The 144,179-nt window shown below is 36.0% G+C and overlaps 5 protein-coding genes, 2 long non-coding RNA genes, 2 other non-coding genes and 1 pseudogene across 15 annotated transcripts in view; 4 read left to right on the plus strand and 6 right to left on the minus strand.

Annotated features, from left to right (window-relative positions):
- The first annotated feature begins 24,845 nt into the window (after positions 1–24,845).
- Positions 24,846–35,431, plus strand: LOC125497438 (putative disease resistance protein RGA4). The gene is made up of 2 exons (XM_048644325.2): positions 24,846–26,055; positions 32,813–35,431. Exon 2 carries the CDS (start codon positions 33,126–33,128, stop codon positions 34,785–34,787), a length of 1,662 nt encoding a protein of 553 aa, XP_048500282.1. The 5' UTR covers positions 24,846–26,055; positions 32,813–33,125; the 3' UTR covers positions 34,788–35,431.
- Positions 35,432–40,603: 5,172 nt separating this feature from the next.
- LOC130591462 (uncharacterized) lies at positions 40,604–58,008 on the minus strand (annotated as a pseudogene).
- On the plus strand, positions 46,064–46,170 carry LOC125498024 (small nucleolar RNA R71). Its single transcript, XR_007274795.1, has one exon. It is a non-coding gene; the product is annotated as a small nucleolar RNA R71 (small nucleolar RNA).
- Positions 58,009–58,357: 349 nt separating the features above from the next.
- On the minus strand, positions 58,358–61,369 carry LOC104894178 (uncharacterized). The gene is made up of 3 exons (XR_007274775.2): positions 60,549–61,369; positions 59,261–59,559; positions 58,358–59,171 (listed from the first exon to the last, which is right to left on the minus strand). It is a non-coding gene; the product is annotated as an uncharacterized LOC104894178 (transcript).
- A 555-nt stretch (positions 61,370–61,924) lies between these two features.
- Positions 61,925–85,706, plus strand: LOC104893977 (hypothetical protein). Of its 3 annotated transcripts, XM_010680122.4 has the most exons (6): positions 61,925–62,414; positions 66,392–66,467; positions 79,975–80,098; positions 80,658–80,780; positions 80,879–80,987; positions 84,702–85,706. In XM_010680122.4, exons 3-6 carry the CDS (start codon positions 79,983–79,985, stop codon positions 85,434–85,436), a joined length of 1,083 nt encoding a protein of 360 aa, XP_010678424.3. In that variant the 5' UTR covers positions 61,925–62,414; positions 66,392–66,467; positions 79,975–79,982; the 3' UTR covers positions 85,437–85,706. The 3 variants fall into 3 exon arrangements, with proteins under 3 accessions (XP_010678424.3, XP_057251171.1, XP_048500281.1); XM_057395188.1 differs by lacking the exon at positions 61,925–62,414 and having other exon boundaries at positions 63,831–66,467; XM_048644324.2 differs by lacking the exons at positions 61,925–62,414; positions 66,392–66,467 and having other exon boundaries at positions 79,555–80,098.
- A 150-nt stretch (positions 85,707–85,856) lies between these two features.
- On the minus strand, positions 85,857–90,341 carry LOC104893978 (heparanase-like protein 2). 2 transcript variants are annotated; one of them, XM_010680124.4, is made up of 10 exons: positions 90,049–90,341; positions 88,860–89,128; positions 88,697–88,733; positions 88,390–88,573; positions 88,146–88,294; positions 87,830–88,063; positions 86,974–87,163; positions 86,760–86,885; positions 86,570–86,669; positions 85,857–86,417 (listed from the first exon to the last, which is right to left on the minus strand). In XM_010680124.4, the coding sequence occupies exons 2-10, from the start codon at positions 89,076–89,078 to the stop codon at positions 86,022–86,024; spliced, it is 1,635 nt and encodes a 544-aa protein (XP_010678426.2). In that variant the 5' UTR covers positions 89,079–89,128; positions 90,049–90,341; the 3' UTR covers positions 85,857–86,021. The 2 variants fall into 2 exon arrangements, with proteins under 2 accessions (XP_010678426.2, XP_010678425.2); XM_010680123.4 differs by having other exon boundaries at positions 90,010–90,341.
- Positions 90,342–95,922: 5,581 nt separating this feature from the next.
- Positions 95,923–115,286, minus strand: LOC104893980 (uncharacterized). 3 transcript variants are annotated; one of them, XM_048644322.2, is made up of 23 exons: positions 114,761–115,286; positions 113,629–113,988; positions 112,499–112,631; positions 111,201–111,376; positions 108,520–108,593; positions 108,355–108,390; positions 108,178–108,268; positions 106,998–107,057; positions 106,360–106,522; positions 104,890–105,080; positions 104,212–104,313; positions 103,414–103,524; positions 102,505–102,570; positions 102,319–102,417; positions 101,605–101,742; positions 100,172–100,300; positions 98,626–98,919; positions 98,351–98,535; positions 98,165–98,267; positions 97,929–98,074; positions 97,558–97,637; positions 96,784–96,938; positions 95,923–96,461 (listed from the first exon to the last, which is right to left on the minus strand). In XM_048644322.2, exons 1-23 carry the CDS (start codon positions 115,127–115,129, stop codon positions 96,294–96,296), a joined length of 3,429 nt encoding a protein of 1,142 aa, XP_048500279.1. In that variant the 5' UTR covers positions 115,130–115,286; the 3' UTR covers positions 95,923–96,293. The 3 variants fall into 3 exon arrangements, with proteins under 3 accessions (XP_048500279.1, XP_010678427.2, XP_048500280.1); XM_010680125.4 differs by having other exon boundaries at positions 106,378–106,522; positions 114,761–115,285; XM_048644323.2 differs by having other exon boundaries at positions 100,172–100,279; positions 114,761–115,285.
- Positions 115,287–126,709: 11,423 nt separating this feature from the next.
- LOC104893981 (hypothetical protein) lies at positions 126,710–129,682 on the plus strand. Its single transcript, XM_010680128.4, has 6 exons — positions 126,710–127,304; positions 127,865–127,950; positions 128,060–128,311; positions 128,595–128,733; positions 129,156–129,237; positions 129,337–129,682. The coding sequence occupies exons 1-6, from the start codon at positions 127,276–127,278 to the stop codon at positions 129,532–129,534; spliced, it is 786 nt and encodes a 261-aa protein (XP_010678430.2). The 5' UTR covers positions 126,710–127,275; the 3' UTR covers positions 129,535–129,682.
- A 3,286-nt stretch (positions 129,683–132,968) lies between these two features.
- LOC125498002 (uncharacterized) lies at positions 132,969–134,986 on the minus strand. Of its 2 annotated transcripts, XR_007274773.2 has the most exons (6): positions 134,879–134,986; positions 134,676–134,800; positions 134,383–134,575; positions 134,043–134,292; positions 133,833–133,931; positions 132,969–133,170 (listed from the first exon to the last, which is right to left on the minus strand). It is a non-coding gene; the product is annotated as an uncharacterized LOC125498002 (long non-coding RNA). The 2 variants fall into 2 exon arrangements; XR_007274772.2 differs by having other exon boundaries at positions 134,676–134,980.
- An 8,718-nt stretch (positions 134,987–143,704) lies between these two features.
- The window catches only part of LOC130591634 (uncharacterized), a 5,518-nt gene continuing 5,043 nt past the window's right edge, over positions 143,705–144,179 (minus strand). Inside the window, exon 2 of the long non-coding RNA XR_008969575.1 lies at positions 143,705–143,904. This is a non-coding gene — a long non-coding RNA (uncharacterized LOC130591634). The remainder of the gene's footprint in view (positions 143,905–144,179) is intronic.

Consider the following 144,179-nt stretch of genomic DNA (forward strand, 5'->3'; position numbering starts at 1 on the left):
TAATAATAATATAAGTATCAAACTATTAATGATTCAATGTATTATTAAAAAATTAACAATTACCCAACCACAATTCACAATATCAGTATAATTACAGATTACTATAATATACCACTATAAGTATAAAGTATAATGACTATAATAGTATAATCTATACCACAATATCATAATACGCCACGGAGCCGCCGGTTCGATATTTAGTCGTTCCAAGAACCAAGTCGGCAAGTCCACCGAGATCCGATTTTTGTCGACCCAACTTGAAATCCGATTTATTCTGACCCAAGTCCCAAGTCATTCCGATAGTCGATTTGTTGAACACTCAATTAATTCTGAAGGTCGATTTATTCTGACGCAATTCATTCCCATATCGATTTCTTCCAACCCAAGTTATTCCGATATCGATTTCTTTCGACCCAAGTAACCCGAAAGCCAATTTCTTCCAACCCAAGTAATTCCGAAAGCCGCATTATTCCTACCCAACTTATTCCGATATCGATTTTTTCCGACCCAAGTAACCCGAAAGCCGATTTCTTCCAACCTTAGTAATTCCGAAAGTCGAATTATTCCGACCAAAGTTATTCCGATATCGATTCCGACCCAAGTAACCCGAAAACCAATTTCTTCCGACCCAAGTCATTCCGAAACCCGATTTCTTCCGACCAAAGTTATTCCGATATCGATTTCTTCCGACCCAAGTAACCCGAAAGCCGATTTCTTCCGACCCAAGTCATTCCGAAACCCGATTTCTTCCGACCCAAGTTATTCCGATATCGATTTCTTCCGACCCAAGTAACCCGAAAGCCGTTTTCTTCCGACCCAAGTCATTCCGAAACCCGATTTCTTCCGACCCAAGTTATTCCGATATCGATTTCTTCCGACCCAAGAACCCGAAAGCCGATTTCTTCCGACCCAAGTCATTCCGAAACCCGATTTCTTCCGACCCAAGTCATTCCGAAAGCCGATTTCTTCCGACCCAAGTTATTCCGAAAGCCGATTTCTTCCGACCCAAGTCATTCCAAAAACCGATTTTGACCGACTTCACCTTATTCCATTCCGACCCAAATTCACCCAACCCAGATACCGGCCGACCCAGTCTCACCCGACCCATTTCCGACCCAGTTCCGAGATCCTCTCACCCAGTTTCACCCGACCCAAGTTCACCCGACCCACCCAGTTCCGACCCATGACACGGTGTCACCCAGATTATTCCGACCCAAATCATTCCGACCCAGCCTGGGTCAACCCAAACCCAGCAAGTGACCCTGATTGACACCTCTAGTCCTCTCTAGCTTGGTACAGCTCGTCAAAGTGTGACCGAGCCGCATCCTTCAGCTCCTGGACTTCTTGGACCAAAGCGAGCCGGTCCTCGGCCACTTTAGTCATCCGGATAGAGAACTGCCAAAGCAAAGCTAGTTGAGAAGAGGAAGTTGAGAAATAAAAAGCAAAATGAAATGCGAAATAAACGAAGTTCACTTACGTCCATCCAAGAGCGGAAAAGCTCGCTCGACTCGTTCCTCCCGTTGACCTCATTAATATGGTCTCGGTCGGTCTGAGTGCATAGGATCTCCAGTGCGTCGGAGATCCTCTTCTTTTTGTCCGTTTTGGACATTTGGGTGAAGGGGACGGGCGCCTCGGACAAAGAGCGCTCGGCCAAAGAGGGGTTGGAGGCCCCCTGAACATGCCCCGGACTCCGGACAGGCTCAAAGTCTGAGGGATGAACCGAGATGTGAGTGCCCTCCCCTCCAGAGTCAGGTCGGGGACTATTCACCTCAACTGAAGGCTTCCTTTTCAGCTCGAGCCTTGGCCAGGGCCTTTTCTGTCAGCTCGACTCTCTCCTCGGCCCTCTCCTTGCGCTTTCTCGGTTTGGGGTTGGAGGGATCCTATAAAAGCCAAGGAGTTAGCAAGATATGCGAATGGAATTTAAACCGGGTCGGATGGAAAAATTGTTTACCTTCGGCTTGGAAGGCTTGTTGATCTTATTTGCCTTCATCTCGGCTCTGATCCGAGCGGCCTTGAGAGCAGCAGAAGTCAGTCGCTCGGCCATTTCTTGGTCAGTTTCCTCCAAAAAAGGACAAAGAAGCTTCTGCAAAAGGGAAAAGCACAGTTAGCAAAATGTAACAAGTAAAGCACAAACAAGTCAACCGGACCCCCTCCTGCCGAATTACCCTTGGGGAAGGCCGGACTCAGGCCGAACGCGGCGAGGAAGTGCTCATTCTTGAATAGCTTACAGCTCCGGAGCCAATTCCCCGCTACAAAAACCTCGCCGCCGTCCACTATCTTCGCCTCTAATTGCATGTAGATGGCGGCCACTGCTTCGTCTTCCGATAGCTCGGGTACCTTAAAGTTGAGGCAGTGGTTGGGGTCGGCAGATGGAGGTACTATGGGGATGCCCCATTCTCCCCCATAGTAAACAAAGGCAAATCCTCGACGAAAACCCTTTTGCGAGGTGGGTAGGTCGAGGACGGTTCGGTAGCCCCGCCGAGCCTGGAAGCACCACCAACCAGGTCCATGATCCCCGGCGGGCATCTCGAACAGCTTGTACAAGTGGCGCCATAGGGTGAGGGTCGGTTTAACGCCGATGATATCGCATATCACCTGAACCGCCAGTATGCCGCCCCAAGAGTTCGGAGATAGCTGACCCAGACACAAGTTGTAGGCATTCAGTATATCCTTCTCAAACTGGGTCAGCGGAAACCTCAAGCCCATCTCCATGGCCATGTAATAAAAGGCGGTGCATCCAGGGGGTGGGCTCAGAATGGTGTGACTTGCATCGGGTCGGACCAACAGATAGGGGTCCTTTATTTGGAACTTTGCCGCTTGGCCTCGGGCATCCTCCAGTAAGGCCTTTATTAGAGAAGGAAGTGGAAATTTTGCTCCCGGACCGCCTTTGGGGTCGATCTCAGGATACGCGAGCCGACCGGATGTAGAAGCTTCGCCTTCTTCTCCCGGCATAGCTATCCAAACTACACCATCAGACACATATTTGTCTAAGTAACTCCTCGAAGAAGGATAGGCCAGGGACACCTCCCAAGGTAGGGGGATGGTACCCTCGGCCTCCTCCTCCTCGGCTTGCGAAGGAGTACTCGGGAGGGAAAGCGCCTCAGGCACAGCCGAGGGATCCGGGTAACTTATTAAAGTTGACACCAATACCATTCCCATACCTCTCACTTCCTCGGCTAAATTATAAGGAGGTGAGGGAGGGGGTGTCACTGACTCGGACGAACTCCCCATTATTTATCAACAGAAGGGGGTCGGCCGATTTTATTAAAAGAAAGAGAAGAAAAACTTAGCGAAAAAATAAAACAAAGGCGTACCTGGTCGGACGAAGAAGATGGAGCCCGGACATAGAGAGAGAAAGTGCTCTAAAGTAGAGAGAGAGAGCAGAAAACTCAAATTTAGAGAGAGAGAGAGAATTGTAAAAGTGACAAAATCTCTCCCCTCTCTCCCTACTTATAGGCAAAATCCTCGGTCTCCGTGTCCCACGTCACATCTTGGACCGGGCCCTGTGTTTTCAACACCTTAATGGGCCTCCCAAATGCCCAAAACTGTTCAAAATGCACAGCTCCCAGGAAGGTCAATCGTCACAAAAGTCATAAATGACCAGAAGTTGAATCGCCACCATGTTTTCAAGCACCCCAATAATCCACCGTTGCCACGTGGCATTTGGGTTCTCAAGAAGCTATTAAGTTTACCAGCTCAAGATTGCTAGTTCATCAGCTCAAGGTTACCCGCTCGGTCACTTCAGCCAGTGGTCCAAAATCTTAGGCACCGGCTCGGACAAGCATGGGGCTCATTGGCCCCTCATCCGAGCCGCGTCCAACCAGCTCGGCCCTAGGAGGCACTCCTCCTTGGTTGAGTAAATCTCCTAAGTCCCAGATAGACTTAGCGAGAGCAGGCACCGGCTCGGACAAGCATGGGGCTCATTGGCCCCTCATCCGAGCCGCGTCCAACCAGCTCGGCCCTAGGAGGCGCTCCTCCTTGGTTGAGTAAATCTCCTAAGTCCCAGATAGACTTAGCGAGAGCAGGCACCGGCTCGGACAAGCATGGGGCTCATTGGCCCCTCATCCGAGCCGCGTCCAACCAGCTCGGCCCTAGGAGGCACTCCTCCTTGGTTGAGTAAATCTCCTAAGTCCCAGATAGACTTAGCGAGAGCAGGCACCGGCTCGGACAAGCATGGGGCTCATTGGCCCCTCATCCAAGCCGCGTCCAACCAGCTCGGCCCTAGGAGGCACTCCTCCTTGGTTGAGTAAGTCTCCTAAGTCCCAGATAGACCTAGCGAGAGCAGGCACCGGCTCGGACAAGCATGGGGCTCATTGGCCCCTCATCCGAGCCGCATCCAACCAGCTCGGCCCAAGGAGGCTCTCCTCCTTGGTTGAGTGAGTTTCCTAAGTCCCAAATTGACTTAGCGAATGTGGGTACCGGCTCGGACAAGCATGGGGCTCATTGGTCCCTAGTCCGAGCCATAGGCAAGCCATACCCTTCCACTTCATTACGAGACCGGGTCGGCGCTCAAGCTCCCCCTCTCTCCTATGAGGCCGGGTCGGCACTCAAGCTCCCCCTCTCTCCTACGAGACCGGGTCGGCGCTCAAGCTCCCCCTCTCTCCTATGAGACCGGGTCGGCACTCAAGCTCCCCCTCTCTCCTATGAGACCGGGTCGGCACTCAAGCCCCCCTCTCCTAGAGACCGGGTCGGCACTCAAGCCCCCCCTCTCCTATGAGACCGGGTCGGCACTCAAGCCCCCCTCTCCTATGGAGACCGGGTCGGCACTCAAGCCCCCTCTCTCCTAGGAGACCGGGTCGGCACTCAAGCCCCCCTCTCTCCTAGAGACCGGGTCGGCACTAGCCACCCCTCTCCTTGGGAGACCGGGTCGGCACTAGCCACCCTCTCCTTGAGGAGACCGGGTCGGCGCGCGCCACCCTTCTCTCAGGAGACCGGGTCGGCACTGCCCCTCCTCCTTGAGGAGACTGGGTCGGCACGTGCCCCCTTTTCTCCCTAAAAGACAGGTCAGCCTGGGTTCAAACTGTCTAGGTTCCGCCACGAACGGGAGACACTTCAGCAAGGCCTCGATTTCCCATTCCTGGCGTGGGGCTAATTGTTTGGGCTTATTTCCTGGTTAGCTTACCAGGATAATAAGCCCAATAAAGCCTTAAACCTCCAGAGGGCCCCACCTGTGATGGTGCATCCAGCTGTCAGTGCCCCCAGCTGGCCTACAGTTGGGATATCCCAGCACTATAAATACTCAACCCCCTCATCAATGAGAAGGTATTGAATTCTTACCTAACAAACCAGAGCATCTCTCTCTAGACTTTATCTCTCTAAGCTTGATACTGACTTGAGCGTCGGAGAGGCGATCCCGGAACAACCCCCGGGGCAGTCTAACCGTTACTTTTGCAGGATTCCGGCGTACGGACTTTGAACTCAGGACATTCGAATCTGACCCGGTACTCCCTAAGCAAAGGAATCAGAACCCTTAATTTTTAGACAGAAACAGCTAATATTGAGGATTATAAGTACTTGGAAGTAAGTTACAATGCATATTGATCATTATGGATATTTTATAGTACGAGTTTGTGCGAAAACGAAGCGGAAAATAATTACACTAGTAGAATAATTGCTTATTGCTGCGGTTTTACCCATACGCAGCAATATATAACGTAAAAAGAAAAAAAAATATAAAATAACCATATTGCTGCGGTTTTGACCGAAAACCGCATCAATATGGTTTGGACGAAATTTTTTGAAATTCGTTGACAATTTGACCAAACATATTGCTGCGGTTTCTTGCCAGAAACCGCAACAATATATTAAAATAATATAAAAAATTAATATTTGAATCTATTGCTGCGGTTCCTACAAATAACCGCAGCAATAGGTTTTTAAAAATAATAATAAAATAATTTACCTAGGGTTTTTAAGCACTCCTCTCACTCACGCCTCTTTCCCCTCTCACGCACCTCTCTTCCCCTCTCTCTCTCCTCCTCTCTTCCCCCTCTCTCTCCTCCTCTAACCCTCTCGCGTTCGTCCTTCTCTCTCATCCTCTCATGTTCGTCCCTTTCTCTCATCCTCTCGCGTTCGTCCTCTCGAGTTCGTTGGTCTTCAACCAGGGCCATCGACCGTTCGTATTCAACCACGGCCGTCGACTGTTCATCTTCAACCACGCACGACTGTCCGTCTTCAACCACGCAGGACCGTCGACCGTTCGTCTTCAACTACGCACTACCGTCGACTGTTTGTCCGCCAGATTCGCTCGTTCGTGGGTTTATTCATCCGCCAGATTCGTTCGTTCGTGGGTTTATTCATCCGCCAGATGTGTCGGTCGTTCGCACCAACAACAACCAACAACCAGATTCATTCGTTTGTAAATTTTCATTTTGTTTGTAAATTTTTCGTTTTTTTTATGTAATTTCAGCAGTTTTTTTTTTCATTTTTTTATCGTTTTTTTTTTCTGTTTGTTTGTAGATCGGTTTGTAAATGTTCATTGTTTTAGTTTAGCAAATTTTTTTTTCTGTTTTTTTCATTTCAGCATATCAAATTTACTTTTTTTTTTTGGTGAATGGAGATTTGATTTTTGTAGGTTTGTATTATAGATCTGTTAATATAACTTTTTTAAGTTAGTGTTCCATATTTTTGGGGGAAGTTAGTGTATTGATGCAGTAGATCTCGTTTGTGTGTTTAGTTAAGTGTTTTTTTTTACAATTTAATTTCGTATATAAATATTAATTTTTTTTTGAACTGTGGTACATATTGCTGCGGTTTTTGGTAAAAACCGCAGCAATAGGCTCAAAATTTTTTTAATTAAAAAAATACATATCGCTGCGGTTTTACCCAGAAACCGCAGCAATATGTTCAAATATGGATGCGGTTTAAAACCGCAACAATATATTAATTACCTATTACAATTAATTGCTGCGCGGCCAAAACCACCGCAATATGCCATTTAATAACCGCAACAATAAGCATTTATTCTACTAGTATTAGAAGAAATGCGAAAAAGAGTTATGTCTACTCTTCTGATCATAACTTTTCATGCAGTCCTTAGAATCGAGTAATTTCAGAAGATTTGGAAATTAGACTTGAATAGCTTTTCAGTGATAGGTGGCACGCCCCGGGGAGACTTCTAGTCAAGGAGTTATGCCTTTTGGAAGATTGCACTGTTTTCGTTGGAATCTGCCAAGCATACGCGGGGATCACTATTCCATCCATTTAATGATATATTCAAGACTTTCCTTGTCTTCTAAATTACTTTCCTAGTCATATGAGGTTATTGAATATTATTTAGATTAGGTTTTCATTCTTTCTCTCTCTTCCTCCTCACGTTAATTTTGTTATTCTTAGTTTTTAGTTTAGTTTTCTCTTCCTTTTCCTCTCTAGTTTTTTAGTAAACCCTAGTTGTTATTCTTCATCATTAATTCATGAGTTTGTTATTTTCATCTCTTTTCTTTCATTGATTTCTTTGATTATATATGCTTTTCTTTGTAGATTTAGATTTCATTATATATATGATGATAGAGTAATTTTTATTTCTAGGATTTGGGAATCCATGTTTATATGATATGATCATTGATTGATATTTATTCATGGTTTGATTAGTTATTAATTTATCTAATTGATTAGTGTTTTTATTGTTAATCTTGCAATCTGATCAATTATCTGATTAAATATTGCTAATATCGAGTCATAGATCGAGAGATAGTACTCTTTAGAGGCTTACTTACAATTAGCAAATCTGATTATGTTGAGCGACCGTACTAGCATATGTTGATTTGAGAGCGTGAAGACCCGACCGTAGGATTAACCTGTGCTATTTAAATCTCGTGTCGTTAGCCAAATATACTCCACCTTGCATGTCATCACTTGAGTTAAAATCTTTTGATGATGGTAGTTTGTTGAGTTTACATGCCCTTTTATTACTTAATATAAGGTTCAAATTCGATTCTCTGGTTTTCATTTAGAAATCTAAACTAGCTTTTTAAAATTTGTATCCTTGACAACATAAACAATGTATGCATTAGTTAAGTTAATTAAGCATCAAAGTTCATAACCAAATAGAGCATCTAAATGTTCAATGAGGACTCTAGATCCCAAAAGATACAGTTTACACAATTTTTACATGTCATGGCGTCGGACCATGGCTTAGCCAACTCCTTATAGTGATCTTCAGAGATTGGGATGAAGACTTCATCCTCCTCTTTCAATCCCCGATGAGCAAATGCAAACGACAACGACGTCATGGCAACGGGGATGATATCTGAAATTTCCTATACAGCTCCCATGGAGTCACCCTTTACTACCTCTTTAAAGGACCTTTGTACAACAACCCCCGAGAAGGATATCGTTGAAGTAGACAATGTGTTGTGACTCTAAGTCAATGTTATTTTGATGATGATAAACACTTTGTGCAAACATGTAAGTATGTAACAGTGATCTTAAAGAAAGCTATCAATATTGAATGTTCATGAAAGCTCGAGAACTTGAAGATATGGAAGCTTAGGCTAGTTATATTCTTAGTCATGTTTATGTAATGTAATTAACTCATTGGAATTTTGTGCTAAATTAGAAATATGAAATTAGGATGATTAACTATTTTCTTGAGTTAAGAAAATAGGTAATGATATTAATTTCATGTTTCTATATAAAAAGAGAGTTTCTAATTTCAAAAACTAGTTTTGAAAGCAAAATATTATTTTTATAAAGATTTCCGATCCGGATAAATTGTTTTGTAAAACTGATTCTAAAGAAAACATTTCTAGTTAAATGTTTTGAGAAAAAAAAAAGAGTTTTATAAAATCTGATTTTTAAGAAAAAAGATTTTGATAAAGATTTTCGAAAAAACAAAAAGAAGAATTTTAAGAAAAACTAATTTTAAAAAAGAAAGATTTGATAAAGAATTTTGGATAAAATTTGATTTAAAATCTGATTAATAGTTGACATAAGATATGGAGAAATCCTTACCTTACAAGGAAAAGAAAAAAATCAGTTTTTTTATAAAAGATAAAATTTGATTTTGGAAAGGAAAAGATTTTATCCCTTAATTTTAGGAATAAAAATTATTCAAGAAAATAATCATACCCTAAAGAATATATTTTTTATTCAGTTGATAGCTATATAAGGGATAGAGATCAGAAGAACAACTTACGTTTTCAGATTTAATTTTAGAGATTTGAGAGCTGAAAACTGATCCCAAAGCACAGTATGTGGCACAGAGTTCTAGTCAGTTTAGATTACTATACAACATTTGTAACATTCCTCTGTTTTGCTTAAATAAGAAGCACGCTTTTGAGAAATTATTCTTTCTGTAATTTCTATCATTATAGATAGTAGCAACACTTAGGGTTAAGTGTTGGGGAGATAGTGGGGGAATCGTATTGTATCCATAATTTGATATTTCAGGATTCAAGTAATATAATAAAAGAGTAGGTTGTGTGGACGTAGATCTCAGAGGTGAGATTGAACAACGTTAAATTCATGTGTCTTATTATTTGATTTCATTATTTTTCGTGTTTTGATACAATCTAGTTCAAGCAAAAACATCAATCGAAGAGTTTACGAGTGAATAACACAGTGTAAGGCACTATGTCTGTAACGCCTAGACAAATTACACAACCATAATCGTCAGCGGAAGCATAATTTAAGCCTGTGAGTTATGACCCACCAATAAAATAATAGCCTAAAATAGCCTCTTAATCATACAAATGATCATCTTTAAGCAATAGTTACTACCCATAAATACAGAGTATTCTAGATAACCCAAATATATACAGAGTCGCAACTCAATCTTTCCGGAGCATCCTTGACATAACTGATCCTGAGCTATCTTCATGATACCTGAATGATTTCATAAAATAAAGAAAAGAAAAAACACAGAAAATAACCTGAAATGAGTTGAAAACTCAGTAACTTCACTCCAGCTTGTAAAAACGGTTTTAGTTCGTAAACATTTTCATGCACAGACATATATCACATTATATTGGTAATTGATCGGAAATACTATCAGAAAATGTCATCGTTGAATAGTCTGGTGACAAGGAACATTTGCGTGACCATAGTTCATTGGCAAGTAGAGGTTTTTGACATAGCATTAACTTTATCATATGACCCTTTTGGTCCGTGTTCATTCGTATATCGTAACATAATTCCTCCACCTGTAACTTACCCATTTGCCACTTCAGTTCATAATGCCAAGTCAGCAGAACCATCAACTTTTACAAACTTTTACATATTTATATTTTCGAACAACACCCATAAATCATCATAGATCTATAATTCATATAACCATACTTCATAAATATGCATATTCATAACATTCATGAGCATTTATCGAGTCATAGCATCACATAGTCATATCATTAACAAGACATATCCACACATTCGAACTCATCATTACAGATAACATATACGAGCATGCATAATTGCTAGACATGAAGGTTATACATAGCATATACGGGCATGTATAGATGCTAGACATGAAGGTTACACATAACATAAACCATTCACTAGTAGAATAATTGATTATTGCTGTGGTGGTATTGCTGCGGTTTTACCCATACGCAGCAATGTATCACGTAAAAATAAAATGTAAAATATAAAACAAAGATATTCCGCAGCAATATGGTTTCAGCGAATTTTTTTTGAAAAAAAGTTAACTTTTTGACCAGACATATTGCTGCGGTTTATTGTAAAAACCGCAGCAAGGTATTAAAATAATATTAAAAAATAATATTTTAATATCCTAATGTATTTCGTAAGAATACTGTTGTGGTTCCTTTGAACCCCCGAAACAATATACTATTCCTGTATATAAAAGAGGAGCGCGGGACCCGGCCAATTTTAGGGGTTCTTTAAAATTCATTAATATAAAAGAGGAGCGCGCGACCTCAATCGTTTTCATCTTCTTTAGAACCGTTCCTCTTCCTCTCTCATCCTAACTTCTCATCCTTCCTCCATTTCCAAACACGAAAGCTCCTTTGATTTCCAAACACGAAAGCTCCTCTGATTTCCAAAGACGAAAGATGGTGAGTGATGAAGGACGAACAAAACCACCATTTTAGGGTTTCTTTTGGACCGTTTGTCGGCTGTGATTCGCTTGAGACCTTGTTCGACGGATGTGATTCGCTCGAGTTCTTGTTCGTCGGCTGTGACTCGCTCGAATCCTTATTCGTCCATCGTGCTTCACAGTGAGTGTGGTCGTTGAACGGTGCTTACGGGGATGCAGTTCGAAGTTTCACTACTGTGGCGAACGGTGCGACACTAACCACCGTGGTGCGACAACGACAACAAAACCACCATGGGGCGACAGCGAAAGATGGTGAATGATGAGTGACGAACGGAGATCTGTAAATTTCCGGCGAACGCGTGAATTTCCGGCGACAACCACTGTGTTTTTTTCTCCTTTTTTTCGTTTTTTTTTAATCTGTAAATTTTTTGTTTTAGGATTGTTTTGATTTTCAGTTTCTTATTTTTTAATATATTTTTTGTTTTATTATATTTTTTGTAATTAATCATTTAGTTATAACTATTGTTTTTTATTTGGGGGTTCGAAATTTGTGATCCACTAGTTGTAAGAATTTTTTTTTTTCATTTTTGATCCACTAGTTATAACTATTGTTTAATGGAAATTTGTGATAAACAGTATTATTTGCTTTCTCATTTGTTATCCATTTTAGAGGATTTTTTTTATTCACTCATATTGTTTTTTATTTTTATATATTGATGAGATTTACATGTCATTTCATTTTCAGTTTGTCTGCGAATTTGGTGGATAGTGAATGAGTTAGTTGCATGGTTTTAATCTTTCAAATTTAATTGCGAAATGCAAAAAAAAAAAACATTTTGCTTGTACCAGGACCTATTGTTGCGGTTTTGGCTCAAAACCGCAGCAATACATTGTACTTTTTTACTATAAAATACTTATATTGCTGCGGTTTTACCCAGAAACCGCAGCAATATGTTCCAATATTGCTGCAGTTAAAAATCGCAGCAATATATTAATTACCTATTGCTGCACCCTTAATTGTTGTGCGGCCAAAGCCGTCGCAATAGGCCACTTTATGACCGCATCAATAAGTCATGATGTCATTGATCGAAATCATTATATGCATAAGTCATCACATATCTTTCACTTCATACATCGATAACATAGTGCGTGAAATCATAACACATAATTGCAATTGTAGTCACATTTTCGTAACTTCAAGTCATCATACTTCATAGTATCGAAACATATAATATATAACCATGTTTCATATCATATCATAAGCTCCATCCTTATCTTTCCATCTCACTTAATTATGTTGGTAACTTGGCAAGAATCATAAATGGAATGTCTCACATTACATAACAGTCAGGCGGTCATTTATAGGTGACACTTGCGGTGCCCATATCATTTAAACAATCAGGTGGTCACAACATAGGTGACACTTGCGGTACCCATATTTTTTATTAACAGTCAGGCGGTCACATCATAGGTGACACTTGCGGTGCCTGTATTTTTATTAACAGTCGGACGGTCACATCATAGGTGACACTTGCGGTGCCCATATTTTTTTTGACAGAAAGGCGACCACATCAAAGGTGACACTTTCGGTGCCCACATACTTGTTAAGAACCATCTTTCACTTTACTTTATCATGTTTCGTTCCTTTTGCATATCATAATTAAATTATATCATCGTAATCACAATCATCAAATGCAATTTTAATCATAACGTAACCATAATTACATTATCATAATCATAATCATAATCATAATCATAATCATGAAAAGTAATCATAACCACATAGCATCAAATCGTTTGACAAACATGATTTACATAGCAACTATTTCATATCCCGGATAAATAATATGTCATGAATATCGTAATAAGCATCATAAAACATAGTTGGAAAGGGAGTGCAGGTGCTAGCGTTTTCAGAGCATAAAGATTTCATGGACATGTTTTCATAAATAACGTTTCGTTTTCTTTTAAGTGTCTTGTAGAGATCATGTCAGAGTCATAACATCATCGTTCATAGTATACATAAGCCATCACTGAATCATATCGCATTTCATCATGCCACATAAACATTGTAAAACATAATCAACATCATATACTCGTATTCATGCGTTTGAGCACATATAACACATCACATATAACATATAAGGGCTTGCACATACATATTTGCTGGACATGAAGGTTACACACTTACACATAACATATACGGGCATACACATATTTGCTGGACATGAAAGGTTAGACACTTACACATAACATATACGGGCATACACATATTTGCTGGACATGAAAGGTTACCTCGTACGCTATTCCTTTTCTTACTCCTTAAGTATCGTCATAACTTAACCTCCAAGAATCGTCATACATATATCCTCCTCAAAACATAATCAATAATTAGGAAATTACCTACTACAAACATTCCTTGCTTAATTACCCTTAAATTATTATCATTAATATAATGACCACTAATATATTATAATACTTATGAACTAAAATATAAAGTCATTTTTACAAACTAAAGTATTCCTAGTATTCAATTATAAAATTCATATTATAAGAACTAGAAGGTAATTAGTTAAATATAACATTTTTAACTAATTCTCGACATAATTATATATTAACCCAACTAATTAAAGGTTTAAGCTAAACCAAGTGATTTTAATTAAATCCAACAAAACAGTCCACTTAAGCCCAAAAGGTTGAAGCAACAAAATTAACTTAGATGACTTAACTAAGTAAACCAGATTCTAAGCCCAACATTATGTTTAACTTAATAAGTTAAACTAACATAACTTAGTAAAGTACTAAATCAGCTTTAGTTTAACTCAATTAGTCCATCTAATATTAAGTAGCTTAACTACACTATAAAAAGTCAAATTTGAGCCCAACTAATATACATGCAACAATTGAATTATGTTGGTGTGACTAATGTAAATTAGATTCTAGGCCCAACTTAGATTAATTAGAATTGGGTAACAAGTGGACTTGTATAATATAACTTGAAATCAGAATTTTTAGAGGGAAAACAAAAACAAAAGGTGTTATACCTCTGCTCTCTTGGAGCAGGGATGAACACATGGTAGAGGATGTCGGGAGGACTCCGGCGAGCAGCGCAGGAGACGACACGGGGGTCGGCGACGGAAATCGACCAGCGTCGGACGTCGGTCTTCGGAGTTCCGGCAGCAGCAGCGAACCGAGGCAGAGGAACGTGCGAAGAAAAGTGGAGAGAGAGAGCAGCGACGGCTGCAGGTGCCGCGTGGGTTGCCAGAGAGGGACTAACATGGTTCCATCTATGAGAGGGTGGTGGTGCGCAAAAGGTGGTGCGCGTAGTGGTGGTGGCTCGGTGGTGCCGAGAAGAGGAGGAGAAGGAATTTTTGTGATTTTTGTGGTTTGAATTTCTCATTTTAAAGCTTAATTCCTCAGTGTATTTATAGGCAGATTTCTGAAGACAAGAAATGAAGGTGGTAGATGATGAATGGTGGTTCACCATGGGGGAGGTTAGAGTAGGGAACAAGGAGGTAGTAGGGGGAGGTGGTGGTCGGTTGATCGTGGTTTTCTTAAAAGGGTTTCCTCCCATTATTTTTATTTTTGTTTTAATTCCTCTTGGTGACTAAATGTCAAACTTTGACCCTTTTTAAGAGTAGTGGATAGTTTGGACTTCTAAATATTAACTAACTCAAAATCATATAGTAAAAAGGTTTTCTTATTAAATCCATAAATAACTATATTATAAAGTTGTTTATCATGATATGAATAACTTTCGCAATAATTAAAATAAATATATTTATTTTGAAAAAAAATCTTAACCATAATCATTTGGAAAAAAATTAGGACGTAATTACGCTAATAAACATAATTAGTAATTAATAAAACGAGTTTAAGGTTTGGGGTATTACAATGTCAATAGGAGTGTTTTTGCGAAAATCGATTAGGATTTGTCACTCAATTCAAACCCCTCTTTCTTGAGTGTCACCTTGTACTTCAACACAATTGGGGGGGGGGGGGTCCGGTGCAATGATAGAACTCATACCGACTTCGAAATCTGCTTGAGCAATGGGGCTTGGTAGCACGGAGCTACAACATGGCTGCTCTCTTTCTGCCGTGAGGTCGGTGGGGCATATTTGGCTGGTTGGGGTGTGGGTTTTTGTGGGGGTTGAGAGAGACCTCTCTTTCTCTATCCCTCACTAGACATATTTTACCTATCATTACTTGTATTAACTTGAACATGTTTTGTACTTGTACTAGTATTTTGGCCTGGGCAATGCCTCGGGTAAATTACAATTATCAAATTTATTATTATTCAAAAAATTTATAATTGATTCTATTAGCTTTTCGTGTTATGTTGCCTAGTGCGAAATTGAAAAATGGACGTTATGACATGATAAATTGTTCAAAAAAAAAAAAAACTTCTAATGAATTAGGGATAAAAATAACCGTCTCAATAAAAATTGTGTAAGAAAATGTTATTACATAATAAGAAGGTTAAAAATCAAAAATTTTGTCTACATATTTATATAATTACATATAATTACAAGATTTTATTATGTTTTACTTTAAAATATTAAACATTAAAATTGTAATAAATTAGATAACTATTATACTCCTATACGAAAAGAAACAAAGAAAATCTATGAATAATACTTTTTTGGTTTAATGTGAGAGACAGACAATTTTACTCCAATTATCATTTTTGAAGTTTCCATTGCAAAGGGCCCCAACTCACCAAGTCTTCTACAACAAACAAGCTAGGCGGCGTCGACTTATGCATGACTGACTCACCTTCATTGATCTATAAAACATACAATAATCAATCACATTTCTTTCTATCTCCTTCTCATTTTGCTTGCCCTTTTCTCCTCCACTTGTTTTGTTACATTATCTTTCGCGACTTGTATAAGCTAATATTTGGTTGATGCTGAATGCATAAATTACATTCCAATTTTTCTTTCTATTCTGTTGTTTTTAATATTCATTCTTCTTTTTGCTATTCCTAGTATTTTCCCTTCTTGATCATAACATCATCTCCTCTGGTCACGATTCCAGTTGACGATTCATGTTAGCCGACCCCAAATCACCTTGGGAATAAGGCCTAGTTGTTGTTTGTTTGTTTGATCATAACATCATCTAATCGTTATTCAATCTTCCTCAAAATGACCGCCATTTGGCATAACGCAGTCGGAGGACTAATTGCATTGTTGAAGCTCATGTAATAGTTACAGTGGTGTTATCACGCATCACAGAGGAAATCAAATTTGCGAGGAAATACAAAGAAGAATTTGAGAAGCTTCATGAGCAGTTCGATGATTTAAACAAGCTGTTACATGGTCCAGCCGAAAACTCCTTGGTACCGAACAACAATGTGCTACTAAGTGATTGGCTGAGGATGGTAAAGAAAGCAGCATATGATGCAGATGATCTGCTTGATGAGTATTCATATGAAACTCTGAAGCGTGAAAACAGAAGCAGACACAGGGATAAGGTTAAAGATAAATTCACGTCTTATCCTGTTCACCGTTGTATCATTCATAGAGTAAAGGTATTGAGGAAGGAAATAGGTGAGATCTACAGCAAGGGTGAAAAGCTCGGCATCACACCGGTGAACTTCGTTGCTACTACAAGTAACCAAGGAAGTAGTAGTCTAGTAGATCAAGTCATGATGAACAACAAAGGAGGCTGCAGGAACAGCGACAATGGGTGGATTATGATTGCCTCGTAGGACGGAATAACGACTTGAATCGGCTAGTTAAGTTGCTGTGTGATCCTAGCAACAATACTAAACATCTTACTGTCGTCGGAATCGTCGGCTTGGCAGGTAAATTATACACTACATCCATCCAAGCTCTTTTTTTTTTATACTCATCGTCTTTTTAGAATTTGCTTTAGTACTTGTGATTTTGAGTTTCCTGTTAACGTAACATCTTGTTGATGGGACATGAGTCATTTCTATCTCTATCACTCTCATCATCTAGCTAAAAAGGCAAAGATGTGTTTCTATCTATCTCCTTTTATGTACTAAAGCTATGTTCAGTTCACCTTATTTTTGCTTATTTCAGATCAAATCAGATCAGAAAAAACAAGTTCAGATCAGATCAGACCAATTCAGATCATGCTTATATTTAAAAATCATTATTACTATCAAATATATTTCATTACATATCAGTAAAAATTATAATAATTGAATATTAATAAAGTACTCCCTCTGTTTTTTTTTATCTTTCTCACTTAGAATCTTGACACTATTCATGCATAGAGAGAATCTTCTCAAATGTTCTCAATTTATAAGAAAAAATATAGTCATGTGGGGTCTTGTTTGATTCGTCTCAATTAGTACTTTATTAATATTCAATCGTTATAATTTTTACTAATATATGATGAAAGATATTTATGTTTTAAAACGTGCATTGGCAAACGTGCAAAGTCAAAGTAGGAATGATAAAAAAAACAGAGGGAGTACTCATTAAAACGAATCAAACAAGACCCCACATGACTATATATTTTCTTATATATTGAGAAAAATCTAACAGATAAGATCTTGTAAATCAGATCAGATCAGATCAGATAAGTTCATCAGAAAATTTCAGGTGAACTAAACATAGCCTAAGAGTACCCATACCTAGGAATCAGCTAGGATAGTCCTAAGATATCTTAGGCCCTATATCTTGATTTGTTTTTAGCTCATTATTATTATTATTATTATTATTATTATTATTATTATTATTATTATTATTATTATTATTATTATTATTATTATTATTATTATTATTATTATTATTATTATTATTATTATTATTATTATTATTATTATTATTATTATTACTACTACTATTACTATTATTACTATTATTATTATTATAGTAATAATAATAAGAATAATAATTATTATTACAATAATTATAATAATAATTAATATTCATCATTATTATTAATAATTATTATAATTCATCACATTATTAATCATTATTATTCATCATAATAATAATAATAATAATAATTATATTATAAATTATTTTTATTTATATTATTATTACTATTATTAATTAATTAATATTATTAATTATTATTATAAATATTATAATTGTAATTATAATCATAATAATAATTATTATATTAATTATTATTATTATTATTAATTCAGTTCGTTTTGGTTTCACCTAGTCCAGAAGAACGAGACCTTAAGCTGATGGGTATATTGTCCCAACATTGACTGAACTCGTAATAGTCCACCCGTTTCAAAATGAATGGCATTTACTTATTTAGAGAATTTGTTTTGACCACAAATCTCTTATAATATGACTAATAAAAATTATGCCTTTAGATTCGTTTAATAACATTATCTTCTTATTATCAACATGAATGGAGAGTAATTAACGATTAAAGTTCGATATGAAATATCTTGCCTGCCTTATATTTTGAAACGGATGAGTAATATCGAGTTTTTGGGTTGCTTTAACGTTAATACATTTTCTTATGGGTAGGGATGACAACGGGTCAGGCTTGAATCAGATTATACATAATCCGACATCGATCCTACAAGAAGTGGGATTTTCATCCGAGTCTGACTCTGACTTGAAGTCCTAACATCTGACTCCGATACCGACTCGATTTGACTTTTTTTCCACCCCATTTTTCTAATAGAAAAATCTTCTATAATTCAAAAAATCTAATCATTTCTTTTTTTTTTAATAATCACATGTAGTACAAATAATTTAAATACGAATTTTTTGAACAATCATTTCTTCAATTGATAATACAATTGCCTCAAAGTCATAGTTAGATTATCCATACATAATACATTAATATAAAAAAGAAATAGATTAATTGCCTTGAAGTTGGAGTCGACTCGAATATCAAATTTTTTATGGGATCCGATTACGACTCCGACTTTGATCCTGATATGACTCGGAGTAGAAATTTTTAAACGGAGTCCGATTCAAAAAAAAATTTTGTCAGAGTCGGTTCATATTTTTTTCCTTTAGATCGAATGCGGACTAGATTTTCATCCGAACTTGTGGGAGATCTAAAAAATTTCTTAAAATGAAAATGATACATGTGCATATTCTATAAATAGATGTGTGTATTTTTGGAATTAGATATGCTTCATTTTCGAGTTGTATATATTTATTATTGATAGAAAAGATGTGTATCTTGTTAAAAAAAAAAGAATATCCATGATTAAAAAAATTGCACATAATATAAATTTATGTTTATTCCATTCAAAAATATGCAAAATTGTATGTCTCATCCTTTATAATATAAGAATCTTCTCATTTGACCCTAATTCCCTCTATTTTTAAAAGATTTTTTTGTATATTATTCCAAAGTTATGGAGAGAATATGAAAGTGAGTCATTTTTATATTTATATGGGAGAGAGAATGTGGTTGTGAGAAAGTTTTAAAATTACTCCCATATAAATAAAAAAATGACTCACTATATTATAAAGTGAAAGTAGAAAAATATGCATTACAAAATATCCATATTTTTTACCAAGGATGTATTGGCTTAGTGGTTAAAATTGAGGTGTTGTGAACGATATGTCACATGTTCAAATTCTCCTCCCCCTCTTTGTATTTTGTAGTGTCTTCGTGGCTTATATGGATAAAAAAAAATGTCCACATTTTTTAACTTTTTTGGGAAGGGATATATATATTTCATTAATCGAAAGTTATGCGACATCTACATCAATAGATATTTAAAAAAAGCGGAATATAATATAACTTGATCAAATAAAGTTTCTCTAGGATATGAATATGATAATAATGAATCAAATTCAGTAATATAGCATAACTCCGTATGTATGTTGAATCAGACAATCTTGTATGAGAACGTCTATCGTTCTAACATAATCTTGAGAAGATATATCTTAATTAGTCCGTGTAAATAGCATACGAAAACCCAATGTTCATTGCAAATTAATACAGCCAAATATCAATAAACTATATCTTTACAACAAATCATAATAACCAACCTTTAAACTCCCACAAAGTTAGACTAACTAATCGAATTCTAAATTCCCACTAGAGAGACAAATAACTTAATTATTGGGTACATAACTCTCTAAAACAAAGAACAAAGAGAATTATTATCAAAAAAAAAAAAAACAAGTGCATAAAAGTAGAAATTGGGACTTACGGTTTACCGTCATCAAAAAAAAAACAAAGATGATAACAGCTCTAAACTGGTCAAAGAGAGATTATAATTTGAGAGAGAGAGGGGGGCTTATTTTAACTGGATGTACATAATTTTTGGTAATGTGCATCTTTTGTTTATCAATAAGTACTATCAAGTTTAAAACTAAATAAGCATATTAAATTCAAAAAATATGCCCATATGATGTTTTCCTCTTTCTCGTCTTGAGAAACTTTTTCTTCGATTCCTCCCATATGCATATGTACTAAGCTAAATTTGGCCTAATAATAAAGGATTGTACCTTTGAGTTAAAGATTGGGGTTTAGTTCTCACTAGGGCCATTTTAGAAGGAGTTATTCTTATTTCCCTCCCTAATTCCAAAGTGTTTATTCTGCTAACTCGATCAGTTTGACCTGTGAGATATTTTAATTTTAAACCTGAAAGTGTCTTTTATCTTACTTAGTTATAAAATTTTACTCCCTCCGTCCCAAAATATAGTTCTCAGTTCCATTTTGGATGTCCCAAAATATAGTTCTCTTTTTATATTTAGTTCCACATTTTTCCGTAATTTGTCTAGAAAAATCGTGTCCCAATCATTTATTTGCTTCTTGAATTTTGGTTTTTCCTTTGTTTATTCAACCCAAATTGTTACAATTGATGCTCTTTCACCGATTACTCGATTCTCTGTCCTAAAATCATCTTTTCCCACACAACAATATTTATTTAAATAAACAAAAATCTTTATTACCACTCTTAGATTTTACCTACCTTAATTCTCGTAAAAAAATAGAATAAACTATATTTTAGATGGAAGGAGTATAGCTTTTTCATCAAATGTCTCGTGGTGATTTTTTTTCGCTACCAAATACCCTCAAACTTGTACTCCCTCCGTTTCATTTTCATTGTTACACTTTGACGTTTTACACTATTCACAAATTGCACTTTGACCCCCGTTTGTGATTTATACGTGAATAAAAGCATAGTCATGTGAGATTTTGTTATATTCGTCTTTAAGTATTTTATTGATATGTACTTTTTATAATTTTTACAAATACAAAACTAAAGATATATATCGTCAAAGTTTTGCATGGGCATACGTGAAAAGTGTAAGTGTTAACAATTAAAAAAAACGGAGGGAGTATATCTTTTGAATATTATAAAGTGTATCATAATCTTCTTGTGACTAACAAAATTCTAACTTCATTAATCTTTAACCCCCCATTTCGTTAATAAACCCTAATTATTCATTTTTCTCTCCTCTTCATAATTCTCTCCCCTCAACCCCCTCCCCCTCGACCACCAGCCTTCATTCTCTCCGGCGATCTCCTTTTTTTTCACTAAACACAACCACCAATTCACCAACCACAACACCTCCTAGGCACAAATATTCGAGCTTCTCCACATAAATCCAATCGTCATTGCTCACCTTAAACTAATGCCATCCCACCTATACCCGAAACAAATTATATTAAAAAAACCCAGTTAAACCCTAAACAAAAACCCAACACTACATCCCACTTTCTCTCTTCTCCCCACCACCACTACTTCCTCCATCACTAAATCCAAAGACCCCCCACACCAAGGTCAGTGCCTGAGGTCAACATCCCGGCCCTCTGCGCTGCGTGCATCTTCCAGCTCAATTTCGGGGGGAGAAGCTGGTCAGGAGGCAACAAGGGAGGTGGCAGAAACTTTGGTGGTTCAAGCCTCAAGGATGGTGGTGCTATAATGAAATGGTGGGGGAGAGGCTAAGTGGAGAGAGAAAGAAGAGGGACGAAAGTTACGGAGGAAAAGAAAGGACTAAAAAGTTTAATTAGGATGAATTAGGGCTAATTAAGGAAAATAGAGATTTATGATTAATAGACTTAGACTTTCGTTGGTCAAAGGTATTTTGATGTATTTTAATAAAACTCAGGAATGAATTATGGGAAAGTGTAACACTAATAGGAGCATGCACAATAGAAGATTTGCACTCTATGTTAAATGACGTACTTTTAATATTTTTAAGAGTCATGAAACATAGTTGGAAAGGGAGTGCGGGTGCTAGCGTTTTCAGAGCATAAAGATTTCATGGACATGTTTTCATAAATAACGTTTCGTTTTCTTTTAAGTGTCTTGTAGAGATCATTTCAGAGTCATAACATCATCGTTCATAGTATACATAAGCCATCACTGAATCATATCGCATTTCATCATGCCACATAAACATTGTAAAACATAATCAACATCATATACTCGTATTCATGCGTTTGAGCACATATAAAACATCACATATAACATATAAGGGCTTGCACATACATATTTGCTGGACATGAAGGTTACACACTTACACATAACATATACGGGCATACACATATTTGCTGGACATGAAAGGTTATACACTTACACATAACATATACGGGCATACACATATTTGCTGGACATGAAAGGTTACCTCGTACGCTATTCCTTTTACTCCTTAAGTATCGTCATAACTTAACCTCCAAGAATCGTCATACATATATCCTCCTCAAAACATAATCAATAATTAGGAAATTACCTACTACAAACATTCCTTGGTTAATTACCCTTAAATTATTATCATTAATATAATGACCACTAATATATTATAATACTTATGAACTAAAATATAAAGTCATTTTTACAAACTAAAGTGTTCCTAGTATTCAATTATTATAAAATTCATATTATAAGAACTAGAAGGTAATTAGTTAAACGTAACATTTTTAACTAATTCTCGACATAATTATTAACCCAACTAATTAAAGGTTTAAGCTAAACCAAGTGATTTTAATTAAATCCAACAAAATAGTCCACTTAAGCCCAAAAGGTTGAAGCAACAAAATTAACTTAGATGACTTAACTAAGTAAACCAGATTCTAAGCCCAACATTATGTTTAACTTAATAAGTTAAACTAACATAACTTAGTAAAGTACTAAATCAGCTTTAGTTTAACTCAATTAGTCCATCTAATATTAAGTAGCTTAACTACACTATAAAAAGTCAGATTTGAGCCCAACTAATATACATGCAACAATTGAATTATGTTGGTGTGACTAATGTAAATTAGATTCTAGGCCCAACTTAGATTAATTAGAATTGGGTAACAAGTGGACTTGTATAATAGAACTTGAAATCAGAATTTTTAGAGGGAAAACAAAAACAAAAGGTGTTATACCTTTGCTCTCTTGGAGCAGGGATGAACACATGGTAGAGGACGTCGGGCGGACTCCGGCGAGCAGCGCAGGAGACGACACGGGGGTCGGCGACGGAAATCGACCAGCGTCGGACGTCGGTCTTCGGAGTTCCGGCAGCAGCAGCGAACCGAGGCAGAGGAACGTGCGAAGAAAAGTGGAGAGAGAGAGCACGACGGCTGCAGGTGCCGCGTGGGTTGCCAGAGAGGGACTAACATGGTTCCATCTATGAGAGGGTGGTGGTGCGCAAAAGGTGGTGCGCGTAGTGGTGGTGGCTCGGTGGTGCCGAGAAGAGGAGGAGAAGGAATTTTTGTGATTTTTGTGGTTTGAATTTCTCATTTTAAAGCTTAATTCCTCTGTGTATTTATAGGCAGATTTCTGAAGACAAGAAATGAAGGTGGTAGATGATGAATGGTGGTTCACCATGGGGGAGGTTAGAGTAGGGAACAAGGAGGTAGTAGGGGGAGGTGGTGGTCGGTTGATCGTGGTTTTCTTAAAAGGGTTTCCTCCCATTTTTATTTTTGTTTTAATTCCTCTTGGTGACTAAATGTCAAACTTTGACCCTTTTTAAGAGTAGTGGATAGTTTGGACTTCTAAATATTAACTAACTCAAAATCATATAGTAAAAAGGTTTTCTTATTAAATCCATAAATAACTATATTATAAAGTTGTTTATCATGATATGAATAACTTTCGCAATAATTAAAATAAATATATTTATTTTAGAAAAAAAATCTTAACCATAATCATTTGGAAAAAAATTAGGACGTAATTACGCTAATAAACATAATTAGTAATTAATAAAACGAGTTTAAGGTTTGGGGTATTACAATGTCAATAGGAGTGTTTTTGCGAAAATCGATTAGATTTTGTCACTCAATTCAAACCCTTCTTTCTTGAGTGTCACCTTGTACCTCAACACAATTGGGGGGGGGGGGGTCCGGTGCAATGATAGAACTCATACCGACTTCGACATCTGCTTGAGCAATGGGGCTTGGTAGCACGGAGCTACAACATGGCTGCTCTCTTTCTGCCGTGAGGTCGGTGGGGCATATTTGGCTGGTTGGGGTGTAGGTTTTTGTGGGGGTTGAGAGAGACCTCTCTTTCTCTATCCCTCACTAGACATATTTTACCTATCATTACTTGTATTAACTTGAACATGTTTTGTACTTGTACTAGTATTTTGGCCTGGGCAATGCCTCGGGTAAATTACAATTATCAAATTTATTATTATTCAAAAAATTTATAATTGATTCTATTAGCTTTTCGTGTTATGTTGCCTAGTGCGAAATTGAAAAATGGACGTTATGACATGATAAATTGTTCAAAAAAAAAAAAAACTTCTAATGAATTAGGGATAAAAATAACCGTCTCAATAAAAATTGTGTAAGAAAATGTTATTACATAATAAGAAGGTTAAAAATCAAAAATTTTGTCTACATATTTATATAATTACATATAATTACAAGATTTTATTATGTTTTACTTTAAAATATTAAACATTAAAATTGTAATAAATTAGATAACTATTATACTCCTATACGAAAAGAAACAAAGAAACATCTATGAATAATACTTTTTTGGTTTAATGTGAGAGACAGACAATTTTACTCCAATTATCATTTTTGAAGTTTCCATTGCAAAGGGCCCCAACTCACCAAGTCTTCTACAACAAACAAGCTAGGCGGCGTCGACTTATGCATGACTGACTCACCTTCATTGATCTATAAAACATACAATAATCAATCACATTTCTTTCTATCTCCTTCTCATTTTGCTTGCCCTTTTCTCCTCCACTTGTTTTGTTACATTATCTTTCGCGACTTGTATAAGCTAATATTTGGTTGATGCTGAATGCATAAATTACATTCCAATTTTTCTTTCTATTCTGTTGTTTTTAATATTCATTCTTCTTTTTGTCTATTCCTAGTATTTTCCCTTCTTGATCATAACATCATCTCCTCTAGTCACGATTCCAGTTGACGATTCATGTTAGCCGACCCCAAATCACCTTGGGAATAAGGCCTAGTTGTTGTTTGTTTGTTTGATCATAACATCATCTAATCGTTATTCAATCTTCCTCAAAATGACCGCCATTTGGCATAACGCAGTCGGAGGACTAATTGCATGTGAAGCTCATGTAATAGTTACAGTGGTGTTATCACGCATCACAGAGGAAATCAAATTTGCGAGGAAATACAAAGAAGAATTTGAGAAGCTTCATGAGCAGTTCGATGATTTAAACAAGCTGTTACATGGTCCAGCCGAAAACTCCTTGGTACCGAACAACAATGTGCTACTAAGTGATTGGCTGAGGATGGTAAAGAAAGCAGCATATGATGCAGATGATCTGCTTGATGAGTATTCATATGAAACTCTGAAGCGTGAAAACAGAAGCAGACACAGGGATAAGGTTAAAGATAAATTCACGTCTTATCCTGTTCACCGTTGTATCATTCATAGAGTAAAGGTATTGAGGAAGGAAATAGGTGAGATCTACAGCAAGGGTGAAAAGCTCGGCATCACACCGGTGAACTTCGTTGCTACTACAAGTAACCAAGGAAGTAGTAGTCTAGTAGATCAAGTCATGATGAACAACAAAGGAGGCTGCAGGAACAGCGACAATGGGTGGATTATGATTGCCTCGTAGGACGGAATAACGACTTGAATCGGCTAGTTAAGTTGCTGTGTGATCCTAGCAACAATACTAAACATCTTACTGTCGTCGGAATCGTCGGCTTGGCAGGTAAATTATACACTACATCCATCCAAGCTCTTTTTTTTTTATACTCATCGTCTTTTTAGAATTTGCTTTAGTACTTGTGATTTTGAGTTTCCTGTTAACGTAACATCTTGTTGATGGGACATGAGTCATTTCTATCTCTATCACTCTCATCATCTAGCTAAAAAGGCAAAGATGTGTTTCTATCTATCTCCTTTTATGTACTAAAGCTATGTTCAGTTCACCTTATTTTTGCTTATTTCAGATCAAATCAGATCAGAAAAAACAAGTTCAGATCAGATCAGACCAATTCAGATCATGCTTATATTTAAAAATCATTATTACTATCAAATATATTTCATTACATATCAGTAAAAATTATAATAATTGAATATTAATAAAGTACTCCCTCTGTTTTTTTTTATCTTTCTCACTTAGAATCTTGACACTATTCATGCATAGAGAGAATCTTCTCAAATGTTCTCAATTTATAAGAAAAAATATAGTCATGTGGGGTCTTGTTTGATTCGTCTCAATTAGTACTTTATTAATATTCAATCGTTATAATTTTTACTAATATATGATGAAAGATATTTATGTTTTAAAACGTGCATTGGCAAACGTGCAAAGTCAAAGTAGGAATGATAAAAAAAACAGAGGGAGTACTCATTAAAACGAATCAAACAAGACCCCACATGACTATATATTTTCTTATATATTGAGAAAAATCTAACAGATAAGATCTTGTAAATCAGATCAGATCAGATCAGATAAGTTCATCAGAAAATTTCAGGTGAACTAAACATAGCCTAAGAGTACCCATACCTAGGAATCAGCTAGGATAGTCCTAAGATATCTTAGGCCCTATCATTTGATTTGTTTTTAGCTCATTATTATTATTATTATTATTATTATTATTATTATTATTATTATTATTATTATTATTATTATTATTATTATTATTATTATTATTATTATTATTATTATTATTATTATTATTATTATTATTTATTATTATTATTTATTACTACTATTACTATTATTACTATTATTATTATATATAGTAATAATAATAAGAATAATAATTATTATTACAATAATTATAATAATTAATATTCATCATTATTATTAATAATTATTATAATTCATCACATTATTAATCATTATTATTCATCATAATAATAATAATAATTAATTTATAAATTATTTTTATTTATATTATTATTACTATTATTAATTAATTAATATTATTAATTATTATTATAAATATTATAATTGTAATTATAATCATAATAATAATTATTATATTAATTATTATTATTATTATTAATTCAGTTCGTTTTGGTTTCACCTAGTCCAGAAGAACGAGACCTTAAGCTGATGGGTATATTGTCCCAACATTGACTGAACTCGTAATAGTCCACCCGTTTCAAAATGAATGGCATTTACTTATTTAGAGAATTTGTTTTGACCACAAATCTCTTATAATATGACTAATAAAAATTATGCCTTTAGATTCGTTTAATAACATTATCTTCTTATTATCAACATGAATGGAGAGTAATTAACGATTAAAGTTCGATATGAAATATCTTGCCTGCCTTATATTTTGAAACGGATGAGTAATATCGAGTTTTTGGGTTGCTTTAACGTTAATACATTTTCTTATGGGTAGGGATGACAACGGGTCAGGCTTGAATCAGATTATACATAATCCGACATCGATCCTACAAGAAGTGGGATTTTACATCCGAGTCTGACTCTGACTTGAAGTCCTAACATCTGACTCCGATACCGACTCGATTTGACTTTTTTTCCACCCCATTTTTCTAATAGAAAAATCTTCTATAATTCAAAAAATCTAATCATTTCTTTTTTTTTTTAATAATCACATGTAGTACAAATAATTTAAATACGAATTTTTTGAACAATCATTTCTTCAATTGATAATACAATTGCCTCAAAGTCATAGTTAGATTATCCATACATAATACATTAATATAAATAAAGAAATAGATTAATTGCCTTGAAGTTGGAGTCGACTCGAATATCAAATTTTTTATGGGATCCGATTACGACTCCGACTTTGATCCTGATATGACTCGGAGTAGAAATTTTTAAACGGAGTCCGATTCAAAAAAAAATTTTGTCAGAGTCGGTTCATATTTTTTCCTTTAGATCGAATGCGGACTAGATTTTCATCCGAACTTGTGGGAGATCTAAAAAATTTCTTAAAATGAAAATGATACATGTGCATATTCTATAAAATAGATGTGTGTATTTTTGGAATTGATATGCATATTTCATTTTCGAGTTGTATATATTTATTATTGATAGAAAAAGATGTGTATCTTGTTAAAAAAAAAAGAATATCCATGATTAAAAAAAATTGCACATAATATAAATTTATGTTTATTCCATTCAAAAATATGCAAAAATTGTATGTCTCATCCTTTATAATATAAGAATCTTCTCATTTGACCCTAATTCCCTCTATTTTTAAAAGATTTTTTGTATATTATTCCAAAGTTATGGAGAGAATATGAAAGTGAGTCATTTTTATATTTATATGGGAGAGAGAATGTGGTTGTGAGAAAGTTTTAAAATTACTCCCATATAAATAAAAAAAATGACTCACTATATTATAAAGTGAAAGTAGAAAAATATGCATTACAAAATATCCATATTTTTTACCAAGGATGTATTGGCTTAGTGGTTAAAATTGAGGTGTTGTGAACGATATGTCACATGTTCAAATTCTCCTCCCCCTCTTTGTATTTTGTAGTGTCTTCGTGGCTTATATGGATAAAAAAAATGTCCACATTTTTTAACTTTTTTGGGAAGGGATATATATATTTCATTAATCGAAAGTTATGCGACATCTACATCAATAGATATTTAAAAAAGCGGAATATAATATAACTTGATCAAATAAAGTTTCTCTAGGATATGAATATGATAATAATGAATCAAATTCAGTAATATAGCATAATCTCCGTATGTATGTTGAATCAGACAATCTTGTATGAGAACGTCTATCGTTCTAACATAATCTTGAGAAGATATATCTTAATTAGTCCGTGTAAATAGCATACGAAAACCCAATGTTCATTGCAAATTAATACAGCCAAATATCAATAAACTATATCTTTACAACAAATCATAATAACCAACCTTTAAACTCCACAAAGTTAGACTAACTAATCGAATTCTAAATTCCCACTAGAGAGACAAATAACTTAATTATTGGGTACATAACTCTCTAAAACAAAGAACAAAGAGAATTATTATCAAAAAAAAAAAAAACAAGTGCATAAAAGTAGAAATTGGGACTTACGGTTTACCGTCATCAAAAAAAAACAAAGATGATAACAGCTCTAAACTGGTCAAAGAGAGATTATAATTTGAGAGAGAGAGGGGGCTTATTTTAACTGGATGTACATAATTTTTGGTAATGTGCATCTTTTGTTTATCAATAAGTACTATCAAGTTTAAAACTAAATAAGCATATTAAATTCAAAAAATATGCCCATATGATGTTTTCCTCTTTCTCGTCTTGAGAAACTTTTTCTTCGATTCCTCCCATATGCATATGTACTAAGCTAAATTTGGCCTAATAATAAAGGATTGTACCTTTGAGTTAAAGATTGGGGTTTAGTTCTCACTAGGGCCATTTTAGAAGGAGTTATTCTTATTTCCCTCCCTAATTCCAAAGTGTTTATTCTGCTAACTCGATCAGTTATTTGACCTGTGAGATATTTTAATTTTAAACCTGAAAGTGTCTTTTATCTTATTTAGTTATAAAATTTTACTCCCTCCGTCCCAAAATATAGTTCTCAGTTCCATTTTGGATGTCCCAAAATATAGTTCTCGTTTTTATATTTAGTTCCACATTTTTCCGTAATTTGTCTAGAAAAATCGTGTCCCAATCATTTATTTGCTTCTTTAATTTTGGTTTTTCCTTTGTTTATTCAACCCAAATTGTTACAATTGATGCTCTTTCACCGATTACTCGATTCTCTGTCCTAAAATCATCTTTTCCCACACAACAATATTTATTTAAATAAACAAAAAATCTTTATTACCACTCTTAGATTTTACCTACCTTAATTCTCGTAAAAAAATAGAATAAACTATATTTTCAGATGGAAGGAGTATAGCTTTTTCATCAAATGTCTCGTGGTGATTTTTTTTCGCTACCAAATACCCTCAAACTTGTACTCCCTCCGTTTCATTTTCATTGTTACACTTTGACGTTTTACACTATTCACAAATCGCACTTTGACCCCCGTTTGTGATTTATACGTGAATAAAAGCATAGTCATGTGAGATTTTGTTATATTCGTCTTTAAGTATTTTATTGATATGTACTTTTTATAATTTTTACAAATACAAAACTAAAGATATATATCGTCAAAGTTTTGCATGGGCATACGTGAAAAGTGTAAGTGTTAACAATTAAAAAAAACGGAGGGAGTATATCTTTTGAATATTATAAAGTGTATCATAATCTTCTTGTGACTAACAAAATTCTAACTTCATTAATCTTTAACCCCCCATTTCGTTAATAAACCCTAATTATTCATTTTTCTCTCCTCTTCATAATTCTCTCCCCTCAACCCCCTCCCCCTCGACCACCAGCCTTCATTCTCTCCGGCGATCTCCTTTTTTTTCACTAAACACGACCACCAATTCACCAACCACAACACCTCCTAGGCACAAATATTCGAGCTTTTCCACATAAATCCAATCGTCATTGCTCACCTTAAACTAATGCCATCCCACCTATACCCGAAACAAATTATTAAAAAAACCCAGTTAAACCCTAAACAAAAACCCAACACTACATCCCACTTTCTCTCTTCTCCCCACCACCACTACTTCCTCCATCACTAAATCTAAAGACCCCCCACACCAAGGTCAGTGTCTGAGGTCCACATCCCGGCCCTCTGCGCTGCGTGCATCTTCCAGCTCAATTTCGGGGGGAGAAGTTGGTCAGGAGGCAACAGGGGAGGTGGCAGAAACTTTGGTGGTTCAAGCCTCAAGGATGGTGGTGCTATAATGAAATGGTGGGGGAGAGGCTAAGTGGAGAGAGAAAGAAGAGGGACGAAAGTTACGGAGGAAAAGAAAGGACTAAAAAGTTTAATTAGGATGAATTAGGGCTAATTAAGGAAAATAGAGATTTATGATTAATAGACTTAGACTTTCGTTGGTCAAAGGTATTTTGATGTATTTTAATAAAACTCAGGAATGAATTATGGGAAAGTGTAACACTAATAGGAGCATGCACAATAGAAGATTTGCACTCTATGTTAAATGACGTACTTTTAATATTTTTAAGAGTACATGTTTTAAGAAAAATATTGTTATTTATCGACGAGATTTTGTTTTCAAATTTGAATTTAAATGTATGTTTTTTAATTTTAAACTAGATGTTCATTTACATTATGTCATTCTTTTCATTATGACCTATGTTCTTTAATAATTGGAGAGTTACGTATTCTTTAATGTTAATTAAAGTGTTTGTTCTTTTTATCTTGAAAAGTTGTTGAAATAAGTTCATGTTCTTCTATATTAATGATAGGTTCAAGTGCACATATTATGCACTTTGTAGCCTAAGGATATTTGGTGAAATAAATTCACTTGGAGGCATTTGGCGAAGAAAAAAAAATGAAAATTATATATATGTATATAGAAGTGAGTTCATATGAGAATGCATGCTTACATGAGAAATGAGAATGAATTTTACGTGCTATTACTCTTATGAATAAGTGATGTCACTCTAATGAAAAAGTGAAGTAACTCCAAAAACAAAAGAATATTAGAAAAAAAAAATTAAAGAAAATATTTTTTTTTTTGGCTCAAAATTTGTTAGGGGGTATAACTCTAATGAACAAGTGTTGTAATTCTAATCCAATCTTGTGGTTGAGATTTATTCTCATTTTTCATGTAAGGAACATTCTCATATGATCTTACCCATATATATATATATATATATATATATATATATATATATATAACCTGGGGGATATGTAACTTATACCTAGATTTAATATTATGCAATGAAACATCTTTAGTTTAAGTAAAACCATTATTAACCAACTAGTGCTTGGTCTAGTGGTTTGGTTTATATCTCATAACCTTGAGGTTGTGGGATCAAACCTTACTAAAGACACTTTGCGGCTGGGGATTTACCCTTACCATTCCCCCTACTCCCAAGGGGCCTTGCCTGCAAACCCGGGCCGAGTTGACCTGTGCGAGGTTCTGGCCCGATTAGTGTAGTATACTATTGATCGCAATTGGTAGATGGTGGGCTAGTGCTAATGGTAGACACATGCCAAACCGCAGCCCAAAAAACATAAAACGCGTGAAACTAATGTACATCAACGGTTCTCCAATGAACATGTGAAACTAATGTACACCAACTATTCTCCAATGAACATCGATTTCGACGATTCTCCTTTGCTAACCTTTATCTTGATGTTTCTTAGTTTGTTTATTACAGATGTTTCTTTGTTCGTTGTGTTTCTTAGTCTATTAAGTAAGTTAAGTGGTTATTCATCGGATATTTCCTCTTATGTTCATCTTTTTTTCTTGTTGTTCATTGCTGATTTAGATGTTCATTGAGTCTCGTGTGTTGTTCTTTTGTTCTTTTCCTTAGTTTGTCCATTGAGGATGTTGTATTATTCATTGTGTTAAATGGTGCACATCATTTAGATAGTAGACTCGTGTATACCGTCTAATTTGCGATTGACTGATCAAATGCTTATATTCATGATAGGACTTGGAAAGACAACATTGAGCAAACAAGTTGCAAACGTACCAGAAGTGGAGGGATACTATTCTCGGATTTTTTGGCTTGTGGTCTCTCATACCTTTGATGTGGGAGTTATTCTGAAGAAAATGGCTGAGCAACTTTTTAAAAATGCTTCAAACATGTCGAACTCGGACGAAGCAATGGTTAAAGATCTCAAGAGAAGCTGAAAGGCAAGAGGTATTTACTTATATTAGATGATGTATAGGATACATTTGTTTGGGAAACCTTAAAATGTGCATTACAAGATATTGGTGGATCCAAGGGTACTACCGTTTTGATGACTTCGCAGGACAAGAAGGTATTGGCAAACATAAACACATATGGAGATGATATTCAGAAGGCCACTTATGAATTAGAAGGGCTTGATGAAGATGACAGTTGGTCTCTCTTCAAGCGAACAGTGGGTAATGGCAATCTTACTGTTAGGGAGTTCCAAGAGTTAGGAAGGAGGATGATAAAGAAATGTGGTGGCGTTCCTCTTGCCATAAGAGCTCTAGGTGACCTGTTACGTAACAAAAGTGTCGAAAAGTGGGACGAGGTTGAGAAACACCCTGTATGGCACAAAGAAGACGGCATCCTACCGTCTTTGGAATTAAGTTTCAATTACTTGCCAAATGTAGCTTTGAAAAAATGCTTTTCATATTGTGCCATTTTTTTCAAGGAAGATGAGGTGATCCAAAAGGACAAATTGATTCAAATGTGGATGGCGCAAGGCTTCTTGCAACCATACGACAACATGGAGGTCGTTGGGGAAGATTTTGTTGATATTCTGTTGAATAGCTCCTTGTTCCAAAAGGCAAATTTCGATCAGCTTGGGAATGTGATCACATTTAAGATACATGAACTTGTATCATCTCTTGCGCATATTGCTTCAGGAGAAGAGTGCTCGAATTTGGAAAATATTTTAAATTTCCAGGACTCTTTAACGACAGAGGTTCGTCACCTATCAACTACTCTCCTTCCGGGAAAAGATCATCCTTATCTTACTTCCAGTTTTTGCGGGAAGTTGCGTACTTACTACTACTGCTACCCTCAGGTTAAGCATCTACAGGATTGTGAAAGTTCAGAATTATTTCTGAAGTATGCTCGGTGTTTAAGGGTGTTATGTTTGCACCATCTTGACCTACAAAACTTACCCACATCCATTGGCGACTTAAAACATTTGAGATACCTTGATATCTCTCAGAATTGCTTCGAGACACTTCCAGATGTGATCATTAACCTCTATCATTTGCAGACTTTGAGGATTGACTATAATACTAAGCGTGAGCTCAGATGTTTTCTTCCACAGAGCAAAGTCTGTAACTTGGTCAGTCTGAGGCACATTAGTGCAGAATTTGTTGACATTGGTATATTACAAGGCATGGGGCATTTGACTTCTCTGAGAACTTTGTCTACTATCAATCTGAAAAGCAAGTGGGGTGGGAAAGCAAGCGATCTAGGTTCTTTAAACAACCTTAGGGGCATATTGGCAATAAGTGGACTGGATGCTATAACCGATAAAGAAGAAGCCAGAGGGATACATTTGGGGAGAAAATCAAATGTTGATAAGTTAATCCTAAAATGGTCTATGAATTTAGATGAACATTCCAGGGCGAATGGCATTCTACAAGGCCTAGAACCCCATGATAAATTGGCCACACTTGAGGTAGCTCATTATAATGGCTCGAGCTTCCCACAATGGTTGATGGTTGATACACAAGGTTCACAACGACATTGCAACCTCGTCTCCCTCACATTGCAACATTGTTTGTATGCTGAGGGAGATCTCAAACTGGAGAACCTCACAGGTCTTCGTTTCTTATTGTTGGAGTGTTGTGACAAATTAACTATCTCATTTCCCGAACATGGATTTCAGTGTTGCAAGTTGCTTGAATCTCTGAAGCTGATTTCTTGCAATAAAGTTGGGAATCTTCCAAATTTGTCGCCATTAACTTAATTGCAATACCTGGAAGTTACAGATTGTGACCGTATTACTACTTCATCTGAATTAGTGGGATTGGCCTGTCTCCCTTGTTTAAGGGAAGTAAATACTGATAGACTGTTACCAACTGAGTTGAGCAAAGATAGTCCATTGTGCAGATCCCTTCATTCATTGAACTTGTCGGCGCCACAATAGAACGCCGAAATAACCACTCTTCCTTACCAGCTTCGACATTTAATTTATCAGCACTGCAATCACTCCATATTAAAAAATTTCAAAGTCTGCAGATTTTACCAGACTGGCTATGGAATTTGACATCACTTTCGTCGTTGGCTCTCTGTTCCTTGACAAATTTGAAGCATATGCCTTCACAAGATGCAATGCAAAGGCTCTCCAACTTAACAAGTTTGTGCATTTGGGAATGCCCTTTCTTGGACAAACAAATTCGCGAAAACACTGAAGAGTGGTCGAAAATTGCCTGTATCCCTTCCCTTGTCATTGACTACTAAGATGAAAACAGTATTTTTTCATAGATCATACATCTTTCTGGATCATGTTATAGGTAGAATAATTAGCCAATATATAATGGTGTCTCATGTGTACCATTAGTTATCTATGAACAAATTGTTAGTGCAATACTGTATTGGAGATTTAAGTCACTTATCGCATTACTGGTAGAGTAATAATCATCTTTAGGTCCGTTCAGGGGCGAAGCTAGACTTGATTATGGAGGAAAGCCAGTTTATATAAAATTTGAAAATATGAATAAAAGTAATCGTAAAAATTTAAAGTTGCACTGTTTTTTCAAAACTTGTACTGTTTTCTCATTTGAACAATTCAACAATTCATTGACAACTACAAACATAGATTAATTCTTTCACAACAAAGCTAAATTAGAACTTTGCTATTTCACAAATAAACGTTTTAATCAATGCGAAATAATAACAATATATAATTCACATCTACTATCATTTTTTATTTTGCATAAAATTCAGTAATTTACAAATACTTGCAAAATATTAACACGAAGATATTTGAACTGTAATAAATCAAAAATAGAATTATGCATCCATAAATCAAAATAATATAAAACAATAGTTTATAAGTACGGACTACGGAGTATATAACATTCTTAAATGGTGAATTTTAATTAAAAATTATGCAAAATAACATTAATTTTGACTACTAGATACAAAAATATTTAACTAAACACATCAAAAATAAATTAAACTATAAAATAGTGAATATTTAAAAATGAAAAACATACCTAATTTTCTTCGAATCAGAACAATTGAGCAATCAAATTTTCCCTTTTAAGCATTGATGGGTTTTAAAATATACCGCAAGTGCACGGTGTCTGTTTAGCAGAAACTGGCAAATACGGGTCGATCCACAGGGAGAGGAGTTCTACAGATTTATATCAATTATCTAACTACTTCCAGAGAGGAAAATAATTGAGGAATTAATAACTAGGCTAGAATGAACTAGAACGCAGAAAAATGGGATTTTATCAAATAATTAAAAACCTAGGGCAATCGATCGGTCCACCATGCTTATACCAGTTTAATCAATATAATATAATTCAACAACACTTGGATTGAGATTCAAATAATGAAGTAATTCGTTAATCCTTGGTCAGGCATTAACAACTCCTAGATTAACATATGCCAGTACGGTCGCTCAACATAATCAAATCTACCTATTGTAATAAGCCTCTAATGAATATGATCTTTCGATTCTAATTCTTATTAGCTAAACATAACTCATGATATTGCGCAATTACATGAATTAAGCAAGTATAACAAATCAATAGGAATTATTCTAATTCAATCCAATTATTGAAGAACATCAAATCACAATCAAAAAGGTATAAACATGGCATCCCTCTCTAAACCCTAGAAATAGACTACTCACTCATGATGATATTAAAACGATAAACATAATCAAAGTAAAAGAATTCATGAAATTAAACTAAGTAGAGAAGAATACCAAATGATTGAAGAACGATGGAAAAGGAAATCGACGATCTATATAATCTTCCAATGTAAAAGTTCAACAAAAGTAGAGAGAATAAACTAAGTGTTTGGCCCTAAAAAACGTAGAAAATAAGATAGGTTTTACGAAAATACTAAAAACCTATTTATACTAATTACAAAACCGGCTAAAAAACCCGAAAAATCGCGTCCTGAGAGTCCGCCCGGTCGGGCGACGGTGATCGCAGACTTACGACGAATGAAAAATTCCGCCCGGTCAACCGGGCAAAATCCGCCCGGTCGGGCGCGTAAGCGTTTTTCTTCGTCTGATCACCCGGTTGACCGGGCGAAATAAAGGATGAAAAATCCCAAGTGTTGAAGTTCGCCCGGTCGACCGGGCGAATCCGCCCGGTCGGGCGCGTAAGCGGTTTCTTCTTCGAACTCTGCTGGTGGCTAAGTATGAAACTTCGCCCGGTCGGGCCACGCCGCCCGGTCGACCAGGCGAAGGTGTTTCCTCGTCTTTTTCTTCGTGGAATCCAACCAAAACGCTCATTCGGTCTTCTGGATACGCCTTGGACCTTGTGTGACTGCTAGACTTCCGTGTTGCGACTCCGATAAAGGTGCAAAGTACCAAATCCGCATCAAAACCTGCAAAACACGACAAGAACTCCAAACACATCAAATTCACAAGAAAAGAGCTCGAAAGAGCCCAAATCGACTATCAAAACTAAGGGGATTAGAGTAAATAATCGATGAATAATGAACACATCAAAATCCCCAAGCTAACCTTTTGCTTGTCCCTAAGCAAAACCATGACATGAACAAGAATATGATTGCCTCACCCCTTCAAATATGAAAACAGAGATCAAAAATTTTTTTTTTTTATAAGGCTCACAAATCATTCAAGCAGGCACAATTCAAGTTCAACTGTTCAGATCACTCTAGTTACCAATCACCCAAATAACCAATCCAATGCAGCTGCCTTATATGACGTTCAAAATCTTGAAAAGGTACTCACTGGGGTGTCACTCCTCTCGACATTTTGTGGCAGGCAAAAGATGTCCCGATCGCTCACCATCCCAACCATAATGACCCTTCCCACTCACACTCTCATGTGTTTAGAAAGGTGATAATGTCACTCAACCTAATCATGTCGACTCAAGTAGCGAACGTACTCTTTAACTTTGACAAACTGACCACATCAATCCGATAGACAATATAAGCGCAAGCTCAAGAGGACTTTTTCGGGGTTGTAATGGGGCTTAGGTATGGGTATGGATTATGTATGGGAAATGTGGTGGAGAAAACCAAGAATAGGGGAGCACAAGTTATTAGAAGTATCACCTGGATATAGCCAATAATAGTTTCCCAATTCTATAAATCACCAAATTTGCAATGAACTCATTCTAGAAACAGCGTGATTGAATTTTTTTTCTTTGCAAGCACTTGGAAAAGAAAGAATTTTTGATTTTTTTTTTTTTTTTTGTTCGTTTCTTCTTTTTCAATTTTTCTTTTTCTTTCTCTTTGCATTTTTTCAATCCCATAATCACATGTATTTCATTTTGCTCATTCTTTTCTTTTTCTCAATTTTTGTACCTTAAGACAATCGTTTCCATCCAAAGTAACTCATAAAAACTATCTCAGATGCTAACTCAACCATATGCTCCCCCAAGCTAGGCTTGGGATTAGTATCAAAACAGAGGTATGGGCATGTAATGAGGTTAAGTAACATGAAACAGTCATTAGGCTCAGCAGGGCTAAGGAGGATAAAAGTATATCATGAAAATCACTTTAAGGCTCAAAAAGCAGACAAAAGAACGCCTCTATCACAGCAATTGCCACAAGTCATCAGATCTCAATGCGTACGATGTCAAAGTCAAGATCAGTCAGCTAATGAGGAACTAACACACAAGAAAAACAGAATGGATATAGAAATGAATCCATTGGCAAAAATGAATCCTCAGAATCTAACCAGATCAAGTATGCAGTCAAGATAAGCGCTTTATTATCAAAACTCATTGAGGGTCATGGCCTTTAGAGTTCACATTCCAGCATCACAATCACAAGTACCCAACTATCCAGATAAAGAGCCCAAATACATTTTCAAAGAATATCATGGGGCACAGGGAAGCGATCATATCAATCCAGTCAATTCGTATTTTTGGTATTTTTTTCAGCAATATATGTTTTTTTTTTTTTTTTTTTTTTTAAGCAATGAAACTAAACTATAACAAACACACTAACTAAACTGACTACACTAAAAAGCAATAAAAAGAGAGGGTGTACTTACAGCAAATCTCCCCCAAGCTGAACTCGGCAATGACCTCATTGCAGCAAGAGGGAAGAAGAGAGGACTCATGTCTCATCGTCAGACATATCAGCAGTAAAACCGCCTCCAGAAGTACCTGCAGCACCAAAAACAGCATTGCCAAAGGCATCCTCCCCCATATGGTCAGTGGGTCAGGTACGTGTGGCGTATACCAAGACGGATGGGTATGGTCATGGGCGATAAGCCCCTGGTGGTAATAGTCATGGTAGATGGGGTAGAGGGCATGGTGCATGTCGGACTCCACGGTGGTCAACCGTGTGTCCAAGGAGGTCAGGTGGGTCTGAATGGTGGCCTGACCCAACTCAAGACGGCCCATCTGTGAGGTAAGGGACTGCTGTCCCTGCTCGATGCGAGTAAGGGCGGCCATCATAGGGTCTTCAGGAGCGGAGGAAGAGGCTTCCCCCGCCGACTGCCTATGGTAGGTCCTCAAGGGTCGTCGAGCAATGGGCTCCTGACCCCGCAAAGGAAGTAGGTAGGAACCTACTCAGGCTCAAGACGGGTCTGGGCGCGGTCAGGAAGAAGGATGGACTCCTTCTTGGCAATGTACCACCTAAACTTGTTGGCCGACTGGGCAGTGATCCACTTGGCATTGATCATGTAATCGATGCCAATTTCTGCAGGGCCAACTACTGCATTGTTAACGTCAGGCACAAAACCAAAGTGAACAGCAATAGCAGTTATAAGTCCACCTACAACAATAGGTTGTCCCCTGACACTACCATCCTCAAATTGGGCAGGCAAGCTAGTGGCGGTCCGTTTGAGCTGGGAGACAAACAAATATGGCAGGCACAAAGCATAGTCAAGCTCGGGAAACAAATAGCTCCCCATCAAAAAATCTCCTGTTTTTGACAGGAGTGGGGCTCAGCTCGCCCAAAAAGTGTACATCCCAGAAATCGCTGCAAGTAGCGAAGACTGGGAAAGTGCAAATGATCGGCAGACATATGTTGGGTGTTGACCTCATCTTCACCCGTAAAGGCCTCCAAAGTGTTTATGCGAAGTTCTGGGGGTGACGATGTTCCCAGTTAGGGGTAGGCCAAAGATAGCAGCTAGTTGGCTCAATGTTAATTCCCTATCCTCATTCATGAGGCGAAAATGAAGCACCTGATTTTTATTCCCTACTTCTAGGGAACTCAAAAATTCGAGGGTTAGGTGCCTATAGGTCCAGAAAAACATGCCAAACATAGTACCCAAACCCAATTTCTCAAATAAAGTTTTTGTATCATTAAATATTCCCAATGTATGTAGAGATTGCGAATCAACAAATCTAGTAGGAACAATATTTCTATGTTTCAATTTCTGAAATTTTTCTTTTTGTTCTAGAGATTTGAAGATTACCTCGGGGAAGTTGGAATCCGGTGGGATGCGAGTGCTTGATTCCCTCGTGAATTTTGCCGCCTCTTGCTTGGCCTTGACATGCTTGAATTTGATAGAAGTGAATGAAGTGAGAGAGAGAAAAGATGGAGATTTTCTGAATTTTTCTTTTGTTTTTGTGAGAAAGATGAAGAAAAAGTGAAGAAAATTTGAAGGAAGGGATGAGATTGGTGAGAGAAGAGAGGTAGGAGAAGGTATGGAGATGGAGGTAGTGAGGAGAGAGAAAACAAGGGTTTGGAGAAGATGAAGTTGTGAGAGAAGGAAAAAGAAAGAATGAAAAGGAAGGTGAATTCGAGGGTTAAGAAAAGCTGTCGGGGGATTTCGCCCGGTCGGGCCGACCCGCCCGGTCGACCGGGCGAAATCTTTTTTTTCGGATTTCTGCGTTCTTCTCGAAGCTGGGCAATCGCAAGTGAAGGAAATTCCGCCCGGTCGGGCGATTTCCAGTTTTTTCACATTTGTTTCGCCCGGTTGGCCGGGCAATATATCCTCCAAAAACGCTTGCGCGCCCGGTCGACCGGGCGATAAGTACGTTACTTGTTCTCGCGTTTTTTTCGTTCGCGATGTGGAAAAGTGCTTGCGCGCCCGGTCGGGCGAATTCGCCCGGTCGACCGGGCGATTTCAATTTTGCGCGTTTTTCCGTCAAAATTTTTCCAAGTCCGTAAATTTGCCTCCTGCACACACTAGACTCGTCCAAATATCAGTACACTCTCCCTCACCACACTAAGAAAGTAAACTAAAAAAATCAAAAGAAAACAAAAATCAAAACTAACAAAAGAAGAAAAGAAAAGACGGGTTGCCTCCCGCAAAGCGCTGGTTTAGATGGTCCCGCACGACCTTAGTACCTCTTCTCAAAATCAGGGAGTGTCGAGGTACATAACCTCTACTTGGCCGATGAAGGCGCCCTCATGGTACAGTTTCAGACTGCCCATTCACTTTAAACTTCGTTCCAGCTGCATTGGCCACTTCAATAGCTCCATGTGTTTTCACGTCAGTGACGACAAAAGGTCCAGACCATTTGACTTAAGCTTTCCAGGAAAAAGCCTCAGTCTAGAGTTGTATAATAGGACTTTGTCACCAACATGAAACTCCCGCTTTACAATCATCTTGTCATGAAATCGTTTGGTTTGCTCCTTGTAGAGTTTGTGGTTTTCATATGCTTCCAGTCGAAGCTCATCTAACTCATTCAGTTGAAGAAGTCTTGCTTCCCCTGCAGCCTCCAAATCCAAATTAATTTCTTTAACTGCCCAAGCTGAGAGATACTCCATTTCAACTGGTAAATGACAAGCTTTGCCATAGACTAATCGATATGGGGTGGTTCCTAGAGGTGTCTTAAAAGCAGTTCTCAGAGCCCACAGAGTATCATCCAATTTTTGTGACCAATCCTTCCTTGACCTGTTGACTACCTTCTCCAAAATGCGCTTGATCTGACGATTGGAGACTTCAACTTGACCACTAGTCTGAGGATGATAGGCTAAACCAACTTTGTGAGTGACTCCATATCTCTTCAGTAAAGCTTTGAAAGTGCGCTGGTGAAAGTGAGATCCCCCATCACTGATCAAGACTCTCGGGACTCCGAATCGAGGGAAAATGACCTTCTTGAAGAGCTTCATGACTACCTTAGAATCATTGGTAATGGAAGCCACAGCTTCAACCCACTTAGTCACATAGTCCACAGCAACCAAGATATACCTGTTCCCACAAGAAGAAGGGAAAGGTCCCATGAAATCAATACCCCATACATCAAAGGGTTCAATCTCCAAAATACCCATCTGGGGCATCTCCTGCCTCTTTGAAATATTACCCGTTCGTTGACATTCATCACAAGAGAGACAAAAAACACGAGCATCTTTAAAAATGGTAGGCCAATAAAAACCACTCTGGAGAACTCTATAAGCGGTGGCTTGTGAGCCCAGATGTCCACTGCAAGGCATACTATGACAATGTTGGAGAATGCCAACTATCTCCCAATCAGCTATACATCGTCGGAACAAGCCATCTGAACACTTCTTGTATAAGAGGGGGTCATCCCAAAAATAATGCTTGGCATCGTGATAGAACTTCTTGCGCTGTTGGATGTCAAATCAGGAGGATGAGAACCACTAACACAATAATTAGCAAAATCAGCATACCATGGAGATTGAGTAGACACAGCGAAAAGATGGTCATCTGGAAAAGCATCATCTATGGGACCGTCAGCACTTGACTCAAACCTCAACCGGGAGAGATGATCTGCAACTACATTCTCAGCACCCTTCTTGTCACGGATCTCCAGATCAAACTCTTGTAGTAACAATATCCATCGAATAAGTCGTGGTTTGGCCTCCTTCTTGGCCAAGAGATACTTTAGCGCAGCATGGTCAGTATGAACAATCACTTTCGAACCTATGAGGTAGGTCCGAAACTTGTCAAGAGCATACACAATGGCCAACAATTCTTTCTCTGTAGTAGCATAGTTGACCTGGGCCTCATCTAAGGTCTTGCTGGCATAGTAGATGGCATGGAGGACTTTGTTTTTCCGTTGACCAAGCACAGCACCAACCGCATAATCGCTAGCATCACACATGATCTCGAAAGGAAGACTCCAGTCTGGAGGTTGTATGATAGGGGCAGTGATCAATGCTTCCTTAATCCTGTCAAAAGACTCCACACACGCATCAGTAAAATCAAAGGTGGCATCCTTGAGCAACAATTGAGTAAGGGGTTTCGCAATTTTTGAAAAGTCTTTTATAAATCTGCGATAAAAACCCGCGTGACCCAGAAAACTTCTCACTCCCTTGACATTCACAGGAGGAGGAAGTTTCTCAATCACCTCAATTTTTGCTCTGTCCACCTGGATGCCACGCTCAGATATGAGATGTCCAAGTACCACTCCATCATTCACCATAAAGTGGCACTTTTCCCAATTAAGAACCAGATTAACCTCAGAACAACGTTTCAGAATTTGAGAGAGATTATGCAAACACACATCAAAGTCAGAACCATAAACACTAAAATCATCCATAAATACCTCCATGATATTTTCAATGAAATCAGAAAAAATGGCCATCATACATCTCTGAAATGTGGCAGGGGCGTTGCACAAACCAAATGGCATTCTGCGATATGCAAAAGTGCCATAGGGGCAAGTGAACGTCGTCTTCTCCTGATCAGCTGGGTGAATGGGAATCTGAAAGAAACCTGAATATCCATCCAAATAACAGAAAAAGTTATGTTTTGCTAATCTTTCTAACATCTGATCAATAAAAGGGAGAGGGAAATGATCTTTCAGAGTGGCAATGTTTAATCTGCGATAGTCAATACACATCCGCCAACCTGTAACAGTACGAGTAGGAATTAGTTCATCCTTATCATTCTTAACAACAGTAGTCCCCCCCTTTTTAGGAACAACTTGAACCGGGCTCACCCACTTAGAATCTGAGATGGGGTAGATGATGCCCGCTCAAGTAGTTTCATAATTTCCTTTTTCACCACCTCTTGCATATTAGGATTCAAACGTCTTTGAGGTTGTATGCAAGGGCGGTGATTTTCTTCCAAATTAATTCTATGCATGCAGAAATCAGGACTAATGCCCTTTAGATCATCAATACTATACCCAATAGCCTTCTTGTGCATGCGAAGCACTGTAAGAAGTTGTGAAAGCTGGCTATCTGTGAGTTTAGTACTGACAATCACAGGACATTCCTCAGCATCATCAAGAAATGCATATTTGAGATGAGAAGGTAAAGGTTTAAGTTCTAACTTCTTTACCTGAGGTTCGGAAGTAGAGCAAATAGTCTCCATTACCTTACAATCTGCTACCGTATCAATGTCAAGATCATCAGTGAGATCAAGACTTGTCTCCAATAATTCATCAGACAGAAATTGTGAAAAACTAACTCCAGAGATCTCATCGAGTATGTCAATCCTGCAACATGTGTGCTCAAGCATAGGGGACTTAATAGCATTGGTTAACTGAAAAAAGTAATAGTATCATCACCAACACTCAAAGTTAGAGAGCCAGATTTTACATCAATAACAGCACCAGCAGTACATAAAAAGGTCTACCCAAAATAATGGGAATTTGACTATCTTCTTCCATATCAAGTACTACAAAGTCCACAGGAATATAAAATTTTCCAACTCTAACAGGGACATCCTCTAAAATACCCAAAGGATACTTCACAGATCGATCAGCCATCTGTAAAGTAATCTGTGTGCACTTTAAAGCACCCAAGTTCAGTTTATTACAGACGGATAAAGGCATAACAGACACACTAGCACCTAGATCACACAAAGCCTTATCTATAAACAGAGCACCCACATGACAAGGGATGGAAAAACTACCAGGATCTTTTAATTTGGGTGGAATTTTATTTTGCAGAACAGCACTGCATTCTTCAGTTAAAGCAACCCTATCTATCCCACCAAAATCTTTCTTTTTAGTTATCATATCTTTCAGAAACTTGGCATACACAGGTACTTGAGAAATTAAATCAGTGAAAGGAACTGTTACCTCAAGATTTTTGACCATAGACATAAATTTACCAAGTTGTTGATCGACCTTTGATTTTTGCATCCTATGGGGGAAAGGTATGTGGAGGGTAGAGAATCAGTAACCTTCTCCTTGCGTTTCTCTGCGTCATCCACTTTCCCGCGCTCAACTTCAGTTCTGGAGCTATCCTCACCTTCATTGTCATCCACAGCATCATTCTGAACTGGAGGTATTGAATCATCAGTAGGCATAGGTGGGGCATCATATTGTGTACCGCTTCGAAGAGTGACAGCATTAGCGGTTTCTTTAGGAATTGGTTGCCCCGGCAGATGACCTGGTTGCCTTTGTGCATTGTTTCCAGCCACCTGAGCAAGTTGAGTCTCCAAATGCTTGGTGGTGTTCTTCAGCTCCTTGATGCTCTCCTCATGATTTTTCTGCATAGAAACCATCATTTTCATTAGATCAGACATAGTAGGCTCTTGAGAGCTGTTATTATGAGGAGCTTGCTGCTGATAGCCTTGGGGTGAAGGCCTATTGAAACCAGGAGGGGGTTCTGAGGAGCCCCTTGATAATATGGTGGTCTAGCAGCATGTTGTGGTGGGTTTTGATGTGGTGGTTGGTAGGAAGATTGTGGTGGAGGTTGAGGATTTTGGACATTGTTGCTCTTATAGGAGAAATTGGGGTGATCTCTCCAACCTGGGTTGTAAGTGTTGGAATAGGGGTTGTGTGGTCTCTGCTGAAAAGCATTGGCATGCTCCATCTGATTAGGATCAGGTTGACTGTAGGAACAATCATGACCAAAGTGCCTTGAATACCACACACTTCACAAAAGGAGGAAGTAATAGGAGCCATGGAGGACATCGCATTAATACTCATGGAGGAGTAGTGGACTGCGAAGATTTCAATGAGTCCATCTTCATGCTCAACTGTGCTACTTGTGAGGACAACAAAGCATATGCATCAGCATCCAACTTCTTCTTGTAGTAGTCCTGGAGGAGCTATGATCATTTGCTGCTAAGTTGGCCAGAAAATCGTATCCTTCATCTACCCCTTATCTAGGAAGACACCCCCTGCAGATGAATCAATCGTGCTCTTGATATGAGGTTGTAGACCATTGTAGAATGCTTGGGTGATGAACCACTTATCCAGATTGTGGTGTGGGCATTCTTTCTGCAGATCCTTAAATCTATTCCATGCTTCCTTCAATGTTTCATCAGGTTCTTGTTGGAAGGTGGCAAGCTTGTGTCTTATTTCTGCAGTTTTGGTGGGAGGGTAGTACTCTTTCAGGAATGCTTCAGATATAGCACTCCACTCAGTTTCATTAACATCATTCAGCCACTTCTGTGCCTTGTCCTTTAGTGAAAATTCAAAGACCATAACCTTCAACTGATCAGGAGTGACCCCTTGGTGCTTAACGGTACGACAAAGCTGTTGAAACCGTTGTAAATGATTTGCAGGGTCTTCAGATGGATGGCCACCAAATTGATTCTGCTGGATCATGTTGATGAGGCCAGGCTTGATTTCGAAGTTGACTGCTTGTATATCAGGCATAGTAGGGCCTGTGGGAACATTGCCAGGAGAAGGTACCCCATAAGATTTCAGCGACTTAGGAGGCATAATTGGTTCAGTTGGTTCTTCCGTGGCTTTTTTCTGATTAGCAGACTGCTTTTTCTTCTTTTGTGTCTTCTTGAGCTGCCGGATGGTTTTCTCAAGATCAGGATCAGTCTGAACTGGAGAACCTGTTCTTTTAGACCTGGGCATAAAAGAAACAAAGAAAAATGTGCAGTGAGATGGCCTCAATTGGAACTTGAAGTTCCAATGAGACAGCAGAAATAGTCAAATAATTAATCAGAAAGCTATAGAAACTAGCCGTCTCCCCGGCAACGGCGCCAAAAACTTGATGGGTTTTAAAATATACCGCAAGTGCACGGTGTCTGTTTAGCAGAAACTGGCAAATACGGGTCGATCCACAGGGAGAGGAGTTCTACAGATTTATATCAATTATCTAACTACTTCCAGAGAGGAAAATAATTGAGGAATTAATAACTAGCTAGAATGAACTAGAACGCAGAAAAATGGGATTTTATCAAAATAATAAAAACCTAGGGCAATCGATCGGTCCACCATGCTTATACCAGTTTAATCAATATAATATAATTCAACAACACTTGGATTGAGATTCAAATAATGAAGTAATTTCGTTAATCCTTGGTCAGGCATTAACAACTCCTAGATTAACATATGCCAGTACGGTCGCTCAACATAATCAAATCTACCTATTGTAATAAGCCTCTAATGAATATGATCTTTCGATTCTAATTCTTATTAGCTAAACATAACTCATGATATTGCGCAATTACATGAATTAAGCAAGTATAACAAATCAATAGGAATTATTCTAATTCAATCCAATTATTGAAGAACATCAAATCACAATCAAAAAGGTATAAACATGGCTTCCCTCTCTAAACCCTAGAAATAGACTACTCACTCATGATGATATTGAAAACGATAAACATAATCAAAGTAAAAGAATTCATGAAATTAAACTAAGTAGAGAAGAATACCAAATGATTGAAGAACGATGGAAAAGGAAATCGACGATCTATATAATCTTCCAATGTAAAAGTTCAACAAAAGTAGAGAAAATACTAAGTGTTTGGCCCTAAAAAACGTAGAAAATAAGATAGGTTTACGAAAATACTAAAAACCTATTTATACTAATTACAAAACCGGCTAAAAAACCCGAAAAATCGCGTCCTGAGAGTCCGCCCGGTCAGGCGACGGTGATCGCAGACTTACGACGAATGAAAAATTCCGCCCGGTCAACCGGGCGAAATCCGCCCGGTCGGGCGCGTAAGCGTTTTTCTTCGTCTGATCGCCCGGTTGACCGGGTGAAATAAAGGATGAAAAATCCCAAGTGTTGAAGTTCGCCCGGTCGGGCGCGTAAGCGGTTTCTTCTTCGAACGCTGCTGGTGGCTAAGTATGAAACTTCGCCCGGTCGGGCCACGCGCCCGGTCGACCAGGCGAAGGTGTTTCCTCGTCTTTTTCTTCGTGGAATCCAACCAAAACGCTCATTCGGTCTTCTGGATATGCCTTGGACCTTGTGTGACTGCTAGACTTCCGTGTTGCGACTCCGATAAAGGTGCAAAGTACCAAATCCGCATCAAAACCTGCAAAACACGACAAGAACTCCAAACACATCAAATTCACAAGAAAAGAGCTCGAAAGAACCCAAATCGACTATCAAAACTAAGGGGATTAGAGTAAATAATCGATGAATAATGAACACATCAAGCATAACAAAATTCCAATCAGAAAAATAAGAATTGTGAAAGATTTAATATAAGTGTAAGCATAGATTTGAAGTTGTGAAAGAGAAAATAATTAAAAAGAAAAATTTAAAATCCCGGGGGGAGGGGGAGACGAAGAGTTACGACTGTGTGAGGCATGGAGTGATAGGAATTAGGAAATGGAGTAAATGAGTTAAAAGCTTGTCATGATTGTTACTATGATTCATGAAAAGTACACCTAATGACCGAGAGACTAGAGTAATAAAGTATGGTATAAAGTGCGGCAATATTATAATATCATCACATGTAATTTGTATTGTGGAACATTTTTAGAGTTTTTTTTTTCCCCTAAAAAAGACTATAAAAAAGTTCCACAATACAAATTATAATGTAACTCTGTATTTTGTTGCTTTACATTGTGTACAGTAGGCAGTAGGGACCATTTCAATGCAGTCCATATCAGCCTTCTAGATAGAGAGAAAAAAGAAAAGAAAGAAACGAAGGAAAAAAAGGGAAAATCCTAGACCTTTCCCCGAGAAAATCCATCACCTCCCTCAATTGGTTTTCTCCACCAATCCTTCTTCCATGGCTACCCACAATTTGTAGCTCTCCACTAACATAGCCCACTTCGAGTCAAATGCAATTATGTCCCTAGCCCTCATAATTACCCCTTTCCTACGTCTATCCGAAACTTCTTGCACCATTTTCCACAAGATTAGCACCAACAAACAACGCATTAAAGACAAAATTTACCAAAGCCATAATTAACCATCCTCATCATCCATAGGTGAAAGCTCCCACTTTTGCGAAATCAGGAAAATATCCGACCTCTGGCGAATTTTACTGCACAAAATCAATTTTTCTTCCTTGCTCAAGCAATGTAAGAAGGCCAATCCCCTATCAAGATGCTCGTCCAACGATTCGACTACTCCTCACCATTTCCAGATAAGCAACCTTACCCCCCCCCCCTCCACTTTTAAGTTTTTTAATGCTATTATCAGCCAATTACATGATTAATTGCTTGTCTCCTTGCTTTTGTTGGGTGTTAATGAGTGTTTTCTTGGGGACTAATGTCACTACTCCCTCGTCTTCTCCTAGTCTGAATTTCTTCACACCCATTACACTTTACTTCATTGCTCTCCCCCTCTATTTTAAGCACTATATAAAGGTTCAAGCTTTCGTCAATTCCTCTACCCCATCTCACCAACTCTCTTCCTCTACTATGTCCATAATAATCTTAGGCTTCAACTTTTCTCCTTTCATGTCAGATACTCCACCTGCACCGAGCTATGCCTTAGTCCTCAAGTCCGTTGGCTCCAATGATACCATTCCTGTTAATCTTGATAGGTCCTTTTCCCATCCAATTACCACTGGTCACTCCCCCCCCCCAACCACCTCATGCTATGCTAGTGTGGCTGGTGACAACCACAACCATCCCCCCTCCCCCTCAACCAAGGGACTCAGGTGCTACTGGCCTAAATGTTTCAAATCCACCTACCCCCAATGTCATGTTGTAGCCCCATCTCTTGATGATTCTTAACTAGCCCACTATAACACTTCGTGCCTTCTTGGAAAACTTTGGGGGGATCCAATACCCATATCCGCTGTCACATACCGCCTTAAGCGTGATTGGAACTTCATTCATGGTGAGTTCTCGCTTCGTCGTCTCGTCAGTGGATGGTTCCTAATTCAGTTCTCCAACCCATGGACAAAAGCGAAGTATGGGAGAAGAGGCCTTGGTTTGTCCAATGTCTCAACTTCGTCCTCCTTCCTTGGAGACCATTCTTCAAACCATTCTTCCATAACATCACTCATGATGACCAATGGGTCATAATCCCATACCCAATGAATAGTGGTTTTGGAATCACCTTGCAACCTTAACTCACAAAATTGGTCATCTCATCAAACTTGACCGCGTCACCCTCCAAAATGACGATTGAGCCTTGTTTATCCATGTCTGTTTAAACATCAATATCACTAAGCCCATCCCACGCTCCATTACTATGACCTCCGACTATGAATCATCTGAATTCTTCCTATCTTACGAGGGAGTCCATGAGGTTTGTGCACGTTGTGGGAACAATGACCATACTCTAGCCCTTTGCCCTAACAAACCGACACCCTGCCTCGAACTAGTTGTGGCAAAACTTGAGGCAAGCAATATCAATCCACCACCCCCACCCCTAGTGAGAACAATGATTGATTTTTCGTTAAACCCCAACGCTATGGACGACCTAGGTTCTCCTACCGCACCCCTTTCAAAGGGAAAAAGTTCCAACCCAACAACCCTTCACCGAAACACCAAAGTGAACGTAATCTAACTTGTAAAAAAATCATCTTCAATCCCCCCTGCTTCATCCCACTTTGTTGATTCAGTCCCTACTACTAATGCTTTCGCTTCTGTTGCGAAATTCCAAATTAATACGGAGGATGGTATACACCTCAATCCTCCACTGCTTCCTCCGTAATTACCTCCAATTGATCCTCTCCTCATCGAGGACACTTCTGATGAATTAGATGTTGATTTCCTCAATGCTCTAGGTGTTATCCACCACTACTCCGAAGTCCTTTTTGATGCTCGGATGACTGTGGCTCCTTCTTCCTCCTCCTCTACTGCTGATGGTGATGCCAAACGCCGCAAACAGAATGAGTTTGAAGGCACCTCTTTCGCAACAAATCGGTCAAGTTTATGTCAGAATTATCCTCCTTTTTGGGTTACTATGGAGGAATTCAGCTCCTTTCTTTTTTAACTTTAGCATGCAGAATTACTAATTAATCTTATTTTCTTATCATAACAATGCCCTAATTAACACTTTTGTAATGACTTATGTATCATTATTGATTGATATCAAAGCAAGGAAGTCATTAATTTATTTTACTGAGTTTGTTTATTTTAATGCCATCACATCAAATTTTGTTTCTCTGCACTCATCCATCTTTTTTGCACGATAAAATTACAGGACCCTACCCAACTTTACTCCTCACTCATTCTTTTTTAGATGTACATGATCCTCTTAAAGCCCAAACATCTACACATGCCCAGATCCACATTGGCTCCCTTATGATACCCCACATCTGTTTTAATGGCTACAACTCCTAAAGCCATCTGCAATTCGATGAACTTCGATCTCAGGCCCATTAGGCAAACCTTCTTCAAAGGCCTGCCCACCCAACCCTACTATGCCTAAATTGCCCATGGACCAACAACACATTGGGCCTTGCTGCTTACACTCGACGGCTCTGCCTACCAACCTCAAATGCACCACCTCTCTTGGGGCCCCAGCCTACAAAATTTGGTAAGTCTCTCTTGGGTCAAGGCCCCCTTTCTTGCGATCAAGCTGGCAATAGCATAAAGAACCGAGTGATCGACACTCGCTTGACAAGGGTGTTTTTCCACCCCTTAACGAACTTCTCCTTCTGTGCAGGTAAACTCTCTTCGGAACCTTCTCGGGCCTTACACCTTCCGATTCCTCGCTCTTTGGTGAGCCAGTGCCCACCCTATCGTTATCTTAACAAAATTATATAAATGAAAATTCTAAGTTGGAACATACAAGAGGGGAAAAAGCCCCAAGCCACTGACTGAACTCATCTACCTGAAAATAAGTACAACCCGGATATTATCTTTGTCATTGAAACTTTAACAAACTTCGCTAATAGCAGAAAAATTCTCAAAGCGTTAACACTTTCACAACACTCTCATTGTCGATCCAGTTAACCACTTAGAAGGCATCTGGGTTTGTTGGAATAACAACAATATTACTATGCAAAATCATGTCACTAATGCTCGCCTACTGGAATTACAAATCCTTTATAAGCCCAACAACCCGATCTACAATATTTTTGACACATACTGTCCTGCGCAATCATCTGATAAAAACATCTTCTGGTCTTTTCTCAATAATTGTTTAGCTAATGTCGGTCATCCTTGGCTCCTAATAGGCGACTTCAATGAGATGATCCTCCACCAAGACAAACTTGGTGGGCCCCCTATTAGACCTAACCAATTACAAAGCTTGTCGGATTTACTTACCCCGCACTCCGCTATTGATATTCCTTGCGCGCAACAAGCATACTCTTGGAAGGGTCTCGCCAATAACTTACATATCTATGAACGACTGTATAGAGCTATTGCCAATAACAAATTCTTGGAAAATTTGTCAGAAACCACCTTTTATAATCACTTTTTTGTGAGAAACCACCTTTCAAAAAAATTTGGTTAATTAGCCACCTTTTTGGTTCTTCTTTTTGTTGGAAGCCACCACTTGCCGGAATCCGGCATTGACTTCGATTTTCCGGAGTTGACCATCAGATTTTCGCCATTTTTCCCCTTTTATCTTTCTCCCTCCTCCCCCCTCGCATTCCCGGCAACCCACTCTCACTCTCGCATCCCCCGGCAACCCCCCTCCTCCCTCGTAACCTGCCGGCAAACACCCCCCCACGACCATCCCCACCCTCCCAACCCTAAGCCCATCTCCTCCCTCGCATCCCCCGACATCTCAGGTGGAAGAAATGGCGAAGATCTGGAAAAAAATAGCGAAAATCTGATGGTCAACGCCGGATTCCGGCAAGTGGTGGCTTCCAACAAAAAAAAGAACCAAAGAGGTGGCTAATTAATTTTAAAAGGTGGTTTCTCACAAAAAAGTGATTATAAAAGGTGGTTTCTGACAAATTTTCCCAAATTCTTTAATGACTTCATTGAGTCTACACTAACTTACGAAAACTTTACGGTATCCGACCACACACCCATCATATTCTCTACTAATCAAAGCCCTCTAATTAAAGTACCACAGTTTCGATTTCAGAATTTTTGGATCCTTGACCAAGACTCACACACAATTGTAAAGAAACATTGCACTACCAACTTCACCGGCTCTCGATTTTTCAGAATCCAACAGAAACTAATACGCACCAAAACAGATCTTAAAGTTTGGACCAAATCTAAGTATAGACATACGGCTAACAAACTCCACGCAGACGACAACAAAATCCAAGAATTACAATCTAAACTCTGGTCCCAGCCTTACAACTCTATCTGGATCAAACACATCAATATACTACTTCTACAAAAGGAAAAATTACTACTCTTCAATCACAAAGCATGGGGTAAAACCGCTCAGAAAACATGGCTGACCCAAGGTGATTGGAGGTCAAGATACTTTCATAATAAAATGAAAAAGATACGCACATCTACAATGATATTCAGACTAAAGAATGATCTTGATAATTGGGTCAACTCACAACAAGAACTAACTCAACTACTCACCAATTCCTTCAAAAAAAAGATTCAATTCCAACGTCCTCACCACAAGAACAATTGATTTAAGTTTTCTCACCCCTTTTATTTCCCAAACTGACTCTGACTCACTTCTAGCCCCAATCACCCCCACCGAAATAAAGGACGCCATCTTTGATACTAACCTCCACAATTTGCTCCGGGATCGGACATCTACGGGGCTAAATTCTTTCAAGCTTATTGGCCCATCACTGAAAAAGATATTGTCCTCGGAATACAATGCTTTTTCCACCACGGAAAACTCCTGCCATCCCTGAATCATACTATTATTACCCTCATTCCAAAAAATGATACTCCCGAATCACCAGATCATTTTCGACCAATCAACTTAATTATCACTGTCTACAAAGGCATATCCAAATTAATTGTCAACCGCCTACGACCCATTTTACAATGATAAATTAGCCCATTACAAAATGCTTTTTCTAAAGACAGATCCATTCATGATAACCTGCTCCTAGCTCAAGAAGCTCTAAATACTTTTCAAAAGTCACACAATAAAACAGAATGGTGCGCTATCAAATTAATTAAACATGGAAAAAGCTTATGACCGCATTAAATGGGATTTTCTGTGGGCCGTCCTCCGATCTTTTGGCTTCACAACCATCTGGATACGTTGGATTAAAGAATGTGTCACCAATGTTTCTTATTCCTTAAAGGTCAATGGGGAAACCTCCCCTTGGTTCCGACCATCCAGGGGACTTTGTCAAGGTGATCCACTATCGATCACCTTACCTTTTCATCCTTTGCATGGAGGTTTTAATACGGAAACTAACTCTGCAATCACACACTAGAGGCTTGGGAATCAGATTCAAAATCCACCCAGATAAGCCAACATACCGTGCCTTATGTTTGCTGATGATAGTTTACTATTTTGTAAGGCTTCCACGAAGGCTTGTTGAAGCTTAAAGTCTACTTTAGATAATTTCTGCAACTTATCAGGTCAACTATTTAATTTCCACAAATCATTCATTGTCTTCTCAAAACATGCCCACCCTCCAAGGAAAACAACTCTAGCCCGACAATTAAATATGCTCCCCAAATTTTATCTGGGACGATATCTTGGTGTATTCTTCAGCTCTTTTTATCCTACCAAAACAGATTTACGTTCCATAGTTACTAAAATGGAAGAACAAATCAACTTATGGGAAGCTGGATTTCTATCCAAAGCAAGGAGAGTCACGTTAATTCGAATCCCTCCCTTCTTATACTTGTGCATCCACCTTGCTACCTTCTCACATTGCTAAGTCTATCGACTCAATCCATCGAAAGTTTTTCTGGCGGCAAAACAAAGAGAAAAATAGTACCCCATTAGTTGCATGGGACAAAATATGCACACCAAAATCGCAAGGGGGACTAGGTCTCAGGAAAACACGACCAATGAACCAAGATTTCCTAATCAAACTGGGCTGGAAAATCCTTACCGACCCAACTAATATTTGGGTACAACTAATCAGGATTAAATATCTACATCAACACTCCTTCTTCACCTGTTCACCTAAGCCATAAGATTCCCCTATTTGGCAAAACATTTTAAAACAACGGCATATCCTGCAACAAGGGATTCGCTGGAAGATTAGTGACGAGAGACAAATCTTATTTTGGCTACACAATTGGTTCACAAATGATAGCCTTTATAATTTACTCCCGACCTCTCAACAGTCAGCGGATATCTCAATTCAGTTGAGTTTATTCATCCTGCCCAACCACACTTGGGATATTCGCCAACTAAAATGCATGCTTCTTGAGAACATTATTCAATTAATAAAGGGTATCCCAATTCCTTTACATCCTATTCCGCATGAACCTATCTGGGGCTCGTCTCCTACAAGACAATTCTCAATCAAATCAGCCAACTGGATTGCACATAACTTACCAAATCCACACGATATATAGGAATTCCATTGGATTTGTAAACTACAAATTCCCCCAAAAATGCAAATCTTCCTTTGGCAAATATGTCATGACAGCCTACGTGTTCGTCACACTTTAGCTAAGAGGCAGATCGTTCCATCTAGCAACTGCACCATCTGCAACAACGCCAACGAAACAATAGATCATCTTTTCCTGAGTTGCCCATCACTCAATTCCATCTAGGACCTAGACACCATGACCGATTGGTTCCCCTATCGCCTCACCAATCCATCATTGTTACACAATCTTTCTAAGTTGAAGGCCAATAAAAAATTAATACAGAAATACATCTTCATTATATGGGGTATTTGGAAAGAATGAAATGATATTATTTTTAATAACGCTACCCTAAGTATACACAGCATCATCCATAAACCTATGTTCTTTTACAAAGAATGGGTCCGTTTTTTTCCACTAGATTTCTATTAAGCTGGCATGCACATTATCTTTGTTAGTCAAATTGGTTGTTCCCTTCAAAAAACTGAAATTTTTACCAACTTAGAATGATTTTTTGTAGACATGATAAATGTTTTACTTATTATTATATTCTGCGTGTTAAATATGTTTCTTCTTTTTTGTTGTTTTTCTAGTGTATTGTTTTATGATGTTTACAAAGTTCTCGAATATTAGATAAAATTAATTTTAATTTTTACAATCATCCTGAAACTGGTTTCTACTTAGTAAAACTTATCTTTGCTAATTGAAATTGTTTTTCCCCCCTAACAATTTCATATCATTAAACTTGATAAAGCATTCAAGTTGCTGGTCAACGTCGATAATTAGAGGGTCGATGCCTGAAAATAGGCAAGCTTGTAGCAAATAAAACCTTTAAGTTTTTATGTTGCCAAAAAAATTATAAAAGGTTATTTCTCGCAAAATGTAGTATATTTGGTTGAAGCGTGGTACATGTATCTTCCACTCGCATAATCTAACATTGGACAAGTGATATGTTTTTGGGATTGATGCGCATAGGTGAGTTAACCGAGTTAGAATATGTTATTTTTGAGTTCTAAATATCAACCTACCTAACTCATATAATTAAATGAGTTAAGCAGTTGATCGCATGAGTTAAACGGGTTGAAAATACTTATTCTAACCCGCACTTCTTAAGGCTATGTTCAGTTCACCTTATTTTTGCTTATTTCAGATCTAATCAGATCAGATCAGATCAGATCAGATCAGATCAGAAAAAATAAGTTCAGATCAGATCAGATCAGAAAAAATAAGTTCAGATCAGATCAGATCAGATCATGCTTATAATTAAAAACTCATTATTATTATTCAAAAGGATTATTATTGTTGTTGTAATTATTCATTATGTTAGTAATTATTATTAATTTTATTCTTATTATTATAAATTTCATTATATCATTGTTTTTTATTTTGTTGTTATTAAATAATAAAAATTAAAAGCCATGTGTTAAGAACATAAGATTGGCGCAAAAATAAGAAATATATAAATATGATAGCTCAATTCATGACAACGAAACTATTAATTCGGATTACATTTCAAAATAAGCTAAGTGCGAGATACAAATTATAAATTTAGATCTGGTATTCCTTTCTACCGAATTCCAAATCTCTTCAGCTATTTGAAGTTGCACCCTATCCATTTCTTTCTTGCGCAAGTCATTGAACATATCATAATCTGCTCTACTTGGTGCAATATTTACGGTCCTTGATATCGGTATATCCAACTCATACAATCGAATGAAATTTTGGAGTGTGAATGCAGAAACCATAATAGCCAATTGATATGGGACATCCATGTTCGGCATGTTTGACAATATTTTCCATCTCTTTTTAAGGGTTCCAAAACATCTTTCAATTGTAGTACGGAGAGATGAGTGACGATAATTAAAGTTTTCTAGCATGCCTTCTGGAGGGGGCCATTTTGAAATTCAGGAATGTGATATCTTATATTTTTACTTTAACTGGACTCAAGTATCCAATAGTATTTGGATATCCAGCATCTACCAAATAGTATTTTCCTGTTAAAAAATGAAATGTAAATATTTTTTCTTGTATTATAGTTGCAATAAAACAAACTTTTTTTACTTATTCATACCTGCAGGGGGTGTGGAAATTGAAATTTGGGTTCACTTAAGCAATGACTCCAACCGTGATATCATGAGCACTCCCTTCAAATCCAACATTGACGAATGTGAATAATCTATCAAACGAACATGCAGCCAAAACATTCCACATTTTGTTTCCTTTGCGTCCTCGAAATGCTATACCATCATTGTCGCTTACAAGTGCATTTATATGAGTCCCATCTAGAGCTCCAACACAATCCTTAAAGCATAACAAAAAATAATGTGTTATTGCCATTCTAGATAGAAGATATAATATGCCAAGTAATGCAGTGTAAAATTATAAGGTGGTGTGAAGTGTTACCTTAAAGAATGGCCAATATAGTTGGTTTTGCGCTATTTGTGCAGGCACTTCATTCAAATCTTGATATGGTCTTATGATCTCAGTAGACAGATGAACCATTGCTTTCAATACTTGTTTGAAATAGAAACTAATTGTTGCAATTGAATGTTGAAATCGATCAGCAACATCACGATAGGAACTTCCTTTAGCCATAATATATAGAAAAATTCCTATTTGCTCCGCTACTTCGATGAATCTACCACTTGATAGTAAATTTTTTTCCGATAAACAAGTTACCAATTGTAAAAATACATTTCTATCTAATCTTAATTGCTCTTTAAATAGATGTGGATGAACATGTAACAATCTATGTATATATTCACTACCACCTTCTCCACCTATCCTTAAAGGTAATCTTTCAATTGGTGTGAGTAATCTCTTCAACTCCTAATGCAATGATTGTGACACAAATCCGAATCATAGCGTCCATTCTACAAAATTGCATCATAATTGAACAACTCATAATAGTGTATAGACTTAAGAAATTGCAACAAACAAATAATTGAAATATAAAAGGTCGTAATATTGGCAAATAAAGCTTAAAAGTTCCATAATAAAATTTAACATAATGCAATAACATCATATGAAGCTACTTAAACTTAAAGGTCATACAAAATAGTAGCTCTATAATAATACCTAGATTAATATTAGCATAATACTAGATAGTAGAGATAACTCATTAAAAACCGAAATGCAAAATAAGGTTAATCGCTCAACACTTCAAAGTAGCTTTATCATAAGGATGAGGAATATAAGCTTCCTTAGAAGGACATGCAAATGCCGTTCTCAAGAACATGACTTTCTGCTCATTGGAGCGAAGTCCCAAGAAAAATTCAGCATCATCTCCTTGATGCAAGAATTGCATACATTGGTATATAAACCCTTCACCTTGTTCAACAACTCCTTCAATTTTATATAGAGCATCTGAGGCTTTTTCATATTTATTTCCAACCATCTGCATCGAGCCAGCTTCGATAGACATTCTTAGCAACTCTATACAAGAATCAATACTACTCGTTTTACTTTTTTTTCCTACACTACTGCATCCATCACTCTTACGTTTACCCTTTGAGGTACTTCTTGGAGGGGATACACTCTGTGCATCATTTTCGCAATTGTCATTGTTTAGATCCATGCTCTCATTCTGGTCATCACTATCACCCGAGCCTTCATTATTATCTCCACTAAGTTCCCCTCCCCATTGCTGGAGAAAAACTATACTTGCTAGTAGCAAATGATCCTAAAAAAAGTTTTCGTAATAACTCTAAATGGGGTAAAGGCCTTTTAATGAATCTCGCAGGTATCCCCTTATGTTTCTGCAATAAAAAAGGTTGAATACTTTTATCAATAATGCCAAAACAAAGTGAATTATTTATGACACAGACAATAACTTATAATGTCATACCTTAACAAACACTTTCCATCTGTCATCTTGTTCAACTTGTGGGCAACCAGTAATAGGATCAAATGCAAGTCCAGTCCATTTGAGTTCCATTTCATTCCAAATCTTAAATTTTTTGCGTAAATCATCCCAATGATTTCTTACTTGTTTCGCATTGAAATTCTTCCCACTTTTCATGTTCAAATTAGCCACTATTTTATCCCAATTCACCTTTGAGAACGCACCCACTTTGAACTCAATGCATATATCCAAAAATATTTCGGTAATATCGTCAGACCATGTCACCCTTTCGGCCATTACAACTATTATAATACAAACTTTAAATATTAGTTTATACATCTTTCATAGTTTTGTCAAATAACTCACAAAAAATTGCAAAAAATTAAAAAGCAAACTAAACTACAAACACTATAGATTTATTTTCCTTGTATTTACACTTCTACCCAAAACAGAAAAATAATAATTTTGGCTTCCAATTATTATAGTACTATAAGCAACAGGTTCTAGCCACTTTATATGCCATTAACAAAGACATACACAGAGGGAATTAAAACGATAGCTAAAGAGTAAACACTTGTAACATTATGTTCTGTTTTTATGCTTTTAATAGTATATGTTTATGGTAAAAATCTGCATCTTGCAATGAAGCTGATTGTTATGAAGACATGATGTGCATTTTGTGGAATGTGAATTTAACTAAATTATGTTAATCATTTATGTTGTTTCCGATTTGGTGAGTCTCAATGAAAATCTAGATGCTTACTAGTAGGATTGTCAACAGTCTTATAATAAGTTATTATGAAACCATAAATATGATCAAATAACTTGCCCTTCCATGCATATTTATATGACAAAATTAACTTTTCGGTATGCTAGTGTACATGTTGTTACAGTCTTTCAATCGGATGCTATATATTTCTATGTTCAAGGTCTACATATTAAATTCTTTTTACTACTTTCTACATAATGCAAATTAGTACTATAATTTTGACTGATCATATAAATATGCAAACAGCGAAACTGATCAAAAGTTAACCAGATTACCATGAACAGCAATTCGAAGAACAATCAGATCCCACAGAAAAAACACTTTCCAAAACGCTTCTACCCAAACAGAAAAACAATAATTTTGACTTCCAATTATCTCTCAAAAAAATATATATATATAAAAAAAAGAAGTAAACGAGTATATTATTGTACTATCAGCAAAAATATAAAGAAAAAATATAAAGAAAAAAATAACGACGGTGAGAATATTTTTCCAAAAAAAGTATATTAGAGTACTACTAACCTCACAGATGAAGGAAGATCGAAAATGTTCCAAGCAATAACCTTTGAGACAGAGAAAAACCTTTGTTGCACTCTAATTTTGAATGGATCTCAGAAGGGTTGAGGAAGGGATGAAATCAGTTTCCATCAATTAGTTGGCTTTTATACCAATTTTGATGCATCAGAAAATTCTAACAATACCTAGTAGAATTTATGTTGTCTTCCAACCAACAAACATCTGAATACATGGGAAATTACCATCCAACAAAAAGATGAGTCAATTTTTTGAAAGGTAAAAAAGTTTGTCAAGAACACTCTGTTCAAGGTTTGTGTTCATAGAAGCTTTTGATTTTTTTTTTTTTCTAAAAAACTGCAAATAATGAAAGTAATGCGTCAAAACTGCGGCCTTTTGACCTTGAGAGATAGATTCTCATAACCTATGTATTGCAACCACTGCTTTTTTCTCAATACATATATAACAAGTAATCCACCCACTGACTTTTTTATGTATTGCATCCACTGCCTTTTTCTCAATACATAATTTAAAAGGGCACTTATTATTTTATTATTTTATTATAACTAAAAAAACTCATGTCAATGTTCATAGTTATGAGAATCTATCTCTATTTCTATTCTATATCTCAAAAGGGGTAGGAATATCAAAAAATAGAAAAAAAAATAACAAGAAAAAGAAGAAATAACTACTTACTTTAATTTTAAAAAAAAGTAAAATAGAAAATAAAACTATCTATTAAATAAAAGGTAAAAAAATAAAAATAAAAAAACTAATTATATAAGTAAAGGGGAGAGTTATGGTGTCCCCTCTTTAAACTTTTTGTCCTTAGCTAATATAATATTTGAATATTCAAATCTTCTACAATATATTATTTCCTAATTTATCTATATAAACACTAGTTTATTTTCAAACATGTGTTTATATATAATATTAGCAAAATTATAAAGAAAAGAGATTAAATGAAATTTTGGTGAAATGCCAATAGTAATAATAATAATATAACTAAGATTTTATAAAGTATTGCATAATAATGAATTACAAAGTAATAAAATAATATTAATAATATATTTTATAAAAGATCAGATCAGATCAGATCAGATCAGATCAGATCAGATCAGATCAGATCAGATCAGAAAAAATAAGTTCAGATTAGATCAGATCAGAAAAAATAAGTTCAGATCAGATCATATCAGATCAGATCAGATCAGTTCAGATCAGAAAATTTCAGGTGAACTGAACATAGCCTAAGTTACGTTCAAGTTGAGTTGTTGTATTGATTTGGATTTGCTAACACTGCGATGATACATTATTATCTATTTACATATTACATCATCCAAGAAATCTGATTTTGACTTTTAAAAAGACAAATAAAAATGGAAGTGGGCCAGACCATCTCACAGTCAGACGGCTTACGATTAACATCACTCTTTCTCTATCCTCAAACTTCCTTATTATTATTTCAACTCCTCAAACAATCACAATTATCGAGGCTTCTCGTAATAGTAGTAACATCTACAAATTTGTCCTCCACATTCCACAATTTAATCTCTCACTTTTTTTCCACGTCATTAGTTCCCGATTCCCGGAGCTTTGAAGCGAACACCGGCTTAAGCCTCGGGTTGAGCTCCTTCAAGAATAACGATGTTTCAAATTAGCGTCAGAATGAGATGATGCTCGCCGACAAGGAGCGACTCCCGTAATTTGTTGATACGTCTTCAAGAGCACATTGGAGGTTGGTGTATGCAGCGGAGGTTGTTGGGTCGGGGCTGGATAACGTCAAGGATGGAAGAGGAGAAGGTGGTGGTTAGCATGGGGGAGCAGTGGAGGAAGATGCTAGATGAGGGTGTGAATCGGAAGGATGAGAAGAGAGAGGTGGGTGATTGGTTTGATTATTTGATGCTTGATATTAATAATTTGATTATTTCTATTGAATATTTTATTTATATATTGAGTATCTGAAATATGATATTCATATACTTATATCAAGTATTCAATTCTCTATATCAGATAATTGAAAATTATGTCCAGTAATTAATAGTTCATTTCAGCTAATAAAAAGTCTAAATGAGGTAATTAAACTTTTCTATCAGATATTCAAAGTTTAAAATCAGGTATTCAAAGTTTTCTAATTAGATAATCAAATTTTATATTAGATATTCAATGTTTAAAATCATATATTTAATGTTTTCTACTCCCTCAGTCCCATAATATAAGTCCTGATTTCGTTTTTACACGGGACTTAAGATAGGTAGAATCTTGATTTATTTGGATCAATAGATTTATTTTTATTAGGAAACACTTACATTATTTTTTCGATTTTTTCACCATATACACGTGACAAATTTTTTTTATTCACCAGATACCCTACTTGTTTCATAATTCACCATATACATCTGAGTTTCTTAAAAATATATTAAAATGCTTTAATGACTAATGATAGTTAACTCCGTTAGTCATTAAACCTAAATAACTCCAATTAACCCTGATTCTCTCTCCCTAACCCACCAACATTCAAACACCACCACCTGACCCCTACCCCATCCCTAGCCCCACATACACCTCCCCAAAATATATTAAAATGCTTTAATGACTAATGATAGTTAACTCTGTTAGTCATTAAACCTAAATAACTCCAATTAACCCTGATTCTCTCTCCCTAACCCACCAACATTCAAACACCACCACCTGACCCCTACCCCACCCCTAGCCCCACCTCCACCTTCCTCTCCCCCTCCCCCGCAACCCCTCTCCCTCGAAGCTCGCACCCCTCTTCCCTCTCTCTCGAATCCCTTAATCTGGTAAAACCTAGGAAGTTGTTGTTTTCTTCGCAAAAAAGAAACTTGTATGTTGACAAATAGGATGTCACAATAGCCGAGTCAAGTTCAACCCATGAACATTCATTAGCTTCATGATTTCCCTCAGCGTCGCATTGTGAAAACCGACAGAATCAACCGCATCTAAGAATGATTTGTGAAGCTGTGACGTCCAAATCAGTCTCAATCTCTTTCACATTTTTTCTTCTCCCGCTGAATTTGATGTTGAGGTTAGTGAAGTGGAATGAGATTCGCATAAATCAAAGTTTGTTTGATTATCAAAGATGTTAGGTTGGATGTTTCTGGTGAATTGACGGCGTTGGAAGCGTCCAATTTAGGGGAGGCTACGAGGTTCAAGGGAGGGTGGTTGCGGGGATTCGGGGAAGGAGGAGGGGGTTCGGGGTGGGGAGGGGATGGCACTGCAGGTGTGGGGTGGGTCGGTAGGTGTGGGGTAGGGGGAAGGGTGGTGGTTAGTTAGTTAGGGTTAGTGTATGATATTCGGGGTTAGGATTAGAGTTAGGGCTAGGGCTAGGGTTAGGTTTAGATGAGTTAATTAGGGTTAAGTTAGAGGGTTTTGATTAGGTTATCCACTGATGGAGATCTAATATCCATTAGCCAAAAGGTTACTTTTTGTAATTTTTAAGAAACTTAGGGGTATATGGTGAATTATGAAAAAAGTGGGGGTATTTGGTGAATAAAAAATTGTTAGGTGTGGTGAAAAAACTGTTTTTTTTTTCTTTCTAACAAAAAATAAAAACTGAACATTTAATATTGCACAGTTTAATGTATAGAGGAGTTCAATGGGGTAAAAGATTCATTTTTGTCAGTAATAATGGTGCATTGGGAGCTGAAACATGAGAATACTAGTTTTTTATGCACACGATGCGTGCGACGATATTTTTGGGCATAACTGTTACTTATTATTGAAACAAACCATGTAAAGAAGAGATCAATACTGCTAATCAAGATTGATATTGATTGAGGTTCATGCCAAATTATGTCCAGAGGAGTCAAGATAAATATAATTTATTTCATGATTTTATGTAATATTGTTGTTTCACTTATAGATAATTGAGTATGATTAACGTTAGTTATGTTGTTTGTTACTAGTCCAAAAAAATTGTCACCAAAAGCACACAGCCACATGTATGCAAGTAACAAACTCACATAATTTTACCCACCCACCTATCCATATGACTATCAATCCCACCTACCATATAAATATCCACCCCATATATCCATATGATTGATGTGTCTCACTTTTTTTTTTCATCTAATCCTCCACATCTTCATCTTCCCCACCTACAACCTTATATCTTCCCTTTCCTCAAAAAATTAGAACGATTCTTTCATTAAAAAAAAATTTTAGAACGACTCATCTACTTATCTTCACTATCTTTCATGTCTTGCTAAAAAAGATTGAGATTTCATATTTATATTCATATTTCACGGCAAACACCAATTAATAAGCCAATTATGGTGTCAAGATTAACCCTATATTAACGGTCCATTAATTTTTGGGATAATTTTGGTCTCTGTTTTTGTGAATCTTTTTAAGTTTTCATTTCGATCGGATGGTAATGTTCAAAACATTCGTGAAAATGGGGTTGAAATTAGAGTTTATGTGGTTGACGAAGTAAATGAGGGACCTCAAATTTGAAGGTAATTATTTACGTTTTATGGTCCTGATTTCGTCCCAAAAATGTAATTGTCAACTAAAAGATTCGGTTACATTTTATTTGAACTTTTATTTGTAAAAATTATTTTTTGAAGAAATTTGTGGCTAGAGTTCTTAAATCATCCACTTTTCCTTTTTCTTTTCCTTTGTTTTTTTTCATAACTTCTTCTACTCCTTTTACCGGGTTTTTAATTATTCATACTTTTTCTACTCTTTTTTTGGATTTTAAATTATTCATAAGAAATCTGAGTAAAATCAATCGTTTTTCATCGGTTTTTAATTTCAATATTTATTTTGGCAAATTAGTGTAATTTCAGTTTTAGTTGGATTTTTGTGTCATTTGTTATTGTATTCAAAATTGATTTATATTTTAGAATGTCTTTTTTTCTTATAAACATGTACTGATTTTTTTAAATAATTACTTCGAAATTTATACCATATAGAGACTTAAATTATTCATGCAATTTGAATATAAGAATTAGTTTTTTTTTCAACTAATTTGAAATAACTTGCAAGATGAAAAAGAATTATGTACCTTTTTTAGAAGTTCGCATATCGCCAATGGACAAATGTGAATCTTCCAGTCGAAAGCATTTGTTTTTCTTAGTTTGTAATTTGTATTGACGTTGTAGTGTATTGGTAAATTTTTTTAGTATGTAATTGTAAATGGCTATTGGAAATGGAGTATGTAATTGCTACTTGGTGGTAGTTTATAATTGAATTTTCTTGTTTTTTGTAAAGTTTCCTAATTTCGGTTATTTGTATAACGTGAATCATGCAATACAATTGATTTCAGTTGACTTGTGATTGATTGTTATAATTGTATTTTCGATAGTTTTTTTGAAGTCTCGTTTTGGTTGAAATTGCTCTTGTAATTTAGAAAAGGAATGGGGTAAAACAGTATATTCAAATGGGGACACCATAGCTCCCCCCTTCCTTATATAATAGTGATTTTGAAAATGAAACTATTTACATGAGGGTATTTTAGGTATAACTATTGATTGAAATTAGCAATATGACTTACATTTTGGAGACACCTTATAAAGAAACGGGATTTATATTATGTGACGGATGAAGTATTAAATATTCAAAGTTTTCTATCAAATAATCAAACAATATTATCATTTCACACTTCAACTTATTTTAACATGACCTTTATTAATAAGTGAAGAAGGAAAAAGAAAAAAGGGATTATGATGCTTTAAATAATAGCATCCTAGAATCGACCAAATTTGGTAAGTAATCTGCTCTGATATTTAATGTGGGATAACCTCCCAAAAGAAAAAAAGCAAAAAAGAAAACTCATTATTTTTATAAAGCCAAAGGGGAGCATACAAAAACTCATAAAGTGAAATTAGTTTGTGAAGTTGAGGAGTAACGGCAACAAGAGAAAGAAGAGATAGGAGTAAGAAGTTTGTGATCTTCAAACTTGTGGTAAGCCTTCTAACTAATTTCTTTTGTATAAACTACTACAATTTGAGTGTGCATGCTATGATCTTACCCATGAATCTTGGAAGGACATATAGATTTGGCTTGTCATAATATTTCTAAAATCAAAGCTTATTAAGAAAGATTTTCTTAACTTATAATTATTTTTCTAATTGATTTGTTACTAGCTAGCTCTTCATAAAACTTAAATAATTAAAACTAGTCAAGAATAAAATTATATATATTTAAATCTCGTGTCATTATCCAAATGTACTACACCTTGCATGTCATTACTTGAGTTAAAATCTTATGATGGTGGTATTTCGATCTTATTTTCTTATATATAATGTTCATATTCAATTGATCTATAGTTTGCATGTGAGAGGTTGAGTTAGAAATCTAAATTAGCTTTTCAAAATTTGTATCCTTGACAACATTAATAATGTATGCATTCGTTAAGTAGTTAAGCCTTAAAGTTCATTACCAAATAGAGCATTTAAATGTTCAATGGTGACATCTACATCCCAAAAGATACAGTTTACACATGTTATTAGTTTTTGTTTTTTGAACTAAATCACTTACCTAGATTTAGCTTCATTCGAGTGTTAGATTATTAATTAGATAGATCTAAATTTGTCCATATAATTATAATGTGACCATATAATTTTAGGAAAAGTTCAACACCTCTAATGATGATGGATTACAAAAGTTATGTGTTTTTTAAAACGTACGTTTTTCAAGTGTTAGTTGACAGGTTTTATTAATTTAAGCAAATAATTCCTTTCCCGGAAAACATTCTCAAGCATATTGGAGTCAACATTATACTCCAGAAGATCATGTAAATGCACTATGAAATCTAAGCTTGAATTTCACAACTTAAGAGCAACTAATGTTTATTATAATCATTCCATTAGTTCACGCATCAAAAGGTCCTTGAGGTGGTGGTGCTTAACAAAACAAGAAAGTAATTGATACTACTTTCTCGATTTTTCAAGAGTGTCGTAATTAGATCAACTCCTAACCTTTTAGATGAATTTTCTGAAAACTATTGGCCAAAAAAAGTAGTGGGGAATGTCTATTTTTCTCTCCTTATAGATTTTTTTTTTATAGTTTTATAATTAGACTCGATAAAGATCTATTTTATTTTTGTTACAATTATGGACGTAAGTAATTCTACATGTGATTGTGTATCAATGATCAATGTGGTATAGATCTTACATTAGTACTCCCTCTGTTTCAAATTATAAGTCATTTTAGCCAAAAGTTTTTGTTTCAAAATATAAGGCATTTTCCATTACCAATGTAAAATTAAATGCAACTTTATACTATCAAGATAATATTATAGGTTATTTTCTATTATCAATACAATATTTAATGTGTCAATTCTTATTACCTATGCAAATCTAACTAAAACTAACTAAATTCTTAATATGCGTAAAAGTGGTTTACATGCCTTATAATTTGAAACGGAGGGAGTAGTGATTATTGATGATCGACATCCCGTAAAATATTACGGGAATTCATTTATACTTGAAGATTCTATAGTTTCACTATGCAGTATCGAAAGTCAAAGCAATTAATCGTATTTATAGTTATATTTCATTTATTCCTCTTTCATGCACGCGTCAAGATCTTCTAAGAAAACGTTTTAGTTAAGAAATCAAAAGAAAACAAAATATCAATAAAGGAGATATATTAAATAGAATTGTTTCTACGTACGTTATAACTTTTTAGGATTTGAAGCGCAGGCCACCTGAACTTTTTTATATCCAATTATTAGAGATATATTAAAACAACTCAAGCCGATGAGATCCAAGTACATTAAATGGAAAATTTTATTCTGAATCCTTTTAGCATGTAATGCACGTACGTTTTCCCTTTTTCATTCTGGGGTTAAAATTTAACTTTCAATTGATTTTTATTTTAATATGACCGCATTCCTTTTCAAGTTTATTTAATGTTCCCTCATTTTTTTCATATTTAGCTCAGTTTTCTTTTTTTTTCATTTATGAGGGTTTTGTTATGTTATAATTGATTTTATTTTGATATAATCGCGTTCCTTTTCAAGTTTATTTAATGTCCTTTCATATTTTTCATATATATGTTTTAAAATTTTGAAGTTTTTAATTGAATTGACACCTTTTTATTTTCGGTTTCTTAATTACTTTAGAAAAACATTGAAAACCCTTAAAGAACGATAAAAATAGGCCCAAAGATAACTCATTCCCTGCTTCTTTTGCAATGGTTCCTTTACCGCTCAATTTTCTCTTTTGTTCACTTTCCATATTTGACTTAAGTTAATTAGATGCTCAACTTCTAATCCTCGCCCCATAATTACTTAAAATAGCCCCAAAAAAAATTAAAATTACATTTGTAACCTTTTCACCTCAAATTTCAGATCCAGCACCACCACCACCCCTCACCTCCTGCCAGGATGCCACCACCATCCCCCCACCAGTAGCCCTTTCTCTCACCTCAAATTTCAGAGCATTTCTCTCTCCTTCACCGGCCTTTCTCTCACCTTCGCCAGCTTTTCTCTCTCCTTCACCGGCCTTTCTCTCTCCTTCGCCGGCTTTTCTCTCTCCTTCGCCGACCTTTCTCTCACCTTCACGGACTCTCTCACCTTCGCCGGCCTTTCTCTCACGACCATCGCCAACCATGGCCATAACTTTCAGATCCGAGCCCGAGCCTCTCTCTCACCTCCTGTCGGCGCCTTTCTCTCACCGCCATTGCCAACCAGGCTAGATTTGTCGAAGCGCACCATGGCCAGAAAATCTCAAAATTATTTTTGGGCGAACGTCTTGCCTGGACGTTCGCCCCATGGCCCGAACGTCGGGCCTGGACGTTCGGGCCATGGGGAGGACGTCCCTCCTGAACGTTCCACCCATGGCCCGAACGCCCAGGCCCGACGTTCGGGCCATGGGGCGAACGTCCAGGCGAGACGTTCGCCCAAAAAAAAATCGAGATTTTCCACTAGGTTGGTGTTGAAGGAGGTGGCGGGTGGCAGGAAGATGTAGGTGATGTTGGGTGGATGTAGGTGATGTTGGGTGGTGGGAGGTGATGTTGGGTGGTGGAGGTGATGGTGGGGGTGGTGGGTGGTGAAAGAAGGAGAAGGGTAAAAGAGTCCAATAAAATAGTCTAGGGGCGATTTTAAGTAATTGTGGGGCAATGTTTAACAATCCTCATTAGATGGAGGAAGGACCTTTGAAAATTATAAGGAAAACAAGAGAAGCTAAAGGAAAAGGCATAGATCATTACTACTTCCTCCGCTTTTTTTTAGTTCTTGCATTTGATTATGTTTGTCACACAACTTTGTACAATTATCTTTAATTAGATATAAGTAAAATTATAAAAATATATATATATATATATATATATATATTTTTAAAATATATATCGAAACAAATCCAACAAGATCTCACATGATTATGTTTTACCTTATACATAAATAATACAAGATGGTCAAATTATAATTTATGAATAGTGTCAAAACTCAAGTGGTAAAAAAAAACAATTTGAAAAGGGATAAAGCTAAGTATAAGTTAATAATAAACGGAACCCTTTTTTTTTTATCTTGTTCCCTCCTTAGGAAGTTATTTTCTAAATTTACTCCCTCCATCCCAAAATATATTCCCGTTTTACTTTTAATATGGCAAAGTTTAAAACGTTTGACCAATATTTTTTTTGGTAAGTGAGAGAAATTTGAATTCACCAAAAAACACCACAAATTTACAACCTATATCTTGAAGCTTAGCACATAACTAAGCAGCTTGTAAACTCCACTAGACAACACTTGGTCTCAAAAAACAATTAAGATCATAGTAGATGTATCCACATTTTATCAACAGCACTACATTTCTTAGGTAAACAAAAATGAATTCTACCTTTCACTATGTATTTAATATCTTCTATATATACTCCTATTTACACACTTTACTTGTAAGTTCCAGTAGGCATCATTTCTCACCCTCCAAATTTGGTATGTAACTGCAGCAAGAACAACACACAGGACTTGTTTTCTTGTCTTAGAACCTTTATAAGCTCTCTGTGACCAACTAATCCATTGAGCTAAAGATCTCCTTCTAAATTGCAATCCTAACCAACTCACCATAAATCTCATAAGCTGCTGATTGTATGCACACTTGAAAAAAAGATGCTCATACCTTTCCTCCTGTTGAGTACAAATACAACATCTGTCATTAAGGCTCACTCTAATGCAATGAAGCTTTGCCTTTGTTTGGAGCCTCTGTTGTATACTAAGCCATAAAATGAACTTGTGCTTTGGAATATACATTCTATTCCAAACACTTTGATCCCAATTCACCCTAGTTTCTTCATGAATCATCAACTGATAGACTTTATTGATGTTGTAGTTACCGCTGCTATCCCAAGTATGGATATTCCAAGTCTTTGGTTCATCTTTTACACATATACTTCACCACCCACCTAGCACTAGTGGGAGCTTGAAAATTTTACTAGTTTTGGCTTTTAATATAGACTACATGGATCCATTTAACCCACATATCATCCTTATTCACACCTACATGTCAAACCAACTTGTCTACTACAACATTGTTCTATTTTTTGAGGTCTCTAAATCCAAGTCCTCCTTGCTTTCTTGGGGTGCACACTTTATCCCAGCTCATGTAGCCACCCTTGACATCATTTGCTTTCCCTCTCCACAAAATACATCTGCAGATGCTATTAATTTTGCTAATCACAACAACTAGAAGAATAAATATCTGAGACCGGTAGCTATGAATGCTCATAAGAACAGCACGAACTAGTTGTATGCTCTTCCTGCAAAAGAGAGATCCATTGTGTTCCATGTCTTTATTCTTCCCACCATTTTATCCACACTAGGCTTTCACAATCTACAACCTTGATATTCTTTGATGAAATAGGGAATCCTAGATATCTAAAATGTAGACTTTTTTGCACAAAAATTGAAAAATATTGGAATGCTTGCTTCATCATTTTCAGAAATCCTAGTACAATATAGAGCAGACTTGTTGTTATTTGCACATAAACCTGAGGACTAAGATAATAATTAATTTTAGTCCTTGTATTAGAAGATATGTAGAGAGAGAGGTCTCTTTATAGAAAAGCAAAAGGTCATTTGCAAAGCACATATGATTAAGCTTTAACTCGTCACATCCAATGAAGTGCCTAAATCCTTGCATATCACCAATGTAGTCCATTATCCTCAACAAATAATACATACAAATCACAAATAAAAGGGGTGATATTGGGTCACCCTGTCTCAACCCCCTCTTAGCAGGGAAGAACCATATGTGCTATCATTCAACAACAAGGTGAACCTGGGAGTAGAGATGTAGCGAAGAATACACTTGATGAAATGGGAAGGAAACTGAAGAGCAATCAAAATATCTTCTAACAAACTTCCATTCTATTGAGTCATATGCCTTCCTCAAGTCGTTTTCATCACAACACCTGGGCTTTGATTATTTCTTCTATTAAATCTTTTCACCAAATCTTGACATAGAAGGATATTGCTTATTATCCTTCTTTTTGTTATGAAGGAACCCTGGTTTGGTGCAATCAAATCAAGAATGACTCTCCCTAGCTGCATAAAAATGAGCTTGGTAATTGTTTTGTAAACCACAAAACAACAAGCTATAGGTCTATAATCACCTACATTAGCTGGACATTTCACCTTAGGTATTAGAGCCAAAGTAGTCGCTTTAACTAGAGAGGAGTTTGTCATGCCTGAAAAAATCTTGTATTGCTTCATTTATATCATTCCTCACTATGTCCCATGTTTGCTTAAAAAAATTACTTGAATACCCATTTATCCCAAGTGATTTCTCATCTGGGATTGAAAAAAAGCGCCTTCTTAATTTCTTCTGGTGTAAAGTTTAAAGATAGCATCTGCTTCTGCTCTTCATTAAGCACTTTCCCTCTTCTAATAATAGTATCACTTATGGATCTGGTTTCACCCTTGCTACCAAGCAGGTTCTAATAGAATTGCAAAAAAACCTCTTTAAACTCTGCTGGTCTTGTCACCCATTCTCCCTGAGAGCTTTAATTGTATTAATCTTGTTCTGCACTCTTCTCAATCTGACGCTTTGATAAAACACTCTTGTGTTCTCATCACCTTCTTCAATCCATCTTAGCTTGGCCGTTTAACCAAATATTATCATTGATATATACAAAAAAACATACTCATGTGAGATTTTAATTTATTAGATTGGTCTCAATGTGTACTTTCATGATATCTACTTTTTATATTTTTAATAATACGTAACTAAAGCGTTTTGATGGTCAAAGTTACGTGTTGGAGACCGTGCAAAAAAAAAACAGAAACTTTGATTTGGAACGAAAGGAATATTAATGTTCAAAGCATTTAATGGTCTGATACCATTATATGCGCATATGATTGTGTCAATTCTCCATAAATAATATTGTCAAAATCTTAATTACTTATACCAGCTTGATTCGGAAACCCCCTCCCCCCTTCAAAATTTAGACTATGAATTCTCAATTCAAATAAATCCCCATCAACCTTCAAAAGAAAACCCATATCCACATATTATTCCTAAATTACCGTAATTATATTGACTAAAAATCGAGCATTATTAAGATATTTCCTAATGTATCATACTTCATCTGTTTCATAAAGATATTCATACTTATAAGGAGGAAAAGAATGTAGGTAAGACCTTTTTGTCTATCTAAATAGGAGAGAGTATGTGATTGTGAGAACTGTAGAATTATGGGGATCCAACAAGTGGGGTAAGATACTGTGGAAAGGAAACAAACATTTACCACATACAATAATATAAAAGTAAAAGTAAGAAGTTTTTTAGTAGGAAAATCTTCAGAATATAGTGCACTATAAATGAATCTTGATATTCAATCATACTTAAACAAAAATTCTTGAATGAGACTGGTGTCCATTGAATTATTATCAGACAGGGTAATATTTTGTCATAAATGGATCACTTATATAGAAGTAATTACTTTAAGGTAAAAATTTATCCTTTGTTTAAAAATAATCCCTTTTGACTTAAAAAGAATGTCATTTTGATACGAAAAGTGGCTCATTTTTGGATTAAAAGTGAAGCAGTATCATAATAAATTTATTATACACCTAATGCATACAATTTTGATACTTAAATATTGTAGGGGATATTTTAATATAGTCGATTGTGATTGGAGATTTTTAATAAGTTTATTGGTAAAAGGGCTTCATTTGAGAAAACAAGAAAGTAATTTGGGCATTGAAATAATTATAAAGGTCTCCAAGAAAAAGGTTGGACAAAATAAGCATTTAGGTTCCGTTTGATATAATGTAAAAATACTTTCCATTAAAATAAGTCTTCGTTTTCCACTCATTTTCCGTTATTTGGTTTGGTAAAGGGTCTAAAGCAAGTTTCCATCAAAGGAAAAAATCTCTTGTATTGGTGAAGATCATTTTCCTTTCAAGAGAAAGGAAAACACATTTTCCTCCCTCCTCCGTAGCAACCTTTCACTCTCTTCTTATCCATCCTCTCCCTGTCCCTCCCATTTTTATGTTTTTGTATATTTTTTTGTATATTTAACCAAACAAAGGAAAATTAATAGTTTTGCAATTGAATTTTTCATCGTAAAATATTTTACATGAAAAATCATTTTACATTAAAAATGTCTTACATTTAACCAAACGTAGCCTAAATGTAAAAATAATAATAGTGCATATTAGACAAAGTAGCTATAGCGTGATTCGTGCGCTGCAGATTAGACAAACTAATAATATATAACAAATATTATTTTATCCAATGTAGCAACAGGTTTACAAGTGGTATTAGCTCCACAAATTGGAAAAGAAAATAAAGAAAAAGAGAACTACAAAGAGTGACATGCATCAATTACCTATTTCTTGTAATTTTTGCTTTTCAATTAGGGAGTGAATCTGCTGGTTCTCTGTATGTTTCATGTAGCCTTTAATTTCATTTGCAAATCAATTTACTAAAACTTAGTTAACTTACGATTAGCCTACTAATATGTGCTAATTCCCTTCTTCTATAAGAGAAATGAGAAAAGATTTATCTTTTTATTATACAGTAATATTATATATAGATACAAGTGGTTAGAGGTTGAGATATTCTAGGAGAGAGGAGAGATATACTGATATACAAGTATGATAGAACTACAACAAACAATAGGATAAGCATTGACTAAGTATGACCTTTATCCTTTACATGGCCCAGCAAGTCGGACGACGAAAGGCAAGAGCGATCTTGGACATTAATAATTCTAACTGTGTTCGAGCTAAGGGTTTAGTGAGAGCATCCGCAAGTTGATAACCCGTTAGGACATGAGTAACTCGTAGGCTGCCATCTTGAACTTGCTCTCGAATGAAATGAAATGTGAGAGCCAAGTGCTTCATACGGAAGTGGAACACGGGTTGGCACCAAGATTATCACAGTATATCATCGGTATAGATGGAATGGAAACACCCATTTCTTGAAGGAGATTATGGAGCCAGAGTAGTTCACTAGCAGTAGATGTTATATATAGGTTTGTATTCGGCCTTAGTGGAAGATTGAGCTAAGAAACGTTGTTTCTTTGAACTCCAAGTTAAGGGATTACGTCCAAGAAATATAATTTGTCCCATGGTGGATGTATATCATCCTTATTGCCAACCCAATCCACATCAGAAAAAGTATGAAGAGTGAGCGGAGAATCATGATGAATGGTAATGCCTTTCTCAAGTGTACCTGATGCAAGATACTGTAAGAGCCGTTTGAAGGCTGACCAGTGAGCTGTGTGTGGCATATGCATGAACTCGGACAACTTATTTACATCAAAGGCGACATCGGGACGATTGATGGTTAGATACTCTAAGCTACCAAGAGCAGCAGGATACTCCGTAGGATTGTCAATGAGATTACCAGAGTGAAGACTTAATGTGGAGTCTGTAATGATAAGAGTAGGTGCTGGTTTGGCATGGTCCATATTAGTACATTGCAAGAGATCAACAATATACTTGTGTTGACTTAGGAAGAACCTTAATTAGGCAGCAGGGAGAACCTCAACTCCAAGAAAGTAAGAGAGAAAGCCAAGATCCTTGAGACCAAACCGAGACGCAAGTTGTTGGATGAGCTCGTTTAAAGCATGTGAACCTGAGCTAGTGAGAATTATATCATCAACGTATACAATGAGATATATAGGAGCCAAGTGATGATGATGGATGAATAAAGAGGCATCGGCAACGGAACGTGTAAAACCGCAACTCAACAAATAATTAGCTACCTCATTATACCAAGCTTCCGGAGCTTGTTTGAGACCATAGATTGCCTTCGGAAGCTTACAAATATGATTTGGATATGTTGCATGAGGGAAGTGAGGAGGTTGTGCCATGTAAACCTGCTTAGTAAGTGTCATGTAAAAAAGTATTATTAATATCAAGTTGGTGTAAATGTCATTTGTTGATTACTGCCAAACTAAGTAAAGTGCGGATAGTGGCAAGTTTAACAACGGGGCTAAAAGTTCCATTGTAATCAATGCCAACACGTCGTTGTAACCCTTTTTAGCAACCAAGCGAGCACGATAACACTCAATAGAACCATCGGGGTGATATTTGATGCAAAACACCTACTTACACTTCACCAAATTTTGACAAGTCTTAGGGGGAAACTAAGTCCCATGTACCAAGGCGATGTAAGGCTTGGAGTTCATCTTCCATAGCCTTAAAAGGATTTTGGAGGGTCTCCTCAACAGTTGTTGGCTCGGCAGGTTTGGATTGGATGAGAGTGGGTTTGCATATTTGGGGTTTGATTTGTAGATATTATTTTTGGAGCGAGTTGTGATGGTAGTGGGGACAGGAGGGGCAGGGACTCAGTCGTGTGAGATAGATGAGAGGACGAGGTGGAGGGAGGGGAGTGAGGAGGGGTGGAGGGGGTTGTATTGGAAGAGAGAGGAGAGTGTACGGTGGGCAACGGGGACAGTAATTGTTAGCGATGCAGGGGCCGAAGTGTCGGGAGGAGGAGGAGCAATAGAGGATAGAAGAATGGGTAGAGTAGTTGGACACCAAGAATTGGGGTCGAGGTAGGTGGAGGGAGGAGGAGTAGAGGAGAGAGTAGAGTAGGGAAAGATGTGGTCCACAAATCTGACATGACGAGATGTGTATATCTTAAGGGTGGTAGGATCAAAACAGTAGTAAGCACTTTGGGTAACAGAGTAGCCCACAAAGATACATGGAAGAGAACGAGTATCGAGTTTGTGGTGAGAGACTGAGAGTAGGGGCGGACCCAAGGATAGCAAAGGCATCCGAAGCTCCGCAACTTTTGATAATTAGGCGGTTTGCCAAATAAGCAATGGAAGGCGGATTTGTTGGAGAGTGTTAGAGTGATAAGACGGTTAATTAAGTAGGTGACAATGGTGAATGTTAAAGACCAGAATTCGAGGGGGAGTTTAGCATGAGAGAGTAGAGATAATTCAGTGTCAACAATGTAACGATGGCGAAGCTCGGCATAGCCGTTATGCTCAGGAGTATGGGGAGGTAAGGTGAGATGGGAGAGACCATTGAGAGGGAGATAAGTTGATAAGGCTTCATATTCACCCCCATTGTCAGAATAGAGTGTTTTAATAGATTTTTCAAAGAATTTTTTAACTATAGCTTTAAAGCTAATAAACACTTCTTTAGTATCAGATTTTTTGACGAGGGGATAAAAACCAAATGTATTTAGTAAAAATGATCCACAAAGATGACATAATACTTGTAGCCATCTAAAGAATAGAGGAGAGAAGTCCACAAATCAGTGTAAAGAAGCTCAAGAGGAGAAGTAAAGTGCAACGTATTTTGATGAAATGGAAGCTTATGGCTCTTATTACAGTAGCATGCATTACAATGAAAAGAGAAATAGTTAGCAACATTGAGATTAAAAGATGAAACTAAAGACTTGAAAATAGATAATGACGGATGTCCTAGACGATGATGTCAATCTATGGCAGAACTCTTGACACTGGAAAAGGCAACAATAGAAGATGGCCATTCATAAATCCCGTCCCTAGCTTGATCCTTAAGAATGAGTGCCCCCCGTAAGTTGATCCTTCACATGAAAAGAATCAGGTAAGAATTCAATCAAAATATCATTCTTAATGCAAAATTGAGAAATAGAGATTATGTTACGCTGCATTGTGGGTACATATAATACATTAGATATAGAGAGATTAAGTAGGTGAAGAGAGAAGAGTTGAACTAGTATGACTAGTATCATCATATGGTTGATGGAGAGAGAGATTAACAAGGTCATGAGTGACGTGATGCGAGGCGTTGGAATCTAATAACCAAGGAGAGGAATTAGGAACAAGAGAGGCGGTGGCAACATGGGCTTGCGGTGGGGTGGAGTTATGTGAATATGGTGGAGGTTTGATGGCAAGATGTTTTCGGAGAATATGGGACATTTTTGGAGGGAGTGACCGTTGATGTGACACCATTGACACTTACCAAGGAAAGGTTTGGCACCACCGTGGGAAGAAGAGGACGAGTGGGGAGTTTCAGAGTTATGAGGGGAGGAGTGATGAGGTTTTGTTGGTGGCTAGGGACTGTAGTTAGGATGAGTAGTAGTGGTGTGGGCCGAGGCAAGAAAAGAGACAAGAACAGGCTGAGACTTGAAATAAAGTTCACGCATGGTGAGTTTTTCCTTGAATTCAGCAAAGGATATTGCATAATCACAGGCATTTATAACCTCAATTAATCCTGCATAATTAGGATCACCAATACCGTCAAGGACCCGTTCAATAAGGTCTTCATGGTTAACGGGGTCACCGAGAAATGCAATCTCATCACTGACCAGTTTAATGGCATTTGTGAATTCAGAGATGGATTGGGGACCCTTGGTAATGGCCCGAAACCGAGCTTTTAAGTTGTTGAATGTGGCCACGAGAAGCACTAGCATAGGTTGTGGCAAGTGTGTCCCATAAATCTTTGGATGTCTTGGTGAGAGAAACAAGTGGAACGATAGTTTGTTCCAAAGTACCAATGAGAGTGCCGAAGAGGAGACGATCTTGGCGCCTCCATGTTGTGTGAGCTGGGTTAGAAGTGGTGGAAGACTCAACAGTGAGAGTGGGGGGAGGAGCAGGAAAGAAACCATCCAAGTATTTGAATAAACCATAGCTGACAAGAGTGGCTTCTATTTGCAGGCGCCAAGCAAGATAATTTGTAGGGGTTAGCTTGATGATGTTTGGAAGAGAAACAACAAGAAGGGGGTATTTTGGTTCAGCATCATTGGGAATAGTGCTAGTAGCCATGGGAGGAAAAGGGGAGGAAGCAGTTGAGAATAAGATGGATCTGTTGCGTGCTCTGATACCATATAAGAGATATGAGAATAGGTTAATCTTTTTTTACTCTAATTTATTGAAATATTGGTTTCTTTCCTCTACGTAATGGATTTGTTGATGGTTGCTATCCTTTTTATTGGTTCTTGACAACCAACGAACTTTTGAAAATATAAAATGAGCGGTGCAACTTTTTTGTATTAGCTTTTTGTTATTTTTCCAAAAATGATGCTCTAATAAGCGACAATTGATCTTACCGAACATCTTTGTAACAAATTGAATATTGGTGTTGAACTAGCTAAGTAAACCAATTATTACAAATAACTTACACTACATGTTAGTCAAACAACCCAAATGAACTAGAAACAAGGCTAGCTATCATATTATACTAGTCTTTCTCCTTTCTGAAAGCAAAAGAAGAAGGGGAATGAAGAAGAAAAGAGAGGTAAAATAACAAACTCCACTACTTAAATTTTGAGAAAAATTGACAATAAGGTCTGAATTTTGGACGAAATTTTTTAAAAGGTATAAACTATTGATAACCTATGTAGGTCCCTATTTTAACTTTTAGCGGGTCTCAGTGACTTAAACTTACAATTTTTTTTTAAAAATCTCACCCAATTCCTAGCTACTTCTCTCCCTCAATTAGCCTTTCTGGTGTGACCGTTGTCTTAAAAGTTATGACTTATTAAGCCAGTTTAAAGTTACTAAGGCCCGCTTAAGACTCTCTAAAATTGGGACCTACCTAGGTTAATCAATAGTTCAGACCTTTTAAAAATTATCACCCAAAATTCAGATTCCTATTGCCAATTTTTCCTATTTTTTCTGAAGAATTGGATGGCATTTACTCAAATCAATTGATGTTCATTAATTTTTGCTTTTCCTGATCATTGAACTAATGAGTTCACCTTCTCATCATTTCAGACTTTAGCATATGTTTTGCAACTTTCTTGATAACATATGGTGGATGCATATCATTGTTACGCAGACAGAGCACTACATAATCTTTAACGAAAGACTTATACTCAATCAGAAAGAAAACAATAAGTCAAGAAAAGAGAACAAGGAATACAGTTGAAACTTGAAAGCTTACATCTGTTTTCATATTTTCTAGTGAGATATTCAAAATGTATGAATTCCTATGTCCTTTGTAGACTGTATATGACTGCAGTAACATTCTTGATATAATGTGCACTATGATCTAGCATTTCAATGACCAATGTTGCAGCTCGAACCATGGTCGAAAGCAAGTCGGCAATTGAAAATTTACCTCTGGATGCATTGAGACAAATCATGGTTCGTGTGGCAGAGCCGCCTAATGGTGCAATAGAAATCCTACACACATTTTACATGTAAGAACAGTTGGTGCTTTCTCTTGTTCTTGCTAGCTAGTCACATACTTTACCAACTGTTTCTTTGGCTGATGCATCAAAGTTTTTAATATCTCCGGTCTAATTTGATTCAGAACTCATTTCATGGCGATTTATTACAATCATGATCCATGATATCTAAAACCACAATGCGTCAATACATCTGCATCCATGCAGAAGATTTAAAGATGCTCTCGCCAGGGCCGTCTTGAAGATTTTGGGGCCCCGGTTCTAACATGGAAATTGAGCCCCTAAATTTATAGAAAATAAAGATGGAAGGCTAGAATTTTAAAAATGGAAAGTTGAAAATCTAAAGATAAATGATTGACAAATTTATTAAGGGTGGGAAATAAGGCTGATTTCTTCGAATATGAAGTAAAATGTTCAAAATAATATATTTTTGGGGCCTTTATAATTTTTGGGGCCCTATGCTGTTGGGCTCCTTGCACACCCTTATCTACCCCTGGCACTCGCGAGGACTGTTTTTTTTTTTGTCTAAGATGTCTAATGAGATCAATTACCCATGCATATCTTGTCCCAGGTGCAAGGCATTTCAAGATTTCTCTGAAGATGAAGATATCTTAAGTACAGTGGTCTTTGAGGATTTGTCAACATATTGCTTATCTCTATGTGATCCGTTCTCGGTACATAAGTGGGAAGCAAGGTGATATATGCAACTCTGCTCTATATTAAGTTCATTCATTTACTCCCACTGTTACTGTGTTACATGAAATTCATTGATATTTGTTGGATCTTCTTCAGTGGTTCTCCAGATATATCAAGCCAATTTCAAGCATTCCAGCATATAGGTGGATTTGTTCATAGGGCTGCAAAAACAGGAAATCTGAGTGCTCAACTGATTCTAGCAAAAGTAAGCAACTTTTGTTCGACTAGTTTTGTCTATTGCTAAACAATACTTATACTTAGCACATCACATATAGCAACTATTCAAGATGAATATATGAGTAGTGTTGCAATTTGAAAGTGAGCATAGAACTAAATTAGTTTCAGGATTTTTAGTGTTGGACAAATTATATCTTACAAAGTATATAGAAGAATAGGCTTGTATCCGTTGTGTATTTAAAAACAGATATTACATTATATACTAGTCAATAGTCAAGAGCACTTGGTCTCAAGAATTCACATAAGAAATGAAATATAATTACATTAGGAAACAAAATAAATAGAGATGACATTTTTTATACTAGTCAAGAACACTTGAGGCTCAAGACTTCCATAAGAAACTAGTTATTAGGCTCGGACTATACTCCGAGTAAGAAAAAAATTCATTTATTAATATAATACTTTATGATAATAACACTAAATACAACTTAGCCTAGTGATTAAAACTTTAGTATATGAACTTGAGGTCTCGGGATCAAACCCTATACTATGCAATTTCTTAATTTTTTATTGTACATGGATTACATGAACTAAAACTCCATAGGGAGAGCGCCACGTGGCACAGTTTCTTGTTTTCACACGTCTTTTAATATATTTGTATAGATATAATTACATTAGGAAACAAAATAATTTTTTTGGTAAAACTTTTATATGAGGCAAGCCACACCTTAAGCAAATGGTGTGGCCAGCTAATAAAAAAGCTCAAGCTATCTAGGCCTTATAATGAAGTCCAAGTGTGAATCCGTTTCCAAAGGGATTACTTTTCATAACAAGGATTACTTTTGTTGAATTTAGGTTTTTTTTTTTCTTGGAATGCTAATGCGTTACTTTTGGTAAAACTAGGGGATACTTTTTCGAATGTTAAGGGGTTACTTTACTGAAACTAGGGATTACTTTTTGTAAGGGTTACTTTTACTGAAAGTATGAGTTATGTTTTGTAATTATAAGGGGTTACTCCACAACCACCGACCAAACAACTAACCACCATCACTCCTCTCAACTCCTCCATCAAACTGCTGAAAATGCGGTGCCCTCATTTCCATAACCCCACCACTACCCGATGCTTCTCACTTCGTGTATAGGAGAGAAGAAAACTTGACGATAGGAGAGAGAGAAGAAGAATGTTGTGAGGGAGAGAGAAAAAGGTCGTGAATCGTGAATGAGTCGCGGAAGAGCAAAGTGAGGAAGACGAGGATGAATCGCAATCGTGAATCTTGTCGAAGATCTTCTCCATCAACGACGACGACTCGTTGTGCTCCTCTACATGGTCCAACATCGCAACTTTAATGGCGGAAGAAGCTGAGGAAAGAGAAAATGGAAAATAAAGAGAGAGAACTCACTCTCCTTGCATTAACCTGAAACTCATCCTCCGGCAATGACGTCGGTGATGGGAACACCACCAACAACAACACATGAATGAGTTTGATGAGTTCGAGGAGGATCGAAGGAGGAGCTGGAGGTCGGGAAGGTGCTCGATGGGTGGGGCGATGGAAAGAAGCGAAGAGTGAGGAAGGAAGATGGATGTGCCGAAAGAAGAGAAGAGTGAGGAAGGAGGATGGAGAGAATGAGCGTGGCCGCACACTTTAGCTTTGGTGTGGCATGTCTTGCCAAAAATGAACTGATTTTTGTAAGGTAAGATTAATATCCCTTTCACAAGTAGGACCGAAATTTGGTATTCCATTTTATAAAGGACAAGAATCGAATCTTTGTCACAAGGGTGGAAGGAGGTCCTTCAACCAACTAGGCCAACCTTAAATCTTTAGGAAACAAATTAAATAGGGAACTACAATTGTTCCTAATACAAGTAGGATAATACTTGTCACTTTACTCCCCTTTTTTTAGTGTGATGATAATGAATTAATGATTCACAAACTTCCAACTTGGACATAAGAAACGACAAAGAGGCATAGACAGTCTATGACAATGACCCCTTGCAAGAGTAACTCACGAACAAAATGGCAATTGATGTCTACAAGTTTTTAATGATCGTGAAAAATTGGATTAGCAGCAATATGTATCGCCGCCTAGTTATCACATAACAAAGGCAGGGGATAAAGGTAATAAATACCAAGAGATGCAAGAAGCATTTCCGATCATTTGATTTCGACACAAGTATAATTCAAGACGCAATACAAATGGTGGACCATAGACTGTTTCTCGGTCTTCCAAGAATTGAGGGCAGCGCTGAGCAACATAAAATAGCCACTCAAAGAACTGCGGGAACCAGGTCAATTAGGCAATCGGAATCAAAATAAACATATAATAGGAGAGCATTAGTGGCACGAAGTGTAAGACCCTGACCTGGAAGACCCTTAATATGATGCACGACAGCACAAAGTGTTCTTATCTGGGAGCCAGCATAGTCCTCAGGAATATTATATGAACAGTGTAAGAGAGTCATCGTGTGATCATGAGATAAATAAGGCAGACCACGATGTGCATATACTGAGCAGGATCTGCATAGAATGCACCAGTAGCATAGCAAGTTTGTGGTTCTGTGGCGTAGGAGAGTCAGCATGCTTAGAAGGAAGAAGACCAGTCTCCTGCAGAACATCAAGAGCATACATACAATGATCAAGAAACATATCATGTGGATAATGAGCACACTCTATACAAGAGAATACTTCAACGGACCAAGGTCCTCAGCAAGTATCCAAATTCCGCTAAAATGATGTGCAGAGAGTGGCATTTCCCCACCAGCCAGAATATAGTCAGCATAGATCAGGAATGACAAAATATCATCTCCCTTCTGGAAAGTACACAAAGTATGATCCACATAAGAACGTTGAAGACTATACTTGCGAAGAGCTAGAGTGAGCTTAGCAAACCACTTCCCCGGGAGACTGACATAAGCCACAAGACTTCATAACTGACAAACCTTCAAAGGAAAAGAAGAAGAAGAATACTAATAACCAGGAGGAAGACACATGTAGGCGATAGGCTCCTTCATGTAACTCCCCGTGAAGACATGCACCATTCACATCCAACTGATGAACTTCCCACCATTCAGCAACAGCAACGGCAAGAAATATACAGACACTTAACAATCTTTGCCACATGCAGAAAAGTGTTAAAAAAACTCCTCCCTACCAAGGACAACCAATTGTGCTAATAGCTTTGCACTTAGTCTTAAGGACCCATTGGCAACTGATGATGTTTCTTGCCTGGAGGAAGATTAGTGATGTCCCACGTATGATTTTTTTTCAAGAGCTTTTATTTCACATTGCCTTTCATAGACCCTCATGTGGCTGGCCTCCTTGTAAGTCGGGATTAATATTAGTAGTAACAGCAACCACGAAGGCATGATGGGCAGCTGTGAAAATATCGAGAAGACGTGTGGGGAAAAAAAGGATAACACATCAATGGGCTGTGATACTATGACAAAGTATTGAAGAATAAGCTTGTAGCCGTTTGTAATTAATAGAGATTACAATATATACTATTCAAGAGTACTTGGGGACTCGAGAATCCACATAAGAAGCCTAATTACATTAGGAAACAAAATCGATAAGAAAAAATGAATCTTTCTTAATACGAGTAGGATACTCGTTTACATTAGTAGTTAAGTTACAAGCTAACAAAATTTTGTATACCTTTACCTTGAAATCATCGTTTCTTTTAGCTGTATGCCTTGTGGTACTTTCTGATCAACTATCTGATCAAAATTCTGGTTTCCGTGTAGTTGATACTCATGAGCACTTCAGAGCTGTTGCACGCTAAGAATGAAGCATCAAATCCTGAAGTGCCCCCTCAAAATGACAAAGATGACAAGTTAAGCAGACGTGCTAAAGCATCATCTTTAGTAGCTCATTTCACAGGTCAAGCAACTGATGCTAATACTGAAGGAAAGTTACTGCACTATGAGCTAGTTAAGAAGCTATTGATCCAAGCAGACCTTGAGGAAATACAAAATGTGAAACCCTACTTACAAGATTACATAAGTTATTTTCTACATCCGGCGGTAAAATCTCACCATGACAAGTTTCTCACTCTGCTTGAAGAACTGGATGAAATTCACACTACAATATTCCTGCGCGCAACTGCAGAATCATTTGCCAGGGCTTTTAACAATTTATGTGTAACAGGAAGCAAGACTATGCTAGCTCTAGGTGTGAATTTACGAATACTACGAGCTCTAAAGCTGTCTTTAGTGAAGGAGAAGGATTATTTCTCACCTGACAATCTGATCGAGCGATTTGGAACTGTGGAGAACTTACTTAAGGAAGGTCTTAAAGAGGCAACAGGTCGAGGCCGTGAATTAGAGCATGCAGATCCTCGAGCAGGTCCCATTTCAAAAATGATCGAAAGGATACATGTGGTCAAGGAAAGTCTTTTCGTGCACTTGCGACTTATAGAATTCATTGCTGTAACCCAAGCTGATATGATTACAGAGTTTGATGCCTTTTTCTCTATTTAACTTGTCAAAGGTGTTTGAAAAGTATTAACTTCTTTAACTGCTAAGATGGTTGCTTCTTGTTCTGAACCATGCATATGGAAACTTTGTAATAAATTTGGTAAATTTGCTCTTCTCCTTTCATGGCGAACCCTGGAAGCTAATTTAGGTTATCTTTCCTCTTCGTATATATACAAGCAGTAATTCTGTACAATGACAGATCTGTAATTTATGAATTCTGTGAGTTTATACTTTTCAAATCTTATGTTTAACAAAACATTTAATGTAATAGGTTGAGGCTTAAAGTCTTATAATGAGAACTTGCATCATACATGTTTTTTTCTAATGAGACAATATACTAATTGCAGAATAAACTTTGACAGGGAGGAATGCCACATATAGGGTAGATGTTACAAGAAACGAAACAAAATAGACAAGAGCACAAATCAAAATAACTATTAACTTTCTTTATTCCTCAAAAAATTCATGGAAAATGACTGATAAAGTAATTGTGATTGTTGATAATTACAGCAGCACAGAGCACAAAGAATCTAACCTATATGAAGCAACTGTGGGCGAGTCACTTTAGTGACCATATCGAGAAAAGAATCAACGCTTGCACGCTGGAGCATCAAAGTAGGGAAAGACTACGAAGGAAATAGACAATGGAGAAATATATAGAGGAGAATTTACAGCAACAAACGCAGGTTCCAGAACAGGAATATCTCCATGTTCTGATATCTGCAAAGGTTTCCCATTCAGCACCATAGTTTGGCTCTGCAAGTGTCCCTCCTTGGGTGTCAAATGATATTCCTCTCGATGCAATTGTCCATCCGAGGCTCTGCTTCCAACCCAAGAAACCGTCTTCTTAAGGCCACGCGTCAAGGAATCTTCTTTGAAGATCATATCATTAGATATATGCAAGTCTTTGTTCATTGTGTTTTGCAGTTTGACAATAAAACTGGTGTTCTTGCTTAGATTGATTAAGAGCAAAGTAATACCAGCCTGTGAAATTACCAAATATGCACTAAGTTTCTATATATATAAGCTTCCAAATTTGTTGGTCATCAAACCTTCAATGAACAAACGCAACCTAGAGCACATAATGTAGCACAAGATATAGAAACATAAGAATGCAGGGAAAAAGAAAGGCTTACTCTTCCTTTTGCACAGTGGGCATATGAGCGTAAGTAAGGTGAAGCAACATTATCAACAGGAAGAACCTTCTTTCCCATTAATCGATTCCACAGAAGTGCACTGAACAAAAACAATATTCAACAATGATGAGTACCGAACTACCGACAATAAAAACCAAGCTATACAAAGCAGAATTTGGAAAATATTTGCCTGTAGTAGTCTGGGTTAGGGACAAATGTGTTTTTATTGAGGAGGCCATAATTGCCACCGATCAATGCCTGTCTACAATAGACTTTGGTATTGTATGTGGCAGCTAATCCAAGCTGATCTAAGTACCTACATATCATAAGTGAAACAAATCGATAAGATAACTCCTTTGTATCTTGTCAGATGCAAGAAGACTTATAGAGGCAAGTGCAATTACCAGAAACTGTCAATAAAGGCATCAGAAACAAGACGACCTCCACTGTTATAAGCACCACCAGCTTCACCAACCCAAGCATGAGCCCAAGGACCGAATTCGTGGATTGTTTTATTGAGAACATCGAATGTTTTTGATATCTTACTCAAGTGATGAGGGTCCAATATCTTATTCATAAGATCAGGATCATTACCTGAATTTCCAAAAGCAAATACCATAAACAGATAAAATTCAGCAAATGTTTCATAATGAAGACATTAAATTCAGTATAATTTACACAGGTGGAAAGATATCTACAAAACGTGCATGAATCAATACTAGGTAAACGTAAAGTAGATGAAGTAAGGTGTATATTGTATCCATTTGGAGAAACCTTTGGTTGTACTATCCACAAAACAATATATTCTGGTGGAAAATCAGCTCCTAACTTTCTTTGACTCGTCAAGCTAACTCTTAGGCTCTGTTTGGTTGGGCATAAAACATTTTGAGTGTAAAATGATTTTTATGGAAAACAATTTACAATGGAAAACACATTTTACAAAATAAGTTCTCCGTTATTTGGTTCCATGTAAGAAAAATGATAAAAAGAGAGGAAAATAAAAAGGGGAAGTAAGGAAATAGTGAGAGGAGTGTACAAGAGAGAAAAGGAAAACAATTTTCCCTTCATTTTGAAAGGAAAATGGTTTTCCATCATTGAGAGAGCAATTTCACTCCAAGGGAAAATGGTTTTACACTCCTTTGCAAACCAAACAATGTAAAATTGAAAAGAGAGGAAAGCAGTTTTCCTAGAAAATGTTTTACGCCCTACCAAACGGAGCCTTAGTTAAACGAAAAACAGAAGACTTGATCACTGCTTTACCTGGACCCAGATTGTAAATATGATGTGTCAAGCCATTAAGTACTCCTGGCCCTGTAACTCGGAGAAGCTGAGAAAACCACTTCTCACTGAAAAATCCTCCGGGTGCTAAAAGTGAAGGTTTCGAGGGTGACTTTGTGTACAATTCATCAATGATTCTTTTTAGTTTGATCAAATCTTTCCCATACTGTGCTGCATCAACTCTTGCAGCAACACCACTTCCACTCAACTCATTACCTGAAAGATCAAGGGTCAGCTCACTTTTATGATCTGCTTACTGCAAACAGCATGTTAAAGAAAGTTCTTCTAAGAAATATACCGAATTCCCATGAATCAATGTGGTAACCCTTGGAGATAGTGTACTTCATAAAATCATAAGCATTGCTAGAGTCCCAAGGTCCAATCCAAACATCATTTTTGGATTTCTTTCTTCCATAGAGTGCATTTATGCCAAAAGTAATAATTGCACTGCAATAATGTTTTAGCCAAACAGATGAGTATCGAGGATCCATATTACATAATTTACACACAAATAAAAAGAGGCAGTAAAGTCAGTATTTTACCCTGACTGACTGAAGAAATGATTCAGGGCATCCCAACGACCCAAGTGCAAGCATCCCCTCGAAAAACCAAATAATCCACTAGATTGTTTCCAAAACGGATGACAAGGAAGCTTCAAACTTGGAACATCATATACTACTTGGTCTTCCAAGGAACCCCCAAGTCTTACTCTCAAATGTGTGAAAGCTAACAATCATCAGCAATTAAGAAACATAAGACTAACTTTTGTGCAATTTTATCCACATTCAGACACACAATGAATAGAGAAATGTACGAAAGAAATCGCAAGAAAGAGTTCAGATGAAAAACCTTGCACAGCTTTTGCAAGAAGTGGATGAGATAGATTCTGCATAAGCAAAAGGGAAAAAACCACATAATGTCACCATTCTACTTACTGATCTCAACAAAAGGGAATTCTCCAGCCAGAAAAATTAAGATTTACTTTATAAAAGACAAGTTATATAGTATGTACCAAGTTCATTATCGAAGCGTATCCCCATGGGCATTGATTATAGTCACACTTAGTATGAGGCCACCAATCAACCGTAGCACAGACATAATTTTCATCTGTCTCGGCCATAACATGACCGCCATCGACACGCAAAATGGCACCCGCAATTTCTTGAGCCAAAATGGATGGAAGACAAGCCAACAACAACAAACAGCACAAAACCAGCTGCTGGCTTCCCATGACTGAACTAGAGATCTACTTTAGCACTTGCACCAAAAGACTTAGTATTTCTGCAATATATTATATATAGAGAGGCAACATCTTAGAGCAGAGTACAAAACTTTAGCACATGTTATCATGCATAAAGGATTCTGGACTTAATTATATCAAAATCCTAACACATTTTTCTTTCTGTCAGACATTGAACATAACTTCTGAAAAGCTTACAATTTTTTACATAACATCAAATGAATGAATAAACAATGATAATAGAAAAGTAAAATTGATGAAAAGAAACTGATCCCCAGATAATTATATTAACCATTGATGCTCTAATAATTAATCAAAAACTCAAAAATAATCCTCATACATTTGACATAACCAAAGCCCAACATACTACCTCTGTTTTTATTTAGTTGCAACGTTTTGACTTTCACGCTTGCCAATGTACAATTTCAAATCGTTTTATCTCTAATTGTATATAAGTAAAAATTATAAAAATTTGATATTATGAAAGCTTACATCGAAACGAATCAAACAAGACCCCACATGACTATATTTTGTTTAACATATAAATCAATAAATGTGGTCAAATAAGAGAACATGAATAGTGCAATTTGTCAAACGTTGCAACTAAAAAAGAACGGAGGTAGTATGTAACAACAATCAATAAACTTCTCTTATCATGTTTCACTAACGAAATTACACCCATAATTCATAAACTGAACAATATAAAAAAAATATACATAATGACAAGATCATTTCTTCAAGAAAAAAAGAAGGTGCATTAATTTCAGAAAAAAGCATAAAAATACCCATACACAAGTAGTAATACTTAACGTCACCGACAAGTTCTACATTAAAACAAATAACAGTCCATATTACTAATAATGAAGAAGATGATGATTAAATTGGATAATACCCATTTAAATTTAATACAATTGAAAGTTACCCAGATGAAAAATAGAATCAAAAAACTTGTAAAGCATACCACTTTGGCAATACTCTGCATCTTTTTTCCTGCACCAACAATTTTTTTTTCCTAATGCAATAAAAATGACAACTTTTTTATGCAAAAATGTGAAATAATTTAAAATCCCAATGCAAAAAGTGTGATTAAGAGGTTTATAGATCTGGGTACTGTGAAGCTAAGTTTTGTTAAGTGTCAAGTGTTTTTGGTAGAAGTGGTTGTTGTGGGAAGGCAGCTGCTTTTTGGGGGAGTAGTTTGGAGTTTGGACTGATGATTCGTGTTGCTTTGTTTGGTTCTTTGCTTTTTTAATGGGTTACCTTTTTTCGAGGAATGAATTATTAGTTAATCATCAGGGTTTTTATTGGGTTTTGGGGTAAACGTAAATCTTTGCTCTGCTAGATTTTTTTTCTAATTAAGGCCATGTTCAGTTCACCTTATTTTTGCTTATTTCAGATCTAATCAGATCAGATCAGATCAGAAAAAATAAGTTCAGATCATATCATGCTTATATTTAAAAATCATTACATCTTTCATTACATATTAGTAAAAATTATAATAATTGAATATTAATAAAGTACTCATTGAGACGAATCAAACAAGACCCACATGACTATATTTTTTCTTATATATTGAGAGAAATCTAAAAGATAAGATCTTGTAATCAGATCAGATCAGATCAGATCAGAAAAAATAAGTTCAGATCAGATCAGATAAGTTCAGATCAGAAAATTTCAGGTGAACTAAACATAGCCTAAGTATCCACCAACCTAATCTTATCTAATTTAGCCTTATAGGCAGATAATGCGTGCAGTAATTTCAAAATTTGTTATTCTACTCCATGCGTGGAGTATTATATACTACATTCGTATGTTAATTATGGTTACACTTGAAATGTGAAATATTAATCGTTAGATAAATTTAAATATATATTAACTTGCTAATATGTAAAAAAACTAATAAAGTTTGTAAGTGATTTTTAATATTGTAATTAGTTTTTTTTGCCCGAACGAGGCCTAGGGTCAGTTAATAAACAAATATGGTATTATTTTTTATTTCATAATTTATTTTGCTACTTTTCGTATTTTTTTTCCATTAAGCAACAAAAATCATTAAGAAATTGAAAAATTCACGTCACGACGTGATAAGTAAAAAAAAAATTGAAAGCTTTGAGTTTGAAAACAATATCTTAAAAAGAATTGTGGTAAGAGAATATGACATTAATATTCTCTGGTAAGTTACGTAATAAGAGCATCAAAGATGTACTCACTGTCTCCCTCCGTTTTTTTTTTAATTGCTACATTTTCCTTAAATGGTTGTTTCTTTTTAATTGCTACATTTTTCTTAAATGGTTGTTTTTTTTTAATTGCTATATTTTTCTTATTTGGGGTACTTGACACACCATAAATTGATACTTTTATATTTGTTCTTCTCTTTTCCACCCAAAAATTCTACTTTTTCACTTTTTCTCATTATTTTACATTAAATGGATCAAAAAATACACTCCAAAAATCTTCAAAGTAACATTGCATAAATGGTTGTGTATACAACAATGTAGCAATAAAAAAAACGGAGGGAGTATATACTTGTTAAGTCTTTTTAGTTAACTACAATTATTATAAGATTTTATCATATTTTATTTGAAATATTAAACAACAAAGTCATAGTGTATTGATGGTTAAGCTCTTATTTTTCATTTCAAAGGTCACGTGTTCGATACCTCACACTTTCACATTTTTTTTAAAGTGAGGAATACACATGAACATAAAGCATTTGCATTAGAAATTTGAGGAGAGTGTCACGTGGCACATAGACTTTCTTTCACACCTTTTAATATATTTGTATAGATTTTTTGTAAGTAAGACACAGGGTCTGTTCTCCCCAGCTTATTTTCAGTTCAGTTCAGCTCAGCTCCCATCAGTTCAGTTCAGTTCCAATCAGTTCAGTTCAGTTCAGTTTAGCTCCATTCTTTTATAACCATTTTGTTAAATATTATTATTATGTTGGTATAATTTATTTTACTAATTACTCTTATTATTATTATTATTTAAATATATATCATTACTATTAAGTTTTATCATTATTATTGTTGTTTCTATATATTATTTTGTTTATTATAGCTTTACTAATTGTTATTACTATATTTATTCGGAGGAACATGGTTTAGGTCAAAGCACAAATAAACCCAATTTTTTTAGCCCATAAACCAATCAAATCGCGTCAAGTCGGTTTGTGATGTAATTTTCGCTGTCCAACCCAATCATTATTTTTATTACTAAATATTTTTATATTATTAAATCTAATTATTAAAATACTAATATTAATTTACTTCTTAGATATTATTGTTATTATATATCATCATCAAGTATTAATATATTAATACTAATAATATAAAATAATAATTATTAATTATCATTATTATCATTAATTATTATTATTATTAATTTATAATTATTAATATTATTTATTTATAACTATCATTTAAAGATATCCAAAATACTATTATTATTATTATTCATTATTATTACTTATCATTATAATTATTATTTAATATTCTTATTATTATTGTTTAAAATATTATTTCTATATATATTACATTCAATTTAATTTAATTTAATTCAAATCAATTCAAATCAATTCAATTCAATTCAATTCAGCTCAGTTCAGTTCAGCTCTAATAAGTTTAGTTCAGTTCAGTTGTTTTATGCCGAAGAGAACAGTCCCATAATGAGTGGATTTGATTGAATTAAAGAGTATCAAAAGTAGTAGGAATATGGTGTACTCCCTCCGTTTCCTAAAGATCTTCCCACTTACTATTCCTACAGATACCAAGGAAAATCAAGTTGTGTGGGGCATGATGTGAGTAAAGTAGGAGAGAGAAAGAGGTTAAGATAAATAAACAAATAAAAAGTGGTTAAAGTAGGAGAGAGAAAGGGAGTAAAATTGAATTAATAATGTAATGGTGGACCATATGATAGTGACATGAGAGGGTAAATAGGGAAATTTGTTTTGCCAAATAAGGAATAAAGCAAAAGAGGGAAGATTTTTTGGAAACACCCTTAAATGAAAAGAGGGAAGATCTTTAGGAAACGGAGGGAGTACAAAACAATTTAAGATCCTCTTTAACCGGTACAAAGCAACCCTATGTTGGCAAAAATAACCCTATTATTAGGTTCATACTTTTTCATGATCTTCAAACTGTAACTAAAAAAATCGTGATTTCGTACATGACAATGTTCAGCCTTTAGAGGGTTTAACGCAATATGTACGGAGCAATAGATTGGAAATTTTTCGACTGTATTTCGATTTGAAATTATTTGATAGTTATTACATACCCGATTTGCATAGTGTTGGACGAACTTGTTATTGGGACGATGGCGGTGTTATGTAAGAATTTAATTTTATTGTAATTCAGATTTTAAGTAAAACAATGGTGTTTGTGTTGTATGGAGTAATGTTTTGGAATTGTAGTTTCAAGTTTTTTCGCTTCATATAACAACTTTCCTCATTATTCAAAAATTTGGAATCAATGTTAAATGGAATATTTTTTGAATCTTGTGTTGATTGAAAATTATGGCAAATATACAAGTATTGACAATTATGGCAAATATACAAGTATTTAAATTATTAAATGGTTGACAATTATGGTTGATTTGCTCCCCACTTTCTTTATATAATAAAGATATAATGTTTATATCATGAAAAAAAAAATCGATTATCTCGTTTATAAAAACATTAATAATTTTTGGTACAACATTTGTTCTTTATTTTACAACATTAGTAAATTATATACACAACATTTGTCGTTTATAATATAACTTTAGTATATTTGAAAATCACTGTTGTTTTATCTTTATTTTTATTTTTTTTAAAAAATATTTATTTTATCTATTTACAAAAATATCATGGTTAGATTGTCATATGTTCCTCTTCAAGAGGAATTAGATTTTTTTTTTTTTGAATAGTAAAATTAATTCATTAATAAAAAGTCATACGACATCTACATAAGCAATCGAATCAAACAAATACATAAGTTGAATCAAACAAAAATTTCCTTCATAAAAATACGATCGTCAAACAAATCTTGCAATGTGGAACATCTCCCGCTTATATCGCTGGAAAATACAGCCTTGTTGGAGAGACAATCTAACGATCCCTTGTAGTCGTGAGGATGATTTCCGTCGGATTCATCTGACCGTATTCGAAAAATTGATAACCTTTGTGATCCCGCATAATTCTTCACCAACAAAATAATTTCACGGCAATCCATTAGATCCAGTATCCCGGATTGTAACCTGTAGAAATTCCCCCTCTAAAAGAGGAGAAAAACCCTGTCTTTCGAAGGAGGTCGAAAAACCTTGTCTTTCGAAGGAGATCGAAAAACCTTTTCTTACGAAGGAGATCGAAAACCCTGTCTTTCGAGGGAGAAATCGTTATTGGAAACCTAAAAATAAATAAATAAAAAAAACAAAGGTGGGGGCTTTCCAACGGTAAAAACCGATGGAAGCCCCTTAAAAAATCAACAATGGAGGCTAGGGTTTTTGAAAGTAGAGAGGAGAGAGGGGAGAATTAGCATATAGACCAAACTTAATTATCTTCAAGAGGAATTAGATTTTACTCAGTAGATGCTTAGTTGATGTTTTACTTAAATTTCGTAATCAAATTAATGGGAGTTTCCCAAAGATGTTTGGGTAATAGACAGAAATAACTTTTTACCTAAGAGGCTATGTAAACTACTTTCTACTTTATGTGAGAAAGAGAAATGAAATTTCAATGGAAGTTCCACTTCCCCTAGGCCCTAGGTAACCTAGCAAAGCAGATGATGCAACACATGCTTAACTTCTTATCAACATCTCCATTTTGTATTAATTTATTTTTGGATATTTTCAATAGGGGCCATGGCGCCATGCCCATAAATGCAAACGAAACAGTACATAAAGAGAGACAAACTTCACAAGCACTCGAGATACGTATATTGGTAGATGTAGATAATCAATCTGGATCTGGTAAGTACTAAATAAGCAGCAGGTGATAGACTGATAGCCTAGTGGTATTGACATCACCTTCGATTTCAGAGGTCAGGGGGTCGAGTCTCACCCCTTGCAAGGAAGGATCCTCAATTTCCCTCATTCCTTGCAAATTATAAATGTAAATAATGTAAATAGACGCCATGTTATTAGCTGTAATTCTTCTTGTATTTAAGCTCCGTTTGGTTTTGTGTAAAACATTTTCAGTGTAAAATGATTTTTCATGGAAAACAATTTACAATGGAAAGCACAATTTCAAATTTTGTTTTCCATTGTTTGATTCCATGTAAGAAAAATGATGAAAAGAAATGGAAAGTAAGAAAGTAGTGAGAGGAGTGTACAAGAAAGATAAGGAAAATGAAGGAAAATAAATTCCTCTTCATTTTCCATCATTAAGAGAAAATTTTACTCCTATGAAAAATAGTTTTATACTCATTTGCAAACCAAACGATATAAACTTGAAAATAGAGGAAAGCAGTTTTTCAGGAAAATGTCTGAAAAAATATTTTATGCCCTTAATTAGAATTCTGACAATTTATAAAACACAGAAACACCAATATGCGAAGGAAAATAGACCGGAGTAATTTGACCGATCTTTTATTATTACTTACATTTTGCAATTTTGAGTAATTCAAATTAGTTCCAATATACATAATTTTACCTTGTGATTAATTTCTCTATGAGCTTCTTTACCGTCAGAAAATCTTTCTCTCTCTTTTCATCATAAAGGTCTCCTAAAATATATTGTAACATAAATATGTATTAGATGAGTGTTTCATGCATTAAGATAATTTCTAAACAAAGACTTCTCTTCTCCAAATTCCCACCTTATGGAGACACTTGATTAAGGTAGCATACAAATTGATCCTGCTTAAGGAAAGAACGAACTTCAATTCATTTACTCAATAAATATTCTGTGCTCCACAGCAGTTGATTACAACATATGGTTAACCGAATTCTAAGATTATATATACTACAATTACAGAATAACATAATACAAAAATATCTAGCACACATTTCCCTGAAAAATCCTGCCAAATTGCTGTTCCAGGAAATATCAGTATGATCACTTTAGTGCCTCAGATTTCACCTGATACATGCTTACCGCGGACTTACCAGGTGACATTGAACCTAAGAATGGAGATTTAATCTTCTTTATACAAAAGTTAGCAACCTTGGAGAATACAGGCTGCCGGAGTGCCAGGTACAGTTACAAATAAGTCACTGTATCTATTTTCTCTTCTATTGCAGAACAACTTCGCTTCTGTTATAGGCAAAGCTTTCTGGCTGTTTTATCTGGATATCCTCTTCCTTCTGTTCAAATGCTTCAGAATATTTACTGTTGGGTACAGTAACAAATAAGTGACTGTCATCATCTATCTTCTCTTCTGTTGCAGAACAACTTCGCTTCTGTAAAAGGATTAATGGAGTTACAATTCAAGAGTTGAGTTAAAGATATACCTATAGCAATTTGGCTGTCACTAATAACAAGAAAACCAGATAGTAGTGATTTTCAGATTCATGCAGGTTTGAACAGCTAGAGAAAATTAGTTCTATATCCTTATTTGTTTTCACATCATAGAAAAACTGAACATTATCTTTTATTTTCAATCGTCAATGTTGCACTTGAAGAATTAATGTCAATCCAGCTCTGAACATATCTTTCAGGAAATATATGAAGAACTATAATTCTCTGATCCAATTCTTGAACTTCAAGCATAAAATGAAGTACCTTGAGAAGAGGAAGGCCTTTAGAGCGTCTCGTGTAACTGGCCATGCCCTTCTTAAATAGCTTCTTGATCATACACCATTGAATGCGCTGCGCCGCAGTAACATCAGCATGACATGCCACACAAAGTGTCCTCATATTTTCTAATGTGCATTCACCTGCACAATTGTGAATAAACATAGTGAAACGGAAGCTCGGACATCAGAACACCTAACCTTCGACCCCATGGAGTGATTTCAAATAATGTCATGACGTGGTGAATATCAAATAATATTGAAGAAAATCTACATCGCATAAAGGTGGACTTCATGGGAAAGTCAAGCATTAAGCATTAATCAGTACAAAGAAAGTGGAAGACGTTATGGGATTTCCTCTCCACACATGCATCTATCATGGAGGGGGTGTGAATGTGTCCTATACTCGTACATAAATTGAAAAGGAGGTACAAGTAGCTATAATAAAGCTCATAAGCCTACGAAACTGCATTTGCATTAAAGGTCACCCTTTTTAGCCATATAGATGAATCATTGAGTAGAGCTTTTTTTTTTTTTTTTTTGAGGGGAATCATTGAGTAGAGCTTCATTCATTTATTTATTTCCACTTTCTTGACAAAAAGTTGATTAGCTGAGTGACCAAAGATAACACAGGCATAACCAAAAAGAAAAAAAAAAAAATTTGATCATCAAAAAGGTGTCTCAGTTATAGAACTAGACCATCAAGAACAGAAATGCAGTAGTGAATTGAGAATATATGCAGATTGAAAGAGATGTACTGCACCTCCTCCCAGGAACACAGGAATTTTATGGTCTGCATGCCAGGCGTTACCTTCAGTTGGTTCACGAACAAGTTTTTGCTGCCTGAGAAAGTAACATCTCAAATTATCGGTGTCAAAGAAGATTACAATGCAAGCTCACTGCAATATATAAACAACACTCCATATGCCATTTAGATTTTCTGATAGCCTAGAAGTATTTGATATTTAGCATATTAGTAAGCCCAGACGACAACAGACAACTCATGAGCACATCTTTATTACAATATTATGCCCCCATTACAAAGCATGGATAAGTGTTAACCATGGCATAAAACATCACGAACCCCGTATGAACTACAGTTAAAGTAGCAAATAATATGATATGGCACCATACAATTTTCTTCGCTTAGCCAATTCCGGTGCCTCACTTTTGATATGCTTCTCACGATTTTCCACTGTTAATGGTTTTAAATACTGCACAAGTTTGTGGCAGTCCAGATCACAGTTAGTACAAATACCACGTTCAATTTGAAAAAGTTCCTGCAACATCAAAATGCAGTGCTCAGGAGAGATGGAAAGAGTCAAAGACAGTCAATCACATTCGAGTGGACACTAGTGCAAGATGCAAACCTGACGAAGGAATCTGCCACTAGTTCTTAAGCGATATTCTTCATAACAGGCCAATGAACAGAAAAGATCCAAAAAAACCTTGGGCTTCTTGGCATTCATACCCCTGAAAGCAGAGAGTTAATACTTGGAATTCAAATATGATCTAATCCCCTAACCTACTCTATAGATGCTATATGGCAAACTCACAAGCAAGGACTTAGGCAGAGCTTGCATAGGGGTTCATTCATCAGTGTCCAGTATTGTATGTGAAATTTCTTCTTCCTGCTATCATCACAGAGACAAACTTCCTTGATCACTGTGTTAGATCGTAAAGGGTAGTTTATATCGCACAATGGTGTATGCCTTCTCCTGCTTCCTCCTTTTAGAAGTCCCTGTTAAGATGCACTCATGAAAATTAGAAGAACATGACTACGATATAATCACAAAAACATATATAGAGAGATTCATGTCCATGAACATACATTACTATCATGGTTGTTGCTTTCACTGAGACGTAATAGTTCAATGGCTAGAGGTAACTGCAAAGGCTTTCCAGACAACTTTTTCTGTTCAATGCGTTTTAGGTTCTTCCACTCATTTATGAAGCTTAAAATAGCAAGCTGGCAAGCAGGATTCTCCTTGACGAAGACAGAAGTCCACTCACTGGGATTAGTTGATATTTCATCCAACCGGAAATTTTCAGATAGTGATCTTGGTGCAAAATCATCTACATCATCGCAAGTGCACAAGTGAACTCTTCCAGTATACTGACTCACCTACGAATGACAAATAGTAGTAGATCACATCAGTATGTATTATCCACCAATGTCAAAACAAAACTTAAGAAGACCCGGCTAGTATTCAACAAAATTAGAATAAAATTCTACAAATACCATAAGAAGTTACAACTTAACTGCCACCAATAACATTATGATCAATCACAACTAGTGAATTATTATGTACCAAGTACCAACACCAGCAGCAGATAGCTTAGATAACATTCCTGGAGAACAGGTTACCACACCACTTTGACAAGATAGAGGATCGAATAGCTCTGATCGTCCGGAAGAGCATTAATGTTCAGTACTTAGCCATTAAAGGGTGATAAAATGGACAGTCAACCCAGAAATAGTTGATCACTGTGAGCATCAGAGCTAATACTTCATGTTTGGGTCACTTCATATATCGTAGGCGATAAAATTCAGATTTATGGCCATCATAAGTAGTTAGAACAATTTTATTTTGAAAGTGGATGCAGCAACTAATGAGAGCTCATTCATACATATTGTTGCAGCAATGGAGAGGCATCATAATACAGAAAAAAGTTGCCAAAAGTAATATCTACTGACCGACCAGCAACATAACCAATGATCTCATGAAATTTTGGTCAATCATCCGTGTTATAAAGCACCCCACCATTACACCATAATGTTTTAGTATCTGTGTTATATACCATACTGCACCATCAGTGAAGTTTAAGAGGCTTCTATGTAAGATTGCATCAACTTAGAAGGATATCAATGCACAAGAAGTTGAGAACATATTTTCACCATGAAAATGAATCAAGGCTTTAGTGTAATGAACTTTTAACTTGCCGTTCAGCAAAAAAAAAAAAAGTGTTCCATAACATTACATAAAAATACACTGCAACTTTTTTTTTTTTGACAGATATACAACACTGCAACTTCTGCTGTAGACTGTTATTTTACAGCACCAGACTTTATAGTACTTCCCCCATTTTTTGTTAGATGACCCGTTTTGGATTTTGATACTATTCACATACATAACTTTGACTATCTCTTGTGATTTGTACTTGATGAAAAAAAGTCATGTAGGATCCTATTAGATTCGTCTTAATTGAAAAACTGTATGAGTGTTTTTAAACTCGTACAACTTCAGCCCAGCTTCTAGTGGCATTGGGAAAGGGAAGAGACGTGGTAATCAATAATGTTCCTCTACTTGTGATTTAATTTGATAGCAATGAACATAATACTGAAACAAGGTAATGATATACGAGTAAATGCTCACCGCAAAGCGAAGTGAATCCATATTTACTTGAACAAAGCTTTGAGCTACGGTCAAACAATGAGGCTTCTCAATAGTTATATTCTGTGCCATATCAATTATATCATCTGCCTGCATAACACACTTGACACACTGAACAAAAGAGTAATTGCCTTTGGACACAGGAATGATGAAAAACAAACTCTAATTTGTAACATATACACATAAAGATAATAAGGAAATATCTATCCGATTAAGATCAGACGTTTTAAACTTGTATATAATTCACCTGTCCTATCATAGAGTCAGGGGTCCTGGCAGGCAGGGAGCGTTTATAAATTTTCCAAATATTTTCCAGCATTTTGTTAAGAAAACTTTCAGACCAGAATCCTGAAGTTTGGGCATCTTTTATCACTGCACCCCAACCTTTGTTAAATGATAAAATATTGAAAAGTTCAGTATGCTTTTAGGTTTTCAAAAGTTCAGGACGATACACTTTGAATATTTTTTTTTTGATAAGATAAGAAGAAAAGAGATTGAGGAGATCCTCCGCATCAGGGTAACTCCTAAATTATCAATTACAAGGAGACACACTTTGAATTAATGATTATTACTACCTAAGTATATACAGTGTGATACTAACAATAGGTTAATTCTAATCCAGATACAGCACCAGGAAGCAGAAATATGAAATATACAGCATCATTTATCCACTGACTGGATCTACATCATCCACTTAACTCTGTGACTCTAGTCCCTCTTTTTTGGTTTCATATGGTTTGGCTAGAGCTTCTTTCCTGGGACCAACTTCAATATCTCAATATTGGAAATTGTCTATCATGATAGACAAGATTTAAACTGTATATCAAATTCTGACAAGTCAAGTTGGTGTGATTGACAATTAAAAAAAAATTCCAGGCTATTTTCAGTTGGGTAATGTCCTCAAGAAAGGCAATAAAAATAAACCAGCATGGGAGAGAATCAGATATATGGTGCTAGAATATATGCAATAGATATTGACCAGCAACCCTTATTGAACAATTTCAATAGGTAGTCTAATGTCAGCATTATTGAGGTGTAAGGGCGGCAAGTCAGCTTGAGGTATGCTTCTGTGTCCAGGAAAAAATCACAGGATTTTTTAGAATGTCCATGGATTCTCTATCTTTATTGGATGAGCATTTACTTTGCTACTGTTTGATGTTAATCTGATATTCTGGCATTGCTTCGTAGTAATTAATCATGAACTAAAAAAAAGGGAAAGAAAAACAAATCAAGATAAGATAGAAGACACAATCTAATTATATTCAGAGCATGTAATCTCTGAACAATGTCAAACTTAGCAAGTTTGGCGTTCCAAGAATTTGCAAGTGATCAAGCAAACAGATGGTTTTCAAGCTGAAATCAAGAATTGTTAGGTTGCAATCATTGATCAACATCTCAAATTCTCAGGAACTTACCTTAACATCAACATCATTATCTGCTTTACTCTGCTGTAGATTGTCTGTTGCCGGATACACTTCAATTGATGAAGCATCATTACTTGAATTAACACTTTCATGCACATTCAACTTTCCGATACATGATATCTTATCAACCTGCCATTTGTTATTAAAAAGCATTGCCTTAAAATCTAACACAATACAAGGACAGCATGCATCGTGGATTCGTGGAAGTCAATTAGTGAAGAAATAAATAGCAGCCGTCTAAACACTAAGCAAGTTCAATCATAGCTTTAGCAAAATTGCCACTGAACCTACTTTATTCTTTCTTTACACAATCATGATGCACGAATTTAAAAGCATCATAGACTATATGAAGCAAGAGATTTTTATAAGAAGTTATACATCCCTTCAGATAAAAATCCCTGATTAGGATGGTATAGAGTCCCCTGGAAGGTCTTTAGAATCCTTTATCATGCCTTCTGATCTTTTGTGCACCATCTACCAAGTTCCAAGTTTGTCACGTTTCATCTTTCAACCTTAGAATCAAAGCCTACCAAGTCTTTCACCCTTGGAAATTAGCAGTCCACAAATAATCCTTAATATGATTTTTCATTCTATGTTTTCGTCTTTCTTTAAACTTCAATAATCATTACACTATCTATGTTGTCTTAATTTCTGTAATTCACAATGTTTGACATGGAATCCACTGAGAGGAAAGAAGAAGAGTACCGCAATCTCTCTTATTGCGTCATATTTCCCATCTATTACAGATGAAACTCTTTGCATGCTCTTGTTCAACCTTCGCCAGCGTGATTCATCAGATGAATTCTAGAATACCAGATAGCTTTTAGAAAGTTGACATGAAGACCAATTAATTTTGTATAAAGGTTATCACAACGAAACAAAAAAGCATACCTTTGCACAGAATATATAGATGTTGACTGCATTGGTTTGTCCTCTTCTATGAGCTCTATCCTCAGCCTAAACAAGCAACCCCAATGATTAAGCATGTTTTTGCCTAAAAGCAATCACAATACGATATAGCCATACATGTAGCAACTTTGCTTGGTAAATGGTATCAAATGAAGTTGCTGCCAAGAGAATATAACAGTTAGCACATCTTAAAACATCTCCAAAACATCTTCAAGTGTAGTGGGACTCAATCCATGAATTCCATCATAATACTGTATATATATCTCATCCCTCTCCTTTTCCTTTTTGTAGAAATCGAGAACATTTAATAGGAGACATGAATCCATTTTTTGGAGGACAAAATTCTCACAGAAAATATAGATTGCTATACAATAAAGCCTTCCTGTCCCTCTAATTAGCTGTCAAAGGCTTGGCAAACTTCCACAGAGACTCAAAGTGATGCTCCACATAACTTTGCTTGAAATGCTCAATTCTGTATTTGCTTGGTAACTGAAAATCCAAATTTACCCTCCAACCAAATGTCAGAGGATGGTCAGAGTAGCAATATTCCTGAGAAACTTCCCTTCACACAAAAGTCCCTAAAGAACTTGAAGGAAAAAGGTCATCAAATTGGAGTCCAAATATGCCAAGAAGAAAACATGTTCCCTAGTCCAAAAACTTTACAAGGAAACACACAGACAGCAGGAGATACAACATTATACTTTTGTAGGGTCTCCATTTCAGCATACATTTGAAGTATGATCAACTGTGAACCAAACTGCAAGCAAAAGCTTCAACCTTATAGTATCGATAGTTCTAAAACTATCTCTATAGAACGTTATATCAGTAGTTTTACATTTACTCACTAATTCAGATAGCAGGCTTCCTCCCACTATCAACTGCGGAATTTACCTGCTGCAAGGAAGTTGGGTCCTTGGGGAGCTCCAAGAAGACCACGTTACGAGCCACTGAAAGATCAAGTCCTGCATAGCCAACTTGAATTCCAATGATAGCAATCTTGACCTACATCACATCACATGAAGTCAACATAAGAGGGGCCAAATTGTGATGATGCTAATCAAATCATGATTGTCACCTCTAACATGACTAGAATAAATCTTTACGTACCAACAATAATGCAAAATATCTGAGAGGATACATCCATATTTCACTCACATATACATATCCATCTACAAGTTAATCAGCTCTCAATATTCATTTCCCCCAAAACAAGATAGGTAGATGATGTGTCTATATATATCCAAAGTAGACTAAATGTAAAGCATGTCATGAACAGTAAATCCCTCTTTACTTGGCATCATAACTTTGGTAGAGCAGAACAATCAGCCAATTCAGATCTATAACTATTATAGAATAGACAGAATGGAAAGACTTGGAGGAACACTGGCTTACAGGACATTAATAGGAATACATACACATTGAACTCACCTAATGACTAAAAAATAAGATGAGCCACAACATCACCTGGTATTAAAATACTTTCCCTACTGCAGGAAGTAAAGATTCAAAAGAAAACATAAGAAGAATAAACATACACGCACTCCCAAAGACAGACAAACAGACATACAAAGACAGACAAACAGACATACAAAGACAGAAAAGGAGATAGTTTTATTGGAACTTGAAAGGGGGGGATAACAGAATTCTAGAAGCAGTTTAAAACACATATGGGAGCTATAGAGCATCAACCTCTTTTGATGACTGGAATGACTTTACAGCAATTTGCCGGTCATAATCAAGTACACTACCATCAATGCGTACGAAACCAATGCCTTTGCCACAGATAAACTCCTGAAAATGGGAATCCCACTATAAGAGTAAAGACAAGTGGTGTATATACACATAGCACTTCCAGATAGCTATCATAGTTTGATTTATTCTCCTTCTTAGTTCTTACCTGTCAATCTTATATTAGGCTGTGGACTTGATGCTTTGACTCAAAAAGATGAGACTTAAGGCCTTATTGTTGGTTTTAGGTTACTATGGATATGGAACTTCAAATTACATGAAAGTAACCATGTTCACCAATTGTTCTATATCTGCCATGCAAATGGAAGTTCCTTATATAACTTACTACTCGAGAAAAGTTGCTGAGCTGGAACACTAGTTACGTGACCATAAATTCGCATTTGCCCTAAATAAGATGGCCTTTCATGAAGAACGGAGACAATTTTCACATTTACAATTGCTTGCTGGAAGTTAATTTTTTATAAACCAAACACAACTACCATGGGTTTTCAACTTCCATGTTGCAACTTTACATTCCCTGCATTTAGTATTTTACAACTTCCATAGGGGTTGACTTGAATGAACCAAATAAAGCTTAAACTGTTGAGAAAGCAATTGGGAAAATGAAGCGCTTCTCACCTGTAACTTGTCTAGGACCTTGAGATGGTGAGCAAATATTATCATTTTGTGAGAACTTGCATTGACGTCAGTACTACCTGGGTCATCTGCTTCAGTAACAATAGGGTGAAGGGAAAGCCACTCAAGAAATCCAGAGACCTTAGAAATACCAAGCACTTGATCAGAGAGCTCTCGTTTATGCCCTCCATTGTCTGCAGACAAAAAGAGAAAGTGTCACTATCCAGTGTGAACCATCGATGATGCCATGATGAGGGATCACGCCACTTTGAAATGTGAACTACCTTCGTATACACAATCCCATTTCTCTAACTGCCTTATCACCTACCATATCAGCTAATAAAATACCAGCAAAAGCATGCATCATTACAGCATCAGCTTTAAACTGGTTATATTTGTCAACAACAAATTAAATAAAGAAATAATCATGAAGGAAAAGGAAACCGAACAATTTCCAGAAAGTGATCACCTTAAGTGTGATCAGAAAAGCCACTAACTAAGAATGATGGGTAAAGAAGAATTTAAAACAGACTAAAAAGATAACAATAATCACCTTCCTTTTAATTGTAAATATCCTAAAGCCCAGCCAAGCTATGACAAATGAAAGAAAAGTCAATGCCATGAATTAGGAAAAGCCTTTCATTTTAAATTATTAATCCCTACACAGAAGTAGGCAAAGTCTCTATGAAGACATTGAATTCCGGAAAAACCTTGCACCTTCCATCAGGTGTAAAGCACAAACTGTAAGGCACATGTCACCAGTGCTTGGCATTGATGACAGCATGAAATATAGTTCCCTAATAACTTGCTAGCCCTAGTTTGATCAATTAAATAACTAAGCATAATACAAGTTGTATTAACTTATCAATACATCATCCTCTCTTCTATTGTGACATGACATGCAAGTATAGACTCTAGTATCATATTGTTTAGTTCCACCATTCCACATACAACTATCTGTACATCTCCACATTAAACATATGCTGTTTCACAGTAATAGAGATCTCAATATGCGAGCAAACATAATGCTAATAAGCATAAGAAAGCCTGAAAATGCTTTGGTATAGCTAGCTCAGTAAGTACTGAGTATGAATTATAGCTGCTTGCTTAGTTTCATTCGTATATTCATTTACTATTACAATGCTCAAATCATTTGTGTGAAAAATATATTCATTAAATACAAAAAGGTCTTATTTTTAGCTCTTTTTGTTGAAGTCTAGAAGCCTGTCGATGGATAAACCATTTACATTTAATTGCACAAAAGGTGTGTGGGTATGTGTGCGTGTGTGTGTTTGCGCGTGTGTGCGTATGCATGTGTGTGTGTTACACTGTTATGTGATATATGTTGATTTATGTGAATAAGTTCAAAGTTGAACACAAGCATGGTTGCACCATACTGTATATGGAAAAACAGGAAAATTACAATAAGACATAAAAATAGTATTGTAAACAAAGTAAAATTTCATGTTACACCATTTCCATCATCTTTACCAGCATCATTGGTAGTAGATGTCTCTCCCAGATCTGCAACAAATTTCTTAGCCAAATCGATGTCTGATTTTTTTAGTGACAGCATTATGATTTGTCGACGTTTAGGTGGTAACTGCACTAGCAAATGCTCCTTCAAGCGCCGTATCTAGAAAGCACCAGCAAATAACATAAGCAGGAGACCTACAGACAGGATTGATGAGCGATAATTTGAAACAAAAGGTTACAATAGACCTTATAAATTTGGAATGCTTGAACCAGGTGGAGCCTTACGCTATGGGATCTTGAACAAGATCACTATGTAATATCTTGAAGAAGGATTACAGGTTTACTAAAATGGATTACTATTTCAGTGTTCTCATGCTCTAATATAAGAAGTGTTCTCACTTGTACTTTAATCTATAGATATAAAGACAAATGTTCTCAATAAAGAGAACATTAAAGAAAGTGGTCTTTAGAATAGTCATAGAAGGGGGGAAAAAGTATGCAATAGTAGAAACTCAAGAGTCAAGACTTCCTCAATAGGTCAATGTTAAACTAGTTAAATGCATATGAATGAACAACATATGAAATAGCTCAATAGAATTCATGATCAAACAGAGATAAGTAGTAGAAGGGTGAACCATGACAGTTTGTTTAAGTAAAACATTCAGCTCCTCCAGACGAGTTCCCCTTGAGTAATCCTACAACAAATGCAAGATTGGATTAATCAATTTCAACATTAAGGTAATTAAAGAATCTTGCAAAGAATTTAAGCTTCAATAGCTTCTACACAACAAAAGGACACGGATTGCTCTTTGCATAAGCCAAGTTTATTACTACTTAATCCGATCTATGAAAAAGAATGTGTGTATCACTTGCTTCTCTGCTGCAAGACAAGACTTGCAGTTGGATATAGCCAATGGCCCAAGGCAGCCGTGAGGTTTTGTCAGATGCTAATTCCTTCATGTAAGATATTTGAATTTTGTAATCATCTTTAGCTGAGTGAATTTTCAAGTATCAAGCCCAAAATCGCTTCAAGAGTGGCACGAGTTTTATAACTAGGAAAAAAGCTCCATATGAGCTCAATGAAGTTTAAATTTCATTTAATTAAATGGAAGACAATGATTAATCTTGGAAGAAGGGATTGATATTTGAAAGGCTTTGGAGTTTGGATACATAACGACGTATCTGCATAAGACTCTAATAAAGACTTTACCACCGAATGATTGAGAAATTGACAATAGACATATAGTACAAACTCTTCAATCATTTTATTTTACTCTCACACAAGCTAAGATTTCGGCCCGTCTGGTTAGACGGAAAAAACTTTTGAAGTAAAATGATTTTCCTTGAAAAGATATTTTCCAAGGGAAAACAAAATTGAAACTTAGATTCTCTGTTGTTTGATTCATTGCATGAAGTTAGAGAGAAAAGGAAGAGTGGAATGAAATGGGGAGGACGGATGGGCGGAAGGTGAAGAACATGGAGGAAAATGTGTTTTCCCTTCCTTTGAGAAGGAAAATGTTTTCCATTATTAAGAAAACAGTTTCCATCCTTCGCAAACCAAGCAAAGAAAAATGGGAAAATCACTTTTCAATTGGTAACAAAGTAACGGAGATCAAAAGGCAAACCTACTCATCACCATGGAGAAAAGTTTGAACAACCTTTCTGAACAATAACCTTTTATGATACATTTATCATGTTACCATTTTGTCAAACGAAAATACCATGCCTCTACAGAACAATTGACGTAGTTTTTTCCTTCAAGAGGTAAGGATGAGGTAGTTAATTCCCCCGCTTCCAAGTAAGACACCAACTTACCATGAATGAATTCCCTTGAAAATCCTTGACCAGTTTTGCAGAACAGTAAGTTTTTGCAAACTCAAACTTGTCCTTACCCAGCAGGCCGGGCCTAAAAGTGGAAAGAATCACATTAAAACATGACAAGGTAAAGAAAGTTCGACTTATAGCCCAAGACATGATTTCACAGAGGCTCACCATAACATATTTATCTGATGATATATATCAAACGGTCTATGATCACCTAGCATGAAGATCACTGTTAAGCCACTTTCTGCAATTAAAAGGAAAATATATACAGCAGCATGACAAGATAAAAGAAATTTGGCAACTTTTTTCAGCCTTAAAGCCTATGGGTGTAACCTTGACAAAGATGGTGTTCCTGACAGTAATATTATGCGTTGAGCCTGAGAAGCCACATCAAGAACAGCTCTTATCTGTCAACAAGAGAAAAACTTAATCAAGAGTGTGTTGCTAGACAAATGAAAATAAGTGACATTACATGATAAAGAGCATGAAGGTGGATCATCAAATGACAGCAATTTTAGCCCCAGGAGGAAGAAGAACAAAGTAATTTTCCACAAATAGGCTCATTACAATTTCAGTTAAATTATTTCCAACTCTCTCATTTATAAGTAAGACCAGATTGATTCAGTTGTTTCCATCAACCAACTTTAGCTAGCCTACATCAAGAGCAATCATACAGCAAAAGGAATCGGCGGCCAAAATTATATGATATTATGAAATTGCTGTGTTTTGTTTTTTCTTCAAAAACTTGGATGAGCAACCCCTTTGATGACTAGTTTGTAGTCTACATCATGTGACCAACAAATAGTGTATCACTAACTCAAACTATGTGTACTTCAACAACACATGCCTACCTTTTTTAAAAAAAAAGAATCCGATAGTATATACTCCCTCCGTCCCAGAATATAGTGCTTACATTCCTTTTTTTGTGTCCCAAAATGTTGTGCCTATTTTCTTTTTTGTCAATTTATTTGGACTAAATTATCCTTAATTTCTACACAAACTTTCCAAAATACCCCTACTTTTCTCTCAAAACATGTGACCCCATTTATTGCTTTACACCATTCCAAGGAACATTTATTGCCTTTTGATTTTATTTGAAGGAAAAAGAAAATAAATAACTAGTTTCAATACAAAAGTATCAAAAAAGCACTTCATTAAATATATTTTTTGGAAATCCTACCACTCATTCCATTTTCCTTAATTCCCGTGAAAAATGAGAAGCACTATATTATGGACGGAGGGAGTATTAATCGTGAGAAGATTGAAATCGCAATCCATTTTGGTGACAATATAACCTTTTTTATTATATTACATGGTAATCCTTTTTCCTAACAATATAATCTTTTTGGGAGATTGGCCTTGCAAAGAAAAAAAATGGTTATACTTAAGTCAAACTAGATTACATATTGACTAAAAAGGATTACAATAAAGTGTTCTCATGTTTTCGTCTAGGGACTATGCTCTTGGGAACCTAATAGTTTGATGATATCAAATTTTTATAAATTTAAAAATACGTAATTACAAATATATAGTCAAAGATGTATATTGGCAAATGTGCAAGTCAAATTGGGAACATTAACAAGGAACGGAGTGAGAATATTAATGATAAATAGCGGTAGTAGTGGTACTCCCTCCGTCTCAGAAATATCTGAATATTAATGATAAGTAGTAGTGTGTTTATCAAATATTATTTTATTAAAACAATTAGATGTGATACGAGCTGGTGGAGTATTTTTTATTGGAGGAGAGAGAAAATTGGGTAACTTTTTATTAATATAGGCAGAGTGTGGGCCAAAAGGAGCATAAAAAACATAATATAGTAATAGTGGAACCATGCCAAAAATGGAAGTGATCAAACTAATTTGGGACAAACATCAAAGGAAAGTGTTCAAACTATTATGGGACGAAGAAAATAGTAAGTAGTAGTTAGTAGTAGTAGAAATAAATATTAATAACAATTATAATTTTAATACTAATAATAATATTATCATTAATTATAAATATAATAATATAATAATATATAAAATTATAGTAAGGGGATTATTATTTCTAGCAACAAGAATGTGAAAGCAGAATTGACGCCTAAAAAAGCTTCACCATAATAAGGCTCCACAAACCAGAGTATATCATATTTTAGAATCCTCCAACACTTCAAGAATCAGTGAAACACAAAGACAACTACGGATTTCATGTTCACTCATGCACGCAGCTAGTCCAAAACAAATGAGAGCAGCCAATGCCATCAAGACAGGGATTTGCTTCAACTTATTTAAGATTCCAGAAAAAATAAAAAGCCCGAAGATAACTTCTCTAACCATTGAGGAAATAATTGGATGTAATACAGTTTTTTAATCCTACATGAGATGTCATGTAGAAAAGGTGTTTGATACTTAGGGGTAAGTTTGTAGCCACGCTGTTGCGTCCCTCTTTAAGGTGTTCACTCATGCATGAGTGTTATGCTTCTATCAACACTCCTTACTTTGTCTTGATCTTTTTATATAAGACACTTAGTGGGAATGCTAGTATTCTGGTTGTTAATACGGGAATAAAGAAGAACAGCATACAGTCAGATATTCAAAAATCTAAAAAATTAAAAGCTTCTCAAGGCCACCGGCGTTATATTAATTCCCACAATTATTCATTTTATCATTTTTCTCCTACACTACACAACACTTATCAGAATGTTGTTGGAATTCCCATTTTGGTATAGACAACATTCAGTGGAACTTTACAGGAAAATGGTGGAACACAGCCATCTGCCTCCTTATCACATCCCCTAAGCAACCTCTTTAAATAAGCATGAGCTCAGAAAATACCTCATAAATTTCTACTTCTTTAGATAATTCAGTCTTCTTTACATCAATACTTAAGAGCTTATGAAATCATAAAATCATGTCTTTGCTGACCAATTGTGAAATGTATGCAACTGACAACAAATTAAGGGTTGTTTAAGCAACAAGAAGCGTCACAGCCATATTAGCATAAGAATATACAAGTAGAAAAAGTAGGTTTACCTCTTTGGGCTCCATTTTCTTCTTTGAACAACGTATATGATGTGCTTCATCAATTATCATGATAGCCCATTTCAATTTCCGTATACTATGTTGCAAACGATTCAGCATTGTATATGAAATTACCACAATTTTAGGATGACTCTTCAAATGCTGAGGATCGTCTTTATGACCAAACACTGAAGAAAAGATATGTGTAAGGGTAAGATTCAAATGGAAACTAGCAACATATGCTTTTATGATCGTCTTTTAAGTGTAATCGGCTAACAAAACCTTTCGACAAAAAACAGCTATTTAGCATGAACTAGGACAAGACCATTTATTTTAAATAACTTTAACAAAACCCAAACTCACTCTAGTACTTTATTCATTTATATTGTTGCTAGAAGCAGATGAATAAAATTTACGATTCTAAGCAAAATAATTAATTTAGGATTCAGTTTTTGGCCATTTCAGGATGTTATTAGCAACTGTACATTAGCATGCTCCATTCAATATTCTTCATATTTTCCTTCAATGACCTATAGCATTTAATATGCTGAAAAATCTCTTTCTTGAGCAAATGAGCCAACTGCAAAGCCCAAAGCATTGCAGGCAGCAGCTAGGAGGAGCTTCTTACAACACACCAAACCACAACACCACAAAGGGAACCCACATATGAAAACGAATGAAAAAACAAAAGTAAAAATGAAAACTATCTTTTTGAGATTACATTGAAGCGGGAAGGACCCTAAAAGCAATAGGTGCTAGAAAGAGGAATACTAATGAATAAATACTAGAAATCGTTCAACCATGAGGCAATATGAATCTATGCTACTAGAAAGATAAAAAGAAATAACCCAGACCTGTTAAGCTTAAGCCCACCAAAACTGTTAATTCTGGAAACAATATGCAACTGATTAAATGAAAAAAGGGGCCAGCACATGGAGAAGTTTGCTCACTCTCAAATCACATAACACATTTAAATCTTTGCTTTTCTGACATCCATTGCTATAAATCAAAGCTGAAGCACAATGTTTTTGATGAAAGAACAAACAGCCAGAAAACAAGATTCAATAAGAAAAACATATTTTCCATTCACTGCAACTTTTCATCTAAAAAGCACTATTAGAGAGATCAAGGTTGTATAGCACGCCAAGGTCCTGTACTGAATGCAACGCTCTGTGCACACAGAATTCAGGGGGAGATAATACAAGCTTCTTACAATGATGGAAGAGAAAAATAAGGTTGGCAAGAAGCTATATGTAAAATAAAGGACTTTTGGCTACAAATAGTAACAGTAAGGGTCATCAGAGACACACCAAGATGGATATCAGCTGGCAAATAAGAAGGAAGCCAATGCTCCAATTCTTCAGCCCATTGATACCGCAAGATAGCAGGGCAGACAACAAGTATTGAGCCTTCCTCAGCAAAGCAGCTAGCAATAGCAATGGCCTGAAACCAAGACAAAATTATGTAGATGAAATTCAATGTGATCCAACAAGAAGCAAGCAATAGAGGAGAAATCACTTCTTCAATCTAGTAGTAAGCTTATTGATAGATCATTCTTAATAAGACAAGTTCTACCACTAAAGATTCTTTCGGAAAAACAAAGAAAAAACTACCAGAATCCCACATCAGAAGAACATGAAGAAGTGTAAAAAAAAAAGACGGCAAATCTTTGTTGCAGCAGAATACTCAAAATAATTAGAAGCAATAGCCCTCAGGTCTCATCATTCAGTAATTGTGGCTCTTTTGAAGCTTCAGAAGTAGTTCCACGTATTTGCTATATCTATCCACATCTTCTGCAGCAACCATACTGCAACAGGTCCAAATGCATGTGTAGCATGCAGCTGTACACCTACAAAGAAAGCAAAACCCGAACCCCTGCTCTTCTATTCGTCTTGAAACTTGCAAAAGGAAGCAATCAATTTTCCCTTTTGGAAAATCATTCATCAGGCAAATATAAAAAGACAAACACTACACTAGTGGTAGTTGATTTTGAGCAAGTCATGTCACCCAAATACTTTCTATGATTTCCAGGGCATTTCCTTCAACCAACAAAATAAAAATCAAAACTTCACTTATGCAAACTCATCCCAGATCATTTGAATTCATCAAACTTGTCAGAAAATTTGTACGTAGACTGCTCACGAAATTGAAGATGAAGATAAAGAAGAACATGAACCTAGTCAGTGAAGGAGTCAGAATGTCATATACTAAAGGATGTTGATGTCACCACTAAATTCATTACTTATTACTCATTGATGTATGAAAATTTTCATGTGCACTTATAACATCTTTAAGTCATAATTATTATTTATCTTCATGGAATCAAGCTACATACTAACTAATGTTTAAGGAAGTATGGAACCACATGCCAAGACAATCAAAAGGACACAAAACATAACTCCAACTCAGGCACGGAACTAAATTAATACATCAAGCTTACCTGAAGGGTCTTGCCAAGCCCCATCTCATCAGCAATAAGACACCGGCCCCCCCTTTGCAATCCAAATCTTAGTCCATCAAACTGAAAAGGGAGGAGAGTATCCAACAATTTTCTTGGTAGCTTCTTTACCAGTCCCTCAACTGTCTCATCAGACAAGTGCTCAGGCCTACACGTTATCCATTGTCCAGAAATGTAGGATTCAGAAAGCTTCTCCAGCACATTATAAGTCGTCCATGGTATTTCTTCAACTTCAATGTCCTTGCAGTTCTTTAAGCATCTAAGAACTGCGTCATAATCTCTAAATTTATAAACAGAGGCCTCCCCACCACCATGGATTTGCGTATAATGTGTCAACATAACCTAGTCAAAGGAGACAAAACATAAAATCACAAGTCAGTGAAGTTTATGCAGAAACTAGAACAGCTTTTGCATAAATCCAATCACTATTGTAAGCATATTAGACACTTATGGAGAACAAGAAAATTAATCTTCATTACTCAAGATAAGTAAGCAAAATAAAGAGAAACCCACTATTAGAATTGCTCATCATATAGGTACCAAAGGAAATTAAGCATTGAATAAGTTAACTTTCAAAGACACCACTATATAACAATCATCTTTTTCGTGTATTGTTGGATAAATATAAGCTCCTTCACTGGCATCTTTTTTAATTCCAATGTTCAAGTCAATTCCTCGCTTATGATGAAAACATCCGAAAGATAGAATCTCACATCCCCTCAGTGAAAATGGATAGTGAAACGCAACGAATGTCATGAAACCAAGAAGCAATGCATATAGGTCTAACAAACCATAATCATAATATATCAAGCTTAACATAAACTGCATTCTCACAGCAAACCAGGATCACAGAATGCAGCAATTTTAGCAAAACACAGCCACATTACAAAACAAGCTTTCCATGAATTTGCTTAAGATTCTTTTTTTTTTTATCAAATACAGTAGGATAATATTTCAAGCAAAAACAAATAACCAAATAAATCAAGCTTAACATAAATACCACAATTCCCAGCAAATCCAAAACCATGAAAACTTTAAAAAAAAACCCCAAGAAACCCCAATTCAATGAAAACCCAACAACTAAATAGAATTCCAAAAATGCCCAAATGCTCACATTTGACAGACAATCCTCCAAAATACGAAAGCATTGATGTTGACCCGGAAATGGAAACCCTTGAAGCAGGTAAGGAGTAATGGAGAAAGAATCAGGGGAACAGGCCTCGAGCCGAACCCGAAACCTCTGAGACGGAGCAGGAGATTCAAATTTGGGGCAATTGGGAAAATTTGTTGATGGGTTAAATACTTTTCTGGACTTGAATAACCTCCAGCAATCATTTGGGTTTTGAGGGTTTGAAGAAGGTCGATGATGATGTTGAGTTAAAAGGGTTTTACGTTTGGCTAAGGCGCGTAAACGGTTGGTTTCAATTCTTTGTTTTTGTTCTTCTGTGAGTTCTGGTAATGGAGGAGGTGGATCTTCAGCCATTGGAAAATTGAGGGTTTGAGTTTGAGTTTGAGTTTAAGTTTGAGTTCAGGTGGGAAGGAGAGGTTTCAATGCTAACGCGGGGAAAACAGGTTTGATTTCAACAGTAGAGTGGGCACTTGAGTTTAGACGAAGAGAACGCATCTTAAATTAAGAAGTTTTTTTATGTTGTTCGGAAATAGAATTTGAGAAACTCTTATATGGGCACAGAAAATGATATTTCTAAAGTTTTTTTTGGTGAGAATTTATATAGATATTTTACGTTTATAAACCTTTGAGAAATTTTGAATCATAGAAATGTTCCATTTTCAAAACATACACATGACTTCTATGAAATTTTCATATCACATTAAACTTTACGTATCTAACTCAATTTATAATTTGAGTCCTTGATTATAAGAGAATGAATATGATGTTTTTTTTTTCTTTTTATTTTCTCTCTTGTATATACTCAAAAAATTTAACAAGCCCAAAAATTAAGTTGGAAATATGAAAATGATCATCATATTTCATAATGAGCAAAATAACACTAGCAATAGTTGTATATAAGCATGTTGTTGATGTTTTCTAGTTTGATTAACCCTTATATTAAAAAGATCTATTCAATTATTCAAATAAAGAAACAAATAACATATGTCAGGCAATGTTATTAGGATCGGGATTTTACTATGGATCACATGGATTGGTAGGATCAAATCAATAGGATCGGATCGTAAGATCTTATATATTGAGTAAAATAGAGATAATTATGTCTTAATATAGTGAAAAACTCATGTTAAAAATCTACACATTAATTATGTTGTATTTCATTAGCAAGTAGTGATAGTTTTTCAATATTCTAAAACTGAAGTAACATGCAACCAAAACCCAATAGGAGAAATATAATGTGTGATTACATTATGATTTTTTTTATGATAGGATCGGATGTAGAGTCGTAGAATCATATTAAGATCATATCATGTGATTTTTTATGGTTAGTTAAGATCGAAAGATTTTACCAATCTAAGATCCTATTTAGGATCGGGATCGAGTCCTTCTAGATCGTAAGATCCGTTTCGTGATTTTAACAACAATAATGTTAGGGTTTTTTTGTGCATAGACGACCTAGATATGGTATATATGACTTTGAATAGTTGACTCCGACTCAATGTGAAACCCAACATAAAGCTTTTTGTTGGAGTTAAGGCTTGAAAAGCCTTAGCTTCTTTTATTATATTGTCCCACATTGCTTGTGGGAGGGAATGCCTCCTTGTTTTTATATTCCCTCCCTCCTTCCTATTATTGAGTTGGTACTTGAGATGTTTTGTGGTTAGATGTCATGGTTTGGGCTTGCTATCACACACACGCGCGCGCACCTCCCGCCCGGACCGGGCCTTGGGCTTTGGGGAATAAACTTAACTTAACTAACTTTTTGAACCCGGACTGAGCGCGTGTGTGACCGTTGGAGATTTGTAACGTTTTGACCGTTACAGGATTGATGGCAATCCCTTAATATCCTCCTATTTACTGTCTTCCGTTTTTTGGTCTGATTTTCTCCTATAAAATCAGTGCTTCTGATCAGTTCAAGATACACACAAAAACATTCTCTTCTCTTCCTTCTCTTCTCTTTCTTTCATGGGTTTACTGCTATTCTCCAAGTCTATACTGCTAGTGGTGACAGTTTTAGGTTGCTATGTTAAGCTTGGGGAGCTTTCCAGCCAGATCGATTACCACCGTTGTCGGGCCGTAATTGCTTTCAAGCCAGTGGTCTCCTACCACGGCACAACCTTGAAATCATTGTCCTCATGCCATTGCGTATTGTCAGTTTCTAACAATTTGAAAGCAATTACGTTATTCGCAATGGCTGACAATTCAACCAAATCCACGGCTCATCTGTCCAAAGTTGAGTCTCTTGACAGAAATAATTATAAACGATGAGCTCAAAAACTGCTCATGTTCTTCGAACAGTTGGACATCGATTATGTTCTGTTTAAAGACTGTCCTGCTGTTATTACTGCTACAGGTGATTCATCCTCTTCTCCTTCTGCTACTGTTATTAAACAGAATGAGGACGAAATTATTAAATATGAAAAAGATAATAAAATTGTTCGTTTCCATCTCCTTAATCTGATGACAAATAATATGTTTGATTTATTCATGGTTTATAAGTCATCTAAACTGATTTGGGAGGCCCTTGAGAAAAAATATGGGGCTGATGATGCTGGAAAACAAAAATATGTTGTCGGAAAGTGGTTAGCTTTCCAGATGGTTGATGACAAACCTGTCATGGACTAAGTTCATATTTACGAAAATCTGTGTGCTATTATATTAAACTAGAATTTTTTGCACGCGATGCGTGCTAGACTTTTTTTTCGAAACAGAAACTCGATTTTCTCGGCATAAGAGTCAAAATTTGAACATTAGACATATGAAGTATAATTGTTTTTAGTTGCAAAATTTGATTGGTTTAGTTTCTATCACTTAAGTCTCTCACCATTTTTTTTTTTTTTTTTTTTTACTTTTCAAAGTTAGATTCTATGAATAAAATAGAAAATTTATTGAATTTATTTATGATTTCTAATATTATAATTTTTTAGTTGATTTTTGAATTAAGTACAATACTTCATAAATTGTAAAGAAAGTGGACACTTTGATTTCAAGTCAATTTGTAGTTTGTAAGTGAAATTTTAAGTTTTTGTAAATTTTCTCATTTTATGATTTGCATAACGTAAATTATGCAATTTTATTGGTATTTTGTTTGAAACCCCCTTTGATTTGTAACTGAATTTATAATTTAGAATGAAAAGGGGTAACATAGTCTCTTCATTCGGGGACACCATAGCCCCCCCTCCCTTATATAATAGAGATATGTTGTACTTTAATTCTTGAATGATATTTTACATAAACTTTTTTACCTTGATAATTAATCGCTATTATATGATAGAAAAAGATAGGTCTAAATATATGTAAAAGTTTTATTATATATATGAAACACTATAAAAAAGTAAATAATTTTTTTCCATGTCTAACTTCTAAATTATGATTTCACTACATATACACCTCTATTTTTTATCATGGCCCACCATTAATTGTGAATGGTTCTTGAGAATGGTGATTTGTAAGTAAATTTTTGTAAATGTTTTTGTATGTATTGACGTTCTAGGTTATTAGTTTTAATAATTTGTATGTTAATTTTAAGTTTTAATAAAGTTTCCTGATTATTTGAGTGATTTGCGTGATTTTCTCAATTGTATGAGTGATTTGTGTAAAGTATCTTTTTTTAAGTGATTTGTGATTGAGTGTTGTAAATTATTATTCGGTAGTTTTCTTTATTGAGTGCCGATTTTGATTTTGACATTCCTTTTGTAATTTAGAAAGAGAAGGGGGGCAAAATAGGCATTTCAAAAAAGGACACCATTGCTCCCCCCTTCCCTTATATAATAGAGATGAAGACATGAAAATTTGCGAAGTTTTTCAGGCTAATGTATTGCTTGAAAATTTTCCTCCTTCCTGGAGGGAGTTTCGTAACAATCTGAAACATAGGAAAGAGTTTCTGTCTCTTCAGGAGCTAATTAGTCATATGAGAATTGAAGAGGCAAACCGGATCAAGGATAATCAGGACTCGATTCTTGTCAATGTTACCAAAGTTAATCTGGTGGAATCTGCTGCTGCTTCTTCAGGTTCTGATAAGTTTAAGGGTCACTAGTAGAATAATTGCTTATTGCTGCGGTTTTACGCATATGCAGCAATATATCACGTAAAAAGAAAAGAAAAAATATAATATAAGCATATTGCTGCGATTTTGGTCGAAAACCGCAGCAATATGGTTTGAGCGGAATTTTTTTGAAATTTTTGACTATTTGACCAAACATATTGCTGCGGTTTTCTGACAAAAACCGCAGCAATATATTAAAATAATAATAAAAAAAAGTCATCTAGGGTTTTAAGGTATTTAAGCCCACCTATCGTTTTCTCTCTCTTTACACGCCCTCTTCATTAGATCTGCTTCACGTCCTCCTCAGCCCCCCCCTCTCTCCTCCTCTCTTCCTTTCTCTCTCTCCTCCTCTCTTCCCCCCTCCTCTCTTCCACTCTCCAACAGCTGTTCTTCGCCTGTGTACACTCTCCGACAGCCGAGAAATTCTTTTGACGCTCTCCTCTCCGGAATCATCTCCATTCGTCGCTCCTTCGTCGCTCAACTGCTCGTTCGCTCGACTCCTCTTCGTCGCTCAACTGCTCGTTCGCTCGACTCCTCTTCGTCGACCGTGCTTTTCCTTCACCATTCGACTGTTTTTTAGGATGAGCGTTTGAGAGGTGGGTGATGTTTAATTTTTTTTTATTATTATTTTCAAAAATTTTTATTTATATTTTTCTGCTTCATCAGATCTGCTCGTTCGCTCGACTCCGCTCGCCAGATCCTGTCGTGCTTCTGCCCTCGTCGGATCCGGTTGTTCTTCATCGCTCGCCAGATCCGACGGTTTTTCGTCGCTCGCGAGAGTCGGCCGTTCGACGGCGTTCATTCGCAAGTGATGTTCCCAGGCATTGTCAAGGCACATTGTACATGCTACTGTTATTATTATGTGTAATTTTTTAGTTTCTTCGAGTTTGGTAATAGTTTGTTGTTGATACATAACTTTGCTAATTATTTTAGTTATTATATGCATTATTTTAATTGTAAGTGTTTGTTTCATTTTACTTTTTAATCTATTGTATTATTTATGTAATTAGTTTTTTTTATCATTATATATTAATAAAATTTATATGTCATTTCATTTTCGATTCATATGCAAATTTTGTAGATAGTGGATTGGTTTGTTGCCTGATTCTAATATTTCAAATGTGACTGCAAAATGCAAAAAAAAAAAAAAAATTTTTTTGGTTACCAGGACCTATTGCTGCGGTTTTGAGCCAAAATCGCAGCAATAGTTTGACATATTGCTGCGGTTTTGGCCCAAAACCGCAGCAATACTCTTGTTAAATAGATAATACATAATAATATTGCTGTGGTTTGGCTTAAAAATCGCAGCAATATTATTATTACCTATTGCTGCCCCCTTAATTGCTGCGCGCCCAAAACCGCAGCAATAGGCCACTTTTTGACGCAGCAATAAGCATTTATTCTACTAGTGGGTAAAGGTAAGAAGGTCATCAATAAAGGTAAGAAGCAAGGGAAATTCAACAAACCGCATGGTAAGATTCAAAAGAGGATTGTTCTTTGCTATGTATGCGGCAAGCCTGGTCATAAGGCTTATCAATGTCCTCAACGCCAAGGGTCTGTCCAAAAGGAAACACCTCAGGCTAACCTTGTTGTATCTGATGATATTGTTGTTGCTGTGGTTGTTGAAGCAAACCTGATCGAGAATAGTTTTGTTTGGATTCTGGACACCGGGGCTTTAAGGCATTTCTGTTCAAAGAAGGAGCTTCTCCATGATTTCCAAGATGCAACAGAAGGTAAGTGCGTCTACATGGGAAATGCTGCAACTGCTGGAGTGCTTGGACAAGGAAAGGTCACTCTAAAACTTACCTCTGGAAAAACCCTCTCCCTTTCAAATGTCTTGTATGTTCCTACTATGCGTCGCAACTTAGTGTTTGGTGTCTTGTTAAACAAAGCTGGTTTGAAAATTGTTCTTGAGGGTGACAAGGTTGTAATGACTCATGGTGGGGAGTTTGTGGGGAAAGGGTATTTAAGTGGGGGTTTATTTATTTTGAATGTTGCTTCTTCTGTTGTTCCTGCTATTAATAAAACTATTTGTGGTCCTGTTTATATTGTCGAGTCTTTAAATTTATGGCATGGTAGATTAGGACATGTGAATTTTGCTTCTATTAAGAGACTAAGGACCTTAGCTTTAATTCCTAATTTGTCCTCAACAGAGTAATCTAAGTGTCCAGTTTGTGTTGAAGCAAAATTTACTAAGAAACCTTGCAAAACCGTGACTCAAAGGACCACCCAACTTCTAGAATTGGTTCATACAAACTTAGCTGAGTTTCAGAACACTAGAAGTAGAAGAGGAAAATTTTGGTACATTTCCTTTGTTGATGATTACTCGAGGTTCACTAAGTTATACCTTCTTAAGGTCAAAAGTGAGGCAGGGGAAGCTTTTATAAAGTATAAGGCCGAGGTAGAAAACCAACTTGATAGGAAAATCAAGAGGGTTAGGTCTGATAGGGGTATAGAGTATGAGAACTTCTCTTTGAATGACCATTATGAGAAATTGGGTATCATTCATGAACTTAGTGCTCCTATGTACCTCAACAAAATGGTATAGCTGAACGGAAAAATAGGTCCTTGAAAAATATGATGAATGTTATGCTTGTAAGTTCTGGGTTGCCTGATGAAATGGGGGGGGGGGGAGAAGTTCTTTCAGCTTGTCATGTTCTAAACCGAGTACCTCACAAAAGTTAGATAAGACCCCTTATGAGCTATGGAAGGGATATCCTCCTCCGAACTTGAGTTTCCTTAGAGTGTGGGGGTGTTAAGCTAAAGTTGGGCTGCCTGACTATAAAAGTCAAACATTGGACCCAAGACTTTTGATGTTGTGTTTATTGGTTATGCTCATGTTGCTTATAGATTCATGCCTTTGAGTGATAGGTCTATTCGTGAATACAAAGATGCTGAGTTTTTTGAACATGTTTTTCCTTTGAAAAAGGGTGATATTGCATGTGCCTTCTTGTTCTTCTCCTGTGTTGATTTACTACTTGTTCTACGCATGATGTTGTTCTACCTACTAGTGATATTCCTGCTGATTTGACTTTAGTAGTATTCAGTTGACATGTATGCTAGTAGTTCTTCTGTTGTATATGAGCCTAGGAGAAGTAAAAGACCTAGAGTAGCAAAAGACTTTGGTTTTGATTTTGTTACTGTTTTTTGTTTGAAAGTTCTTGTGTTGACTTGTTGATTGATGAACTAGTTCATGCTTTCATGATAAATAAAAAAGGATCCAAAGTCCTTTGAAGAGGCAATGAGATATGTGGATGCTAGTTTTTGAAAAGAGACCATTAAGAGCGAGTTAGATTCCATAGTGTCTAACTCTACTTGGGAATTAACTGGCTTACCTAAGGGATCAAAGACCATAGATAGTATTCTCCTGTGACTATTGAGAGGTTTAAAGCCAGGCTTGTCATTAGGGGTTTCACTCAGAGAAAAAGACCAGATTACTTTGACACTTATTCTCCTGTGACTAAGATAGCACCATTTAGGACCCTGCTAGCTCTTGCTGCTATTCATGACTTAGTTATACATCAGATGGATGTTAAGACTACTTTCCTGAATGGTGACTTAGAGAAGGAGATTTTCATGTCTCAACATGAGGGTTTTGTGGTGCAAGGTCAAGAAGATAAAGTGTAAGTTGAGGAAGTCCTTATATGGTCTCAAACAAGCACCAAATTAAACAATGGTATGAAAAATTTGATAGTACTGTTGTGTCAAATGGCTTCATTGTAAACAACACTGGTTCTTGTGTGCATGTATTCAAAATTGATAGGATCATATTGTGTTATTATATACTGATTTTTGGTAACAACTTAAAGGTGGTTAATGATACTAAACTATTTTTGTCTTCAAAGTTTGAGATGAAAGATTTGGGAAAAGCTGATGTGATTTTAGGAGTAAGACTTAAGAAAAACTTTGGTCGCATTTCCCTTAGTCAGTCTCATTATGTGGAAAAGGTGCTTAAAAAGTTTAATTCCTTTGATGTTGTTCCAGTGAGTTCTCCCTATGATTCTAGTATTCATTTGACCAAGAACTTAGGTGAAAGTGTCTCTCAAAGTGAATATGCAAAATCATGGTAGTTTGATGTACCTCATGAACTGTACTCGACCTGACATAGCTTATGCAGTGAGTAGACTCAGTAGATATACCATAACCCTAGTAATGAACACTGGAGTGCTCTTCATCGTCTTCTCAAATACCTAAAAGGAACTATTGATTTTTGTCTACATTACTCTAAATTTCCTGCTGTTCTTGAAGGATTTTGTGATGCAAATTGGGTATCTGAAAATGATGAGATTAGTTCAACTAGTGGCTATGTGTTTACCCTTGTGTGGTGGTGCTATATCGTGGAAGTCTTCGAAGCAGACTTGTAACACGTTCCACCATGGAGTCTGAGTTCATTGCCCTCGAGCTGGTAGGGCAAGAAGTTGAATGGTTGAGAAATTGTTGTCTGATGTTCCTTATGGGAGGACGGGTGCACCTGTCTCTCTTCATTGTGATTCTCAAGCAGCCATTGGTGTTGCTAAGAACAGTGTCTACAATGGTAAGAAGAGACACATACGGATCAGACATGGAGTCGTCAAACAACTCCTGAAAAATGGGGAATTTCTTTGGACTATGTGAGGTCCGAAAAAATCTTGCAGACCCTTTACTAAGGGGTTATCTAGGAGAGTTGTCCTAGAGTCGTCGAGGGGGATGGGGCTAAAGCCCATTAGTTGAGATTTTAAGGTGGATACCCGTTTGAGGTCAAACGAAGCCATAAACTTAACTTGCACTACATCTCTCATCCCTATGACGCATGGTAGTGCTTTTTATCCATAGCCTATTGTTGGTGCTACTGAGACGCACTTGATGGATATACATTGAGAGGTTGAGCTTTTGCTCTTGATAGTTCCATCCCTTCGGGGTGGTGTTATTGAGAAACACTTGATGGACTACCTACGTAAGTGTGGAGGTTAAGTCGCCTTATATGAAAGGTTGGGTTGTCTTTTTAGAGCACTTATTAGACCCAAGGAATGCGCATGGTTATAAACCGCTTGTGATGTATCGCGGAGAATGCACGATCTCAAGTAGGTATGTGTTGTGGGGGTCTCAACGGAACTCTAGTAAGTTCAAGAGAAAACCACTCACTAGATAGTAAGTTGTCTCATTTCACTATGCATCAATTCAAATCGAAAGATATTGATGTTTAAGTACTTTCCTTTCCTTATTTAGGAATTTCTTTTGCTTTTCAAGCCTTAGCTTCTTTTATTATATTGTCTCACATTGCTTGTGGGAGGGAATGCCTCCTTGTTTTTATATTCCCTCCCTCCTTCCTATCATTGAGTTGGTACTTGAGATGCTTTTGTGGTTGAATGTCATGTTTGGTTTGGGCTTGCTATCACACGCGCGCGCGCCGCCCGCCCGGACCGGGCCTTGGGCTTTGGGGAATAAACTTAACTTAACTAACTTTTTGGACCCGGGCTGAGCGCATGTGTGACCGTTTGGAGATTTGTAACGTTTTGACCATTACAGGATTGATGTCAATCCCTTAATATCCTCCCATTTATTACCTTCCATTTTTTGGCCTGATTTTCTCCTATAAAATCAGTGTTTCTGATCAGTTCAAGATACACACAAAAACATTCTCTTCTTCCAACAAGAATGTCAGCCTTTAGCGTCCGCAAAAATCAAACGCTAAAAACGCGAAATCGGACGCTAAAAGAATTAGCGTCGGTCGACGGACGCTAAAAGTCGGATGCAAAACCCCTGGTCGCTAATACTTGGATTAGCGTCCGAAAGGCGGACGCTAAAATTTTAGCGTCTGATTTTTGCATTTAGTGTCTGATTTTCAGACGCTAATTAGCGTCCGACTTTTCAGACGCTAATTAGCGTCTGAAATGAGAGATGCTAATTAGCTTCTGAAAATCAGACGCTAAATGCAAAAATCAGACGCTAAATGTCCAGTGCAATATGCCCAATACATCAACGCTAATAGTTTCATTTTCTCTTAATACTGTGAACACAAAATGAAACATAAATGGACACAAAATGAAAAGAAAAAACATTGGAATTGAAACATGAAAATGAAACATAAATGGAAGTACTTCTTATTAATTATTATGGTAAATGCAACATATTTTACATCCCTCGTTATATCTAGAACAAAATTACTTGAACTAAAATGTTAAATAAAAAATTACATCAACTACAATATGAAACAAAACCAATCTCTTCTCATATGAAAGACAGTATTTCAAAAATACTTCTATTCACTTATCAAAAAAAAAAAAATACATCTATTCAACTAATATTTGGATTCAATCTCTTCAAATAATCCTTAAACACATCTGATCTGCAACCACCAATATCTGCAACCACCAAGATCTGCAATCATAGAATTAAAACAACAAAACATTAACACCAAAATTTAACCCAAGCATAATTAAATGAGATTAACCAAAATTAACAAAAAAAATAACCACTGAAAAATTAATCAAATCCGAACTCCATAGTCAAAAATCAGAATGACAAAATATAAGTACGAAAAATCAAAATAGAAAATAAATTTAAAAAAAAAACAGAAAACGAAATTAAAATTATAAAACGAAATTAAAAAACCACAAAACCCAAATTTTTTTTTAAAAAAAATCAAACTGAAATATATACAAATATTTTATAGCAGAAGATAGAATTTTTTTTAGAAAAAAAAGGACAAAGATGTTCTTAAAAACACCTAGATCTACCACAATACTAACCCCCTAAAAAAAAAAATATCGAAAAATATATAAAAAAACATTTTAAATAAAAACCCCACCCACCCAGAAAACCCACCCACCCCACGAACCAAAAAACCAGAAAACCCACCGGATCTTCGATGCTGAGTGGAGATCTTCGATGCTGAGAGACGAACACTTTCGGCGGCGACAAAAACGATCGATGGAGGATGGCAGGGATTCGACAATGTGGTTAGATCCGAAGAGGGGATTTAGGGATTTAGGGTTCGAAGAGGAGAGAGAGAGGGGAGGGAGGGCCGCGTAAGTGAGAGAGAGAGGGGAGGGAGGGCCGCGTAAGTGAGAGAGAGAATGAGGAGGGAGTTAGGGTTTGAGTGAGAGAGAGAATGAGGAGGGAGTTAGAGTTTGAGTGAGAGAGGCCGCGTATATGAGGAGAATGAACGGGTTATAAAAAGCAAAGAGCTGCCACGTGTTTGAACGGGTATATGATCGATTTTATTTTAATATGGATTATAATTAGCGTCCGCCTTTTCAGACGCTAATTAATCAAAATCGGACGCTAATTACCGTTCGGTTAAAAGTCGGACGCTAATTTTCGCAAAACGGACAGTAATTTGCGTCCGCTCCATAGACGGACGCTAATTTTAGAAAAACGGACTCTAATTTGCGTCTGATTGTTATCCGACGGTAATGTTGAATTTACCGTCCGCTTACGGTGCCGGACGGTAAATTCAGACGCTAAAAGCGCGCATTCTTGTTGTGTCTCTTCCTTTTCTTCTCTCTCTCTTTCCTGGGTTTCGTGCTATTCTCCAAGTCTATACTGCTAGCGGTGGCAGTTTTAGGCTGTTGTGTTAACCTTGGGAGCTTTCCGGCCAGATCGGTTACCACCGTTGTCAGGCTGTAATTGCTTTCAAGTCAGTGGTCTTCTACCACAGCACGGCCTTGAAATCATCGTCCTCCTACCATTGTGTATTGTCAGTTTCTAACACTTTTGTTTTGTATGTGTCATTTGTAATTATCTTTTTGTATATCCTTTCTAATTCATACATGTAAATTTTGTTCACAAGCGTATCTGAATGATCATGGACAAATTGCATAGGTACTTTATAATTTGATGCTTTGAATTAATTGTCACTTTCTAATAGATCTCATATGCAAATGAACCAATTTTAGCATTTTTTTTTTTTTGGAGAGGTGGGCTCCATGACTAATTCTCTCTCATAATGTCAACTGGAATTATATCTCATACTACATGCACTTAGCTAATTTGAAATTGAAAATATTACAATACACAACACTAGCTTAATTTTAATCTTAGAAAAAAAAACCTGACTTAATTTTTACTTAAGCTTAAACCTTAATTGAAATTGATAGAAGAAGAGTACAAGACAAAGATTCCTTGCTTCTTTTCTAGTTATGCCTGTCTAATATAACTTAAACCATGAGACTTACACAATTAGGTTGCCAAAACCAGTATTACTGTATTAGTCTGCAAAGCATATTTTATTTCACGTTACATATTGCTTGCCCAATGGTCTGTTCCCATCAGATAAATTAATGTAGTAAAAGTTCTTCTATAATACTAAAACAAACAATGCTGCAGGAAAAAATCAGGTTCATTTGTACAAATATTTGCAATTATTCTTGCATATATATGAAGTTAGCTACATATTTTTCTGGCAAGAACCAAATAGATCAGTTTACGTCAAAGATAAATAGTAGATTGCTCCAGATTACATGCACTAAGAATAATGGACCAACAGAAGAAACACCGTCGAAGGTACTTTTTCTAATGCATCTCATGTCACCAATCTATTGATTTATTTGTTGCATTGTTAAGGTTCTTTATACCATTATGTTAGATGTTAATAATGCATTTTATCATGAATGTCGACTAGCTTATCTTTCTATCATCAAAGACCTAGTTTGAAGTGTACATCTCGGGTAGTAATAACTTTAACATTATATTGGGTTTTATGTGAGAAGAAAACATGTATGTATGTGGCTTTATGAAGGGGTAAAAATCAAGTAATGAAGAAGAATGAAAGATTTCGATGAATATGTCAAGAGCTACATATATTGTTCAATGTAGTGTTACCTAATTCTTTAAACCGCATGAACTGTGATTCGGAAAAGGCTTTTTACATACAAGTGGTATGCCTTTGGACAAATTTAGAAAAACTAGCTAGCAAATCATGTTTTCGTACCCATTCTCATACTTAGAATTAGTGCTAGCTGTTGTTCAATCATGCCACTTATAAATTTTATGGACATTTTATTGCACATCTAGCATATAATAAATCTTGGTTATCTCAAACAAATAATGACATAGCATATCAGAGTGAGTTTTTCAGATATAACACAAGAGAAACTTGAAGAATTCCCTAACAGCAGAGACAAAATGAAATCAGAATCCTTCAGACAAGGTACCATATATTGGAAATGGAAATCTTAGCAATTAAAGATGCAAAGATACAATACCATATTCACTAATTAGAATTTGATTCTATGAACTTTATGGTTTTTGATGATCAGGAAGTAATCTAATGGACTACAATAGCAAGGAAAGCGAATTTGCAGCTAGCATTGCAGCAGCAGCATATGCAATTTTCTCCCTTGAAGAAACAAGAGCAGCATTCGAGAAGAGGATGGTCGAGAGCTTTAGAGAGGATCCAATAGCCAAAAACAAGAGCATGAAAGAGGACAATCAAGATAATAACAACTTTGAGCTACCGAATTTAGAAAGTCTAATGAGGCGATCAACGCAAGTAGAAAGGCGAAATGGTGGTAAACTTTCTGACTTTTAGGCATGATCTTTGCAAATTCTAGTTTAGATAAGATAGAAGTACAAATGTGTACAATCAGAGCTACCTAGACTGTAGCACCTTAGGACATGTTTGTTACCAATTTCTGTTTCCTGTCTTACTTTCCCTGAAAACTAAAACAAAATCATGAAAACTAAACATGATTACTTTGAGTTTTTGAATATGACTAGTTTTAAATTCACTACACTATCATAGTATGTAGTTCAACAATTATAAGAACGTTAATTAAGATATCATCTGAGTAGGTGATCAAGGTGCAATATTGAGGACTTCCACAAGAGCTATAGAAGTGTCAGGGGCAGATCAGCACAAGGGGAGTAGAAGGGTGCCAACTCCTAGAGCAGAAGCATGGGAGCAAGCGCGATTAGCCAAGATTAATAAATGGTAAGTTACCAAAATCTATATTGACAATAGTATAACTCAATTTATACACGAAATGAAGGGGATAATATATGTCACGGTTAAGTTGTCCATTGATTACACTCAGCCAGTCCCACATTAGGCAACTCTCATATCTAATAGACTAATATGCTTGTACGCCAATACCTACGTTTTGGTGCAGCCGTGCAGGCTAGTATCACTCGCTCCGTGCTATTTTCTTTAGATATTATTGTGTTTAACGCTGGTTGCACATATGGGGTTAGGCTGGCCTGGATCATAGCCTCGGAGATTGATACGCCACAAGGGCAATCTAGGCTTGTCTGTGACAACATGCTGTTTTTTTCTTCTTCTAGATTTTAGTGTACTTAGAATGTATATTTCTAATTTGCTATGTAGATTATGGAACATGTTTTCGTTTATATTAGGTATGAGAAGACGAGGGAGAAGATCATAGAATGGGAGAATGAGAAAAAGATGAAAGCTGCTACTAACATGGAAAGAAGAAAGGTGATTCTACTACCTAAAATGGCAACATTTATTCTTTGATAATGTGCTGCATTTCTGATAATGTGTATGTATTAACCAAATGAAACTATATATATACAGGCTGAGCTAGAGAGGTTAAAGAGATTAAACTTGCACCATTACCAGAACAAAATCGATAAGATCGAAGATGTAGGTGTAGGAGCAAGGAAGCAACTTGATGAGAAGAAGAGAAGAGAAGAAGCTTATGCAAAGCAGCAGGGGAGGAAGATCAGTTCAACAGGCAGAGTTCCTGTTCAATGTTTCTGTTTTGAATATTAATTAGCATGTATTCATGTATTTATAATAACATATGATGAGAAAATGATTTAGCTTCTTACAGAAATTGTACATGGTTTAATTCATCTGATATCAATAGATTATTAGCAAGATTTTAAATCAAATTTAAGTATACATATGAATACAAGTTATTGACTGAAAAATTCTCATGTAGATCAGTATTGGTTTTCAAACTTATATGCAAAGTTGATTATTAGGCAGATTATCTCATGTTTGAAACTAATTTATAATTAGGTTATGCAAATTTATAGCCATCTTTCACTTTATAATTCCAGCACTCACCTAACTTGGAAAAGGTTGTGATGTTACCTCTCACCAAAAGACAGGCTATAAAAATAACAAAATCTCGATAAACGCTGAACGCGCATTTTATCTATAAGGTAAATATAGTAATGTAGGTATGGTTTCTTGAAATCATTGCTCGGTAAAATTTGTATGTATTGTCTATTTATAATAATTATTATATAGCTAAAAATCAAAAAAACAACCCTAAAAAAGAAGAAAGATAATGACATTTCCCAAATGAGGCCAAAGTAGCTATCATTTTCTCAACCCCCCTATTTAGTCAATGAGATGGAATAGGTGGCATATGGAACATATACAATACTCCAAAATCTCATTAATTTTCTAGTTGGTTGCTAAGAATTGGCTTCTTGCAAAAATTGTGATGATTACTCCTTAATGCCTTGTACGTTGGCTCATTTATCTGTATGTGCTTATCTTGCTACCATTTAGAGTTGGTTGCAGTTATAATGCTCAAGCTCCATATATATGCGCCACTAATTTGGAATTGGTGTGAAAAGCGAAGCAATTGGGAAGATTTAAGAGGAAAGTCAATATTGCTGGTCTTTTTTTTGGCAGAAACTGCTGGTCTTTTTTTGGCAGAAGTTGCTGGCCTTAATATTACTACTATTAGGCATCTATGGCACATAAGGAATTGAGGTTTACTGTTGATTATGCAAAGTATCTCCTCTGTCCAAAATTAATAGTTGTATTTGATTTTTCGGTTATTTTACCAAATATCCCTAATAAAATAATTTGTTCACCAAATACCCCCACTTTTTTCAAAATTCACGAGATACCCCTAACATTTTAAAAATTTCACCAAATACCCCAAATGTTGAAGGATGTTAGTCTATGTTAGTGTTTATTTACAAGTTTGTCCTAAGTCAACCTAATTAACCCTAAGTCAACCTAACCCTAACTAACCCTAACCCTCTCTCCCCCCTAACCCACCACCCCACCACCCCACCACCAACCCCGACCCCACTAGTCCCCTCCCCCGCAACCACCAACACCAGCCCCACCAGTCCCCTCCCCCGCAACCACCAACAACAGACCCACCCTCTACCCTACCCCGCAGCCACCAACACCAGACCTACCCTCCCGCAACTCCCTGCATGCGGCTTCCATTTCGATGATGGAAGTTGTGTTTCTCTCTCTCTTCGCTTGTGGTGGTGGTGGACGATCGAGAAGATAACCACCCTCAGCCCGACGGTCTTTTGAAAAAAAGTGGGATCTCCGGCGAATCGAGCTCCCCACCTTGCACAGTCGACACCACAAAGATCTCCGACAACGTTTCTTCTCTGCGGCGACAACGTTGAGACGATCTTCGGCGGCGCGAAGGGGAGGGCGCGGCTGCGGGCTGGGGGAAGGGGGGATGCGAGGGAGGAGGAGGGGGAGCTGTGTGGGAGGTGGAGGGGAGGGGGTGGTGGGGATAGGGTTGTTGGGGTGTGGTGGGTTAAGGAAGAGAGAGGGTGTTAGGGTTAGTTAGGTTTTTAGGATTTTTAGGGTTCATTAGAGTTTGTTAAGGCTAATTAGGATTAATTACTAACGACTAACGAAGTTAACTGTCGTAGTCATTAAGAACATTATCTGTCATTTTTTTAAAATTTAGGGTATCTGGTGAATTTTTGTAAAAGGTTAGGGTATTTGGTGAATTTCGAAAAAAGTGGGGGGTATTTGGTGAATAAATTTTTTTGTTAGGGATATTTGGTGAAAAACCGTTGATTTTTTGCGATCAAATATATTAAATCTAATCAGAGTTTTTAATTAATTCTAGTCTTATGCATGCTATGCCTGCAAAAATATATAATATTTTTATATATAATATATAGGAACGAAAACTCGTAACTACTTTGAATAACTTATCTGACAATCGTGGCGTGAAATAATCACTGCCCTAAAGTTGAATTTTCCTCGCAACAACACACGGACTCACTACAATCAACCTCCAGGGATACACGACTTCTACCTTTCTAGTGTTGACAAAAAAACAGATTGAGAATGCTCTTGAAAATATTACCAAGATTTATAGAGGAAATTGGAAGAGAGAAGTGTTTATGTTTTTCAGTGTACTCAAGGAATACCAAAACACTGGTATTTATAGGAAAAAAAGGGAAACCAAAAGTGATCAGATTATGGCTAATAACGTGGGAAAAATGGGCAGTAAATGGGAAAGTTAAGGGGCAGCAGCTCAGGAGAGAAATCAGGAAAAATGGTAACATTAAGAGAAAGATTAGGAAAAAAATGATAACTTAATTACTGATTTAAAAACGGTCATTAAATACTGACAAATAATTGACCCAAAAAGATAGTTAAGTTAAGCTTATTTCCCAAGGCCCATATCCCGGACCAGGCGAGCAACTCGGGCGCGTGTGTGGTAACCACACATCACCACACACTAGTAGAAAAATACGCAAGGCTGCATTTTTTGCCAGCAGCCCTTGATGCAGCAGCCCTTCAGCAAAAAGGTAGGAAGGGATGCGGTTTTTAAACAAACCGCAACCCTTCAGTACTTGAAGGGTTGCGGTTTAAGGGAAAAAACATGCGCCCTTCACTTTTAAAAGGGTTGTGGTTTAATTAAAAACCGCAACCCTTCATTATCAAAAGGGTTGCGTTTGTTCATGAACCGCAACCCTTAAAATATAGAAGGGTCGCGGCTTATGCCCAAAACCGCAGCCCTTTTACAATATTTTTTTAAAAAAAAAAACAATACACATACCTTGCTGCCCTCAGCACCCCCTGCTGCCAGCCCACCCCACACCCACCTCTCCACACACACAACCCCACCCCTACCTACCGACCAGCCCACCTCCCCACAACACTACCCACCTCCCCACACCCCTACCCACCCACAGACCACCTCCTAGGCTCCCATACCCCACCCCACCCCTGCCCACCCCCAACCCCTTTGCCCACCTCTCACACCCCTCTACCCACCTCCCACAACCCCTTGTCGTCTTGTCGACCCACCTGCCCACCCATATACCACCTCCCACACCCCTTTGCCCACCCCATAATCCCTGCACGCCCACCTCCCCACCTCCTAGCCCAGCCCAACACCCACCATGGCATCACCCTCCCCCGCTGAACACCTCCCTTCCAAAAAAAATAAATAACTGAAACGCAATAGAAAAAACAAATTGTAAATAACTTTAAATATATTGAAATAATGTATAAAGTACATAGAATTGATGAAAGTGTACATATTATTAGGAAAATAAAAATCCTCCAAAAATGTTCATAAGCAATCGTCACAAAGGTAAGCGCCAACTTATCCCGAACTTCATTTGATTTCTCCTTGGTGAAGCGCTTCAAACTTCTATTCATATAAACCTTGCAAAACAACCAAGGAATAAAACACATAATATAAGAATTCAATCATTTACAGTAGTTAATAGTTCTAAAAATTACATATATACCTTCCCAAAATTCAACCAACAATAAATTGAAGGTTAAAAATCTACACACTAGTTATATTATACCTTATATATTCATATTCATAAAAAAAATTGGAGTTAGATGACTCAAAATCTAATACTTGGACGTGAAAAGGCCAAAAAAGGCCTAAAATCATATTTACGTTCCCGAAATTCGATCAACAACTAATGCAAGCCTTAAAAATTACACAATAGTTATATTATACCTCATATTATCATATTCAAAAAGAATTTGGTGTTAAATGACTCGAAAAGTACAAATTGGACGCGAATCGGTCAAAATAGGCCTAAAATCATGTTTACGTTACCAAAAATCGACCAACAACAAATGCAAGCCTAAAAATGTACACACTAGTAATATATATTATACCTTATATTATCGTGTTCAAAAATAATTTGGGGTTAAATGACTCAAAATCTAATAATTGGACGCGAAAAGCCCAAACTAGGCCTTAAATGACCTTTGTTGCGAATATGTGCTACTTTGGTTTCTAAAGCAATTAACTATTACCCATTGATCTAATCTAAACTAACATAATATACTAATAAGTTACATACCGTTTGAAGATCATCGATGTTAGTTCAATAGTTGACGATATCGAATATGAACCTCGTCACGTAATAGCCACATGAAAGTCCATCATCTTGTTGCAGACACTTTAAAGTTCACAAAAACATGCAACCAAAGACATTCATGTTAGATGTGTATAAGTATATAGCGAAAAATGATGTTTCTATATATATGGACAAACAAATTACTCATGTTACCTCGACTGATATCCAAACAGGAGCTTTTGCTATTGTAAGTCTTCCTCCAATAGTTTTCTTCATCACACTACATCAATACAACATTGTAGGATCATGTAATATTAATAAGTACGTATATATTTAGTTTTAGTTAGGCTACCTGTTTAACAAAGATTTGAGTAGTAAAGACTGTGGTGGTTGTCGACGCAAAGAATCGAAGTGGTAGACTTGGTTAGTTGACAAACATATCGCAATCAGTGTCCAATGTGCGCTACAACGACAAGGAAATATAGTATTAATCATAGAACAATTAGAACTTAATTATCGAATAAATAGAAGTAAAACGAATTTACAAACATACCTTTCAAAATACGGGACTAGGATGATCTGATGAACTCCTAAACGAGATGATGCTTTGAAACTCATTTCAATGTAATCTTTCGCTTCGACTTTAATTGTTTTTCAAACAATTCTTATCTCGTAATATGTTTGGATACGACCAACCAAACATTATTGGGCCACTTGATTTTCTAATCAATTCATTGTATTATAACCTGAGAAATGATAATGATTACTAGTAATAAACTTACTTATTATGGAAATTGAATTGAAAACTAATTAAACATATATAATATACTTATTATGTATTATTACCTCATGAAAGTTTGTATCATGGAAACACATAACTCTTCCCCACATAAGAATTCTTTGATATTGACCTTAGAAATGAATGTCGATGACTCCTCAAGATAGTGGAATTGTTGCGCCCCCAAAACAACCTATATTGCACTATCGTCGGGTAAATCGTTAGCGCACTTATGCAACCAAAAGCATGGAATAGTGAGAGCTCGCAACACCTCTGGATCGGGAATAATTGCATTCTTTGTACATGAAACATTTGCCTTCACCTTCTTATCAGGTGAACCGGCCTTCTTTGCCCTATTGTCATGTGAATCGATCTTTCCCGAAACCTAGTAATTAGTTGAAAGTAAAGATATTACTATATATCATAGGAAGTAGAAAACAAAAGACGCATATATATATATATATATATATATATATATAAATAATATATATATAATATATATATTAATATATATATATATATAGTATGGTAATCATTGTACCTCATCTGAACATCGCACAGTGGCGGATCCAGTAATTTATGAATAGTTGGTCACTACCGACTAGGTTGCACATAAACGGATATCGGTACAAGTACGGGTGCTGGTTCGGGTTCGGATACGCGTATCCGTATAGGATAATCCATGAATTTTTAAAAAAAATACTTCAAATAAAATCATTTCATGACTAATAATAGTTCATATTGTAATAAAATAATACCTAAAAATTGTTACAATTGTTCTCGACGAGTTTTATGCTTTGATACTGATTTAGTAAAAAAAAAACTTGAGATATCCGGTTGCGTTTTCTTTCTTTTCATTCTGAAATTTAGATTATAATTTTTAATTGGATACAATAATTCAATGTGTTAAACATATCAATAAAAGTCCACTGCCATATTCTTTCATGGAATCGATTCATATCATCCAAATTATTTGAAGATCATAGGAATTGAAATCAACAGTTAGTTCAATTGGTAGTAGACAGTAGTAGTAGTGCAACATAACACCATAGTTCTGCTTGTTCTTATAGTTATTTATCCAAAATCAATATATCACCATAAATTTATTATGATTCAATGCACAAAAGCATAAAAAGACACAGGAATAAATAAGACTACACACCTCAAGCCCGGGGACTTTAGATCTCTATAGTGCCTTCATAATCCCAATTCAAGCAGGTGAATTCCTCAAACTATATCAACATCACATAGCAAAACAAATCAATACTGTAAAAATTAGACACTTATAGAAGTAAAGAACATTTGAACATGACCGGAATATATTGTAAAAATGGAGCAAATAAACAACAAATATTTGAACCATCCAACAATCATCCAACACCCAATCATTAGAACATTTGAACAAATTTAAAAATCAATTTTCAGCAACAAGCCAAGTAGCCAACAATTATTCAATGAAGAATAATTGAAGAAACGATTAAGTGAAGATAAAGAAGGTCAAATTAGAAGAATACCTCAAATGAATGCAAAATCCCCCTGCCGCCTGCTCGCTGCGACGCTGCCCGTCCCCCTGCCGGCCTCCCGACGAACAGACTTGAGAATGAAATTTGAACAAGTGAAATCGAAAAGCATACAAACGAAATTCACACGTAGAATCTCGAGAATTAGACATGAAAGAATTGACAAAATTATAGGAAAACATAAAACGAAATTGACGAAATTGATGCAACAAACTAAAGAATTGACGAAATTAAAGCAAGAATATCTCGAATTATAAGAAAACATAAAAGAACGGAGGAAGATCTTCAGATCTGAACGAGTGAATGGTCGAAAAACGAGGACGATTGGACAAAGTTCTTCAGATCTGAACGAGTGAACGACTCAACCGCCGAGGCGAGAGGACAACGAAGGATTGAAGATGACTGGACCGGCGAGTCGACAACCGGTGAGTCGGCGGAAGTGACTGCTGGAGTCGTGGGATTCGCCAATTCGAGAAGGAGAAAGTGAGAGAAAGAGTTAGGGTTTCAGTGTGTGCGTGAGAGAAACGCTCAAATGATTTTTTTTTCAAAATACTTTTCTTACGTCTTGCCTAAAACATAATTTACAAACAAAGGTTAATACAAAAAAATTGGAGCGAAGTGTAGTTAAATATTAGTATGATATTCTTATAATAGCTTATGGGGTAGTGTTTTTGGCAACAAATGTCTCCCACTCTGCCGATGTGATGTTCCTCCAAATCGAAAACGGTAATTTGGAAGGCGCGGCTGATGCTTCTGGTGAAGCGTGAGAACCGGATGGCGTTTCTACATCGTATATTTTATTCTTCTTCGTACCTACAACTTTCCTCCGCTTAGTGATCCACCTAGACACTAACTTAGCCTTAAAATCTCTAAATCTCTCGGGAACTGCGGGTAGAAATAGGCTCTTCTTTGCTTCATCATCTTCGATATTGAAAAGATTGTACAACGAAAAGCATTTCACATATTAGTTTCCGCAATTGTTGTAATTTATATGATATAATTAATATTACACTTATATAAAACTAAACAATGAAGAATGTAAACTTTATTGTACGTGAGCCTTACCATAGTATTCTCTCATAGACACTCTTTCGAGCCCTCGGATACCTCTTTCCATGTGTGCACAATGAAAAGTCTCTGCATGCAAAGGCTAATTTGCATGCCATTATTATGCTGCCACTTTCCACAAGGTTGCCCCAAATGATCGTATTCCAAAGTCATCAAGGTGTGTTTCCCTAGTGACTTTGTAGGTCCCCTTCCTTTTTTTTTGTATCCGATGATTTCCTACCAATTCTTGAACTTCGTCCACATACATCTTCACGGCGAGGTCGATCTTACACGTAATCCTTTCCCATGGGAGTTGGGGAGGTGGGCAAGGGTGTGCATGTGGGAAGTATGTGGGTGGCCAGGGTTGTGCAGGTTGTGGGGGTGGGGAGGTGTGGGAGGGGTGGGGAGGTGGGTAGGGGTGTGGGGAGGTGGGGAGGGAGGTGGAGGGAGGGGTGTGGTGGTCAGGTCCGGGAGGGGTGGGGAGGTGGGCAAGGATGTGGGGTGGGCAGAGGGTGTGGGTGGGGAGGTGTGAATGCATTGCAAATGTCATTTTTAGACTCGAGAACATATTCATATGAACAAGAAGTCCAGAAAATTGTTCATCTGCAAATTATTGCAAACCAATTGCCAGGTGCATTCACAGATACTAAGAAAGTCACAAAGTCACATGTACCTACTGATAATGCCCCATAACAGATTGAAATTCCTAGTGACTATAAAGCCATTGGAAATGAGTCAATAGCACGTCAAAAACGTGGTTAACCACCCGATTCTGAAGACTCAAAACCAAGAAAAATGAAAAAGTAAGGTGAAACAACGAACAAAATTAATATAAATTCTCCAACGGAGCATGATGAAATTCATGATGAAACAAAAATGAAGATAAGCATGTTCCAGAAGAAAAGGAAGATAAAAGCATAGATAAAATCAAACTTCAATTAATTATGTTTCTACAAAGAAACAATAATGGAATCGAAAAGATGTTGTCTTCAATGAAATATTTGCTTACTCCATAGTGGTTGAAATGACATACGATGAATATGATATAGAACCAAATACAGTAGATGAATGTCGCTGCCGAAAGATTGGCCAAGATGGAAAGAAGTAATCCAAGCAAAACTGAAATCACTTGAAAAACGCGAGGTATTCGGACAAATAACCCAAATACCAAAAGGTGTAAAACCAGTTGGGTGCAAATGGGTATTCGTGAGAAAACGAAATGAGAAAATGAGGTTACTAGACATAAGCCACAGCTAGTAACCCAAGGCTTCTCACAAATGTTAGGGATCGATTATGATGAGACATATTCTCCAGTAGTTGATGCAACTACACTAATATTTCTGGTAAGCTTATCAATTTCGAAAGGATTACAAATAATATTGCATTTGATTGGAACTTATTGGACCTTATTAGACCTGTTTGGAACTTATTGGACCTTATTAGACCTGTTTGGAACTTATTACCCTGATTAGATCTGATTGCAACTTATCTGAACTTATTGAACCTGAAACTTAATTTTTTAAGTTGAAGAGAACCCTTAGATGTCGTAATCTTAATAAAGGAAACGAATAGAAAGAGATAATGGTGAATATCTTAATGCATACTCCATATGTCAATTGCACTAGAATAAGAAAATAAAAAAAAAAATAGTTAGGGGCTAGGGCAACCAATGATTTTTGGGGGAAATTTGTCAGCTAACATGTTGTTCAGTGCAACAAGATGTGAGTACATGGAAGGCAGATAGATGCTGCGAAGAAAATGGGTAGGAAGGAGAAGGACCCCATTTGCTCTAGGTTTATTCTGGAAGACAGTGTGGCCCAAATTGGTTTGAAGCCAAGTATATTATGTAGGATGCATGTATCACCATGAAATAAAGAAAGAATTTAATGAAAGTCCTCAAATCTTCTCAAAGCCTGATCTTATTCATTTATAACCAGTCCACCGCTGATATCTATCATGCCGTTATTTCTTACTGTATTTGCTTATTGTAAGAATTTATTATCATAAGAACAGTACCTAACGCGGAATATTAGTTGAGCAGAGGGTCGAGGCCGACAATTTTTGAATTATGACAATTAGTTATTATGTCTGGGCTATGTTTCGGGTAAAAAAAAACTCATTTATTAATATAATACTCTATAATAATAACACCAAAAATAATTTAGTCTAGTGGTTAAGACTTTAGTATTTGTACTTGAGATTTTGGGATCAAATCCTATACTATGCAATTTATAATTTTTTTTTATTGTACATGGATTACATGAACTAAAACTCCCTAGAGAGAGCGCCACGTGGCACAGTTTCTTATTTATGCACGCCTTTTAATATATTTGTATAGATATCATTCCTGCAGGATTCATATAAATTAAACCAAATAAGCATTAACAGAGTAACTTGACACAATGAGAAAAATGGTTATTTAATTTTAAAAAATTACAAATTTAATTTGACTATAAGACCTTACATCTAAATGTTCATTACAATTTCTAAGCACTTTACATTAGTTTGTACAACAATAATTATAAATCACACTTCTAAACTTATATTTAGATGAAATTTATTAAGAACATACCCAAACAATCGACGCACGCATCGCGTGCATAAAAGGCTAGTGTCTATTAAAATAAACTATAGGCAAAAACTGTATTAGAAGGCATTGGATATACTATAAATTGTAGGTTGGGCAAGATGAAAGTGTTATTGGATGGGGTTGACCTGATCATATCCCGAGATTCGATTTACTTGTTTTAGGCTCAAATCTGGTTATCTATGTAATTTTAAATGTCAATTTTATATCAATTTTTCATATATTGCTTTTCTTTCTATGTCCATAAAGAAGGTGCCTTGGTTATATATCCAAAAATTTGAGCACTAATTTAAATCAATTAAAAGTATTAGTGGTTCACTTCTAATCCAATTCTATAGTAGGATTACTATAATTATAATCTCTTTAAAATTGTTTCACATATATATAATGAAAGTAACACTCTTCTAATTCTTTTATGTGGGATAACTGGACTAGAGACTTTTGCACTTGTCAAAACCTAATTTTACAAAATCAAATTTTAGCTCTCACTTTCTTCTGCATTATAAGGTATGAATTAAAATGTATTGCCAACAATGAACTCAAAATAATTTCGAGCCAAGCTCAAATTAATCTCAAGCTAGATCCTAACATATAATCATTTTAGTATGATATTTCACTATATAAAAAATATAATATTGATTAATAATAATATGAGAAAGCTTACCATTTAAATTAGTAAATTAAAACATGTATATAACTTTGCAACATTTTAAAGTTTAATTTAGTAAATTCAAATTATGTACTTCATCTGTTTCGTCTTAAATACAATAAATTAATATTTTATATTTCACAAATAATACCTATTTGTTGCATTTAAAACGAAACGGAAGAAGTATATAACTTTACAATATTTTAAGGTGAAAAAGTGGCAATATTGTCTAGAGATGGAGCATGATTTCATGGGTGGAGTACAGTTTGGTTTAAGAGTTGAAGTACCACGAATTTACTGAAGATTTGACAGTCCAAATTCTATGTATACCGTATATATAAGGTAATCTTTCTTATTTCTATTTCTACATAGTTCCAATTAAATGTAATGATCAAGGTGCGAAAATGGGATGAAAGTCATGAAACTGGTACCAGATAAGAGGAAGTCAAGAATCTGTATCTCTTATCTTATTGGTGGAAAATGATTGGTAGTGACACGTGGCGGCCAAATAAGAGGACTATTGTCCCATGCGGGAAACTGAAGTCAAAACATTACATGTGGATGTGGTACTACGCGTCGCGGCATGAGCAAGAAAAATGAAAATTGTGATAAGATTGTCTGGTTGTGAAGAACTAAAGGCTTTTCAGTTTTCACCAACAAAACAATCCTTGCAAAAGTTGGAATTGATGTATATGCTTTTTCTGATGCTCCTACTTGTAATATGGATGTATTTAAAGCTATCCAATCTTGACCTTTCAATGTTTTAGCTGGCTGACTATTAACTAGCTGAAGTTGTTAAGTGAGGATATACTTTTCGCACTCCGGTATCCTGGATGTTCACTACTCCTATTTACGCTGTGAGAAGAGGATAAATTTTGGATGAAATTTCCAAATCATTCCAAACCCTTGGTGTACTTATTGGAGAGGATCCTTAACTAGCCCAAGTTGTTTTATTTTTTCTATAACAATCGTAAAACATACAATTACTAGACAATGTGCTGGTTGGACCACTTTTCTAGTAGATCTAATAATTTGAAAAGAATGAAATTTTTCTACAATGATCTTGATATTGTGTAGTCTATATCCTTTTTTTTTTTACTTAATCTTTTCTATAGTTAAGACCCTTCACTAGTATCACCGAGTTAGTTATGATATCTATATATTCAAATAAGGAAAATGATATACATAGCCCTTAGGGCTATGTATAAGATGGTTAAAATGGAAATAAAATATTGAATCAAGCATTTATTACCTCAATTGATGTGAAAATGTGTCTTGAATTCTTAAATTGTTTCTATTTAAAAAAATGTATTTAATGCTTATATATAGCCCTAAGGGCTACATCTTCAAATAATTCCTAATTCTAAGACATGTTTCAAGCTTTGGAAAGTGCATGAGCTTGGAGAGTAGTGGAGACAAAATTAATATCTATTCCCGAGTGTTCTTTATTTGAAGGTCTTGATCTTATTTCTTTTCCCACCTTAGATCCACGCTTATTATTTAATAGTGGCATATTTGTAACTCCATTAGCCCATTCTATATATATGTGGTTTATAGTCCTCTTATATTTTTTACTCCTATGTTTCAATATAATAAATACAGTTTGAATAAAATATAGTTATGTGTTATCTTTCTAAACTAAACTTTATATGTATTTGTGAAATATCAACTTTTTATTTTTATAAATACATTATTAATGATATTAAAGCTCAAAATTTTACATTTATCAAACTGTGAATATTCAATGTATAGGTCAAGGTTGAATGGTTGGTCGACAAACGGTGCAACTCGTTCATAGTCTAACTAAACATTGTGTGGATAACATGACTTGTTTTATGTCTTCTTAGGTTCTTTAATTTGTTTCTTTCTGCATCTGTAAAAAAGAAAAAGAAAAAGGGAGGACTTTTCATGTATTAATTAGCAACTAAATTGTAAAGGTAGTTAAACGCTATTATGTTATCTGCATAATCACCCATGCATATATAGCTTTAATTTGACTTCTCTCCTCTTTCCATTTAATCTATCTTCTCTTCTCAAACTGATCAACTCTTGGACGTCGTGGCCATCATTAATTTTCTTGAACCAATTATGTGATTTGGTCAACTATATTCTATATTTCGATATAATTTTAAGATTAACAACTTTTTTCGTAATAAAATAAACACAATAGAAGAATATTTTTATGCCTCACAATAATATCCATTTGTTATACTTATTATGTTACGAAGGAAGTACTGTAGTTGAAAATATAGTTTATTGATAAACATGTATTACGTATACTATTTGCTAGACCCTCCCTACCTTGCCAGTGATCTACTTAATTAAAACGCTCCTATTCCTAAATCATCGTCTTCATCTCATTTTTAGTAGCAATATTGATGAACAATATATAGGTATCGGAGTGTCAACCCACGACCACAAGAGATCTACAAAAGATCATCTCCAGTTTTTATAATTTTGTTTTCCGATGCCAAATTCTATTTCGAAGGAAGCAGGATACTTAAACTAATAAATATCAAATAATTGATTATCCCGTCAAGTTAAAAAATAAAATTGAAGGTATATGATAACCACCAAAAACAAAAATCTTGACTCATACATGTACGTTGAATTAAAGTTTTGGCATTATTGTTGTTTCACGTACTCTCAGTATATTGTGCATACGAAAACTAAATTATCACTTGATCCCATCTCAAGTAAAACATGGTTTTAAATGTTTTTTGCTGGTTTATTACCGACACAAAGACAATTCATTTGTAAAATTTTTTAAACTCAAATATCTAATTAAACCTCCTCAACTATTTAAGAAATGCAATGGTCAACCATTTCAAAATTTTAATTTCTCATAACATGATGTTCCTTCTCACACAAAAATCCAAAAGATCAAAGGTAGGAAAAGAACTTGTGATATTTTATGGAGAAAAAACATCATGTTTTCAAACATAACTAGTGTTTAGGTCCGTACTATACTTCGGTTAGTGACATTTTTTATTTATTACCGTTTTACTCCAAAATAATAACACTAAATATGAATTTATTTACTGGTTAAAGCTTTAATATATAAACTTGTAGTCACAATAATTCAAATCTTATACAAAGCATTTTTTAATTTTATTTTTATTGTATGTAAATTACATGAATTAAAAAATCCTGAATAATACCACATGGAACCGTTCCTTATTTAGGGTCGCCTTTTAATATATTAGTATATTAATATTAGCCGATACGCCAATCTTATCTCATAATGAGATAATAATTATCTAAACTGTGCAACTTTTGGATGCTTTCACATGCTAATAAGTAATAATAAACACTTTACCCATGCTTAGAAAAGTATTAAAGTACATTAAGTTGACACCATAAACAAGTACTTCTTACTAGGTTTGCCAAAATATATAATTATATACTTCTAGAATTCTAGGTCACAATCACTTGTTTTACGGGTCCCTTCCACCAAACCTCATGAATATATGATTACTCTCGACCAACCAAATCTGAAATTAGAAAGACATTGATTAGTGGCTGTATATAGTCGTATAAAGTTGAAACAAAAGAGATGGACAATCTTTGAAGTATTTACTTCGTTCACAAATGATGATAATGTTTTTAATATATATAATTAGGGTTCCCAAGGCAAGAGGACCTCATTATTTTCTAAGAAGCTTGCCTCCTAATTTTTCCTTTGATGAATATAATTATGGAATCTTATCTTGGACACTAGATGTCTATAATGATACAAAATCATCCCCCATATTATAGAAATTTACTT

This window comes from Beta vulgaris, chromosome 5 (assembly GCF_026745355.1).
Source record: "Beta vulgaris subsp. vulgaris cultivar EL10 chromosome 5, EL10.2, whole genome shotgun sequence".
Classification (NCBI taxonomy): Eukaryota; Viridiplantae; Streptophyta; class Magnoliopsida; order Caryophyllales; family Amaranthaceae; genus Beta; species Beta vulgaris.

Excerpts from the sequence above, each read along its gene's own strand:
- LOC125497438 (XM_048644325.2), top strand. The coding sequence starts at position 33,126 with ATGACTTCGCAGGACAAGAAGGTATTGGCAAACATAAACACATATGGA.
- LOC104893977 (XM_048644324.2), top strand. The coding sequence starts at position 79,959 with ATGACCAATGTTGCAGCTCGAACCATGGTCGAAAGCAAGTCGGCAATT. Across the intron at positions 80,781-80,878 it reads GTACATAAGTGGGAAGCAAG|TGGTTCTCCAGATATATCAA; the intron begins GTGATATATGCA and ends GATCTTCTTCAG. Across the intron at positions 80,988-84,701 it reads CTCAACTGATTCTAGCAAAA|TTGATACTCATGAGCACTTC; the intron begins GTAAGCAACTTT and ends GTTTCCGTGTAG.
- LOC104893978 (XM_010680124.4), bottom strand. The coding sequence starts at position 89,078 with ATGGGAAGCCAGCAGCTGGTTTTGTGCTGTTTGTTGTTGTTGGCTTGT. Across the intron at positions 88,295-88,389 it reads CATTTCTTCAGTCAGTCAGG|TGCAATTATTACTTTTGGCA; the intron begins GTAAAATACTGA and ends ACATTATTGCAG. Across the intron at positions 87,164-87,829 it reads TATTTACAATCTGGGTCCAG|GTAATGATCCTGATCTTATG; the intron begins GTAAAGCAGTGA and ends TTGGAAATTCAG.
- LOC104893980 (XM_048644322.2), bottom strand. The coding sequence starts at position 115,129 with ATGGCTGAAGATCCACCTCCTCCATTACCAGAACTCACAGAAGAACAA. Across the intron at positions 113,989-114,760 it reads TGGAGGATTGTCTGTCAAAT|GTTATGTTGACACATTATAC; the intron begins GTGAGCATTTGG and ends TCCTTTGACTAG. Across the intron at positions 96,462-96,783 it reads AAGGCCTTCCTCTTCTCAAG|AAGCGAAGTTGTTCTGCAAC; the intron begins GTACTTCATTTT and ends ATCCTTTTACAG.
- LOC104893981 (XM_010680128.4), top strand. The coding sequence starts at position 127,276 with ATGGACCAACAGAAGAAACACCGTCGAAG. Across the intron at positions 127,305-127,864 it reads CAGAAGAAACACCGTCGAAG|AGTGAGTTTTTCAGATATAA; the intron begins GTACTTTTTCTA and ends ATAGCATATCAG. Across the intron at positions 128,734-129,155 it reads TTAGCCAAGATTAATAAATG|GTATGAGAAGACGAGGGAGA; the intron begins GTAAGTTACCAA and ends CGTTTATATTAG.